This window comes from Scyliorhinus canicula, chromosome 1, assembly GCF_902713615.1.
Source record: "Scyliorhinus canicula chromosome 1, sScyCan1.1, whole genome shotgun sequence".
Taxonomy (NCBI): domain Eukaryota; kingdom Metazoa; phylum Chordata; class Chondrichthyes; order Carcharhiniformes; family Scyliorhinidae; genus Scyliorhinus; species Scyliorhinus canicula.
The window spans coordinates 113517499-113639511 of record NC_052146.1 but is presented as its reverse complement, the minus strand read 5'-3'; the positions used below and the strand labels follow the sequence as shown (position 1 = coordinate 113639511).

The 122013-nt window shown below is 46.8% G+C and overlaps 2 protein-coding genes across 9 annotated transcripts in view; both read right to left on the bottom strand.

Moving 5' to 3' along the window:
* Positions 1 to 5199: 5199 nt before the first annotated feature.
* Positions 5200 to 57133, bottom strand: LOC119966434 (centrosomal protein of 85 kDa-like). Of its 6 annotated transcripts, XM_038798128.1 has the most exons (11): positions 56973 to 57111; positions 53566 to 53665; positions 45417 to 45478; positions 21850 to 22061; positions 20639 to 20788; positions 14340 to 15157; positions 13567 to 13697; positions 12771 to 12888; positions 11867 to 12052; positions 7507 to 7659; positions 5201 to 5585 (listed from the first exon to the last, which is right to left on the bottom strand). In XM_038798128.1, exons 4-11 carry the CDS (start codon positions 21854 to 21856, stop codon positions 5427 to 5429), a joined length of 1722 nt encoding a protein of 573 aa, XP_038654056.1. In that variant the 5' UTR covers positions 21857 to 22061; positions 45417 to 45478; positions 53566 to 53665; positions 56973 to 57111; the 3' UTR covers positions 5201 to 5426. The 6 variants fall into 6 exon arrangements, with proteins under 6 accessions (XP_038654030.1, XP_038654046.1, XP_038654056.1 ...); XM_038798102.1 differs by lacking the exon at positions 21850 to 22061 and having other exon boundaries at positions 5200 to 5585; XM_038798138.1 differs by lacking the exon at positions 53566 to 53665 and having other exon boundaries at positions 56973 to 57105.
* Positions 57134 to 107123: 49990 nt separating this feature from the next.
* Positions 107124 to 122013, bottom strand: part of LOC119966427 (ribosomal protein S6 kinase 2 alpha-like) — a 491201-nt gene continuing 476311 nt past the window's right edge. For all 3 annotated transcript variants that reach the window (XM_038798070.1, XM_038798079.1, XM_038798087.1), the window contains 2 exons: positions 117820 to 117957; positions 107124 to 117242 (listed from right to left, as the gene is read on the bottom strand). In XM_038798070.1, the coding sequence (XP_038653998.1) occupies positions 117117 to 117242; positions 117820 to 117957 (264 nt within the window). In that variant the 3' untranslated portion in view covers positions 107124 to 117116. The remainder of the gene's footprint in view (positions 117243 to 117819; positions 117958 to 122013) is intronic.

Below are 122013 nucleotides of genomic sequence, written 5' to 3'. Positions count from 1 at the left end.
AGGAGAGAAGGAGAGAAGGAGAGAAGGAGGAGGAGGAGGAGGAGAGAAGGAGGAGGAGGAGAGAAGGAGGAGGAGGAGAGAAGGAGGAGGAGGAGGAGAGGAGGAGGAGGAGGAGGAGAGAAGGAGGAGGAGGAGGAGAGAAGGAGGAGGAGAGAAGGAGGAGGAGGAGAAGGAGGAGGAGGAGGAGGAGGAGGAGAGAAGGAGGAGGAGGAGGAGGAGGAGGAGGAGAGAAGGAGGAGGAGGAGGAGGAGAGAAGGAGGAGGAGGAGGAGGAGAGAAGGAGGAGAGAAGGAGGAGGAGGAGGAGGAGGAGGAGGAGGAGGAGGAGGAGGAGGAGGAGGAGGAGGAAAGGGAACGGAGGAAAGGAGGAGGGGGGGGGGCGGAGGAAAGGACGGAGGAGAAGGAGACGGAGGAAAGGACGGAGGGAGGAGAAGGAGACGGAGGAAAGGACGGAGGAAAGGACGGAGGAAAGGACGGAGGAAAGGACGGAGGAAAGGACGGAGGAAAGGACGGAGGAAAGGACGGAGGAAAGGACGGAGGAAAGGACGGAGGAAGGACGGAGGAAAGGACGGAGGAAAGGACGGAGGAAAGGACGGAGGAAAGGACGGAGGAAAGGACGGAGGAAAGGACGGAGGAAAGGACGGAGGAAAGGACGGAGGAAAGGACGGAGGGAGGAGAAGGAGACGGAGGAGAAGGAGACGGAGGAGAAGGAGACGGAGGAGAAGGAGACGGAGGAAAGGACGGAGGGAGGAGAAGGAGACGGAGGAAAGGACGGAGGGAGGAGAAGGAGACGGAGGGAGGAGAAGGAGACGGAGGAAAGGACGGAGGGAGGAGAAGGAGACGGAGGAAAGGACAGAGGGAGGAGAAGGAGACGGAGGAAAGGACGGAGGGAGGAGAAGGAGACGGAGGAAAGGACGGAGGGAGGAGAAGGAGACGGAGGAAAGGACGGAGGCGGAGGAGAAGGAGACAGAGGAAAGGACGGAGGCGACGGAGGAGAAGGACGGAGGAGAAGGACGGAGACGACGGAGGAGAAGGACGGAGGAGAAGGACGGAGACGACGGAGGAGAAGGACGGAGACGACGGAGGAGAAGGACGGAGACGACGGAGGAGAAGGACGGAGACGACGGAGGAGAAGGACGGAGACGACGGAGGAGACGGATGGAGACGACGGAGGAAAGGACGGAGACGACGGAGGAAAGGACGGAGACGACGGAGGAAAGGACGGAGACGACGGAGGAAAGGGAGGAGGGGACAGAGGAGGAGGGGACAGAGGAGGAGGGGACAGAGGAGGAGGAGGGGACAGAGGAGGAGGGGACAGAGGAGGAGGGGACGGAGGAAAGGAGGAGACGGAGGAGGGGACGGAGGAAAGGACGGAGGAAAGGACGGAGGAAAGGACGGAGGAAAGGACGGAGGAAAGGACGGAGGAAAGGACGGAGGGAGGAGAAGGAGACGGAGGAGAAGGAGACGGAGGAGAAGGAGACGGAGGAAAGGACGGAGGGAGGAGAAGGAGACGGAGGAAAGGACGGAGGGAGGAGAAGGAGACGGAGGGAGGAGAAGGAGACGGAGGAAAGGACGGAGGGAGGAGAAGGAGACGGAGGAAAGGACAGAGGGAGGAGAAGGAGACGGAGGAAAGGACGGAGGGAGGAGAAGGAGACGGAGGAAAGGACGGAGGCGGAGGAGAAGGAGACGGAGGAGAAGGACGGAGGAGAAGGACGGAGACGACGGAGGAGAAGGACGGAGGAGAAGGACGGAGACGACGGAGGAGAAGGACGGAGACGACGGAGGAGAAGGACGGAGACGACGGAGGAGAAGGACGGAGACGACGGAGGAGAAGGACGGAGACGACGGAGGAGAAGGACGGAGACGACGGAGGAGAAGGACGGAGACGACGGAGGAGAAGGACGGAGACGACGGAGGAGAAGGACGGAGACGACGGAGGAGAAGGACGGAGACGACGGAGGAGAAGGACGGAGACGACGGAGGAGAAGGACGGAGACGACGGAGGAGAAGGACGGAGACGACGGAGGAGAAGGACGGAGACGACGGAGGAGAAGGACGGAGACGACGGAGGAGAAGGACGGAGACGAAGGAGGGAGACGACGGAGGAGAAGGAGGGAGACGACGGAGGAGAAGGACGGAGACGACGGAGGAGAAGGAGGGAGACGACGGAGGAGAAGGAGGGAGACGACGGAGGAGAAGGACGGAGACGACGGAGGAGAAGGACGGAGACGACGGAGGAGAAGGACGGAGACGACGGAGGAGAAGGACGGAGACGACGGAGGAGAAGGACGGAGACGACGGAGGAGAAGGACGGAGACGACGGAGGAAAGGACGGAGACGACGGAGGAAAGGACGGAGACGACGGAGGAAAGGGAGGAGGGGACAGAGGAGGAGGGGACAGAGGAGGAGGGGACAGAGGAGGAGGAGGGGACAGAGGAGGAGGGGACAGAGGAGGAGGGGACGGAGGAAAGGAGGAGACGGAGGAGGGGACGGAGGAAAGGAGGAGACGGAGGAGGGGACGGAGGAAAGGAGGAGACGGAGGAGGGGACGGAGGAAAGGAGGAGGAGGAGGAAAGGAGGAGGAAAGGAGGGGACAGAGGAAAGGAGGAGGACACGGAGGAAAGGACGGAGGAAAGGATGGAGGAGGAAGAGACGGAGGAGGGGACGGAGGAAAGGAGGAGGAGGAAGAAAGGAGGAGGGGGGGGCGGAGGAAAGGGGGACAGAGGAAAGGAGGAGGAGGGGACAGAGGAAAGGAGGAAAGGAGGAGGAGGGGGGGGGGACGGAGGAAAGGAGGAGAGACGGAGGAAAGAAGGAGGAGGAGGGGGGGACGAGGAGGAGGAGGGGACGGAGGAAAGGAAAGGAGGAGGAGGAGGAGGGGACAGAGGAAAGGAAAGGAGGAGGAGGAGGAGGAGGGGACAGAGGAAAGGAGGAGGAGGGGACAGAGGAAAGGACGGAGGAAAGGATGGAGGAGGAAAGGACGGAGGAAAGGATGGAGGAGGAAGAGACGGAGGGGACAGAGGAAAGGAGGAGGGGGGGGCGGAGGAAAGGGGGACAGAGGAAAGGAGGAGGAGGGGACAGAGGAAAGGAGGAAAGGAGGAGGAGGGGACAGAGGAAAGGAGGAAAGGAGGAGGAGGGGGGGGACGGAGGAAAGGAGGAGAGACGGAGGAAAGAAGGAGGAGGAGGGGGGGGGGACGGAAGAAAGGAGGAGGAGGAGGGGACGGAGGAGGAGGAGGGGACGGAGGAAAGGAAAGGAGGAGGAGGAGGAGGGGACAGAGGAAAGGAAAGGAGGAGGAGGAGGAGGGGACAGAGGAAAGGAGGAGGAGGGGACAGAGGAAAGGACGGAGGAAAGGATGGAGGAGGAAAGGACGGAGGAAAGGATGGAGGAGGAAGAGACGGAGGGGGCAGAGGAAAGGAGGAGGGGGGGGCGGAGGAAAGTGGGACAGAGGAAAGGAGGAGGAGGGGACAGAGGAAAGGAGGAAAGGAGGAGGAGGAGGGGGGGGACGGAGGAAAGGAGGAGAGACGGAGGAAAGAAGGAGGAGGAGGAGGGGACGGAAGAAAGGAGGAGGAGGAGGGGACGGAAGAAAGGAGGAGGAGGAGGGGACGGAGGAGGAGGAGGAGGGGACGGAGGAGGGGACGGAGGAAAGGAAAGGAGGAGGAGGAGGAGGGGACAGAGGAAAGGAGTAGGAGGGGGGGGGACACGGAGGGGGAGGGGGACACGGAGGTGGGGGGGGGGGACACGGAGGTGGGGGGGGGACACGGAGGGGGGGGGGGACACGGAGGTGGGGGGGGACACGGAGGTGGGGGGGGGACACGGAGGTGGGGGGGGACACGGAGGTGGGGGGGGACACGGAGGTGGGGGGGGACACGGAGGTGGGGGGGGACACGGAGGTGGGGGGGAGACACGGAGGTGGGGGGGGAGACACGGAGGAGGGGGGGAGACACGGAGGAGGGGGGGACACGGAGGAGGGGGGGGGACACGGAGGGGGGGGGGACACGGAGGGGGGGGGGGACACGGAGGAGAGGGGGGGACACGGAGGAGAGGGGGGGACACGGAGGAGAGGGGGGGACACGGAGGAGAGGGGGGGACACGGAGGAGAGGGGGGGACACGGAGGAGAGGGGGGGACACGGAGGAGGGGGGGACACGGAGGAGGGGGGGACGACGGAGGAGGGGGGGGACGACGGAGGAGGGGGGGACGACGGAGGAGGGGGGGGGACGACGGAGGAGGGGGGACGACGGAGGAGGGGGGACGACGGAGGAGGGGGGGGACACGGAGGAGGGGGGGGACACGGAGGAGGGGGGGACACGGAGGAGGAGGGGACGGAGGAGGAGGGGACGGAGGAGGAGGGGACGGAGGAGGAGGGGACGGAGGAGGAGGGGACGGAGGAGGAGGGGACGGAGGAGGAGGGGACGGAGGAGGAGGGGACGGAGGAGGAGGGGACGACGACGGAGGAAGAAGAAAAGAGGAGGGGACGACGACGGAGGAAGAAAAGAGGAGGGGACGACGACGGAGGAAGAAAAGAGGAGGGGACGACGACGGAGGAAGAAAAGAGATGGGAACGACGGAGGAAGAAAAGGGGAGGGGACGACGGAGGAGGAAAGGAGGAGGAGACGGAGGAAAGGAGGAGGAGACGGAGGAAAGGGAGGAGAAAAGGGAGGAAAGGAGGAGGAGACGGAGGAAAGGAGGAGGGGGGGACGGAGGAAAGGAGGAGGGGGGGGACGGAGGAAAGGAGGAGGAGGGGACGGAGGAAGAGGAGGGACGGAGAAACGGAGGGGGGGAAATGGACGGGGGGGAAGAAAAAGTGACAAATTTAGGTTTTGAATGGGATGGCATCAAAACACTATCCTATTGTGCTTCAGCAGCTGACTGACCTCCAGGGGGGCGGCATGGTAGCACTGTTGCTTCATTGCGCCAGAGTCCCTGGTTCGATTCCCGGCTTGGTGACTGTCTGTGTGGAGTCTGCATGTTCTCCCAGTGTCTGCGTGGGCTTCCTCCGGGTCCCTCCCACAGTCCAAAGACGTGCAGGTTAAATGAATTGGCATGCTAAATTGCTCTTGGGTGTCCAAAACAGCCAGGTGGGGCTACTGGGATAGGGCAGAGGTGGGGCTACTGGGATAGGGCAGAGGTGGGGCTACTGAGATAGGGCGGAGGTGGGGCTACTGGGATAGGGCGGAGGTGGGGGCTTAAGTCGGGTGCTCTTTCTATGGGCCGGTGCAGACTCGATGGGCCGAATGGCCTCCTTCTGCACTGTAAATTCTATGATTCTAAAATGCCAGCATTTCCTATTTTACAACGAAGGAGACGGATAGAATGAGTTGGATGATTGTCCAGTTTCAAGTAACTTGAATTTCAGTCTCACATTTGTTCCTCTGGATAAAATACAATCCATAGATTCAGACCAGAACATTAAACGTGCCAGCCAGGTTACTTTACCCATGAACTGTGGAGACCAACTCCATCTCTTTCTGCTTCTGCTTCTCCAGGATGCTGTCCTTTTCTCGACATCGTGCTCGAGCTTCCCCCAGTTTAGTCTCCAGATCCAGCACTGTACTCTGTAGCAGTTCACATCTCAGCTCCACATCTTTTAGCTACAAAGCAGAATCACTGATCTAAATATCGGCACTGGCGGGAGGACACAACATTCTATTCAAAGTCCATGCAACAGCTCTTGACTTGGGCATGGATGCACACCAGCTCTCTGGTCAACAGATGCCACTGTCCGAACACTGTCCTCCCCGCTCACCTTCACATACATCAAGAACCTTCCTTTGCCACATAGGGTGCTTTATTTAATAGAGGCAGCTTTGGAGAGAAAATCTTGCCGAGCTAGAATTGGTACCTGTCAGTTGGCAAAGGAATGCATTGTAAAAATGTTAGTTTAGAATCAATATTGTTACAACACCCTGGGCAAGTTCGGGGTCAATTCCAGCCCAACACGTCTGGGAGTCACACAAGTGAGTTAACCAATAATTATTTAAAAACCTGAAATCCTTCCCCCTTGGCTGCCCAGTAATTACAGTCACCAGGTTGAAACACAATTATTGTTATTTATAACAGGAATAAAGATGACATGTGCAGTCATTAACACTGGATAACAAGTGAGCGAACCTACTACCCCCTTTAACTGTCTCACAAGACAATAAAAGAGGGATGGCAAAATAATACGGATTAAGGACAAACGGGAAGAGTCCTTGCTTTGGATAATGAGGTCTTCAGTGCACTTTCTTCACAGTATTAGTGTGGTTTAAAGTCTCTGGTCTATAGCATGTAATAATCTTCCTTGAAGCTCAGCAGTATATCTTGCAGCTTTACCAGCATAGACCTCTGACTTCATACCAACCTTTTTTCCACACACCACTCTGGATTCTGCCTGCACAGCCCTATCTGGAGAAATGTGATTCTCAGTGGCCTTTTGGTGGGAATTAACTGGATATTCCTGGATCAAGTTGTTTTGATTTCTCCATCCAGCCTACAGAATCGACAATGAAATGAACACCAGCCTGTGACTGAGAACTCCAGCCTGTGACTGAGAAACAGGCGAGTGGGACCAGAACCAATCACCACTGACCACAGGCAGGGCACTGACATTTGAGCCAATTCATTGGCCACCAGCCAAGTCAATCAAAGCAAGTCATCATTGATGCCTTCCAGATTCTTCCTGCTGATTTAAAGGTTCAGGCCATTGCTTCTGCTTGAGTTAAAGGTACAGGCTGCATTAAAGTCACAGATTCATGAATATTCCATGGATCAAAATGGTAATAGCAAAAATAAAAGGGGAAATAAGGGAATTATCAAGAAAAACCGTTACAATTTGTATCCTACAGTATTTACAGCACCAAGGCATTTACGCATATCCCTGTGCAGGCTCTGAACCTCAACTGCTCAAGTCTCTTCCCATAATTCCAATTTCATATACACAATCGTACCATAATATCCCATTACAATGAAAGAAATTGTATATGAATAAGGACCGATGGAAACATGCAAAGAGCAGGGAATCACCCACATCAGTTATGAATGTCGGAGCTTTACTGTAAACTCGTACGGCCATATGGTGCTATGGTTATTGGGTTAACTGTAAAGCAGTCACTCATGCAAATTAAATCCAGACAACCAGAAAACATAATTCTAACCCTGTAAACTTTGACAGAAGCTGCAGCTTTGAAGTCTCACCTCGCCACATGGGACACTGCACTTTCCTTGTCCTCACAGGCACAAAATTAGGAGAAACCTCTTGGTGGTGCTGGTTAACATGAGGCACACTGGCCAGGTAAGATCTTCCAGTTTGGTCAGGTCATCTGGAGATCTTGTTCAATAGCGTCACAAGATTGTTTCTGAAGAAGCAAATGGGGCCTTGTACAACATCTTAGACATTATGCCAATAAGTGCTATTTATTACGGTGGAAGATTTGAAAGCCTCACCCACTTTGTGTGCTCTGTTTGTGTCCAGCCTACAATATTACCCCAAAAAAGATACAACTTCACTTGATAGCCTACGGACAGTCTCACCTGTCGGCTCTGCTTCTGATAGTCATCCAGAGTGGGTAGATCTGCCAGATACCGCTCTAGAGTTTCAATGCGTTGCTGCTTCTCTCGGTTCTGCTCTGCCTCCTTCTGACACTTTCGTTTCAGATTATTGATGTGTTTGTCACGGCCACGGACCTGAACAACAGAAGAAAATATGAATGCAGCAGCTCTAAAACAAGTCTATGGACAGCAAACAGGAGGGGAAGCTGGGCCGAGTTCTCTACCTTAATCTAAAAGCATTGGGAATTTATAAACAAATCTACTGCTGCCCAACCAACTTTGAGGACAGGACCAAAAATCAAATCTAGTCTGTGTGGCAACATTCCATTAATTAATCCATTCATTTTGAATAACAATCTGCTTGTAAAATAATTAGTAACGCAGGGCAGCACGATGGTGCCGTGGATTAGCCCTGTTGCCTCACGGTGCCGAGGTCCCAGGTTCGATCCTGGCTCTGGGTCACTGTCCATGTGGAGTTTGCATATTCACCCAGTGTTTGCATGGTTTTCGCCCCCACAATCTAAAGATGTGTAGTCTAGGTGGATTGGCCCCTTGATAGGAAAAATTGAATTGGGTACTCTAAATTTATATTAAAAAAAAAATAATTAGTCACGCCCATTTAAATTGTTAACCACTGAAAGAAAAACATTGGAGAATAAAACCTCTGAATAATTTTTATTTAGTTTTCCAACGATAGCCAAAATCAAACTCACTCTCCAAAAGGCTACAGATACTGGGGAGGAAAAGAACTGGAGCTTTTATAGAAAGCTAGAAAATAGGCACAGGAAGGGCAGAACGGTGGTGCAGTCTTTGGGTTTCACCCCCCAACCCATGTGCAGGTTAGGCGAATTGGCCACACTAAATTGCACTTTAATTGGGGAAAAAATTGGGTATTCTAAATTTAAAGGAAAAAAAAGATAATAGACAAAGAATGGGCCATTCAGCCTTTTGAGCTTTCTTTGCCATTCATTATGATCCAGTCCCTATGATAGGTGTCCATGATAAATGAATAAAATACTAAATGAACTACGACAGTCTGGATTTATTTAGTTGTTTGCTACCCCTCTAAAACCCATGTGTGGGCTCTTTTTACAAGTCTATTAGCGAGATTCAAAAAAAAACTGATCGGGGGCGACCAGGTGGCGCAGTGGATAGCACGGAGTACCCAGGTTCGATCCCAACCCTGGGTCACTGTCAGCGTGAAGTTTGCACTCTCCCCATGTCTGCGTAGGTCTCACCCCCACAACCCAAAGGTGTGCAGGGTAGGTGGATTGGCTATGCTAACTTGTCCCTTAATTGGAAGAAAAATGAATTGGGCACTTCAAATTCAAAAAGAAACTCATCAGTTACAAAGTCAGTGAAATTTCAGACTCATTTCCATCTCATCAGGTGCTAGGGTTCAAGCATTTCTGACAATCAACGCAACAAGCACTTTTGTCAGTGTGCAAAAACCACCTCACTGCACACTGATAATGCACCAGATTTCTGATGCTTCATGTTTAGGTAGCAGAAGCCTATGGTAATTATGAAAATAATGGTCTCACTCACCATGATGAGAGAGAGTGTAGGAACAAAGGAACAAGAGTCCACCATGGAGCTTCCCATACCAGTTCCATCATCAATGAGATCATAGCTGATCTGCGATTTTGCATATCACTGCCTTTGTTCCATAACCCTTCATAAAAAAAGTGATCAATTTAACAACTGATCCAACATAAATTGTCTTCAGAGTTCCAAATGGCATTGTGGTACAGTGGTTAACACTGTTGCCTCTCAGCACCAGGGACCAGGTTCAATTCTGGCCTTGGGTGACTGTGGAAGTTTGTACGTTCTCAGTGTCTGCGTGAGTTTTCTCTGGGTACTGTTTCCTCCCACAGTCCAAATGTGCAAATTAAGTGGGGTGACCATGCTAAATTGTCCCTTGGTGTCCAGGGATGTGCAGGTTAGGTTACGGGAGATAAGGGCAGGGTCGGTGCAGACTGTGTGTGTTGCACTGTAGGGATTCTATGATTCTACCAGCCTTTGTGCTTAGAAAATAGTTTCCTAATTTCACACCTGAAAGGGTTGGCTCTAATTGAACTATGGGTCTAATCAGAGATGACTCAGCCAGAAGTAATTTCTCTGCATTTACCACAATCTATTCTTGTTAAAACCTTGGAGAATTTTAATCGCATCACGCTTTAACCTAAATTCCAGGGAACGCATCCCAGTTTATGTAATCCTTCCTTTTAATTAAAATCTTGGAATTTTTCAGTCCAGAGGTTGACCTCACATTTGCCTACGTTAAAATGTATTTGCCACACATTTTCCCCCATTTACATAATAGGTTAATTTCACCCATCCATCTATACAATTTAAAATGCTAATCATCTTTCTGCCATCGACAAATATGGAAATGCAGCTTTCTATCTCAAGAAATTCACCGAATAATTGAGCCCCAACACATTCTTGCGGGACAGACTTGTTACATCCAGCCAGTTAGAGTATCTGCCCATTATTCTTACTCTGCCCCCTGCCACTCAGCTAATTTAACTAGGTCAATAAGTTTCTTTCAATTTTAGGAGCTTAAAACCTTAGCCGAAGGCTCTTAGAATCACTTTAGCAAATGCCTGCTGAAAGTCCATATAAAGAACTTCCACTGACATTTCTGTTTCCCACTTTAGTCATCTCTTCAAAAAAGTTTAATCTGGTTGGTCACAAACCTTTCACATCTATGCAGGCTCTCCAACCAAACCCCATCGTTAATTGTAGACTACAGCAATTTCCAACAATAAATATTAGGCTAACTGATCTATGATTCCATGGTTTGGCCCTCTCATCTATCTTAAATAGCTGAGTGACATGCACAATTTTCCAATCCAAAGGAAATAACTGTTATACTGAAATGGACCAACGGTTTCCCATAATGAAACTTCTAAACAACGTGGTGCAATGTATACTTTAAAGAGAATTGTTGTGTATTGCAATGTGTATGTTGCAGTAAATAAGCTGTGGATTGACCAAACTGGATGTTGCTTGGATGAGTGCAGCTCCAACAGCACAAGAAGCTTGACAACAGCCAGGATAAAGTAATCTTTTTGATCAACACTCTCCACCACTGCCAGCTAGTGGCAGCAGATTGCACCATCAAAGATGCATTGCAGTAATATGTCCAGGCTCCTTTGACAGTATCTTCCAAACCATGAACTTTACCACCTAAAAAAAAAATCAAATACAGCAGGTGCATGGGAGCATACCACCTGCAAGAGCCTCAAGTTACATACCATCCCAACTTGAACTAAAATTACTATTCCTCACTCTGATTAGGTGAAAACTCTGAAACTTTTCCTCAGTGTATCTGCACCACATAGGCTGTAGTCATTCAAGAAGCCAATCACCATCACATTCTCAAGAACAATTTGAGATGGACAATAATTGTTGACCTCGTCAGTAATACCCATGTTTTAAAAAAATATATAAATTTAGAGTACCCAATTCGTTTTATCCAATTAAGGGGCAATTTAGTGGTCAATCCACCTACCCTGTGTGGCCAATCCACCTACTCAAAAATGGGTTGTGGGGGCGAAACCCATGCAAACACGGGGAGAATGTGCAAACTCCACATAGACAATAACCCAGAGCCGGTTCGAACCTGGGACCCCGGCGCCGTTAGGCAGCAGTGCTAACTACTGCTCCACCGTGCTGCCCCTGCCCATGTTTAATGAATAAATCAAAAATGTGTTTCTGCCATTGAGGATTCTGATGTTACAAGTGTATGCTGCCATACAATGGCAAAATGCGGTACTGCACTAGTTTAAAGTGCACCCATTAAAAGACAATCCAAATCAAAACAGCATTCACAAGAACTTTATGGATCACATAAAACTTAAATCAAAGTTCCTGTAGCACGTGCTGTATTACCAACAGATCTTGGTGTTTCAATAAGGATTTATCCATCTTGGAAACTTTTGCAAACTACTAGATCCACAATAAAAAAAGCAAGTTAGCACGGCTGCCTCAGTACCAGGGACCCGGGTTCAATTTCAGCCTCGGGCGACTGTGTGTGGAGCTTACACTCGCCCAGTGTCTGTGTGGGTTTCCTTTGGATGGTCTGGTTTTCTCCCACAGCCCAAATATGTGCAGGTTAAGTGGATAGGCCATGCCAAGTTGCCCCTTTGTGTCCAAAAGATTAGGTGCTGCGTGGACCCAGGTAGGGTGCTCTTGGGTTGGTACTGACTTGGATGGGCTGAATGGTCTTCTTCTGCAATGTGGGGATTCTATGCAGTCTAGCATGGTCGATGGACTGCCCAGGCTCACTCGCCACCACTGGCCCCATCAAGTTCCCCCACACTTGAACACTTGCCTTTTCTTCCATTCTCTTCACGTCATCAGTGTGCTTCTGTGTATTTTCTTTGACACTTTCTTTCAATTGACGAATCCCCACTTCCGTCGCTGCTAGCTTTTTCTCCACCTCCAGTTTTTCATTATTCAATGTTTCTGTCCGTTCTGCGTACTGAGCCCGCAAGAAAGCATTTTCCCGTAGTGATTCCTGTAAAACCAAGGAAACAAATCATTTTTTGGTTCATGGAGTCACTAGGACTCATCTGCATTCCATCATTTTTGCAAATTGAAAAGTTTTAAGTACATTAATCTCAAGTTTTATTGAGAACACACAGATACAATGTCAGCAATGACTTCAGTAAAAAGAAATCAATGTTGCCATGCATTTTCCATTATCAACTCTCCGTATTATAGAGCTCTCATTGTCTCTTCTTCGCCCACCATCCAAGGATCCCAACTCCCCATTTCTAGAGCTATATAATACAAATACACAGACTGAAAGAATAAAACTTTTGGCAATGATACGTGTTGGAGAAATCACACCAGAAGTCAACAGTTACATTTGTAAAATTATATATATTGTAGAAATATATAGCACAGGAAAATTATGCCAAATGGCCCCTCTGTGCTCTCAAATTATATACAAAAGTGTACACTCTGGCTGTCAAACTGTCTCTACTTTGAACACTAGCTCCATTCGATGTTCCTCAAACCCTTTTTGTTCCCCCACAGTTCATTATTCCTGTGTTGAATTCAAGATTTATCACACCAAATCTTACTCCAAGTCATTCTTTGTCAGGAATTCCTGACTTGCTCCAGTTTTCCCTTCCCCACACCAAACCAAAATTGCCACTTCACTATTCAACTCTTCTATTGTTTCACACTGGTATGGACTTGACCTAGGTTTCATAATTAAGCAGAAGTACCTGCAGTCGGAGTATGCAAACATCGCTAAGTGGAACTGGATGGCCCAGCAGGGCACTGTGCATCTGTAACTCGCTCTCCCTCATCTTCTGCTCCAGTTGACTGATTTGTTGTTTCTGCCTTTAATGCAGAGGAGTAAAAGGAATAAAACAGACAAAAATGTGATTAATACTCCCTATTCAACAGCGTTAACAAGCTCACAACCTCAAAGAGCAAAATGAAAATGTTTTTCTTTCATTTCTTAACATATGATCAGTTAGTACAGAGGTGGATACAGAAAAAGGGAAACATAGTGCAAGAACAGCATGGCGTGTTAGCATAGCTCCATGTAAACATAGCTCATCTCTGATGAGCCTGGTATTTATATCAGCTCCCTGGATGCAACAATTCCAATTAAATTTGGCACATCAGATGTTCAAAATTCAGCATAACTCAGCGCAAGAGATGGCTGGTGTGAAAATTAAATGCTCATGAATGCGCTGAGATTTTATTTTTGTGTGTGGTGGGGAAAGAGAGAGAGAGAGAGAGGAGAGAGAGAGAGAGAGAGAGAGGAGAGAGAGAGAGAGAGAGAGAGAGAGAGAGACATTCAAAGGCACATGGTTGTAATAAAAGTTGGAAAATGTAATCTGCGTCAAGTTGAACCTGACTGACAAATGCCCAGTGGGCATACTAAATGGACCTTTATACAGTTTCTACCTATGCTGCGCCTGACCAGAGAATATTTACCACCAATAAAGGTTGGGAGTGTGTTTCTTTTCTCACTGATAGCATTTTTAAAAAACAAATGATTACACATACCTTTCAATAACCATCTCCTTCTCTTTCAACAAGCTTTCATTTGCTTTTATTAGTGGGTCCCATTTGTTACGTTCCTGATGTGCTAAAGTGGAATAGGCTAATGGGTATTGCTGGGATCCATGGTTCAAAATCTATGGGAAGAGAGGGGACAAATAATTGTTAAACCTACTGGTAGTTCAGTGCAGCCGCTTTCAGAATTACTATGAAGGCCTTCATTCATCACTAAGAAAGTCACTGCTGACCGAATGTAACGGTCAGCAGATAGGCACAGGCATTCATCACAAGGAAAGTCACTTCTGACCATGAGTAACTGTTGCCAGATAGGCACACGTGTCAAAAAAAATGAAGATCTAATCTTTAATGATTGGTTTAAAGGAACAAGGGTCATAGTCTTGTGCATCTGGTCAACTGGGGAACCAACACCAAAGAAACGTAACGAACCAGTGAGCAACTGTATCAACATACCACTTTGAAAGTAAATATTAAAACTCTCATTCAGACCGCTTCTCATGACACCATCCAACAAGTAGCGTCAGTGGAGACCCATGCTCCAAGTCAAGTAGTTCTCGCCAAATCTTTGACGGTGTGATTGGGGTAGTTTGAGAGATTTGGAGGCAGTTCTTATAGCCTCTCTGCATGACAATGGTTTAGTTAGCGAAAACGATACCACACATCTTCAGTAACGAGATTGCTGGGCCTGCCTTCGCCCATCCTTTCTTTTCCTCTTTCAAGGCAAAAAATGTTCAATCACAAATGGAATGTAATTTCATTACCTGCATTTGCTCCACTTGTAGCCTAAGACCCTCCAATTGCTGCTGCTGCCATGCTGTCAGGTCACAAGGTCTAGTATTACAGTGAACATCAAACTGTTTAGCATGTGCTTGACCCCTTAGCCACACTGGAGCCCAAGGTGTTTGCTGTGCTTGTAAACTATGAAGCCCTTCAGGAACAGAGCCAACACAATTAGGTCGCAAATAAGCTCTTGATCCTAAAAGAACATTGTTTGGTGTAGTTTTGCTTTCTGGCAAGGATTTAAAAGTCATGTTATAGTTACTGCAGTTATCTTTGCCACCAGCACCATTGATGTCATGGGGTACCTCACCCTTACTACATTCATGGAATTTGTACCTCGGTTCATCACAGATAGTGTCCAAAAAAGCAGACTGATTCAAGGTTGGTTCAATGTTTGGTGTATCAAACTTTCGTACCATCTCCTCCAATCTCAGGTGTTCAGTATTTGGATAGTAGCCATCAAGCACATGCAATGTAGGTCTGCAGAGATTTGTTGAATTTACAGTCAAAGATTTAACACTGGTAGAAGATTCTTCCATTTCACTGGCCCTAGTCTCAAAGTTAGAAACTTCGACCCCATTCAATGTGGACAATGTAGACCAAGGTCTTCCAGATCTTTGATCTTTCGTGTCCAAGGAGCCACTTGATCGCACAGATTTAGAACTGACGCCTTGATCACCCACTGGATGGAGATTAGATGAAGGGTTACCAGAGGTGGAAGGCATGACAAGTGCAGTAGGGATGATGGACTGTGAGCGGATGGGTTTGAAGGAGGAGCATCCACTGGAGCTGCAGAAATCTATGGAAATAAAAAACACAACTGAAAATCAATTTATTCCTATAATGGGCACAAATGCAGAGGTCAGTGATAAATATCTATTGGAGCTTCTTTCAAATGACTAAATCCTCAAACTTTTATGTTACAGAGACACAAACAAATGCTTCAAATCAAATGATTTTATAAAAAAATGATTTAAAAACCTTGTGATACAAATGAATGAAAATAATAAACTGCTATGGTAACGCATGACGGTTAGAAATTCCAGTAGAGGGATTGAACTAGCGATGTTGGCAAAATTCTGGGCCATACTCTTAGTTAGCTAGCTAACCCCACAATCAAAAGTCTGTCAATGAGTGAGAGGTAGATAATGTCTGGGTGCCTCCTCCCACAACATAGCTCTGAAGTGACCCAAAATTTCCAACTCCATATGAAGACACAAGTCTTGCTCCATAAAATCAGTTTGGGCCCTGATTTATGTTACATTCATACTAACAGTTGCATTGCTGCAAACCTGGGGATAAACCTGAGATTCAGTTAAAGTATGTGAAATGAAGAAGTTATTTAGGTTTTCAGGCACACAACAGAAAATGAGGCAACATGTTCAACCCGATTACCAAGGCTGAACAGGTAATTTCAAAGCTGTATACCCCCTGTAATATTTTACACTCAATTAAAGCATTAACCTATCAGTTTAATACTTAATAAAAGCTACAACATGGGTAATTGTTGGCACTTCTGGGACAGACTGTACTCCCTCAGCAAACTGATCTATTAGAGCTATGAAATAAAGTATTGCACATAATAAACATGAACAAACATTCAATTATTATCCCTATGCAACTGCTAGTGATAATATTAATCTCAAGCAGCTATAGATATTAAGTTAGTGAGTATCTTTTTCCAACAGCAGCCATGGGAAAAAAAACATGAGACACAATAATTCACAGTTTCATATAGCTATAAAATTGATTCAATTATTTATCAGAGGCTGAGTTTCACTTATGCAATCCTTTTTAAAATAAGTTGAGGTTCAAGAAAGGCAGAAACAAAACCTGAAGCATGGTCTGAAATGCTGATATTCTATTTAGAATCTAACTAGATAAAGCTTACCTTCCTAAATCTTCAGACTGAAACACTTTGTCTACAACAAAATCCATATGTATAAAGCCAACTTTTCAAAATACTTAACTAAATGCCCAACTTTCACCTCAAACACAAGCTTTGCTCAGACATGATGCTGATCAACAGTACAAGTGAAACTAGCTATATAAGCTACTATCAAGTCGCGTGGCTGGGAGGAGAAATGAGAACATCTTGTTCCACTTTTGTCAGCGAGAACATTAGCAAAAAAGATTGCTGGTATAATTAGCACCACTTCTCAAATTTCACTTTTGGAAATGCAGAGCTTGTACAAGGTCCCACTAACTCAGTCAGACTTGCACATTCCAGAGGTCAATCCAGGAATTCACAAATACCTGTCTTTATAAATTACTAATATTGAGTTTCAGGGATTTGAGAAATGTACACAATCTTCAAACTCATTCAATGACAGATTTAAAGAAATCGTACAGCAAGTCTTTCAGCAAAAAGAGCAAGCAAGGTTTTAATGTTTCGGCAGACCCATTATCACAACAGTGCTGTTTATTACTTGCACTCTAGAATTTTGTTCCAAGTATTCAGCAATTACAGATTTTTAAAATTCTTACAGTTTGGGAGCTCCATTATGAATTTTTAGCTTGGAAATTTAGTCAATCAGAACAACACTAACCATCTTACCATCAGCTGTCCAACACAGGCTGAAGTACAAACAAGGCCACACTATATCGTCAGCACTGGTAAGAACAGTTCAATCAAACAAACATACTGCATTAAGTCCAGATACTTTAATTAACACTGCATACCATTTTTCAATTTACTGCACAAATGTACGTCAAAATTCAAGAGTCAGATATCACAGATCATTAGAATGCCTGCCAATATGTACACAGTACATTTCTGCACATTAAATTTAGTTTCTTCAAAAACACAGTAACTGAGAAAGCAGAGGATACTCGCTTCAACTCCTACTAATGTATATTAAAGTGGCTCAGAGCCCAGGCTGCTTCAGCTCAAATTGGAACATCCCTGCTGCCACCAAAGCCCCATCAGTAATTTGACAGGCGTTATTGGACAGAGAAGTAATAGACTAAACTGGCAGATCAAGCTCCACCATTGTATTAACATTTTCAAAATTGAACATAAATTAATACCCAAATAGCTGAGCTGTCATACAATAGTTGAAATAGGAGGTCCATGATAGTTGCTTGAAAATTTTCTGTTCTAAACGTTGACGTATTCTGACATTGAAAGTTTGACTTTGTCATGACATGTCTATCAATCGTGACAGCAAAATGAACACATACCCTTTGGTACTGGCATCGAAAGCAAAGCAACACATTACATTAGTGAATGTTATGCCAATTCAGCACTGCTGCCTCTACCAATTGCATGCAATGGTGTCTCCAAGCAATTTACTTTACAACAGCTTGCTATACAACCCAACCGTTATTAACAAGTATTTTGGGTAAGCCATATTACACACCAGTAATGTGCACAAGTTTGAGTCTTATTTACCATTTCAACTAGACAAAATAGTTTTCAATATTTCACTTTTACCACACTGATTGCAGCACAAATCAGCGATTTTTTTTTTTAACCACCGCAAGCTTTACCAGCTCAACTTTCCATACCAAATAGTGACACGCTCCTGAAGACCATCCCTCATTAATACTGACAAAGACCACCCAATGTTCATATGCTAGGAACTCCAGGAGTCAAGGGAAGGAAAGTTTTTAGGAATCAATCACTATTTGAGCATGACAAATTAGATCATCAGTTGAGGCTGCAACAGGGATGGCATATTCAGTGCCCGAGTTATGAGGGGGCTCTGGGTCAGGTTCAGCTGTGATGTCCAACAACACTGCCTATCGGAAGGGAGGCAAAAAAAGGCATGGGGATTACATTTTCTCATCTCTGTACTTCCAGGGTATGAAAGAAGAATGTATGCCTGTACTGTGTTCCATCTTCAAACTACATGCACTGGATATAAATTATTCTGCAAAGAATAATGACTGCTTGCCATTGCCAAACTGCACAGCAAAATCAAGAAAATTTGGTGGTGCTGGTTGAGGGAAACAATGTTGGTCACAACACCAGGAATTCCCAATTATGCCACCTACCATCCACCTAAATAGACAAATAGCAGCCCAATTCAATATTTATCTGAAAGACAGTACTCAGAACTGAACTCAAGATGACAGCATAGAATGTGCACTGGAATGGGGCGGAAACCACAAAACCTGTAGCTCAGAAATGACAGGACTACTAACTGAGCCAAGCAACATAGCCAATTAGTCAATGTCTCAATCTTTATCAAGTTTTAGACAATGCACCGAAATGTAACTATGCCACATGTAAAGTTTATTTTTGTTAATTTTTTGCTCCTTTCCTGAAGATATTAAAGCGCATGGGATTATGGGTAGTGTCAAGATGGATAGAAAGGAAACAGGAAGCAAAAAGTTGGAATAAATGGGTCTTTTTCAGATTGGCAGGCAGTGACTAGTGTGGTACCGCAGGAATCTGTACTCTGACCCCAACTGTTCAGATTATAAATTAATGATTTGGACAAGGGAACTAGACATATTATTTGCAAATAATACAAAGTTGAATGGGAGGATGAACAGTGAGGAGGATGCAGAGATGTTTCAGCGGGATTTGGACAGCGAAATCTTGGTGTCCTATGGCATCAGTTCCTGAAAATGCACGCGCAGGTACAGCAGGCAGTAAAAAAAAAAGGCAAATGGTATGTTGGCCTTCATAGTGAGAGGATTTGGGATGTTTTACTCTACTTGTATAGGGAATTGTTGAGGCCACACCTGGAGTAGTGTGCACAGTTTTGATGCCCTTATCTGAGCAAGGATCTTCTTGCTATGGAGGGAGTGCAGCAAAGGTTTACCAGGCTGATTTTTGGGATGGCGGGACGGTCATATGAGGAGAGACTAAATCGGTTAGGAATATATTCATTGGAGTTAAGAGTCAGAAGGGATCTGAGAATTTTCTTAGTCTCTAGCATGATTAGACAGAGTAGAGTCAGAAAGAACGTTCCCAATGGTGGGAGAGTCCAGAACCAGGGGTCATAGTTTGGGAATAAGAGGTAAAAGATTTAAGACTGAGGCAAGGAGAAATTTCTTCATGCCAGAGATTTGGCAATGTGTTGAATTCACTACCATAGTTAAGTAGTTGAGGCCAAAATGTGGTGTAATTTTAAGAACAAATTAGATATAGCTCTTGGGGCTAAAGGGATATGGGTGGGTGGGGAGAAGAGATGATCAGGATATTGAATTTGATGTTCAGCCATGATCATAATGAATGTCAAAGCAGGTTCGAAGAGCCGAAAGACTCCTGCTTCTATTTTCTATGTATGTTTCGCTATGTTTCCATCTAGCTGCCTGCTAGTACCTCACACAAGAAGGTATCTTCCATAAAGGGCAGCACGGTAGCATTGTGGATAGCACAATCGCTTCACAGCTCCAGGGTCCCAGGTTCGATTCTGGCTTGGGTCACTGTCTGTGCGGAGTCTGCACATCCTCCCCGTGTGTGCGTGGGTTTCCTTCGGATGCTCCGGTTTCCTCCCACTGTCCAAAGATGTGCAGGTTAGGTGGATTGGCCATGATAAATTGCCCTTAGTGTCCAAAATTGCCCTTAGTGTTGGGTGGGGTTACTGGGTTATGGGAATAGGGTGGAGGTGTTGACCTTGGGTAGGGTGCTCTTTCCAAGAGCCGGTGCAGACTCGATGGGCCAAATGGCCTCCTTCTGCTCTGTAAATTCTATGATAAATAATACTGTAGCAAGTCTAAATGGCGAATGTATAATCATGATTTTATTAGTGCCACAAGTAGGCTGACATCAAGTTGTGAAAATCTCTTAGTCATCACACTCCGGCGCCTGTTCGGGCACACTGAGGGAGAATTTAGAATGTCTAATTCACCTAATAAGCACGTCTTTTGGGACTTGTGGGAGGAAACCAGAGCACCCGGAGGAAACTGACGCTGACGGGGGGAGAACGTGCAGACTCTGCACAGTGACCCAAGTCAGGAATCAAACCTAGATCCCTGGTGCTGTGAAGCAACAGTGTTAACAACTGTTAGTAAACTAGAGTCTAAATGGTGAATGTTAGTAACTATTTCATTAAAGAGAGGTAGCACAGCCAAGTCCAATCTAGTCCTCACTCAGCATTCATATACTTACTGACATTATAAACTCTGGCTGATATTTTTACTCCTGCTCATCTCAGGGTCACTCGTATAACGGAGTTAAACTAACCAGATGCTGACTAGAAATGATCGGGACCCTCACGGTTTGAGTTCAAACGGCTCTGCCTCAGATATTAGTTGAAGATGACATTTAAAACGCAGGCTGCACTTTATCACCACCCTCAAGACAAATTTCTACTTAACTCACCGTCCGTGCTATCAGAACAAGATGTTCCCAAAGCAGTGTCCCCACTGTCTGCTGTGCTGGGCCGCCTTTCTCTCCTGCGTTGAAACTTTTCTGAAAGTGTGGGCGTTTGCCACTCAGCTTCACAATAACTTCCTCTCCGTATATCAGAATCTGTTGAAAGCAAAAATAGATTTAAAAATATCACATTCTTGCCTCATTAACTCTAGTAGATTGGACAGTTCATCAAACTATATGCATCGTTAGCAATGACCGTGAAAAGCTGATATAATAATAATGGGCGGAGATAAAGGCTTAGAACTTCAGGGTAAATGCAATGGTTCCCCACAAAGCTACTGTGATCCTGGTGGCAAGTGCTTTAGAGGGGATTCCAACCAGGCATGAATTACATGAGGCTCAGTAGCATATGTGACAACAGCAAACAGTTGAGAGCATGGCTTATAAGTCACTATACCGCAAACTGAAAAACGGCTGATGTAGTTCAAAAACAGTTTTTAAAAAAGACGTAGGAAAAAATAATTTTCCATTGACTTGTTACAAAATTAAAAATGTAAACTTTTTTTTTAAAAAGTCGTCCAATAATTGCCCAAATTTGAACTAGCTCTTTACTTGGTGTTTGAAGTAGTGAACCCTCAAAAGTAACATTGGAGCAACCAATGCAACTTCTGAATTAACGTACCAAAGAACGCACTGAATTAATCTCCATATTTGGCCAGAACTTAAGGCATAGTGTCGATTGTCCTCTGATCCATGGTCTCCTCCAGCATGGCTCCCACTGGGAGAGCTGGATTGCTGAACTAATCTACTTTGCTTTTTAGTTACAAAGCATTCCTACTGCAAATGGAGTGGCTTACACAAACTAATTGTTTAGACAACTCTCCACTTAACAGCACATGAACAGAAACAAGGCATAATTGATTTTCCTTTTGAGTCTAAATTTTCTCAATCTTGCTTAAAATCCTGTTTGTTCCCAATACAATTCCTAACAAACAGGCTTGTAGCACCAGTCGTCACCTCAAAGACAATGATAGCTACAATGGCAAGTGGAAACTGTTTCACAGTAGGAAGTTGGGGTTTAAGGCAGCTTGCGGAGCCGGCGCAGAGGAAACTTACTTAGCATCTATTTTTGGGGCTTCAGGCAAGTAGCCATTTGTCAAGTATAAGCCTGGATTATTAAACGTTGAAAGTATCATCAAGCTCAATTCGATCCTTACCCAACATCTGATGTGCACTTTCTGGCAAGGTCACTGGATAGCAATCAGAAGCAGGCCATTTGGCTGATTTTACCACAACCTATTATCAATCAGTGACTGACTGAGATCAACTAATTCAGCATGGTATGAAGATCAAAGCAAACCAGTGGATCGCATGTGCATTTAGGGATGAGCAATAAATGCAGGCCTAGCTAGTGATGTCCATCCACACCCTGTGAAAGAAATAATTTTTTTAATTGCATGCGTATGATTTAATTTAGCCACTCCATAAAAAGGATATACTAACACAGCCTGATTTAAACAAACGATGGATAACTTATAATTGGACTTAAGGAAACAGGGTTAGAATGGAATGCAGCCACAAGTTAAGAATTCTGTTCTATTCAACTGGACACAAAGCAATAAATACTGCAACTTTGTTGCGGGAGGGCATAAAACGCAGAATGGTATTTTTATTTTATATTTGTCACACAGAGTACATTAGAAGAATACCACAGGCAGGCAAGTTTAATACAAGAGGTACATAATGATGAACACGTTCAAAGTGGATGGTGTCATAATATACATCCATGTATATAATGGAGTGCAGACAGGCAGTGATGACCAGTGAGCACACAGAACACAGCATCCAATCACCAGACAGGACACGACCACTATAAAGCCAGAGGGCACCAGTTTCCCCGCTCTCTCGGGATCCAGCCTCTGAGACAGTCAGAGCTCGTGAGCATTAGCCAGTGCAAACACCATGTGGTAGTCAGTTAGTCTGGTGAGGCTAGCCTCAGGTCTCCAGTCATGTCAGCATTGTCAACACACAGTTGAACATGTAATATAGTTAGATGTTAAATAAAATAGTGTTGCATCTCATCAAGTGTTGGAAGTCTGTCTCTCGCTACACTGCACCAAACACAGTCCACATAGACCCAGCCTACCCAACACATCAGATGGATTAGATCAAGAGTGACTGTCGCAAATCACTTTCCCAGAGTTTGAGACTATAGATTAAAATCCAGCAAACCTTTTTCACTGAAGAAACACAGAACTCATTATGCTGACATTACTCTTCAGTTTTGTTCAGGGAATTTTGCTAATTTAGTCTCTAGGTCAGCAGCAAACAAAGCAATTAAAATCTAAAAAATTCCATTTGCCAAACAATGCTAAAGTTAACAAAAATATCATACAATAAAGGTAAAATTACTAATATTTTTACCAATACTATAACCAGCATCCTCTGGGGGCCCTATGAGTAAATGCAAACAGAACAACAACAGCAGAAAAGCTTGCTGTTTTGACCCCATGTTGTTAGCAGATTTTGGTAGGGCAGCACCGTTGAGTAGAACAAAACAAAATTTGCCTTACATATCCAAACTATTATGGCTACTCTGTATAGTGATCCCCACTGATCATCATAAGATGCCTGGCTGAGGGATGGAATCCAGGGAGGGTGAAAGCACAAAACATCCCCACCAAAATATTACCTTTAAATCAGGCTAACCTGTTGTTAATTACAGAAGTTTTGGGTCATAGGGAAGTCTCATCCTCATTTTAAAATCTCTCCATGGCCTCAACCCTCCCTGATCTCTAATCTCATCCATCTCCACAACATATTGGTTCATCTGCACTCCTCCAATTTACTGCATCATTGGTGGCTGTTGCCTCGGCAATTTCTGGAATTCCGTCCATCTCTCGACTTCACTTTCCCCAAGACACTCATTAAAATCTATCTATTTGACCAAGCTTTAAGTAATCTGACCTAATATCTACATAGCTCGGTGTCATACTTGGTTTTAAAAATGCTCCTGGGGCATTTCATTATATTAAATGTTACAAATACAAGTTCTTGTTATAGAACAAAATATTTATTTCTTGCTTTTATGCCATTTTAAGCTAAGGTGTATAGCTTTAGATACTTAAAAATACCAATCAATTTCTGCATAAACAGATTCCCTTTCCCAACATATTGCTTAAGAGCCAATGTTTAATGGAGGTTTATTTACATAGGTATCAGCTTCCAGTGCCAGCTCCAGGTAGGCAGTCTTCATGCTCATGAGCTTCAGACAAGATTCAACAATAGAAGGAGTGTAATTCACCTTTTCACATGGTGCCCAACTTGCAGGAGAGTTGCTGTATTAGAAATTTTAATAAGGTAGACTTGTATTTGCAAAGTTCTTTTATGACCTCAGATAGTCCCAATTGTCTTACAACCGATTAGGTACTTTATAAAAAGTGTACTCATTTTTATAATAGAGCAAATAAGATAGCCAACTTTTACACAGTAAGGGCCCAAAAACATCCCAATAATATCCAGATTTGATCCTTCATGTTAGTCGAAGATAGCCTTGGATCAGTGTGTGAAGTTAGCACGTTTTCCCAGTGTCTGCGTTAGTTTCCTTCGGGTGCTCCAGTTTCCTCCCAGAGTCTAAAGATGCACAGGGTAGGTCATGATAAATTACCCCTTAGGTGTCCAGAGATGTGCATGTTAGGTTATGGAATTGCAGGGATAGGGTAGAGTGCTCATTTGAAGGATCAATGAAGACTCAGGCCGAATGGCCTCCTTCTGCACTGTAGGAATTCTGTGATTCTATGGGCCAGAACACCTGGGAGAACTCCTCTGCTAATCTTCAGTAGTGCAATAGGATCTTCTCCATCCATCTGAGCAGGCTGACAAGACCTCTATTTAACTCCTCATGCAAAAGGCTTCATCACTTGGTCATGCACTAAAGTCTGGATGGACCGACAGCCTAGATTTAGAGGCAAGAGGGCTACCACTCACCCACTGCTGGTCCAGGCCGATTTATTTTCCTCTCCCCGAATCAAAGGGAACCACTTTAGCATTCCAATTATAGTACAAAATTAAGATAAACTATTTAGTTAAATTAGATCAATGCTCAGACTTAAGACATTTCTAAGCTAACAATTTCCTGTTTCAATGACTTTGGATGACTCGTCACTTCGTGGTACAAAACCTGGGAGTATTGCTGATATGAAAATATGCTGTTGAAGCTTTTCATTGTGCATTGGGACCGAGAATTCCAAAATTCAAAAAAGGGGCAGCAATTTATATTGTACGAGAAAAAGGTGCTGTTTGATTGGCACGTCAACTTTGGTCAAGACATTATCTATTCTATGGCAACACCTTGACCAGCAGAGGTGATGACTTGCCAACCAACCATCTTTTCCTCCTTTGAAATTTGACATTGTTGCATCTGACCTGATGAGCTCAAGGCAAAAAGCTTCAACAGTATGTCTCTTTTCTAAGCAATATTTGGGATGACATTGCAGACCAAGTTTCCACCGAGCACTCTGACCAGAAACGTGCATAAATAAAATCAGAGAACAGATGTAGATTAAGACGACGGAAAAGATGATGCTCGGATGCCCAAAAGAAAACAAAGGTTTCTGGTGATGGAAGCTTTGTCCAATAACTGGGCGGAGTAGAAGACCTCCACTCCACTCAAGCAGAACTCTTCTCTGGGCTATTAACATGGCAAAGGCATCCACCTTCATCCCCATCTGAAGCACCGGCAAGTCGGATAGCCCAAAACTGATCAGCGGACATGGATCATAACCAACATTGAGTATCTCCGACATGGTGTTAAAGAATGAGACCCAAAAGCCGATCAACTTGGGACAAGATCAGAACATGAGTGTGGGGCTAACTAGCCCAAGGACAATGCTCATACATGTTCTCCACCCAGAGAAAAAATTCACTCAGAATTTACAGTGCAGAAGGAGGCCATTCCGCCCAGAGTCTGTACCAGCCCTAGGAAATAGCAGCCTACCCAAGCCCACACCTCCACCCCATCCCATCCCTGTAACTGCACCCCATCTTTTTGGACACTCAAGGGAAATTTAGCATGGCCAATCCTCCTAGCCTGCACATCTTTGGACTGTGGGAGGAACCCGGAGCACCCAGAGGAAACCCACGCAGACACGGGAAGAATGTGCAGACACCGCACAGACAGTGACCCAAGCCAATAATCGAACCTGGGACCTGGAGCTGTGAAGCAACTGTGCTAACCACTGTATTACCATGCTGCCTTCACCCTCACTTCAGCAAGATTCACCCTGTGCACCACCGTGAATTAGATCCGACTCAGCCAAACACAAGAAGACATGGTGCTGACCCTGTGAAGGACCACGCTCCATACCTTATCATCCAAACTCACCCTCCCATTTTACCCTCACCTCACTTAACAGAGCTGGCACCACAGACGATATGGCCACATATGTCTGAAATAGTTCCCCCACCAGACCAGGCCATAGACAAAATCCTCTTCCATAGGGGAGTGGGTGGTGCCAAGAGAAAGGAGGGAAAAGCAATGCGTGAAAAATCACAAATCTGAAAGTATCTGAAAAGACTGAAATCAAGCAGTTGGAATTTCTCCGCCAGCTCCTTAAAACTGGAAAACCTCCCCTCCACAAACAGGTCTTCAAATCATTCCCCTTCCAAGACTTAACCTAGAGTTTAAACCCACTGGCTGGGAAAGGTGGTTAATGCAGAAGGGGGCTAGCAAAGACAGGGAACAGAGCTTAAAATGCTGCCTGAACTGCTTCCAGATTCCCAGGTTGGACACCACCACTGGACTCGGGGAAAATCTTACTGGAAAGAAAGGCAACCATGCAGTTACCACTGCACTAAGGCGAGAACCAGTGCGGGAGGTTGCCTCCATTTGTCCCCATACGGAACCAGGATCGCTGAACCACAACATTATCTTCTGAATATTGGCTGCCTAATAGTAAAACAATAAATTGGCTAGAGCCAAACCTCCAGATTATATCACTTTGGAGCAAAGCCCCACAGATCCTCAGAGTCTTACCCGCCCAAATAGAGGAGGACAGTAATTTATAATGACTTTGACAAAAAAAAAAAGACTTGGAGAGAAAAATTGGGAGAGATCGAAAACAAAATAAAAATCTTGGGGGTACATTCATTTTAATAGTCTGAACCCTGCCCGCCAAGGACAGGGGGAGGTTATCCCAACTTTGCAGATTAATGCAATTTAATTTATGAAGCAAGGCCCAATTGTGAGCCACCTGCACCCCCAGATAAAAAAAGTTAATCTTGGTTGAGCAAGGGGGGGGGGGGAGAAGAGAGACGGGACGGGACGGGGGGGAAATACGAGGTTGACCGGGAAGCATTCACTCTTGCCCAAGTTCAACTTGTACCCAGAGAAGGAGCCAAAACTCCCAAGCAGTTTCATTATCTCGTCCATAGAGGGAACTGGGTAAAGAGATACCGATGAGCCCGTGCGAGGGCAACAAACCACAGGATAAGAAATCATTAAACATATCCAAAATTAAAGACGCCAACTGTTCTACAAACTTCTGAAATTCAATGAGGAATCCTTCTGGGTCAGGGCCCACCACTATCTTGACAATGGCTTTAATGGTGTGTCTGTAGTCTTTTTCTGCTTGCCAACAACTCCGGGTTAGGGCAAGTGAGTATTGGTGATTCAACTCAAGAATGGAGTCCAGCCTCTGCTGCTCCGACCTCACTGTCTTCACCATGTGCACTTTGTAGGCGATAATCCACCAATCCAGATTAGGGTTCAGATCACGATTTAAGTCCCCACACAAAATAAGCTGACGCAAATCAGTGAGGGAGACGAGCAGATTAATAAAATTCATATCATCGCAGTTTGGAGCACAGATATTAACCAGAACATCTGGGGTGCTCACCAAAGTCACAGACAATAACAACTCTGCCATTGGAGTCAACCAAGATTTTAACGGCAGAAAACAGAACCCTCTTATAAATTAATATTGCCTCTACCCGCAATATCATTGAAGACCGAATTAAAAAACTGTCCCACCCACTCCTTCCACAGCCTTATCTGGTCTCTGAACCACGCAAATAAGTCTCTTGCAAAAACACCACATCGGAATTTAAACACTTCATGTGAGTAAATACTCTCGCCCTTTCAACTCCTGATGTTCCTAGTGACCAAACAAATTGGGGGTATCGTTTCCCCCCCTCCCCCAATCCAGAGTCAGCCATTTTCACCAAGTGAGATTACTCAACAGATACTCAAAAGGTATAGCAACCAGGCCCACCCAAAATGGCCACCAAATCAAATCACAAGACGAAACAAAAAAATCTGCAGTCACCGTCAGCAAACTACCCCACCCCTCCATACCCTCACCCTCCGATACTACCACACCCAATACGCATACAAATTGAAGCAAGGCAAACACAACCAAAATCTACTTCTAACAATCCCAAACCCAAAAGAACTCTTAAACTCATTATCTAAAAAAAACCTCAATGAGCTGCGGCCAAGCCTTCAAAATCGTTCCCATTAGTTAACTTTAGGTTAGCAGAGAGGTTCCGAAATAGTTAAGAAAAATGGTTACAAACAATGAAATACTAAAACCACAAACTATTGCGCTCCAACAGGGAGCTATATATTTTTATAACAATCAGAACAGAACCCCACATAAAACTAAACCCCGAACTGTAAAAATGCAACACTAAGAACAAGAAAATGCAAAAATAAACATGGAACCCGAACTATTCAACATGCCGTCCCAGCAACCAAAATACTCAATCACCCCACGCACAACCAACGTTTAACAAAGGAGTCCGTCTCTCCCGCACATCAAATAAATAGTCCTTTTCCTTGAAAGTACTTTTAGCTGCACAGAATACACCACACCAAATCGAACTCAACTCTTTTGTACAGGGCAGCCTTGGCTTTATTGAATGCAGCCCACCTTTTTGCCAGCTCCTCCCATGTCTGGTAAAACCTGATGGTGGGGCCTTCCCATTTGAAATCACGATGCTCCCTTGGCAATCTCAGAACCCACTTTCTCTCCTTGAAGCTAGAGAACTGCACTTTTACCATACACATTGGATCCTCAGGACAATGCCTCTGCTGGAGCATACAGTGGGCTTGGTCCAACTCAGAAGAGGATGTGCAACCATCTTCCCAAACATCTCCTGCAAAAGTACTCTGTGGGCTTGGGCCTTCCATCCCCTCTGGCAGCCCCACAATTTAGACGTTTTACCTCCTGAACGTATTCAAAGTCACTTACCTTGGCCTGAAACGATTTATTCGTTTCGGCCACCAATGAGGCAACCTGATCTCAAAAGGGCCACTTCCTTGTATTTTATCATGGGCTTTCACAGTTTCATTGGTCTTCTCCAGAGCCACTCAGCTGGGGGCCAAGGTCTCCTCTGTAGATTTCCCGATGTCCTCCAACACAAGCCGCCAGTATTTAATAAAATTCTTTTGCCAAGGCTCTTGAAAGCACCTCAGACTTTAGTGGAGTGGCTGGAGCCCCAGAATCTGGCTCCACCATTTTCTCAGCCGACAAGCTTAGAGAGGCCTCCGATTCCATCTGCGAAATTCTATTGTCTGCCTTTTTACCCCCGACTTTTCAGACATTTCACTTTTATAGAATCCTTATATAATTAATTATATGGGTTTTCAAAAGAAAATATCCCTTGAAACCAAAAAAAAAATGACCAAAAGTGCAGTAATCTAGCGGGGGCCACCTCGTGTACGTCTTCTCCCTACATAACACCACGGAAATCAGCATTCCACAAGTTAAAGGTTACAGTGCAGCCATCCTTCATTTAAAATATATATATATTTTATTACAAAGGTGTAAAAAAAGTTACAGCACATAAACATCCCGGGAAACAAACTTCCCAATAGTCAACTATACAGTTTGTACAATGTTTCCCCCTTTTTCATCTCTCCTCCTCCCCACCCCCACAATGAGCAACTCCTCAAACACGGTCACGAATATTTGCCGTCTTGTCTCAAATCCTTCTGTCGAGTCTCTCAGCTCATACTTTATCTTTTCCAGCCACAGGAAGTCGCACAGGTCATCCAACGAGGCCAGAACCCCGGTGGTGATGCCGACTGTCACTCCAGTCAGATTTGTCTCCGGGCAATCAGAAGCGAAGGCCACGATATTGGCCTTTCTGATCTCAGAGTTCCAGCTTCTCGAGGAACACAAATATCACGACCAACGGGTCCGGGTCTACCTCTTTCCCCACTATCCTTGCTAGGACTGAACACGCTCGCCCAGAATCTCTCCAAATTTTCACAACTCCAGAATATATGCACATGATTCGCTGGCCCCCGCCCACACCTCTCACACTCATCTGCCACACCCTAGAAGAAACCACTCATTCTTGCCAGAGTCATATATGCCCTATACAACCTTAAACTGTATCAGGCTCATCCTTGTGCACAAGAAGGTCCAGTTTACCCTACACAGTGCCTCACTCCATACTCCAATTGATCTCCCCTTTCCATTTCTCCTTGATCTTCACCATGCACTCGCCTCCCTGCTCTCCCAGCCACCAGTATATACATCTCCAATTCTACCCTCCCCTTCCACATCCAGAAACAGCAGTCACTCCAGCAGGGTGTATCTCAGCAACCTACGGAACTCTTTCCAGACCTTTCGTACAAGGTCCCTTACCTGCAGGTATCTGAACACTCTCCCCCTCGGGAGTTCTACCCTTTCCCTCAGCTCCTCCAGACTGGCAAACCCTTCCTCCATATACAAATCCCTCACTTTGACCAGCCCCACTTCCCCCAAAACTCCTATACATGCTATCCACCACCCCTCCCAGCTCAAACTCATAATTCACACACAACGGTGTTAACACCGACATCCCCTCCATCCTAAAATGCCTCGTCAACTGGTTCCAAGTCTTCACCATCGACTGTACCACCGGTGTCCCTGAATACTTATTCTGCGCCATTGGCAACACTGCCGTCACAATAGCACTTAAGCTGGACCCCATACAAGATTCCTCCTCCATCCTAACCCATTCTATCCCCTCTCCTTCCCACATTCGCCGCCCAATAATAATGAAGCAGGTTGGCCTCTGTAACAGGGTCCTCCTAACGCTCGGTACCTTCCCCGCCCATACAAAATAATCGTGTCCAGCTTCGAAAAAAAGGCCTTTGATATAAAGATTGGGAGTGTCTGAAAAATAAACAGGAACCGAGGGAGAATATTCATCTTCACTACTTGGACACTCCCCGCCAAAGTCAACAGCAGTGTTGACTCCCAAGATCTCCCTGGCCTCCTCCACCAGCTTTGTTAAGTTCCACTTGTGCAGCATCATCCCGTCCATTCCCTCACTGCCCGAATCCCCAAATACCTGAACCTATCCCTAGCCACCTTAAACGGCATCTCCCCGAACCAAGTCATTCACCGGAAACACTTTGCTTTTCCCTACATTTTAACTTATACCCAAAGTACTCCCTAAACCTCCCCAGCAGGCACATGATCCTTCCCATACTCCCCAGCAGGTCCGAAACATACAACAGTAGGTTGTCAGCAGAAAGCGACACCCGATGCACCCTCTGTCCCCTCAATCCCCTGCTACTCTGCCGACCCCCCAAGGAGCCATCAACAAAGGCTCTGTAGCCAGCACAAATAATAGTGGGGACAAAGGCACCCCTGCCTTGTTCCCCTGTATAATTCAAAGCTCCATGAGCTCATATCATTCGCCCGCACACTCGTCCTTGGTGCCACATTTAGCAAATGCACCCATGCCACAAACCTCGGCACAAACCCAAACCTTCCCAGAACTTCAGACAAGAACCGCCACTCCACTCGGTAGAATGCCTTTTCCACATCCAAGGACACCACAACCTCCGGATGGATTCATGACTACATTTAACAACCTTCTTAAATTGCTAGAAAGCTGCCGGCCCTTCACAAAATCAGTTTGGTCCTCTGCAACCACCCCGAGACACAATCATCCATCCCTCCTACCAACAACTGTATTCCAAAGTAATATGGGCTTATACGGCCCACATTCCACTGAGTCCTTCCCCTTTTCAGCTATAACATAATCACTGCCTGTGTCATCGTTCCCGGCAGTTCCCCCTTCTCCAACGCCCCCAAAAGATGCGGTGCCATTTCCGTCGCAAACTCCTGTTAAAATTTCAGATATTTGAGCCAGGGAAGTGGGATGGAAATTTTCAATTTGCAGGATTGAAGGAGCTGGAAGCAAAGTATGGGCTGGAGCAGGGGGAAATGTTTAAATACATGCAGGTTCGAGATTTTGCCAGAAAAGGAGATACAGAACTTCCTGGAGGAGCTGGCCTCCACATTGCTGGAGGAGGTGCTGACAAAGGACTGGAAAAAGGGGGTAGTGTCAGCGGTCTACAGAGCTATTTTGGAAGAGAAGGCACCACTGGAAGGGATCAAAGCAAAGTGGGAGGAAGGGTTGGGAGAGGATATGGAGGAGAGGTTCTGGTGTGAGGTTCTGGCGTGAGGTTCTCTGGAGAGTGAATGCCTCCACCTCGTGCGTGAAGTTGGGGCTGATACAGCTGAAGGTGGTATACAGGGCACACCTCACGAGGGCGTGAGTGAGCCGATTCTTTGAAGGAGTTGAAGATGTGTGAGAATGTACGTGAAACTGGACCCGGGCCCCCGGTTGGCCATATTCGGGGTGTTGGACCAGCCAGGATTGGAAACAGGTGCAGAGGCAGATGTTGTAGCCTTCACCTCATTGATCCCCCGAAGATGAATCCAGATGGGTTGGAGAGCAGCCTCTCCACCCTGTGCCCTCGCGTGGCGGGGATCTGTTGGAATTTTTGACTCGAGAAGGTTATGTTCGAACTGAGGGGGAAGGACAGGGGGTTCTACAATTCATGGGCATTATTCATCATGCACTTTCAAGAACTGGATAATATCGAACATTAGTTGGGGGGCGATGGATGTTAATAGGAGCTATGGGGGATTCCCAATTCCTTTTTGTCAGTTGTTTATATAAACATGTGGGCAAATGTTTTGGGTTTGGTGGGAGGGTGGGATCGTTGTTATTGATATGGGGATTGACATATTTGCTACCGATTATTGTTGGTGGGTGTAAATTTGGGAGAAAATGCAAAAAAGGAGAATAAATAAATATTTTTTAAAATTCCATCAGATATCCATCCGACCCTGGCGCCTTCCCCAACTTCATACCCCTGATACCATCCAGCACCTCCTCAACCCCAGGGGTTCCTCCAGCACCTACCTCTTTACTTCCTCCAGCTGAATAAGCTCCAGCTTGTCCAAGAACAGTCCCCATGTCTCCCTCTTCTCCCCACGGGTCCACCTTGCACAATCCCCGGTAATAATAATAATCTTTATTGTCATAAGTAGGCTTACATTAACACTGCAACGAAGTTACTGTGAAAAGATTATTTCTAGTCGCCACATTCCGGCACCTGTTCGGGTAGACTGAGGGAGAATTCAGAATGTCCAATTCAGCCAACAGCATGTCTTTCGGGACTTGTGGGAGAAAACCGGAGCAGCCAGAGGAAACCCACACAGACACAGGGAGAATGTATAAACTCCTAAACGTGTCCGACACGACACTCCCAGCCCAGATCCTCAATATTTCACTGGACGCGGCCTGCCTCCGCTGCTGGTGCGCTAACATGCAATTCTCCATCTCTCCATCTCTCCATATTTATACTGCACCCTTCTTGCCCTACATCACTGTCTTACCGCCCTCTCCATTGTCAGCCGATCAAATTGCCCCTTTAAGGTTTCCTCTTCGCCAATCCCTCAGTGGTGGGCACCCTCGAGTATTCCCTATTGACATCCACTACCTCGCTCACTAATTGGTCATATTCCTCCCTCCTTTCCTCGAATGAGATAATCGCCCCTCTAACCACTACTTTTAGCGCTTCCCAAAAAAATGGCCACCGACATCTCCCCATTCTGGTTCAACTCCACATAATCCTTAAATCGCCGCCCACATCTGGTTTCAAAAGCCTCCATCCACAAGCAACCCGGAATCAAACCGCCACCCTGGCCTCTGCTCTCGTCCCAGCCTAAGCCGAGGCGCAAGCCAGTGGTCGAAAAAAAACTATCTCCGCGTACTCTGCCCCCACCACCCCGGCAAATATATCTCTGCTCACCACAAAATAATCAAACCTTGAATACACCGTGTAAATGTGGGGAAAAAAGGAATTTACCTACTCATTAAAATTGCCACTCCGTGATTTTGAATTGAATCCCGAGTGGAAAACCTTCTTCACCCACCCCTTCCTTAACCAAAGCTGGGCCATCATGCGGAGTTGTGTCTCCTGCAGAAAGACCACCTCCACTTTCAAGCCCCCGAGGTGGGCAAACATCTCCAATCACTTAACTGGTCCATTAAGCCCACGGACGTTCCATTTCACCAGCCTTACCAGAGGCTTACATTCTACTGTCCATCATCCTCCCCACTTAGCTCCAGCTCCGTTAATTCCACCCTGTACCTAGCCCATCCCAGATGTCCCCCTTCTCCGACCCTGACCATGTCATCTCTCACCCACTGCTACGTTGCGTCAAACTGCCCACTCCCCTCCCACTTCTCGGTCTTCTCCCCCACCTCACTTCCGCTCACCAGCATTATTCGGCCGCTTCTGGGGTCTCAAAGTAATATTCCTTGCCTACAAACATAACTTCGCCGGGTGGAGCACCCCAAACCTGATCCACCACCGGTGCAGAACCACCTTGGCCTTGTTGAACCCTCCCTGTCATTTCACCAACTCGTGTTGGTTATTAATGTTGGTTATTTATTCGGACCGGCATTATTATTTCGATTCCCCGGAGGAGGCGTGAGTCTTCGTGCGGACGGAGAAACTGGACTTGAACTAGGGGTTTGGGGTTGCGGGGTCGGTTGTAATATCTTAGCGCTGGATTCTGCTGTTGCTATGTTCTTTTTTTTTGTACTTTTGCAATTTTGATATGGTTATTTATGGGGGTGTTGTTCTGCTATGTTTTTTCTGCTGTGGGGCATTGGTTGAGTTGTGTATCTTGCGATTCTAGTGGGGAAAAAAGTGTTGTTTGAGGCATCGGAGGTGGTGGCGGATAAGGGGGGTAGGTATGTTATGGTTAGGGGCAAGCTACAAGGAGAGAAGGTGGTACTGGCTAGTGTGTATGCCCCAAATTGGGACGATGCGGGCTTTATGAGGCGTATGTTGGGACGGGTCCCGGATCTGGAATGGGAGGTCTGATCATGGGGGGGGGGGACTTTAATACGGTGTTGGATCCTTCGCTGGATCGGCCCAGCTCTAGGACGGGTAGGAGGCCGGCGGCGGCCAAGGTACTGAGAGGGTTTATGGATCAGATGGGTGGGGTGGATTCATGGAGGTTTGAGGCCGAGGGCACGCGAGTACTCTTTCTTCTCCCACGTACATAGGGTCTACTCTCGGATAGATTTCTTCGTGGTGAGTAGGGGACTGATTCCGAGAGTGGAGGAGGCCGAGTATTCGGCCATTGCAATCTCCGACCACGCTCCGCATTGGATAGAGTTGGAGATGGGGGAGGTGCGGGACCAACGTCCGTTGTGGCGGTTGGATGTGGGGTTGTTGGCGGAGGAGGAGGTGTGTAGGAGGGTCCGGGCAAGTATTGAGGGGTACCTCGAGGTGAATGATACGGGAGAGGTTCAGGTGGGGATGGTCTGGGAAGCCCTGAAGGCAGTGATTCGTGGGGAGCTGATATCCATCCGGACACACAGGGAGAGGCGAGAGAGGAGTGAGGGATAGACTGGTGGGAAAGATGCTGGAGGTGGACAGGAGGTATGCAGAGGCACCAGAGGAGGGACTGTTGGGGGAGAGACGCAGCCTGCAGGCTAAATTCGATTTTCTGACCACTAGAAAGGCAGAGGCACAGTAGAGGAAGGCACAAGGGGCAGTGTACGAACATGGTGAAAAGGCGAGTAGGATGCTGGCTCATCAGCTCCGCAAGCGGGATGCGGCTAAGGAAATTGCTGGAGTGAGAGACAAGAGTGGGAATGTGGTGCGGAAGGGGGTAGAGGTGAATGAGGTCTTCAAGGACTTTTACGGGGAACTGTACCGGTCGGAGCCAACGGGGAAGAGGAGGGGAATGGAGAGGTTCCTTGACGGGCTTTCTTTCCCGAAGGTGCAGGAGGAGAAGGTGGAGGGGTTGGGTGCGTCGATTGAGCTGGAGGAGCTAGTTAAGGGGATCGGGCAGATGCAGTCAGGGAAGGCACCGGGGCCGGATGGGTTCCCGGTGGAATTTTATGTAAAAAGTTTGTGGACCTAGTGGGCCCCTTGCTGGTGCGGACACTCAATGAAGCGTGGGAAGGGGGGACTTTGCCCCTGACGATGTTGCGGGCGCTGATCTCGTTAATTTTAAAGAGGGATAAGGACCCCCAGCAGTGTGGTTCAGACAGGCCCATATCTCTCCTCAATGTGGATGCTAAGGTCCTGGCAAAAATCCTGGCCACCAGGATAGAGGACTGTGTGCCAGGGGTTGTGCACTAGGACCAGACAGGTTTTGTGGAGGGAAGGCAGCTGAACACGAATGTGCGGAGATTGTTGAATGTCATCATGATGCCGGCGATTGAGGGGGAGGCAGAGATAGTGGTGGCGCTGGATGCGGAGAAGGCCTTCGATACAGTGGAGTGGGGGTACCTATGGGAGGTGTTGGGGAGGTTTGGATTTGGTGAAGGGTTCATTAGATGGGTACGGCTGCTATATGAGGCCCCAATGGCGTGCGTGGCCACGAATAGGAGGAGGTCGGAGTACTTCCGGCTTTACCGAGGGACCAGGCAGGGTTGCCCCCTGTCCCCCTGTTGTTTGCACTGGCAATCGAGCCGCTGGCGATGGCGTTGAGGGATTCAGAGAGGTGGAGAGGCTTGGTGCGAGGTGGAGAGGAACATAGGGTGTCGTTGTATGCCAATGACCTGTTACTGTATGTGGCGGACCCGGTGGGAGGGATGGAGTTGCTAGCTGAGTTTGGGACCTTTTCAGGTTATAAACTAAATTTAGGCAAGAGCGAGGTGTTTGTGGTGCACCCTGGAGACCAGGAGGAAGGAATTGGTAGGCTCCCACTTAGGCGGGCAGGGGAGAGCTTTAGGTACCTGGGGGTGCAGGTGGCCAGGGACTGGGGGACTCTTCACAAGCATAACTTCACCAGACTTGTAGATCAGATGGAGGAGTTCAAGAGGTGGGACATGCTGCCATTATCGTTGGCGGGGAGGGTACAGTCCGTCAAAATGACGGTGCTTCCGAGGTTCTTGTTCCTCTTTCAGTGCCTGCCCATCTTTATCCCCAGGGCCTTCTTTAGGAGAGTGACTAGCAGTATTTTGAGCTGTGTGTGGGCACATGGGACTCCGAGAGTGAAGAGGGTGTTCCTGGAGCGAGGGAGGGATAGAGGCGGGCTGGCGCTGCCCAACCTTCTGGGGTACTATTGGGCAGCCAATGTGTCAATGGTGCGTTAATGGGTGATGGAGGGGGGAGGTGCGGCGTGGAAAAGAATGGAGATGGCGTCATGTAGAGGTACGAGCCTGGGTGCCATGGTAACGGCACCGCTGCCGCTCTCCCCTAAGAGGTTTACCACGAGCCCGGTGGTGGCGGCGACCTTAAGAATCTGGGGACAGTGGAGACGGCATCGGGAGGAAACAGGGGTCTCGATGGAGGCTCCACTGGGTGGCAACCATCGGTTCATCCCGGGGAACAAGGATGGGGGATTTAGGGGGTGGCAAAGGGCGGGCATCAGCAAATTGAGGGACCTGTTTATTGGCGGGAGGTTTGCAGGCCTGGGGGAACTGGAAGATAAATTTGGCCTTCCCCAAGGGAACATGCTCAGATACTTGCAGGTAAAGGCGTTTGCTAGGTGACAGGTAGAGGGATTCCCTCTGCTGCCGTCGCGGGGGATGATGGACAGAGTGCTTTCGGGGGTGTGGGTCGGAGAGGAGAAGGTGTCTGACATCTATAAGGTAATGCAGGAGGTGGAGGAGTCGTCAGTGGAGGAGCTGAAGGCTAAATGGGAGGAGGAACTTGGGGAGCAGATAGAGGACGGGACTTGGGCGGATGCCTTGGAGAGAGTCAACTCTTCCTCCTCATGTGCGAGGCTTAGTCTCATCCAATTTAAGGTGCTGCACCGGGCTCACATGTCCGGGACTAGGATGAGTAGGTTCTTTGGGGGCGAGGACAGCTGTACCAGATGTTCGGAGAGTCCAGCGAACCACGCCCATATGTTCTGGGCATGCCCAGCACTGGAAGAATTCTGGAAGGGGGTGGCGGGGACGGTGTCGAGAGTGGTTGGATCCAGGGTCAAACCAGGGTGGGGACTCGCGATTTGTGGAGTTGCGGTAGAGCCGGGAGTGCAGGAGGCGAAAGAGGCCGGTGTCCTGGCCTTTGCGTCCCTAGTAGCCCGACGAAGGATTCTGCTACAGTGGAAGGATGCGAGGCCCCCAAGTGTGGAGACCTGGATCAGTGACATGGCGGGATTTATAAAATTGGAAAGGGTCAAATTTGCCCTGAGAGGATCAATACAAGGGTTCTATAAACGATGGCAGCCTTTTCTGGACTTCCTGGCTCAAAGATAGGTAACGTGGTCAATAGCAGCAGCAACCTGTGTCTGTGTGTGTCTGTGTCTGTGTCTGTGTGTGTTCCTTATTGTAGTGTCTAGTCTGTAACTTTATATTGTGTTAATTTGCGTTGCTGTTAAAATGCTGTGTTGTTCATGGAGGTGGGGCGAATGTTTATGATTGTTAATATTATTGGTATTTTACTATGGTGCGTTATTGTTGTATAAATTCAAAATTTTTCAATAAAAATTATTTCAAAAAAAAAATTAATGTTGGCTATTTACTGTTGGGTTGGTAAGGGATGGCAGGGGCTCCAATGTCCTGATATATTGGAACCTTGTTCCCCACCCATTCGCAGGTGCGCTTCTCCCTGGCTCAATGAAAGATCATAGAACATTACAGCGCAGTACAGGCCCTTCGGCCCTCGATGTTGTGCCGACCTGTGAAACCACTCTAATAGCTACACTATTCCCTTATCATCCATGTTTATCCAACATTAAATGCCCTTAATGTTGGCGAGTCCACTACTGTTGCAGGCAGGTTATTCCACGCCCTTACTACTCTCTGAGCAAAGAACCTACCTCTGACATCTGTCCTATATCTATTTTCCTTCAATTTAAAGCTATGCCCCCTTGTGCTAGCCATCATCATCGGAGGAAAAAGGCTCTCACTGTCCACCCTATCTAATCCTCTGATCATCTTGTATGCTTCAATTAAGTCACCTCTTGACCTTCTTCTCTCTAACGAATACAGCCTTAAGTTCCTCAGCCTTTCCTCATAAGATCTTTCCTCCATACCAGGCAACATCCTGGTAAATCTCCTCTGCACCCTTTCCAATGCTTCCACATCCTTCCAATAATGCGGTGACCAGAACTGCACGCAATACTCCAAATGTGGCCGCACCAGAGTTTTTTAGAGCTGTAACATGACCTCATGGCTCCGAAACTTAAACCCTCTGCCAATAAAAGCTAATACACCGTCTGCCTTCTTAACAACCCTATCAACCTGGGTGGCAACTTTCAGGGATCTATGTACATGGACACCGAGATCTCTCTGTTCATCCACACCACCAAGAATCTTACCATTAGCCCAGTACTCCGTATTCCTGTTACTCCATCCAAAATGAATCGCCTCACACTTTCCTGCATTAAACTCCATTTGCCACCTCTCAGCCCAGCTCTGTAGCTTATCTATGTCCCTCTGTAACCTGCAACATCCTTCCGCACGGTCCACAACTCCACCGACTTTAATATCATCTGCAAATTTACTCATCCATCCATCTACACCCTCCTCCAGGTCATTTATAAAAATGACAAACAGCAGTGACCCCAAAACAGATCCTTGTGGTACATCACTAGTAACTGAACACCAGGCTGAACATTTCCCATCAACCACCACCCTCTGTCTTCTTACAGCGAGCCAATTTCTGATCCAAACTGCTAAATCACCCGGAATCCCATGCTTCTGTATTTTCTGCAATAGCTTACCGTGGGGAACCTTATCAAAATGCTTTACTGAAATCAATATACAGCACATCCATATATACTGGGCAACTCCTACTCAAAAGGCATAGGATCTTCTCTTTCCCCACAAATTTGTGTATCACTGCCTGTGGCGGCTCCCCAGCTCCAGCCTTCTACCTCAGATGTGTGCGCTCTATCCACTTCAAGGGCCTTATCTAGCACTCCCTCCGCCACCAGCCCCGTCAGAATCTTTGAGATGTAGCTTGTGGCACTCACACCTTCCACTCCTTCTGGCAGGCCCACTATCCTTAGGTTCTGCTTTCTCAAGGTAGTCTCCTGCTCCCACGTTTGCCTCAACGTTTTGCAATGCTCTCCCAAGAGCCCCACTTCCAGCTCCAGTGATCACTTTGATCGAACATCACCCCTTCAATCTCTCGGATCTGCGACCCCTGCACCTCCAGACACTTTTCACCCGCTCCATCAAGTTCTTCAGCGGTGCCACAGCTCTTTCGATGGCCTTCAAGCGGTCCTCTCAACTCCTTCCTTTGCTGGCGTAACTCATCCTTAATAAAATCCATCAACTGCTCCATCTAGGGCTTTCCGACTTGCACCAGCCCTTCCCCGTCTGCCATCCTTCCACTGGTTGCTGCATCTCAGGTTTCCTCCAACTGCTTGGCCAGGTCCCTCACCGTCTTAAGCCGGGTTTGGTAATACCACTCCCGGGGGGGACATACCACTCCCAGGGGAAAAACTACTCCTCCGACATTCAACTATCTGACCTTCAAATACACCTTTCCAGCGAAATTACACCCAATGTCGGGTAAAAGAACTCTTTCCTATGCCTTTGAGCAGGAGTTGCCCAGTGTGCGACCACTCACACCATGGCCACCACCGGAAGTCCATCCTTCATTCTTTGCCACAATGTCATTTGCATAGAATTTATAGTACAAAACACTGGTGCTCTTTATGCTGGTGTTATTGCACATTAACCTTCTTTACCATACTTCATCTCACCGATTTAAAATCTATTTTGTATTGTGCATTTATCTAGGCTCCTGTTAAATGCACCAATGAGATTCATCCCAACTGCTCAATGTGGTCGTAAGTTCCACATTCTATCCACTTTCTAAATAAAGGAATCTCCTTTTGGATTGCAGGTGTGTGTGTCAGCTGTAGCTCAACTGGCAGCACACACTTCTTTTGAGATAGAGGTAGTGGGTTACAGTTGCACTCCAGAACCGGAGCACAAAATGCAAGGCTCAGTATTCCATACAGTACTGAGGAAATGCTGCATTGTCGGAGGTGCCTTCATTCAGATAGGATGTTATACCGATGATGGATGGAGAAGAACTGATGGTAATATTTCAAAGAGCAGAGGAGTTCTTTCCAGCACCCTAGCCAATATTCATCCCTCACATAAAACACGTCATCATACTGCTGTTTGCGGGAACTCGCTGTGGGCAAACTGCCTGCCTGGTTTCCCGAAAGACATGCCGTTAGGTGAATTGGACATTCAGAATTCTCCCTCCGTGTACCCGAACAGGCACCGGAATGTGGCGACTAGCGGCTTTTCATAGTAACTTCACTGCAGGGTTAATGTAAGCCTACTTGTGACACAAATAAAGATTATATAACAGTGACATCAAAAAGTACTTAATTAGTTGTAAAGCATTTTAGAGCATCCAGTTGTCAAAAAAGACACTGAACAAATAAATGCAAGTCTCTCTTGGGATTTAGTTTATATTTATAGATTATATTTATAATCTTTAGTTTTGGACACCCCCTTGTAGTTGAGGTTTACAAAGATTGCTAGGCAAAGGAAACATGCAAATTATCAGTTCAAAAATATTTCAGATACACTGACTCAAAAACAAAAATGAAATTCTACATCTAGATTAATTATATTCAACAAACAAATCAGCACATACTCAAACCAAAAATTCAAAACATGCTTCCCATTTATAGAAAGAATTTTGAGCAATCTGCAAATGTTGGGAGGAATGGCATTTTCTCAAGGAAAGGCATGCCATTGTCTGTCTCAGCCTGACCTTAAACCCACTCAGCAGGTTTGTTAATGCTTTATGTCAACAGTTAGTGCTTGTGTTAGCAGAGATTTTTAAAAGGACAAGGCAGATCTCACACCATTATCAATTTACACTATTTCAAACAATAGTACAATAGCAAGTTGCCAAGAAGGATAATAAACTATAACAAACTATAATATTTCTATTTTCAAAGCAGATTTGCTTGTGATCATTTGTTAACAGTGGTGAATGATCATCAGATGCGAGCAGTGTCAAGAAAACAGCAAAGGGGAAATGGACTCAAAACTTCCACTGCCAGGAAATTCCTTTTGAAACACTAACGTGGGAAGCCTGCCAGGGACACTCAATGATACCCTGTCTGCCAATTTGTGCAAGACCTGATCATTTCAATGCATAGTACTTTTCTGCATCGCTGTACATTATGTTAAACAGATCAACTTGGAAGGTACTGTGCCGGCTACTTGCAAGTTGCTCTGCATCTCACCCCAAGTACACCTGGGTCCTTGCTCCAAATTAGGAGTGGCACGGTGGCTAGCACTGCTGCCTCTGCCGGCTACTTGCAAGTTGCTGTGCATCTCCCCACAAGTACACCTGGGTACTTGCTCCAAATTAGGAGTGGCACAGTGGCTACCACTGCTGCCTCGCAGCGCCAGGGACCTGGGTTCAATTCTGACCTCGGATGACTGTCCGTGGGGAGTTTGCACTTTCTCCCCGTGTCTGCATGGGTTTCCTCCTACAGTCCAAAGATGTGCAGGTTAGGTGGATTGGCCACACTAAAATTGTCTCTTAGGGTCCAAAAGGTTAGGTGGGGTGACTGGGAAAGGGTGAGACCGTGGGCCTAGGTAGAGTGCTCTTTCAGAGGGCCGGTGTAGACTCAATGGACCAAATAGCCTCCTTCTGCACTGTAGGCATTCTATCGTATGATCCAGGACTGGATTGGGCACAGCTGCAATGCTCTTTTACTGTCAAATACCTCGATCCAAAATGAGAAATTTGGAAAGGGTTCTCAAGGCTGGCTGTCACACACTTAAAGATTCTAAGTTGGTGAGATGAATATTAAGAGATTGGAGAGAACTGATACAAAAATCAAGGGAAAAGTGCTTCTCATGCTTGAAATGGTTTCATCTGCTCAGCAGGACAATGGGAATAACACTGCTCCCAAAGCAAAACGCAGTTAAAACCAACTCAATTTGCCCCATGACAGAGACCTTAAAATAAAAAGCTGCAAATACTGTAAATCTGAAACAAAGTCAAACTGCTGGACAGATTCTGTAGGTCAAGCCACATCTGTAAAAAAAAAATTCAAACACTGGCACTTCAAACATATCTCATCAGAACTGGAAGATGTAGACTGACAGTCTTCATTCTCAGCAACCCTCATCAAGAAAAGACAACAGAGGTTTAGGTTTGAAGTCAAAGTCAACTCGATGGTCAAATGGCTGAAAAGTATCAGTAGAAAGAGGAGAAGCTGTTGCTTTAGCTTACATTGAGTTTCACTGGACCGTGCAGAAAGTCACGGACAGAAATTAAAGTGAGCATGCGACAGAAAAATTACAATGGCAAGCGGAGTTCAGATGTTCAAAAATGTGATCACCTAATCCAATGTAACGGGGAACCCATCATAAGGATCAAACAGTAGAGTGGGTTGGAGGAGGTACAAGCAAATCACTGTCTCACGTATAAATCTTTGAGGCCTTGGATAGTGTTGCAGAAAGATAACAAACAGTTGTTTCTACTGTGCTTATGTGGCAAGGTGCCAAGAGCAAGCTGGTGCATGGCATGTGGTCCAAATGATGGATCATGGCAAGGTGGCCTGCACCCCTGGGGCTGGCCAGCTTTTCCTTCACTCTGTTCCTTTCGAGCCCGAAACATTAACATTTTTTCTTCATTTACAAACCCCATGCTGCTTGGGAGTGTTTCATAATTTACTTTTTGTTCCATAGGAGACCCTACTTCTGTCACATTATATTACTGTCGCACCTTAACAAATGCATTATTTCAATTCAAGCCTTGCAACCTCAACCTCTGCACATGACTAACAACTAAACTGTCCCATTTACATTGTAAAACAGTCACAAAAGGTCAGCCATCTCTCCACCCCAGACTGTGGATGAAGGATGCCAACTTAATAGAAAGACTATGATAGTTTCCATTTCCATTTCATCCCCCCCCCCCACTTCAATATAGCATCAGCACTCTAGCATTCCACTTGTTAACATTTTAAAATCGTTGTACATGTTTGAGTTTCACAAATGAGCAGTCCCATCATATACAATTTCAGAATGGTATTCTGCTGAACTGACAGTTCACATGACGTTATTTCCCACGCGTGCAGACTGCCAGAATTTTCCCAATATAAATTCTAGGGCTGCTACAAATCATTTTTGTAAATCCTAGCTGCATTGATATACAAAGTGCTTTACAAACTATGGAAAGTAAGTTGCACAACTATCAGAAAAGACTGGTCTCTTTTCTCCAGAAAACAGAAGATCGAAGGGGGATCAGCTACAAAGAGATTCAAAAGGGTAGACTGACCCACGCTAGATATATTTCCACTTGTGAAAATCAATAGTCAGAAACAAAGACAATCACCAATAAATCGCAGAGGATAACGTTCCACAAAGCCAGAAAACCTGTGAAATTCAGCAGAAGGGAAGATGACGGACCTCATCTTGGGTGTGGTTGCTCATATCACTGTGGAAATACTGACTGAGGTGATTGCGCAGGAGCTTGAACAACAGTTTGCGAAGCATTTTCAGGTGCAGGGCAGGGTGATGGAAACTCTTAAGCGGCCAATTAAGAAGCCACTTGGGCCGATTCGGGAGAAGCTAGAAAACACCTCGGAGGCTGTGACAGAGCATGGAGAGGTGCTGAAAGGTGTGGAGGCAGGCTTGTCGCGGCATTGTGATCGAATCACCTCTTGGAAGCCGAGATGATGTTGCTAGTGGATGAGAGGAACAAGACTCAGAGGGCAAAGGTGGATGACTTGGCTTGGAGAATAGGTTGAGGGAACATCAGAATTGTGGAGTTGCCGGAGGGCCCAAAGCAGACCGAGTACTTTTCTCAGATGTTTCCCATTCAGCCAAAGTGAATCAGGACTCGTGGTGGGAAGGAAACATCATCAAGATATACCAAGATGTCAGAGTAGGAGAAAGGGCGCACGGTTTTTAATAAGGTGAAGTCAGTACTATTCAGGAGTGAGGTTTGGAGTGGCGCACCCAGTGAGTTTGAATGTGACTTTTCAGTTGAAAGATCATTTTTTCAATACATCGGAGGAGGCAAAGTTTTGTCAAGGAGCATGGACCTGAACTTGATTGAATAGATTTGATTGGGACTTTAATGGGGACAGTTGGGAGAGGTTGCACTTTGCATCTGTTGTAGGTTTGTTGTTCAAATAGAGTTTTAGTGTCGTGTCCTAGGGTTGGGGTTGGTGGCTGTCTTGGGTGGGTCCTGGGCCTGGGCCGACTGGAGGTGGCGACCATTGTCTTTTAGCTTTAGGAATTATCAGTCATGGGTCGGGGTTTGTAAATGGTAGCGCTTTATAAAGTGAAAACTGCAATAAAAATATTTTGAAAAAGATCTGTTGGGCTAAATGCTTATTTGTGCACTATAAAATTGTATGGAGAAATTATTTTGAATTGCAAATACATTTCAAATGGACACAACATTAACATTTTACAGCACTGGCTGGCAAAGAAGTTTTAAGAAAGGAGACAGAAAAAGAATGTTTGTTGTTCAAATAGAGGTTTAGTGCTCTACCTATTGTGTTGCTCTGCTGTTGAATCGAGTCTCTATGCTTCCTGGAGGTAGCCATATGAAACCTGTTCACAAATCAAAAAGGACATAATAATTAAAACCAGTCACATGGCATTAATAGAATAGAAATTATGGCTTAAAATAGGTGATTCCAATAGATTATATATTTAAATTTTCTGAGCAACATACGCGACAACTTTTGATGACTGATCAGTGCTATACTGAAAATGGTGTGAAGTGCAAACTGATCAAGAAATAAACTCAGTCTCCCACTAGCAGGTCTTTGTTTGCTCAGTTTTTCAATATGTCTTGTGACTTTTCCATTTTGTCCACAATTTTACATTGTCATCCATTTTCACAAGCAGATAGAACGATAGAATTTAGAATCATACAATTTACAGCACAGGTGGTGGCCATTCGGCCCATCGAGTCTGCACCAGCCCTTAGAAAGAGCACCTTACTTAAGCCCACACATCTCCACCCTATTTCCGTAACTCAGTAACCACACCTAACCTTTTTGGACTCGGGGCAATTTAGTACAGCCAATTCACCTAACCTGCACATCTTTGGACTGTGGGAGGAAACCGGAGCACCCGGAGGAAACCTACGCAGACATGGGGAGAACATACAGACTCCGCACAGGCAAACACCCAAGCCGTGGATCGAACCCAGGTCCTTAGTGCTGTGATGCAACAGTGCTAACCACTGTGCTACCATGCCACCCACATACTGTTATCTAGAGTAACCAAATGGCGGTTGCACTATTAAGCAAACTTATAAAAACTGCACTTTGAAAAATGGAGTCAAGGACTCAAAGTTATGGCATCAAGTTGCTGATAACTTTGTTCTGAAAACATAACCAAAGATGTTTCAGTATCAACGCATTATTTATATCCATGTGCAAGCTCTGCTTAGTGTTAGAATATCACATCAGACTCCATCGTTTGTTAGGATACCGGGTGAGAACTCCAAACAATTATTTTTAATTTGCAAAACTGTCAAGGAAAGGATATTCCACCCCAGGAGTATTGACACTGACCAACAGGTATCTTTTATGCTGAAATAAAACTTTAATTTAAACACCGAATTAACCACGTTAAGAAGTAGCTTTACAATCATGTTAAACAGTTCCTAACTGAAAGGAAAAACTTGAACTTATCTATACCTGCTACTAATACCAATGAATCAACTCAACACAGTTCAAATGCCGCTTGTAAATAAAGTTACCAAAACAGGTTACTTGCTCAGCTGTGACTTTTGGAGAGAGATCTTTTCTAGAGTAGATCCAATACACTTCCGCCTCGTCAGTCTCAAGTCCTATGGCAAACTGCTGTTCAACTTAAATTTATAACAGACTGCAGAACTACAGACAGACCTGGTTCCTTCCATCAATTACGTCATCTGTATCCAACTAAGTTCCATGACCTATTTAGCTAGGACTAAATAATATAAATAAAGTTCCATTAGTCCTTTATCTGTAACCAAGTTGTTGGAACAAATCATTACCTCACCTTTTACGACTCTTTAATTACAGCTTTAGTAGACACTGCTTGTATGCATTTTCAACCAGGGTTTTTAATAGCATTGCTGCCAAATATGAAATATAATACAAATCACTTTAACACATTCGATAGAGATTCAGGATGAAGGAACAGCAGACCTCAATTTGTAATCAGTCCAGGAAACACATGGCTGATTTAAAAACACTTTACCACGAGTTATATTTAATCCGGCTCAAGTACGCAGGTACAATTTATACTTAACATTGCTTTAAGCACAAGCTTGGTTTGATAGATCAGTTTTCAACTACACAGAAGAGCCACTTATTCTACCAGTTTTTTAAAAAAAACTTTTCATTTATTTGCACAAAAGTAGACAATAAAATGCACCATAGTTCCTTGGATACGTTTTCTTCAGAAAACAGCAAACAATTTATTTTTCATTGCCCCTCTTTTACACAACACACAAGTCAAAAGGACTGACCAGTATCTTGCAATGTCAATGCCGGTGTAAACTGATCATTTTGAATCTGGAACTTAGGAGAGTGGGCTGGTTGGTCTCCCCTTAAATACCTTTCCAGCCCAAGAGAAAAGGAAGGGAGGATGAATGATAAAAAGCATATTTCACCATCTACCCCATATCCCAATCACACTAAAGAAATAAGAGATGTTTTCTGAAATCACAAACCCTATCCGTCTAGACCACAATGCCGTCAAAGAAAACCTACCACAGCATAAATAGTAATATATTGCTCAAAATAAATTACTTTAATCCATTGGGGCTTACAGTCAACAGCCCAACTGCATTGTGGCACAGACATGATGTGCAGTTATAGTTCTATTTTAAGCGGAACGCAGTACTTTTAAACGCTCCTTTTTAAAGAATACAGACCTTTTTTGACAAAGTAAAAATGCTTTTGTGACAGGTGAAACAACGACAAGTTCATGATGAACAGATGCCTTAAACATATGCTTACTAGCTGGTAAAAAAATTCTAGTTTTGTATTGTGTTAATTTCTCATCCCAGCTCAAAGACATTCCTGGACATATGAAAACAGACAGTACGTGCAGAAACATGCGTGGAGGGTGGGGCAGGGAAAAGGAGCACAAGAAACAGCACAACCTAGTAAGTAAACTGCTGTTCAATACTAGGAGGCACAGTCATTCTCTGCTTAGAAAAAGCAAATATTATCGACAAGACATACCGAACTCTCTCTCTTCAATCATAATAAATCTTCAGATGGCCAGAGGATGTTCATCAAATAGTCAATGCTGCACATGGGCAATTGATGTGCTCAATCAGAAACCTGTTTTTTATGTTCAAACTGTTCAGCAAACATACATAAATTAACTTTCTACTAGTGAGAATACACAATCACTCTGACATGCCATTACAACACTCATTTTGCAAGTAGAAAACAAAATTCCACTAGTAATTTAAAGTTATCAAAAAGGAGCATTAAACCCTGCAGTTGATGAAGAATTGATTTCTTAGAATCATACAAGATTAAAAAGGACTCTTAACTGATTAATTGTTCTATAAACCACAATACAATGGATTTTAGTCTGCATTTAAAACCCTCTGGATCTTCATATTAAGTATGGCGTCAGTGGGGAGCCTCAGAAAAAGACCATCAAATCACCACATGATCTCCAACCTCCTTTACCTCTCCAAAGTCTTTCAATGTATTGTCACCTTCTCCAACTTCCCATCCTAATAGCTTCCTTGTACAACTCAATGAGATTATCCTCACTCAGTACCACTTTTTCCTATACTAAAAATGTATCAACAGCAATAAATTCCCTTTCCACTCCATTAGTTCTGGGATCCCAGGTGTGGTTTGAAAACTCAGGCTTTTGCCAATCTTCGCATTCCATTTGCCAAGAGTCTGATTTGGTCTGAAACAGTAACTGGGGAGAGAAAATAAATGGCATCATAAAAGGAGTTTTGAGATATGGGCCAAAATGACACCTTTGATCCTTCCAATGTTCAGCTGGTAGAAACGTAGTTCATCCCAGTCTGGAATGACCAGACTGCTTGCCCAAAGAGGCAATGAAGGCTCCAAGGGAGCACCTGATAACAGAGATACTGAAATCACAATGAAGGCCCCATTCTTCTCTATACAGGAAGCGAGGAAAACAGCAAATAGTTCTGCAGCAATATGGGTTCCAGCTTGGTGGAAAAGGAGACCTCGGTCTTATCACTGCCACGGTCTACAGATGATGTCACTAAGGGCAACATGGAGGCGAGACGTGCTAGTCTCTATTATTGACCTGTCCTGCCACCTGCAAAAACATGTGTATAAGCACACTCAGATCTCTCAATTCCTGCACCCACTTAAAATTTTAACAATTAACCTGTGTTGTCATAATTGGTAAAATTCCACCAGTTCCCTAGCATATGCTGACAAAGGTGGGTGGGGAATAAATCATAACTCTTAACACATACTTGGGTAAGCACAAGATGTCCGCACGACAATCAGGGATGCGGAAACTGTGTGGGTTTCATAGATTGCTCAAGAATCTCAAAACCAGAGTGATGTTTGTCCACATTGTTCAGACAGCAAAATTTAAAAATAGCCCAAAGTCGATGGTTGAAGTCTGTCGGCATTCTGAATTCACACTCTGATGGGACACTGGAATGGCTGTTAATTTGAAAGTGGACACTAAATGAACCAACAGTGCATTCACCTGAATTAACTATAATATCTGGTGAGCAATGGCATTGCTCTGTACCATGCATTCAGCACTTTACTTGGGTTTCTTAATTAAAATATCACAAAAAGAAAAACTAGTTATACCTCAAGCCAGACAGGAGAAGGATGTGAGAATACATTCGCTTTGCAATTTGCTGCCAGTCAGCAAACAAGATCAAACCAAGATAATACTTGAAATTCTCTGATCTCTGTTTTTATTTTATAAAGGATTCAAGAAAATTCATGATCAACAATTTGGGTGTCATCCAGTTTTTAAATCATATTGGTAGCTGCTGAAAGTCTATTCAGAATCCATTTCAATTGAAAGTGTCAGTAATTTGCAAAATGCCATGTGGCAATACACTAAAGGAAGAAAATGTTATACGTGTTCCTTTAAATGGTTTACATGGAGGCACTTTTAACTTGGGTATTATTTACATTACAAATATCGTCCAATGCTTTGTGTAGTAGGATCCTGTGGCTTGAGCTGCATGATTAAATGGCTCAACACCAGTCTGTGTAAAGAGAGTCAAAGCGCGCAATGAATTCACAAGGTAGATTTCAAAACAGACGCAGATATCAACCTCCACTTTTAGGCCTTTCCCAAATGTCAGTAATAAGACATTGTGGCACATCACACAATACCCAAAACACATCATCATCTGAACAAATTTAAAAACTGCAACAGGTTGCTGTAATTTTAAACAACCATGGATGGAATGTAGGAACCCAGTGTCATGAATTCCAATCCGTAGGAGCAGATTGAGTGGTGTTGCTTGAACTCACTGGATACTCTCCTCTTCCAGAGGGGTTATTTTTTTTAAACATGTACATATTCAAGTTTCAGCAACACCAAACAGGATATAAAAGATCGAATCACTGACTTGACAAGACTGCAAATGCAATAGGAGCAGAGGAAAAGGAAGGAAGAAAAATAAAGAAACATTTTGACCTGGAATCATTCAGTAGTACACAAACACAGATATGCAGCAGCTCAACAAGGTTGAAAATACCACACAGTAGATTCTTCCACATGAAACAGCAAAGAAAGGATATTATGCTTCAGGCGCATATACTTCAGCGATGCATTACTAAAAATCTCCATTTAGAGCTTTGAGAATCAATTAATTGAATATAATGTTTCAAAGTCAGGCTGCAGCCAACTCAAAATAGTCAAACCTAATCTTGCAAATTCATTACACACAAATCACCAGTGCATTTGGCTCAGCAATACATTTTCATTCTTGATCTCGTGAGACATAAATTCAGCATGTCACCTTGGGGTGTTGGCAAGAACTAATCCCAGGTTTGATTACAACTGGGTAACAATAAAGAATCGATACAGGATTTTTTTTAAATCAGCAAGGGTTTTTTGAAAATAAAGCTTTCCCAAAATTAGCCTGCTTACTGGAATAGACACGATAGTACTATAAAATTAAACTTTTGAACAGTGTTGTAAATCACCTATTGCTTATACACCCAAATAGACTCATTACTGCAGTTCACATCAAATATTCTAATCCACAGCATGGTGCTCTTCAGAAATCTATACAGTAACCAGATACAGAGACTTTGTCTTCAATCAGTGCATGGCAAATCTAGCTCGGAATGAACTGTTCTTGATTATGAAAAAACCATAACGGCTAGCTCAATACTAATTGCTCCAAGTCATTCTATTTTGTCTACATCAGAAACTCCACATCCATGCCCATATGTCCCCTTCTTCACCTCAGACTATTTAGGTCCCTGCCCCTATTTCACCATTGGTTGCAGGGGAGTGGGGTGAGAAGGTGGTGGAAGAGGGAAAGTAGCAACGTCTACCCTTCCATTTGTTAAATATCTCTTTACACAAAAGACTCCATATAATCTTAATCTTTGTTCATTCATTCAACCGTCAGGCCTGACAGTCATCTCTGTACTGCAGCAAACTGCTGATATTGAGTATTTGAATTGTTAAGCTGTGTAGCTCAAATTTAAAATTAGAGTGGAAGCTCTATGATCCACATCCCAGTTAACTGTCAGCTTAATTAGCTGCCAGAACGTTCACGGCACAAATGGCAAAGGTACGTTTATATCTGTGTTGTACCCATCTTCACATCAGCGACTGGGTATTTCTGGGCCATGATGCAAGCCAAAATTGAGATTCTTGATCAGAGCTAATTTTCAGTACACATACATCAGTGCTTCTCAACACTACTGCAGCGGAATGACTCCGTTTTATTGCCTCGTCTGACCCCAGAGTGAAACTTTTGGGGGACAAGCATTTCTGGGGGATTGGGGAAGAGACGGAACTTCAGCTGTTGGGGCGGGTTGATGGGGGGGGGGTGAGAAGAGAGAGAGAGAGCGAGAGCAAGAGATAGTCTTTAGTCCTTGACAGAGGGTACAAAGGTTGAGCTTGGGGCAGGGGGTGTTATGAAAAAGCAGGTTTTCTACAAATGAAATGAGTACCTAGATCACCACAAGGCCATACCCAACTAAATACACAAAGTTGTCACAAATCAGTTAGCGCTCCATTGTAGCCTCTGCTGCATTTGAATTTGCAACCTCAGAAATCTCACCCCAGTGGAATCACAAGCCACAGTTTGGAAAGCCCCGTTATACACCAAAGGACATTCCACTGCTCTTCAAACTAGTTTCAGAATTGTATACAATTTATGGGTCCTGTCAAGCAGAACTTGTTTATCAATTTAGGAAAGGGTAACCTGGATTTCTTGGGCACAAATAATCTTAATTTTAGTACATTTACTAACATTTTATTCCTAACTACATAGAAAAAGAGCTTACATTTATTACCTTATCACATCCAAGGACATACCAAAGCATTTTACATCGAGACTCAAATACTGACATTAGGAGTTCCAGAAACTTCAAACTCCCATAAACACTAATGATCCATTATTCTGTACTTTTGGCTGTCTCAGGGGGATTAGCATACAAAATTAAGAGATGCCCATTTCCTTCACGTGACACGCAAATTAACATCCAGTTGAATTAACAAAATGGATCTGCTGTCTAATATAATAGCTACAACACCTCCACGGGGCGTAATCAACAGCAAAACTTGATACCATTTCGGCTGCATTATAACCTCTCTCCAATACCCAAAATGATGCCTCTTATACTCACTCACACAAGGTCACAGAACATTTGCTAAACCGGTGATAGAGGATGAATTAGGCCACAGAAAATCAATGATTTCCCAACTGCTACCCCAAAGCACAAATTCACCCAAGGCTGAGCTTCTAATTTCTAGAATCAAATTTCTACAGTATCTGCTATCTTTGCTACGGTAATCTCCAGCTGCCCTCATCTCAGTGCAGAAAGAAATTGTAGTCCCATCTTGTTTCAGCATTGGTCGTGTCAGCTAGAAACTTTCCTCTTCTTCCTCCCTCCAAGTCCTTTTGAATTGTTTGCTCAAATTCTGTACCAAAATTTGCTGCATAATATTTTCGGTTGAAGCACATCTCTACAGATGAAACATTAAACCAGCCTGCTCAATTTGACGTTTGAGATCCACTGGCACCAGTTGAAGAGCAGGGAGTTCTCCCAATTTTCTGGCCAGTGCAACCCCCCCCAACCCATCCCAAACCAACTACTACCAAAATAAGCAAACTAGTTGGTCAATCACTTCATTTACATTTCAGAAACACGAGAACAATTGCCACTGTATAAATGTGACTTCACTGTACTTCAAATGTGAAACGTTCCAATGTTTCAGCAACATGAAACGGCACTATGTTGCATGGATACTTAAGATGCCCTTCTAGGACATAAACTATGAGAGGTTTATTGATTTATATGATCCTGGACATAAAAATTACCAGGAATCATTGCCTGTATGGAATTTTAGAAACCTCAGCAGAGCTGGTACACAGCCAACCATTTAAACATCCGAAATTATCAGTCAAGAGACTCATATTCTGGATCATTTTGGACAAGTGGTAATGCAGAGCTTACATGTGCAAGATTTAGACCAATCAGATGAACTGTGTGTGTTTTACAAGGTACTGCAGGCAAAGGTCACTTGAGCCATTCTTGGGCATCTCCCAGTAGTGATCTGAAAAGCAACAGAAGTCAGGGAATAGGAGGGCAATTAGGAAATAATAATAAGAGCCATATTAATGGATATAGATGGGTTAGGTATGTGGGCCAAAATGTGGCAGGAGGAGCACGAGGTCATCCACTTTGGTCGGAAAAATGGAAAAGCAACTCATTATCCAAATGGGGAGAGACTCCAGGGTGCTCCGTGCAGAGCAGGAGTCACAGAAAACTAAATACGCACATACAGCAGATAATAAAGAAAGCAAATGGAGGCATTTATAGCTAAAGGAATGGAGTATAAAAGGTAAGGAAGAGTTGTTGCAACTGTTCAAGACACTGGTGAGACCGCACCTGGAGTATCGGTGCACAGTTTAGGTCCCCTTATTTGAGGAAAGATGTCGTGGCATTGGAGGCTGTTGAGAGGAGGTTCACTGAAGAAACCAGAGATATGGGGCTAGATTCTCCGTGCGGCAACAGCAAAATTGCGTTCGTTGATGGGCCGGAGAATCAGGGTTGGCGCCGCTTCTGCGATGCTCTGTGCTTCCAAATCGGCATACACGCAGAGTAGGCCGCGCCACGTATCCACGGCCTCAGGCCATTGCCCGAGGCCCGCCCACAATTGGCCGAGTTCCCGATGGTGTGGGACATGGGTGGCATCACCCGTCAGAACTCGGCGTGACGTCTGCGGACTCAGTCCAGCGCCGCCAGTCAGGGGAGGGTCGGGGACATTTTTCAGGGCTGGGGCACTGTGGTGTGGCAGTCCGGGACACCCAAGCCGGCCGAAGGGGGGGGGAACTATTTTGCGGGCTGGGTCTGCCAGCTGCATCTGCCATGATGCACAGTGGGCCGCTGCAGGCCGCCACCGTACACATGCACGGCCATGGACCTGGCAATTCTCCGGGGCGCTCCGGCAGCTCAAGCCAGGTGCTCCATGCTGCCGTCCTGCTAGCCCCCAGCAAAACAGGGAATCGGTGGCAGTTTTGCACAAGTTTTCCCCGTTCCCACGCCGGTGTGGGGACAAAATCTCCGAATCAGAGAATCTAGCCCGAGATGTTGGTCTTATGAAGAGATTGAGCCGTTTAGGCCGATACTCTCTGGAGTTTAGAAGAATGAGGGGAGATCAAATTGAGATATACAAGATGATAAAAGGAATGGCTAAAGTAGACGTGGAGCAGGTGCTTCCTCTTGTGAGTATTCTACAACGAGGGGTCATAGTCTCAGAATAAGTGGTAGCAAATGTAAAACAGAGATGAGGAGAAATGACTTTTCCCAAAGGGTGGAGAATCTTTGGAATTTGCTACCCTGCAATGCAGTGTATGTTGGAACAAGAGTGATTAAATTTGAGGAGTTAGACAGATTTTTAATTTGTAATAGGTTGAAGGGTTAGGGAGAAGAGCAGAACGGTGTAGTTGAGACCATGATGAGATCAGTTATGACCATATTGAATGATGGATCATGTTTAAGAGGCCAAATTGCCCTACACCTGCTCCTAGTTCTTATGTTGTTAGTGCATGGAAAGCACTGCCAACAGTGGTGGGGGAGTGAGAGTCATCGGGGACATTTAAGTGACTTTTGGACAGGCACATAGACAGCAGTAAATTGAAGGGGTGTAGGTTAGGTTGATCTTAGATTAGGATAAATGGTCAGCACAACATCGTGGGCCGAAGAGCCTGCACTGTTCTACGTTCTCAGAAAGAGCTATTCGGTCTAATTCCACCTTCCAGCCCTGAGATAACAGCACCTCAAGAACAAATCTGGTGTTCTTGATTAATATGGGACTCATTGATTAATAAGGGGATCAGGGGTTAAAGAGAGAAGGCAGGAGAATGGAGACGAGGAACATGTCAGCCATGATCGAATGCTAGAGCAGACTCGATGGGCTGATGCTTCTCCTCAATCTTATGGTATAGTTGTAAAATGGTTAAAAAAAAATTTTTAAGGATCCACATCAGACAAGGTAATTGTCAGACACTAACGGTGTAAAATGCAACTAACTGCATTCCTTGCTCACCAAAATACAAGTGCTCATCTGCCCCAAATTCTACACATTATCCAAATAGCTACTTGAAACATTGAGCTCATCCAAATTCAGGAGTAATATTAGCTTATAGATTTTATGCAGTGCATTTTTCAAATAAACTCATAGGCAGCACCTCATAGCCATTTAATATTAAATATAAAGAAACGTATGCAATAGATAAACTACCAGATTTTGAGTCAAATTCCTGCCCAGGACAGGTTTCAGACTTACTAAACACTTTTTAAATACATGCTAAAAAGTTCTATTAAATATCAATTATTTAATTACTATAGGGTAGCAGCCTCATGAAGGCACACATTGTACCTTAGAGCAATTTTAAAGCACTGTTTTACCTGTTGATTGAATGACTGCAATAGTAACAATCAGTGATGACAAATGGCATTATAAAACAAAATGATCCAGGCACACTACTCATGGCAGCCTGTTCGGAGTCCCAGTGCACCAAAATCAGTCCCACAGGCCCTGTAAAGTCAGTTGAAAATTCACCCATCTACTGTAAATTACATATCAAACTGCTAATTGAAGTAAATTTGTTCCATTATGCCAGTGTCAACGTCTGTCATCCATGTACACCAACGGTTTGGCTCCTAGGATAACCCATTTTTCCCCCGTTAGGATTGCTATTACCAAAGAATAACTTGTATTTTGTCCTCAAAATATAGAAAATATTAAGCGCCTTAGCATGTCATAAGTCAACAACACAGAAAGGGACGAGTAACCAGTGGGGAGAATCATCTAACATTAAATAACCTGCATACTGAAAATCTTCAACTACAAGGTGAATCTGAAACGGGGAAGACGTGTGCTGGGAACTGCGTCCTTCCACAATCTCAGACCCGGGAAAGATATTGGGCAGAAAAACGTCCCACATTTCTGTACACAGACGTCCAAAAGGAGGAAATGTTTCACAAATAATCGACTTGTTTAATGCTATGAGCTTCATCGAAAATAAAAACTTTGCGCCTATTTAGGGATTAGTCAATACCCTTGAAAGCTGAAGCTTCACTCAGGGTAACCGAGCCATACAGACTAGGAGTAGGTATGGGCCCGGGGTGGTACAGGGGAAGGGGTGGTACAGGGGAAGGGGGTTCGCCTGGTGATGGCGAATGCTGAGGGCGAGCTTAGGAGGAGGTCCGCCAGGGTTGCGAGGTGGGGAGCCCGGGCCGAGCTGTGAGACTGGGAGAAAAGCAACTCCGACCCTCGGGAACCTCTAGGCCAAGAACTCTCCCCGACACCAACCACAACATTCAACTCCCCTGACCCGCGCAGACCTGACACCCACCGCTTGCCTGCCCCGGGCTGTGGCCGGCTTCCGACCGACGACCCGCCAATAAGGACAGTTTGAGGGCTCACTCAGCTCAGTACCGAACCCCACCGCGACGCCGGCGGCGATAAAGCCGTTGGGGTGCCACGCAACCGACCTTCAATCCACGCAATGTCCGCCCCCCTGTTCCCATTGGCTAATCATCCAGCCAAACCCCAGCCAACAGCTGTGGAGTGCAAGTGTTTATTGGATAATTCCGCTGTCAATCATGATGAGGAGGCGTTGCTACGGCCGTAAGCAGGTTTGCCTGCGCCAAGCACTGATTGTAGCAACGAACTCGATTCAAACCAACTGCCGGAAACCGTAATATACCCAATGGCAGCGCATCAATTGCGGTACCATAATAACCGAAATTAATGTCACTTCAAATTGCGCAGTGAATGGAGGATAAGAGACGCCGCAATTGCTTTGAGCGTCCTGGCCTCAGGTGGAGAAACAAAATCAACTGAAGTTCTGGTAAAAGGCCTGAAACTGCAACCACTTCTTTTTCACCCCACAGACACTCCACCTTCCCCACATATTCACTCTCCCCATCACCGATGAACAGTAGCAGCGTGTGTTCCATCGGCAAGATGCACAGCAGGAACTCACCAAGGCTCCTAAGGCAACACTTTCTAAACCTACCACTACACTACTGTCCAGGAGGACAAGAGCAGCAGATACCTGGGAGCCCCACCACCTGGAGGTTCCCCTCCAAATCACTCACCATCCTGACTTAGAAATATATCACCAAACTCCCTCCACAATACCACAGTGGGTGTACCTACACCTCAGGGACTGCAGCGGTTCGAGAAGGCAACTCACCACCACCTTAAGGGCAACTAGGGGTGGGCTATAAATGCTGGCCTAACCAGTGACACCCACATCCCATGAATTAATTAAAAAAGATAACTTAGGTGGCTTCCGTTAGAAGTTCAGAATAGCGTGTTGCTCGTTATGCTCTCCCTTAATTTGCTCTTTTAATTACCTTTGCTCAAGAGTCGCCAGGTATCTTTCTTTTTTTTAAAATAATTTTTATTGAAATTTTTTACAGAAAATATAACAATAAACAATGAAATGCAACAAAATAACCCCATAATAACTGTAACACCCCCCAGACCGTATCAACGCATGTATCACATCCCCCCCCCACCCCCCCCCAACCCCAATGAACAACAAGAGAACTTAAAAATAAATTAAAATTAAATAAACAAACATAGTCATCGTCCCCCCTGTCGCCAGGTATCTTTCTGATACCACCACAGGGTTTAAAGCCGAATACTGATCAATGACTCGATACACCAGTTAGTAAGTTTGAAATCAATACACATTTATTTACACACACAGTCAATTATTACTCATGCATAAACTCTACTCACTAAACTACAACTACGACTAAAAGCCTATACTTAGCTTCGAGTGGCCCACTCAGTCAGAGGAACAATGGCCGTTGGCCGCTTCTGATACTGCTGGCTTCGAACTAATACAGAATAGTAGCTAGGAGCGTCTATCTCGTAGCGTGCGTTGACCTGAGACTTACTTGGTTGGTGCTTGGCGGCCTCTCGTCGCTGAGAGCCAAATGCCAAGTTGAAGATGGAGAGGAGTCAGGGTAAGAGAAGAGAGCGAACTGACCTTGGGGACTCTGTTTTATAGTCCCCAGGGGTTTCGCGCCCTTCTGGGCGGACCCCGGACTTGGTCCCAATTAATTGGACCATGTCCCAATCGTTCATATTGATTTTCTCCAATACCGGAGTTATTCCCTGATCGTTGGGCGGGCCCTATGTAACCGTTGGCCTGCCTTTGGTTTAGCTTCCACTGGCGCCGGGGAGTCTGTCCTGGTCTCGATTGTTTCAATGTTTCCTTTTTGTCCCCGGAGATAGCTCATTAATATGCTAATGGCTATTGGTTTCAGTTCTGTCTGGGTTTTGCAGGTCTTAATACACAGGAAACCTTGCACCTGCTTGTTTTCTCTAGTGTTGTCTGTTTTTCCCTGCACTCTTTGCGAGTGTCCATTTTGGAATCGGGACGTGGCCACCCCAGGTGGCTACAAGCGGCAACAGCATGGATTTGATTCCTGCTCCAGCTGAAGTATACTTGGCACCTGCTTCCCTGCCCTGCCCTGAGAGTGGAAGTCAATGGCAAACCACGGGGGGGGGGGGTCGGTGGTTACAGTCAAGGAAATGGCTCAGAATGAAACACAATGAACGACCTGCCTTCAAGGCACAGCATCAGTAATACAACACTGGAGCAGGCAATTCAACCCATGTTCTCAGTATCTGTTAGTCCCATACTCCATCTTCTTCGCCATAGCCTTACGTGGGCGATCAAAGGGGTTATCCAGCTCAACTGTCTACCCCTCTTCTGTGGCTAAATTCGCAGCCGGGTATCCTTGGAGAGGGAGCAGGTAATGTCTGCTGGCTTAATCAAGGCCTTCCGTGCCCAATGAGCACCATGGGGAGTGAAATGCTTAATCAACTCCTTTAAGCACCTTTTGTTATTATGTTTTAATTGTTTTTTAAATTTACTTTTGTTTGTATTTCTTTAACGGGCTGCCTTTTTATTTTGTCGCTTAATTCACTAATTTTGTTCTACTGTTTACCTCAAAATAGGAGAGCCTTACTAAATTGAAAAGTTTATTCCAGGTTTTGCACTGGAGTGCTGAACTTGTGGCATTTGAGTGCTACAGTGAGAGTTTGGTGACTGAGAGAGTATAAGGGTTCATTTTTATTTAAAGTCTAGTATTTCTTTTATTTAGTTAATTAACTTAAAAGTTGCTGTTTGGTCTATAAGAAGATGAATTTTGAATCAGCTTTAAACAAGGTTCTACTTGGACTTACTTGCAGCTGGAGCTTGTTAATTAGTTAATTGCATTAGGCCAGTTTTCAGAAGCTAGAGTCACAGTATAAATAGGAGCTAGTTACAGTGCAGACTTTGTTTGCACTGGAGTGCTGAGCTTGTGGCATTTGAGTGCTACAGTGAGAGTTTGGTGACTGAGGGAGTGCTGAACTTGGTGCATTTGAGTGCTACAGTGAGAGTTTGGTGACTGAGGGAGTGCTGAGCTTGTGGCATTTGAGTGCTACAGTGAGAGTTTGGTGACTGAGGGAGTGCTGAACTTGGTGCATTTGAGTGCTACAGTGAGAGTTTGGTGACTGAGGGAGTGCTGAGCTTGTGGCATTTGAGTGCTACAGTGAGAGTTTGGTGACTGAGGGAGTGCTGAACTTGGTGCATTTGAGTGCTACAGTGAGAGTTTGGTGACTGAGGGAGTGCTGAACTTGCGGCATTTGAGTGCTACAGTGGGAATTTGGTGACTGAGGGAGTTAGGTGAGGAGGGAGTAAGGTGCTCCTTACATTTCATTTCCTATATTTATCAAAGAGCGTGAAGGGAGCCAGGAGTTTAGAGTACAGTTGACTGGAAGTAGAGTCGGAGGGCGGAGGTCCAGTTGGTCCAAGGGGCAGCTAATTCTGTAAAGTAAGAGGGGATGGAGGCTAGGGCAGTTGCATGCTCCTCCTGTAGGATGTGGGTGGTAAGGGAAACCACTGGTGTCCCCGCTGACTATACCTGCGGGAAGTGCACCCAACTCCAGCTCCTCAGAGACCGTGTTAAGGTACTGGAGCTGGATGAACTTCGGATCATCCGGGAGGCAGAGGGGGTTATAGAGAAGAGTTACAGGGAGGTAGCCACACCAAAGGTACTGGATAAGAGTAGCTGGGTTACAGTCAGGGGAAAGAAAACTAACAGACAGACAGTGCAGGGATCCCTCGTGGCCGTTCCCCTTCAAAACAAGTATACCGTTTTGGATGCTGTTGGGGGGGATGACCTACCAGGGGAAGGCCCCAGCGGCCAGGTCTCTGGCACTGAGTCTGGCTCTGGGGCTCAGAAGGGAAGGGGGGAGCATAGAAAAGCAATAGTAATAGGAGATTCAATGGTTAGGGGAATAGATAGGAGATTCTGTGGTCGCGAGCGAGACTCCCGAAAGGTATGTTGCCTCCCGGGTGCCAGGGCCAGGGATGTCTCGGATCGTGTCTTCAGGATCCTGAAGGGGGAGGGTGAGCAGCCAGAAGTCGTGGTGCACATTGGTACCAACGATGTAGGTAGGAAAAAGGGTGTGGAGGTAATAAACAAGTTTAGGGAGTTAGGCTGGAAGTTAAAGGCCAGGACAGACAGAGTTGTCATCTCTGGTTTGTTGCCGGTGCCACATGATAGCGAGGCTAGGAATAGGGAGAGAGTGCAGTTGAACACGTGGCTGCAGGAATGGTGTAGGAGGGAGGGCTTCAGGTATTTGGATAATTGGAGCGCATTCTGGGGAAGGTGGGACCTGTACAAGAAGGACGGGTTGCATCTGACCCAGAGAGGCACCAATATCCTGGGGGGGAGGTTTTCTAGTACTCTTCGGGAGGGTTTAAACTAATTTGGCAGGGGAATGGGAACCGGATCTGTAGTCCAGCAACTAAGGAAGACGATAGTCAGGACGCCAAAGCACGTAGTGATGCAGTGGGGAAGGTAACAATGACAAAGGAGAGTACTTGCAGGCAAGGAGATGGGTTGAAGTGTGTATACTGTAATGCAAGAAGCATCAGGAATAAGGTGGGTGAACTTAAGGCATGGATTGGTACTTGGGACTACGATGTGGTGGCCATCACGGAAACTTGGATTGAAGAGGGCAGAAATGGTTGTTGGAGGTCCCTGGTTATAGATGTTTCAACAAGATTAGGGAGGATGGTAAAGTAGGTGCGGGGGTGACATTGTTAATTAGAGATAGTATAACAGCTGCAGAAAGGCAGTTCGAGGGGGATCTGCCTACTGAGGTAATATGGGTTGAAGTCAGAAATAGGAAAGGAGCAGTCACCTTGTTGGGAGTTTTCTATAGGCACCCCAATAGCAGCAGAGATGTGGAGGAACAGATTGGAAACAGATTTTGGAAAAGTGCAGAAGTCACAGGGTAGTAGTCATGGGTGACTTCAACTTCCCAAACATTGAGTGGAAACTCTTTAGATCAAATAGTTTGGATGGGGTAGTGTTTGTGCAGTGTGTCCAGGAAGCTTTTCTAACACAGTATGTAGATTGTCCAACCAGAGGGGAGGCCATATTGGATTTAGTACTTGGTAATGAACCAGGGCAGGCGATAGATTTGTTAGTAGGGGAGCATTTTGGAGGTAGTGACCACAATTCTGTGACTTTCACTTTAGTTATGGAGAGGGATAGGTGCGTGCAACAGGGCAAGGTTTATAATTGGGGGAAGGGTAAATATAATGCTGTCAGACAAGAATTGAAGTGCAGAAGTTGGGAACATAGGCTGTCAGGGAAGGACACAAGTGAAATGTGGAACTTGTTCAAGGAACAGGTACTGCGTGTCTTTGATATGTATGTCCCTGTCAGGCAGGGAAGAGATGGTCGAGTGAGGGAACCGTGGTTGACAAGAGAGGTTGAATGTCTTGTTAAGAGGAAGAAGGAGACTTATGTAAGGCTGAAGAAACAAGGTTCAGACAGGGTGCTGGAGGGATACAAGATAGCCAGGAGGGAACTGAAGAAAGGGATTAGGAGAGCTAAGAGAGGGCATGAAAAACCTTTGGCGGGTAGGATCAAGGAAAATCCCAAGGCCTTTTACACATATGTGAGAAATATGAGAATGACTAGAGCGAGGGTAGGTCCGATTAAGGACAGTAGCGGGAGATTGTGTATTGAGTCTGAAGAGATAGAAGAGGTCTTGAACAAGTATTTTTCTTCAGTATTTACAAACGAGAGGGGCCATATTGTTGGAGAGGACAGCGTGAAGCAGACTGATAAGCTTGAGGAGATACTTGTCAGGAAGGAAGATGTATTGCGCGTTTTGAAAAACTTGAGGATAGGCAAGTCCCCCGGGCCTGACGGGATATATCCAAGGATTCTATGGGAAGCAAGAAATTAAATTGCAGAGCCGTTGGCAATGATCTTTTCGTCCTCTCTGTCAACAGGGGTGGTACCAGAGGATTGGAGAGTGGCGAATGTCGTGCCCCTGTTCAAAAAAGGGAATAGGGATAACCCTGGGAATTACAGGCCAGTTTGTCTTACTTCGGTGGTAGGCAAAGTAATGGAAAGGGTACTGAGGGATAGGATTTCTGAGCATCTGGAAAGGCATTGCTTGATTAGGGATAGTCAGCACGGATTTGTGAGGGGTAGGTCTTGCCTTACAAGTCTTATTGACTTCTTTGAGGAGGTGACCAAGCATGTGGATGAAGGTAAAGCAGTGGATGTAGTGTACATGGATTTTAGTAAGGCATTTGATAAGGTTCCCCATGGTAGGCTTATGCAGAAAGTAAGGAGGCATGGGATAGTGGGAAATTTGGCCAGTTGGATAACAAACTGGCTAACCGATAGAAGACAGAGAGTGGTGGTGGATGGCAAATATTCAGCCTGGAGCCCAGTTATCAGTGGCGTACCGCAGGGATCAGTTCTGGGTCCTCTGCTGTTTGTGATTTTTATTAACGACTTGGATGAGGGAGTTGAAGGGTGGGTCAGTAAATTTGCAGATGATACGAAGATTGGTGGAGTTGTGGATAGTGAGGAGGGCTGTTGTCGGCTTCAAAGAGACATAGATAGAATGCAGAGCTGGGCTGAGAAGTGGCAGATGGAGTTTAACCCTGACAAGTGTGAGGTTGTCCATTTTGGAAGGACAAATATGAATGCGGAATATAGGGTTAATGGTAGGGTTCTTGGCAATGTGGAGGAGCAGAGAGATCTTGGGGTCTATGTTCATAGATCTTTGAAAGTTGCCACTCAAGTGGATAGAGCTGTGAAGAAGGCCTATGGTGTGCTAGCGTTCATTAGCAGAGGGATTGAATTTAAGAGCCGTGAAGTGATGATGCAGCTGTACAAAACCTTGGTCGGGCCACATTTGGAATACTGTGTGAAGTTCTGGTCACCTCATTTTAGGAAGGATGTGGAAGCTTTGGAAAAGGTGCAAAGGAGATTTACCAGGATGTTGCCTGGAATGGAGAGTAGGTCATACGAGGAAAGGTTGAGGGTGCTAGGCCTTTTCTCATTAGAATGGAGAAGGATGAGGGGCGACTTGATAGAGGTTTATAAGATGATTAGGGGAATAGATAGAGTAGACAGTCAGAGACTGTTCCCCCGGGTGGAACACACCATTACAAGGGGACATAAATTTAAGATAAATGGTGGAAGATATAGAGGGGATGTCAGAGGTAGGTTCTTTACCCAGAGAGTAGTGGGGGCATGGAATGCACTGCCTGTGGATGTAGTTGAGTCGGAAAAGTTAGGGACCTTCAAGCGGCTATTGGATAGGTACATGGATTAGGGTAGAATAATGGAGTGTAGGTTAACTTCTTAAGGGCAGCACGGTAGCATTGTGGATAGCACAATTGCTTCACAGCTCCAGGGTCCCAAGTTCGATTTCGACTTGGGTCGCTGTCTGTGTGGAGTCTGCACATCCTCCCCGTGACTGCGTGGGTTTCCTCCGGGTACTCCGGTTTCCTCCCACAGTCCAAAGATGTGCAGGTTGGGTGGATTGGCCGTGCTAAATTGTCCAAAATTCTATGATTAACCTAGGACAAAAGTTCGGCGCAACATCGTGGGCCGAAGGGCCTGTTCTGTGCTGTATTTCTCTATCTTTCTATCTATCTACTCTGTCAAAATTTGAACTAATTTTGAATGCCTCTACTGAATCACCCCTTATTTAAGTCTAAAAATAACCTAAGTTTCTTTAGTCTCTCACGTAGTTGAATTCCCAAATCATTGGTGCCATTCTGCTAGATTTCCTCTACATTCTCTAAGGCCTTAATTTTATTGCTTAAATGTAGCGTCAGATTTGGACTTGGTACTCCAGCTGGAGTTCAACTATGTTTAGGATAACTTCATTATTTTTACATTCTATGCCCCAATTTATAAAACTAAGGATACTGTTTCCTATTTGTAAATAGTCTACCCAACTTCAAAGGCTTGGGTTATCTTTGCATCCCAGTTATCTTTGTTCCTGTATTCTTCGAAAATTTTACTACTTCGATATTAATGACTCTCCTCATTCTTCCTACCAACTGATTCTTTATACCAGGAGGCGATCACACCACTTAGAATGAGGTCTTCTGGTTTGGTCAGTGGTCAGGGACAGGGGAGGGGGGGGGGGGGGGGTGAGATCCAGTTGTCATGCTCCATGTAGGTACCAAAGGCATAGGTAGAACCATGAAGGAGGTTCTGCATCGAGAGTATGAGGAGCTAATATCATGAAATGGTAGGATGCTTTTTTCACAACACCCTGGCCTTGTACGTGGTCAATTCCAGCCCCATTTGATCCGGAGTGGCGAATTAGAATTTATTATTTTTTTAAAAAATAATTTTAATTCAAATTTTCACATTTTCACAAGAAAGAAAACAGTAACAGAAAATTCTAAGAACAAAAAGAACAACCCCCCCCCCCCCCCCCATATATACAAAAGAGAAACAATAAATAAACGCCCGTCGTTGGCAAAGATTCAACCCAAAACAAAAACAAAGAACCCCCCCCCCCCGGTTGCTGCTGCTGACCTTTTGATTTTACCGTTCTGCCAGGAGATCTAGGAATGGTTTCCATCTCCTGAAAAACCCCTGCACTGACTCCCTTAGGGCAAATTTCACCCTCTCTAATTTAATAAACCCCGCCATATCGTTGACCCAGGCCTCCACGCTTGGGGGCCTCGCATCCTTCCACTGAAGAAGAATCCTCCGCCGGGCTACTAGGGACGCAAAGGCCAGAACACCGGCCTCTTTCGCCTGCTGCACTCCCGGCTCCACTGCAACCCCAAATATTGCGAGTCCCCAGCCTGGATTGACCCTGGATCCTACCACCCTCGATACCGTCCTTGCTACACCCTTCCAAAATTCCCCCAGCGCTGGGCATGCCCAGAACATATGGACATGGTTTGCTGGGCCCCCTGAGCACCTAATACACCTGTCCTCGCTCCCAAAAAACCGGCTCATCCTTGTCCCGGGCATATGAGCCCTATGCTCACCTTAAACTGTATGAGGCTAAGCCTCGCACAAGAAGAGGAGTTCACCCTTTCCAGGGCATCCGCCCACGTCCCCTCCTCAATCTCCTCACCCAGCTCCTCCTCCCATTTACCTTTCAGCTCCTCCACCGAGGCCTCGTCTACCTCCTGCATCACCTGGTAAGCTTCCGAGATCCTCCCCTCTCCAACCCACACCCCCGAGAGCACCCTGTCCTGAACCCCACGCGGCGGCAGCGGAGGGAACCCCGCCACCTGCTGCCTGACAAACGCCCTTACTTGCATGTACCTAAAGGTGTTCCCCGGGGGGAGCCTAAACTTCCCTTCCAGCTCACCCAGGCTCGCGAACTTCCCATCTATGAACAGGTCCCCCAGCCTCCTGACACCTGCCCTGTGCCAACTCAGGAACCCGCCATCAATTCTCCCCGGAAAAAAACGGTGGTTCCCCCGTATCGGGGACCCCATCGAGGCCCCCACCTCCCCCCGTGCCGCCTCCATTGCCCCCAAATCTTGAGGTTAGCCGCCACCACCGGGCTCGTGGTATACCTCGTTGGAGCGGCGCCGTTACCAGCGCTTCCAGGCTCGTGCCCACACAGGATGCCATCTCCATCCACTTTCATGTTGCCCCCTCCCCGTCCGTTACCCACTTACGCACCATCGCTGCGTTGGCAGCCCAATAATATCCACAGAGGTTGGGCAGCGCCAGCCCCCCCTATCCCTGCCCTGCTCCAGAAACACCCTTCTCACCCTCGGGGTCCCGTGCACCCACACAAATCCCGTAATGTTCCTGTTAACCCACCTGAAAAAGGCCTTCGGGATAAGGATGGGGAGGCACTGGAACAGGAACAGAAACCTCAGGAGCACCGTCATCTTGAATTAGAATTTATTTAAAATACCCGAGATCTTTGGTTGAGCCCAATAAACTACAGTCACCAGGTTTGTAACTTTACGCCATGTTTGTGATGTGTGGAGGGTGAGGGATGGAGAGATTGGGATACCTGTTTCTGGAGGGGCCATTTGGCAGTCTAGAGGAATTGATGGTGAAGTTTTGGCTCTCGGGCCCGGACTCATTCAGATATCTCCAGGTATCAGATATTTATACGATGGACCTTCCCGACATTCCCCATGGCATTGCCAGTATTTCTGATGGAGAGAGTCCTTTTGCCCACGGGGTCGGAGGAGGGTATCACATCCAATATTTATGGACGGATTTTGGCAGCAGATTTGATTTCAGTGGAAGGGGAAAGGCGAGGTGGGAGGAGAAGGACAGCGCGGTAGCACAGTGGGTACCACTGTTGCTTCACAGCTCCAGGGTCCCAGGTTCAATTTCCGGCTTGGGTCACTGTGTGGAGTCTGCACATTCTCCCCGTGTCTGCGTGGATTTCCTCCGGGTTCTCCGGTTTCCTCCCACTAGTCCCGAAAGACGTGCTGTTAGGTAATTTGAACATTCTGAATTCTCCCTCAGTGTACCCGAACAGATGCCGGAATGTGGTGACTAGGGGCTTTTCACAGTAATTTCATTGCAGTGTTCATGTAACAATAAAGATTATTAATTATTAACTTGAGGCCCATAATAGATGATGAGGTCTGGAGTGAAGCCCTTCATAGGGTTACCTTCATGTCCTCCTAGAACATAGAATGTGGGAGGCTGGGTTTGATCCAGCTTAAAGTGGTGTTTAGGGCGTACCTGACCAAGTCCAGAATTAGGTGTTTCTTCAGGGAGGTGGATGACGGGTGCGACCGCTGTTACTGGGCTACGGCCAACCATGTGCACATGTTCTGGTCTTATCCCAATCTTGTGAGCTTTTGGTTCTTCTTCTTTAGCACCTTGTGGGTGATTTTGAATATTGAACTGGAGCCCTGTTTGTTAGTTGTCATATTTGGGGTGTCGCTGGGGCTATAGACGGATGTGGGGTAGATGTTCTTGCCTTCGCTTCATTGATTGGCCAGAGGCGGGTTCTGCTGGGGTGGAGATCTGTATCTCCGCCCAGTGCCTCAGTATGGTCAGAAGACTTGATGGAGTTTTTGTTCCCCAAGAAGGTCTAGTACACCGTGAGGGGTTTGGTCGAGGGGTTCCAACAGAGTTGGCAACCTTTCATGGTTTATTTTAAGGAACTGATCACTGTCAGTTGTTGGGGGGAGGGGTGGGTAGAGTTGTGTTCATGTTACTTTTAATGTATCTTCTCTGTAAATTGTACTTGGTTTGTGTAGATTTGTTTATTTTGTAATTTATAAAATGAAAAACTCTAATAAAAACACTTTAAAAGAAAGGTTTGTAACTTTAAAACACAAGTAACCTTTTATTATGTGCAGTGTTATAATTAAATGGACAGACTATCTACTACCCCTTTCTCAACCCCCGCTTCCTGGAAAGGGAAAGAAAATATTAATAAAAATAAAAGGATAAGGATCTTTGATACCCTGGGATAACTTCCAGTCATTATCTTTCTTAAGTTCAGGCTTTCGATTTGGTACTTCCTCCTTCTAGACTGAAGCTGGTTTTCACTGGCAAATCTGTCTATCTTCTCTGCAGACTTAGTGTATTTTTAAGTTCACAGCAAAGGATGTACCAGGCACTCACTGCTTTCAGAACAATAAAGCAGTTCTTACACTTCAGCAAGCAGGAGAGAGAGAGTCCTTTCACTTCCAAGGTCTAAACACTTCTACTGAGTTCTCCTGGAAAGTGTCGTGCAGGAACCAATCATTGACTGTTTTCAGGCAGAACACTGTCTGTGGCCAACCCCCCGGTTGTCAGTTAACCAATTGAACCGACTTCCTCTAGACCTGTTTCCAAAGATCCATTTGGTGCCAAAGAGTCTGGTTTCTCCTTTCCAAAATGCAAAAACTGGGAATGCAGTGGCCTGCCAAGCAGGCTGTTTCAGCCGCGTCTTCTGTTTAAAGGTGCATCTCAATTATGGGTCCATGGACCAAAATAATAAAATAAAAGAAATGGAACAAAATAAATAAACAGGAAGGACTCTTTCATACCCCTTAGCGGGATGTAATGTCATTGCAAGGATATTTCATCACAAGGTATGTGGCACAAACACAAGACACACATCCATTCATCCTTCCTTTACCACTACATAAGTTCCTCCAATCTTTCATCTGCCACTTATCAGCACTTAAACTTGTGACAATGCATCCGCAATAATATCCTTTCCAGGAACATGGACAATTTTGAAAGTTTGTAACAATAAACTCCAACAGAACAATCTTGCATTCCGAGTTTTAAATTTTCCCACAAACGCAAGCGGATTATGGTCAGTATAGGCTAGGCTTTGTTATTATAATGCCAGACATAAACTTCCAAATGTTGAAGGGCTAGTAGCAATGCTAAGACCTCAATGGTGGAGTACTTTCTTTGGTACAGACTTAGTTTCTTTGAAAGGTATCCCACCGTCCTCTCAATTCCAGACTCGTCATCCTGCAGTAACACTACCCCACCACCAGATCGCTGGCACCCATAGCCATTTTAAAGGGGTTGAAAAAGTCAGGGTGACCAACATTGGTTCACTAACCAAGATTGCCCTTAATTTCTCAAAACCTGTATGGCATCCTGCAGACCATACCATTTTTGCTTGTTTCTAAAGTACATTAGTCAAAGGTACCACTATGGTACTAAAGTTCGGTACTCGCATATTCCCAGGAACTTCAATCTCCCATTTCTTTTTGGCAATGGGGAAATCTAATAATGTCTTTATCTTGGTTGTTCTGAGTACCACTCATCCCTGTCCCATAACGTGCTCCAGGTAGACCACCTTTGCTTTGGCAAACTCGCTTTTGGCGGCAGGCGGGGGCAAATGTGCAAGGCTGTTGGAGGAAATGTTTGAGTTGCAGGTTCAGGATTTTGTGTGGAGAGAGGTGCCGTCTTTCCCGGGGTTGCCGCCTCCAGTGCTGCAAGATAAGCTTCTGTCAGAGGACGAAATAGGGGAGGGGAAGGTTTCAGATACTTATATGGAACTGATGAAGTGGAAGAGTGCCCTGGTGGAAGATGTTAAGCGAGTGGGAGGAGAAGTTGGTAGTGGAATTGGAATATGGACTGAGGCCTTGCGGAGTCTGAGTACGTTCTCGTTATGTGCGAGGTTAAGCCTCATCCATTTAAAGTGGCGCCTAGGGCCCATATGACGGTGGCCAGGATGAGCAGGTTTTTTGACAGGGTAGGGGATAGGTGTGGGCAGTGCACTTCCACATGTTCTGGCGTGTCCAAGATTGAGGGGGTTCTGGCAGGGGTTCTTGGATGTTATATCCAAGGTTTTGGGGGTGAGGGTGGCCCCAAATCCAGAGGTAGCAATATTTGGGGTGGTGAGGGGAAGAGGCCGATTAGAAGGCCTTTGCCTCTCTAATAGCCCGGAGACGGGTTTTATTGTGTTGGGGGGACCCGAAGCCGCCAAAGGTAGGGGAGGGTGAATGACCTGGCAGAATTTCCCTGGTTAGAGAAGATCAAGTTCGCTCTGCGGGGGCCTGTAGAGGGTTTCACTCAGAGATGGAAATCCTTCATTGATTTCTTCAAGAAGGATTGAGTGGTCAGCAAAGTTGGGTGTTGGGGGAGGTTAAGGAGGTTAGGGGAATTGAAAAGGGTAAGGTGGGACATGGTAGGGGGTCGGTGTCTGGGGGGTTGGAGGGTTGAGGTTGTTGGGCGGGTTGTTGTGATGAACTTTTTTTCCTCTTTGGTTGTCCTTTTGATATTTTGTATATTTATATTTTGTTGAAAAGCCTTTAATAAAAATATTTTAAAATAACTTATTTGCCGTTGGGCCTTTTCAGGGAGCACTGGGAATCTGTGCAGAATTTCACAACAGGCAGCACATTGGTGCAATCAGGACGTGACCAATGCCCTTTACAGGAGTTCCCATCATTATGTGAACTTTGTTCTGGATGAGGATAGACACGCTCGAAGATTTACAGGCTTTGCATACATCTCTGGGTTCCCCAGAGTGCAGAGAGTGATAGACTTCACCCAAGTGGCCATACGGGCTCCCTGGCAGCAGCCTTTTGAGATTCCACAAGGGCTACCATTCTGTTAACGTGCAGTTTGGTGTACGACCATCAAATCCTGAACGTGTGTTCACAGTTCCATGGGAATTGCAACAAGTCCCATATCCTCAGTCGCTCCCAGATGTCTGGGATCTTCGAGGGGCTAGACCGCCTGCAGGGATGGTTGCTGGGGGATACCCACTTAAACACTGGCTCTTGACTCTGATGCGTCACTTTCAGACTCCAGCCAGGGAAAGTGTTGTAACCCTGCATGGGAGCCATCCAGCTGGGGATTATTATTCCCTTATGCTGATTGGGCTGTGAGTTAACCAGCACCAGTGTAACAGGTCAGCTGCTGTCACAGCTGACAGAAAGGAGTGAGGAGTCTGAATATGTAACTGGGTACTGTGTAAATACTGCTGTGATGCTGAATAAATTTCTTTCTTATGAACTCTTTGGACTCCCCCATTACCGTTTACTTCATTGGCGACAAGGATAAATTGGAGCTGTTGGCTGTCTTCCCTGAAATTTCTTTTTATGAAGAGTGTGGACTGAGCTGTGGACCTTTCATTGCTGTCAGACCCCTTTTTGGAATATGTATTAAAATGGCAGGTGAACGCTGGGCTGAAGATTGATGCTGGCTTATGGAGTGAGTGTGCTGGGAATGTTTCAGGGTCTGATGTGTCTGGCAGTACCGGAAGTGATGTCATCAGGGTAATGTCTGGTGATGGTTGTACAATGTTTTGTGTGAAACCCCTGACATGGCTGGTTATGTGGAATGTGCGGGCCCTGGGGGGGGGGGGGGGGGGGGGGGGGGGGGGAGAGCTGATGTGGTGGGGGTGGGAGGGTCATGATATGTGATAGTGACAGGACACTTGGAAGGGAAACCAGTGGTACTGATGAACGTTTATGCCCCAAATTGGGATGATGTATCATTCATTACGCGGTTGGTGGCGGCAGTGCCAGACATAGAAACTCACCAGCTTATTATAGGGGAGCTTTGTGCTGGACCCAAAGGCAGATTGATCCTGGCCACGATTGCTGCCCACGGGAGGTTGCATTGGGTGTACCTGGTGTTGGGAGTGGGTCAAGTGCACCGCAGGGGCTCTTAATGAGGCAATTAGATGTAGGGTTGTTGCCAGACTTGGGGTGAGGGGCGGGAGTGGGTCTGTGTGAGAACCCCTTCACTCCTGAGTGAGGATCTGAAGGGCCATCTAGGAATACATTGCAAAAATGACAATGGGGAGGTTTCACCCTCAAACCTATGGGAGACATTAAAGTGGGGATTAGGGGAGAGATTATAGCTGTTGAGGTACATGTGGACAGGGAGGACATGTGAACAGCCAGTGAAGCATGGCTGAGGGGGAAGAGCTGGTGCAAAGTGGAAGGCCCCAGATGGGGCAGTTGATGGCTTTTATTAAGGAGGAATTCCGGCAGCAGAGGAAGGAGATGCGGGAGGATCACTCGAAGGTCATCGAAGGAGCTGTGGAACCCCTGAAGAGTTCGATGGAATGGGAGGAGGAGCGACAGGAATTGGTGGATAAGATTTTAAACGCGGATTGTAAATATGTGATGGAATTGTTGGTGTGCAGACAGGAACCTCAAATGCAGTTTGATTTGATGTCAATGGACTGATGCACGATCAATCACTACTGAAGCAACATTGTAGTCCAATTGAAGGCTTTAATGAACAAGTAGTTACCCCAGCAGCTCCGGTACAGAATGACTGCTGTGGGTGAAACACAGACTCTTATGCTCCGCCTGCTGGGCGGAACCAGCAGGCAGGTTCTACCACTCATACTACAGTATAAAATACATCCCACCTAGGTACCGTTATACCCCTAATATAGCCTACCACACGGACAAAGCGGTACGGCAGTTGAGGTAGGCAAAAGGGGCAGTTTACGAGATCGCTGTGGTCCCCAATCACTCCTTCGATCTCCTGAATCTGCGACCCCTACACCTTCAAACACCTCTCCACCCGTTCCAACAAATACTTCAGGGGTTCCACAGCTCCTTCGATGGCCTTCGAGTGATCCTCCCGCATCTCCTTCGTCTGCTGCCAGAATTCCTCCTTAATAAAAGCCATCAACTGCTCCATCTGGGTAACTTCCACCTTGCACCAGCTCTTCCCCCTCAGCCGTGCTTCACTGACTGAAGCACCACAAGTTTCCTCCAGCTCTTTGGCCAGGCTCTCACGGTTTTCTGCTGGTTTTGGTAACCAAGAGACATACCATTCCTGGGGTAAACTACTCCTCCGACCTTCACCTACACCTTTTCATCAAAATTCCACCCAAGATTGGGGAAAAAGAGCTCTTCGCTCTGCCTTCAAGCAGGAGCTGCCCTGTGTGCGACCACTCACACCATGGTCACCACCGGCAGTCATCGCCTATGATATTGAATGGCAGAACAGACTCCAGGAGCCTACTCTTGCACCTAATGTGTCTGTTTGGAAGTATGTATGTATTTCTTAACTCTTAATTTTCATCTGTCATGTCACAACTCACGTTTTCCTGAAGCCAGTTCCTATACTCTTCACTGTCGTACATTTCCAAGTTTTGTGGAACCTGCAAATTTTGAAACTTCATATTCCTATGCTTTTACTTTCTTGTCTACAGTGGCCAGCTGGTGATGAGGAAGCTGCAGTAGGGAATCTGAAGGTCAAGCCTATGATTCATCTACTGAATCTAGAAGCACAATGTTGTTACAAGCTGCGAGGCCAACTGTGAAAACACCTACATGGGGAAATGTGTCTGAACTTGTATGGCCCTTCCCAGACCTTTGGGAATTTTAAACATGTTTAATGGAAATTCCCAACTGGCATGTGACATATGATAGTTTGCCTGTCAAAGGGTTCTCCGATGAATCCCCTGGGGGTAGCAATATGGATTATATGGCAGATGTTGGATCACATTCATTTATGTTACTTCTTATAATTGGATTGTTGGAAACGCCATCTGAAGAGTCTCACTCACAGCAAAAGCTTAGTTTAAACAAAACAAATAACCAATGGGTCATGAACACCAGGAAGATTTGATAAAACCAACCTGTTACTATCTACTGAGCCAAATAAGGAGACATTAGGATAGGTGACTAATTGGGACTTCCGGTGACAGGGATGTGCTGAGCAGTCGCACAATGGGTCGCTCGCCTCCTAAAAACCTGATATTAGGCTCTTTTACTCAAAATAGTCCGGTAAAGCAGGGAAAAAAGTCTCCCCTCACCCTATCTAATAACAGCACAATAGAAGATGCCGAACAACAGTAGCTCCAGAGGCCGTAAAGAACCAAAGCGGCAGAAACCAGGAGAAACAAGCGGTCAAGATGGTGGACACACGGGGTGACTAAGTGCTGGCCACACTAGAACAAGAGGGACCAGCAAATCACACTCAGGGATCCCCCTCACCAGCAGTTGGATGCCGGAAGTTCCTCTGCAGGGAACTAAGGGCAGCTCCGGGAAGAGATATAGACCACCATTCAAGCCGCGGTCAAGGTGGTGATCACGGAGGCCCTGACACATGCAGATGGCCCTGGACAAGGCAGAGAGACAACTGGAGGCCCAGGGGAGACCATCAAGGAACTGGAAAAAGCCGCAACAGATCAGAGTGACCTGATCATTGCTCTCGAGGTGGAAATAGTGAGGGTGGTGGCGACACATGGAAGTCTAAAAGGCAAAACAGAAGACCAAGAGAACTAGTGAGGCAACAGAACGTAAGGATAGTGGGCATGCCGGAGGGAATTAAAGGCAAAGACCCATGGACTATGTGGTCCAGCTGCTGGGAAACCTGGTGGGAAGGGACATCTTATCCCAACCCGCCAGAAATACACAGCCACCGGTCACTCCAGCCAAAGCCCAAGGCCGGAAACAGCCTTCCGGAAAAGAATCCTGCACTGGGCCAGGCAAACAAAAGACCTGCAACTGGGAAGGGCACCAGATCATGACATTGGGGCAGACCTGGCCAAGCGTCAGGCGGAATTCAACAGAACAAAGTGTACAAGAGCAAAGTGAAGTTTGGGATGCTGTTCCTGGCCAAACTCTGGGTCATGTTCCAGGGCAGACAGCTATTTTTCACGATCCCTGTGGACAAGGACAAATTTATTCAGGAAAACGGGCTGGGAAAACAGCTGCAAAGACAGCGGTGAAAAGATCACCTGAAGGGACTTACTTGACCTGAGAGACACTTTGCACGGGACTCCACTGCCTCGCTCTGAACAGGGGAGCCAAAACATAGGAAGGAAGGGCCGAGGGCAGCAGATCACAAGAGAGGGTGAGGAGGATAGAAAGAGGGGGAACCAAATAGTGGGCAAAGTGTAGGTTCATAATCGACCCCAGGTCGGGGACCACCACACTAGCAGGAAAGCTAGAGCTAGGAGGTAGTGGTGGTGGTGGTTGGGGGGGGGGGGGGGGGAGGCATATCTTTCTCTGAGGAGCGAGTGCCTGGCAATGAGGGGGGGGGGTGCATACACAACACCAATGGGGAAAGCTAGGGGGGTAAACAAGGGGAGTGGGGGGGGGGGGTGGGAGAAGGCAAGGGGGGAAAGAATCATAGGGGAAACATAGGGATAAGCGTGGTAGGGGCTCTAGGCTGGCTACAACAGGCCACACGTGGTGACATGGAACATAATGGCACCACAAGCAACCACTTTGGAGGGTCCCTGGAGTGCAGGGGCCCGGCCTCATGGTGAGTATGGTAATCGTGGCCATTTTGGATGGCTCCCTAACAGAGGGAAACCCCGGAGTGCAGGGGCACATCCACAAGGTAAGCAAGAAGTTGGGGGGGGGGACAAACCCCCCCCTCCAGAATAGTCACCGGGAATGTCAGGGGATTTAACAGCCCAGTTAAAAGATCCATAGTCTTCGCCCACCTGAAAAGTACGAAAGCCGACATAGTCTCCTCCAACAGACACACCTGAAGGAGAAGGACCGACTGTGGGTAAGAAAGGGATGGGTGGGACAAAACTACAATTCCTGCTACGGACGAGAGCAAGGGGGGTAGCCTCATACTGTTAAATAAGACGACGATGTTTACTGCAACGAGGACGGTTATGGGAGCAGTACGTCCTGGTCAGCAGTGTTCTGGACAGGACATCAGTGGTGCTGGTCAACTTTTACTTGCCCAACTGGGATGGCACGGAGTTTATAAAGAAGACCATGGCAGAAATCTCCGACATTAACATACACTGACTTTTTATGGGCTGGTGGGGGGATTTACTTATGTACAGGACCCAAGGACGGATAGGTTGAACCCCAAAACAGGGAAGACTTCTAACATGGCAAAAGAACTCGACACATTTTGGAGCAGATGGGAGCAGTGGACCCATGGAGGTACACTCACCCATGGGAGAAGGAGTTCTTCTTCTCCCAGGTACATAACATATACTCTCGGATTGACTTCTTTGTGTGAGGAAAATGGTGCCTCCAGGGATAGTAAGACCGGAATACTCCGTAATCATGCGAGACAAATGTCACAAGCCATAGGCGAGTATATTACTAACAAATGGAACAGGAAGGTCTCACCCTCCATGTTCTGGGAGGTGCTGAATGCTGTGATCAGGGGTGAAATTATTGCCTACAAATCACAGAAATAGAGAAGAGAGGGTGGCTAAGCAACAGCTAGTCGACTCCATACTGGAAGGAGACCGCCGATACTCTGAGGCCACGTCTGTAGAGCTCCTGGTGGAGAGGAAAAGCTACAAATGGACTTCGACCTGCTCCCCACGAGGAAAGCAGTACACCAACTCCCCCAGGCAAGAGGGGGACCTTGTATGAGCACGGAGTCAAAGGGCGCGATTCTCCGCCCCCAACGCTGGGTGGGAGAATAGCGGGAGGGCCTCCTGACATTTTTCATGCCCTCCCGCTATTCTCCCCCCCCCCCCCCACGCCCGACCCACGCCACGAATCGCCGCTTTTTACGGCGAGCGGCGATTCTCCGAGGCCAATGGGCCGAGCGGCCGGGCCTTCACGCCCGTTTCAACACGGCAGCAAACACACCTGCTCGCTGCCGTCGTGAAACGGGCGCCAGATGCCCGTTTGGGGCATCTAGGGGCCCGATTTGGACAGGAGCACTGCGACTGTGCTCGGGAGGGGACAGGCCCGCGATCGGTGCCCACCAATCGTCAGGCCAGCGTCCAAAACGGACGCACTCTTTCCCCTCCGCCGCCCGGCAAGATCAAGCCGCCACGTCTTGCCGGGCGGCGGTGGAGAAAGACAGCACCGCGCATGCGCGGGTTCGTGCCGTCTGCGCGATGAAGTCATCCACGCATGCGCGGATTGGAACCGGCAACCCGTGCATGCGCGGATAACTTCACATTCTCGGCGCGACAAGGTCGCAGCCGGGAAAGACGGAGGCCCACTCCTAGCCCCCCGGGTGGGGGTGAATTAGGTGCGGGGAGCGGGCTCCGAGGCCGTCGTGAACCTCGGCCGAGTTCACGACGGCCTTCACGAATTCGGCCCCTTGCGGAGAATTCCGCCCAAAGCTAACCAACTGCTGGCTCACCAGCTGGGGAAGCAGGCACCCACAAAGGAAATAGCCCAGATTAGAGACAACAAGGTCCAACTAGTAGCGGAGCCGGGAAAGGTCAACAACACATTCAAGCTTCTACCGGGGACTGTACACCTCTGAGCTCTCGAAGGGGACTTGAGGATGAAGTAGTTTCTCGATGGGCTGGACCTGCCAGTTGCGGGGGAGGATAGGAAACGGGGGCTGGAAGCACCATTAGAACTGGGAGAAGTCATGGAGATCATCAACTCCATGCAGGTGCGGAAGGTGTCAGGACCTGATGGATTCCCAGCAGGCTTTTGCAATAAATGCGTGCCAGCACTGGCCCTGCACTTACGGGAGATGTTCACGGGCTCGCTGGCAAGGGGCACTCTGCCTACTGTGTTAGCACAAGTCTCAATCTCACTGATACCCAAGAAGGACAGAGTGCGGGTCCTACAGACCCATTCCACAGCTCAATGTAGATGCGAAAATACTGGCCAAAATCCTAGCTAGGTGAACTACGTTCCAGAGGTGATGACAGACGACCAGACAGGCTTTGTTAAGGGTAGACAGCTAACGTTGAACATCAGGCACTTACTGAACGTGATTATGGCCCACCCAGGGAGAGAACACCAGAGGTGATCATCTCCTTGGGTGCAGAAAAGGTCTTTGACAGAGTCGAATGGAAGTACCTCAGAGGTACTGGAGTGATTCACGCCTGGGTGAAACTCTTGTACAGTGCTGCCATGGCGAGCGGCAGACACTCACCACCAGCTCTAAATATGTCCAGCTGCACAGAGGCACGAGGCAGGGATGCCCCTTTTCCCAACTGCTGTTTGCCCTAGAAATCGAGCCACCAGTGATCGTGCTCATAGAATCGTAGAATCTACAGTGCAGAAGGAGGCCATTCGGCCTATCGAGTCTGCACCGGTCCTTGGAAAGAGAACCCTATCTAAGCCCACACCTCCACCCCATCACAATAACCCTACCTATCCTTTTTTGGACACTGAGGGCAATTTAGCATAGCCAATCCACCTAACCTGCACATCTTTGGACTGTGGGAGGAAACCAGAGCACCCGGAGCACCTGTGGGAGGAAACCAAACCACACACACACGGGGAGAAAGTGCAAACTCTGCACAGACAGTGACTCAAGCTGGGAATTGAACCTGGGACCCTGGAGCTGTGAAGCAACTATGTTAACCACTGTGCTACCGTGCGGCAAAGAATTGGAAGGGGATCTGGAGAGGAGGCAGAGAGCACAGAGTCTCGCTCTATGCAAATTACCTGCTCCTCTACATTCCAAACCCACAAAGCAGCATGGAGGGAATCATGGTGTTCTTGAAAAGAGTTTGGAGCCTTCTCGGGCTACAAACTTAACCTGAGGAGAAGTGAAATCTTCCCGGTGAACTTGTAAGTGAGAGGCAGAGCTGGAGGGACTGCCATTTAAACAGGACCAAATCGCCCACAACTGGACACGGATCCACAAGAGGAACTTGGCCAGTCTGGTGGAGGAAATGAAAAAGAACCTGCACAGGTGGGACACATTCCCACTCTCCCTGCGGAGAGGGTATAGATGATCAAGGTGAACATACTGCCTAAGTTCCTCTTCCTATTAAGATCCATCCTGATCTATATCTCCCAGGCCTTTTTCAACTCAGTGGAAAAAATGATCATGGCATTTGTCGAAGGAGTAAAGGGATGGATAAAGGAGCCAGAAGCTGAATGGAGGAGAGTTCCTGCACAGGGACATCCCTCTGGGCTCCAGCGACAGCAAAGCTCCATCCCCATCAGCTAAGCACTCAACGAGCCCAGTAGTAATTATTTTTTTTTTCCAAAAAATATACTTTATTCATAAAATTTATCATAAACTTTACAGAACATTTCAAATTGCCTTGACTGTACATTTCCATCTGAGTTACATTCATTTGTCTTCAATTCAATTGGGATAACATTACACACGTATCCTACTATACGTTACAGTTCTTTCTTAAATATTTACATTGCTTTGTTTCTTTTATACATTGGAGTATTGAAGACCCGGACCGAGGGGTTTTACACTGTTACCAGCCCCTCGGTGTACATTTGCTGGGAAGACCTTACACAGTGGTCTTTCCCCATTGCGACTTGACGGCAGCTGCCCCAAGCTTGAGTGCGTCCGTTAGCACGTGGTCCTGGACCTTGGAATGTGCCAGTCTGCAACACTCGGTCGAGGACAATTCTTTGCACTGGAAGATCAGCAAGTTTCGGGCAGACCAAAGAGCGTCTTTCACCGAGTTGATGACCTTCCAGCAGCAGTTGATATCTGTCTCGGTGTGTGTCCCTGGAAACAGTCCGTAGAGCACAGAGTCCTGTGTTACTGAGCTGCTCGGGATGAACCTTGACAGATACCACTGCATCTCACTCCAGACCTGCTTTGCAAAGGCACATTTCACAAGGAGGTGTGTGACCGTCTCATCTCCCCCACAACCACTCCGAGGGCAGCGTGCAACGGTGCTGAGCCTTCGGGTGTACATGAAGAATCTAGTAGTAATAGTCACACTCCGGTCGTGGAACCAGCTAAGACAGCACTTCAGTCTAACCAAAATGTCCATCAAGACCCCCATCTGCAACCACACATTCTCGTCAGGCAAAATGGACGCCACATTCAGGACCGGGGGGGGGGGGGGCACTGATAGTCAGAGACTTCTGTTTTTAAAAAATATTTTTATTCAGATATACATACATACATCAAACACAACCAAAACCAAAAAGAGAACAAACAGGAAATCTTATAACAAATAAATAACAAAACCCCACCGCCTCACCCTCCCTGCTGTTGCCCTCCACCCAAGCCCAAAAGCCCACCCCCCCTCCCCAGCCACGCTGACTTAACTACCCTGGAAGAAATCGATAAACAGTTTCCATCTCTGGGCAAACCCCACCACAGACCTTCTCAAGGAGATCTTGATTTTTTCCAACCTAAGGAATTCCGCGAAGTTGCTTACCCCACACCCCGGCCTTGGCGACCGCAAGTCCCTCCATCCCAACTAAATCCATCTCCAGGCTACCAAAGAGGCAAAGGCCACAACTTCGGCATCTCTCACTCCCGGGTCTTCCGACACTCCAAAAATTGCCATTTCGGGATTTCAGACCACCTTGACCCTCAGTACCTCAGGCATCACATCAGCGAACCCCTGCCAGAATCCCTTCAGCTTCAGACAGGTCCAAAATATGTCGACATGGTTTGCGGCCCCCCCCTCGCACCGCCCACACCTATCCTCCACCCCCTCAAAAAACCTGCTCATTCTGGCCACCGTCAAATGTGCCCTGTGAAGTACTTTAAATTGGATGGGGCTAAGCCCACAAAGAGGATGCATTCACCCTTCTCAGAAACTCCTCCCATAACTCAGCCTCCAGCACACACCCCGACAGTCAGGGACTTCTACACAGATAACAGACTGACAACACTAGAGGAACTGACAGAGAAGTTCAAACTGACCAGGAGAAATAAATTTAGATACATGCAAATTAAAAACTTCCTACGTTAGGAAACAAAAACGTACCCACAGGCACCACAACAATTGCTATTAGGGGACCTAGTGGACACAGGCAACTTGGTGGGGGGGGGGGGGGGGGGGGGGGGGGGACTGCGGGGACTTGTATGGGTGACTACTGGGAAAGGCACACTCTCCACTGGACGAGACAAGAGAAAAATGGGAAGAAGAGCTAGGGTTTGTAATAAGGTGAGGACTCTGGAGTGTAGTACTGCACAGAGTCAACTCTGTGCAAGGCAAAGCCTAATGCAGCTGAAAGTGGTACACAGAGTACACTTAAACAGAATGAGTAGGTTCTTCCCGGAGGTAGAGGGCAAATGTGAACGGTGCCAGGTAGGCCCGGCCAACCAAATCCACATGTACTGTACATGCCCCAGACTGGTCGGGTTCTGGACAGGGTTCTTCGAGGTTGAAGATTGTTCAAGATTGTGGGGATGAGGGTGGAGCCATGCCCAAAAGTGGCAGTCTTCGGGATATTAGAACAGCCAGAACTCTTTATGGGGAGGAGGACCAACGCCCTAGCCTTTGCTTCCCTAATCGTCCGCTGGAGAATTCTGCTTGGCGGGCGATTGGCAGCACCACCCAAAGCTGCTGACTGGCTGGCCAACCTGTCAGAATTTCTTCAAATGGAGAAAAACAAACTCACCATCTGGGGTCAGAAGAGGGCTTCCAAAAGATGTGGGGGCCATTCACCAACCTGTTTCAAGACCTGTTTGTAGCCAGCAGTCAATAGGGGAGGGAGGGATCAACAGATACAAACAGAAAGTGAGGGGGAGAATAGGGAGGGAGGGAGAGAGGGAACAAGGAGACATAGAACCAACCACACCCTACATGGGGGAGAGAGAAAGAGTCTGGACCAAATGCTTATAAACAGGAACAATCAAATAAGAGCAGCTTTATACGAGGTGTCATGTGAGAGTACCTTTAAGAAATGGGTGTTTAAGAAATGTATATTTAAGAAATGGAGCTGCTCATGTTATTGGAGTGAGGTCAGAATGTGGGTGGAGCTGAGCTCTACTTCTGCTTTTTAGTTTCAGTCTGAGAAAAAGCTTGGGTGTGTCTGTGTTTTTCAGTGAGCTGCATCTGGAGTTAAAACAAAGGAACATACTGTTGATCTCTGCCATCCAAAGACTATCTATGGGTCATTTGGTGAGTTCAGAAGAATTATAAATGTTTTCAGTAGTGACTGTAAAGTCTGATGTGCTTATGTTTAAAGGTTTGTTAAGTCTTTTGGGTGGAAAAGGACAGCATACAGATTATTTAGTGTTGTATTCTTTGGGGGGTGTATTTGATTTACTGGTTGCTGAGATATTCACTGTTTTAGAAAGGTTAACTTGAGTTCATAGAATAAATATTGTTTTGCTTAAAAAAGGACCTTTTCCATTTCTGAAGTACCACACTTGTAGAGTGGGCCATGTGCTCCCCATACCACAATCTATTAAAAGTTGTGGGTCAGGTGAACTCCATGATACACTTTGGGATTCTCTAAACCCTGACCCATAACAGAGGTAACATATGTAGCATTACACTACCCCGATAGGTTCAGGATTGATGAACAAATGGACAAAGAAGACACACCAGATAGCAAGAAGGGGACTTGGGAAATAGAGGGAGTTGGGGTTAGGAGGCCAAGTCCAAGCAGGACACCTGTAAGAAAATGAGAATTGTAACCAATGTATATAGTGTCTGTACATGTTCATTTTTATTTTTGTTTTGTATAAAAAGAAAAACCCTAATTAAATAATTTTCAAAAAGTAAGTTAGGTGACTAATTGCTTGGTAAAAGAGGAATGGTTAAGCAGAGTCTTAAATGAGGAATAAGGTATCAGCCTCCAATGCCAGGGTGAAGGAATTATGAATGGTTCATGGATTTATTGGATGGTCAAGTGTTGTGTTGGGTCTATGTCTTTCTTAGAAGGCAGGTAAATGAGGCTTCAGTGAGGGTTGGAGGCAATGACCACTTAGATAGGGAATCATTAAACATTCCCAATAACAATGGCACAAGCTGTACCAAGAATTTGTAAAATTCAATTGAAAAGCCATCTGGACCAGGGGCCTTGCCAGACTGCTTCCACCCCATAGCGGAGTCCAGCTCACATCCACCTCCACCATTGGGATGGGTAGACTGTCCAGAAAGCCAGACATGACTGATTTATCTTCAGGGGGCTTCGATCTATAAGATCGCGGCAAAAGGATTTTAAAACCGCATTGACCTCGGGAGGGGCAGAAACAAATTGCTGCCCGAATTAAGTATCTGAGTAATCTTCCGGGAGGCTGTCTGCCGTTTTGAGTTGGGTGAGCCAGAAGATGACGGCCTTCTCCCTGTACTCAGCGAAACTGCCCTAGGCGGCACAGTAGCACAGTGGTTAGCACTGTTGCTTCACAGCAGCAGGATCCCAGGTTCAATTCCCGGCTTGGTGCAAGGTGAAATTGAATCAGACCTATTCGATTTTATATAATTATCTATGGCCGCTTGGTGGGGCCAGACTCTAGTAACAAAAGGTTAGTAACAAAAGTAACATGGTCCAAAATAACAATTGCTGAGCACTCAGCCATCACCATCGGAGGGCGAAAAACCTATCCAAAACAAAGAAACCAATCCGGGAATATGCTTGGTGGACATGAGAAAAAATTGAGAAGTCACGATTGTTCGTGTGCAGAAAGCGGCAAGAATCACACCCCCCAACCTACCATTAAAGACGACAAAGTGCTGGCCATCCCCGATGGAATCAGGGATTTAGGCTTGGAACGATCCAATCTAGGGTCCAAAACACAATTAAGGTCCCCACCTGAAATGTATTGAAATGAGTCGAGATTAGGGAAGGAGGCCAGCGGGTAACTAATAAAATTTGTATCATCCCAGTTGGGGGTGTAAATGTTGACCATAACAACTCAGGTACTCAACAGGGAATAAAACAATAATGTATGGACAATTAGGGTTGGCTATAATCTTAGAGCAGGAAAACTGAACTCTTTTGTTCATTAAAATGCTGTACCCCTGTCCCTCACATCAAAACCGGAATGACAAATCTGCCCCACCCACCCTTTGCTCTGTCACACAACTGGGTCTCCTGCAAAAAAAGCGACATTGGATGTTAAACACTTGAGATGGGCAAATGCCCTCGACTTCTTCACGGGGCCATTTAAACCTCTAACGTTCCAGGTGACCAAGTGAATTGGAGATTCCCCCCCCCCCCCCCCCCCCCCCCCCCCGGCGCCAACCCTTAATCCAAAATCAGCCATTCGCACCAAGCCAGCTTAACCAAGGGACATTGAAATGGTCAAGCAAAACGACCCATCCAAGATGGCCACCAAACCAAGTCAAAAGACTGGACAAAGGAAAACCAACAGACACCATCAGTAAACTACAACCCCTTCCCACCCCCAACAACACCATCACCATGGAATGTGATCACACCCAAAAGCAAACAAGAGTGAGGAAAACATCCTGCCTGCAACTAAAACTTACATTTGACAAAATTAAACAAAACAAAAACTCTAAACTCATTTTCTAAAAAACCTCCATAATGAGCTGCAGCGACCATTCCCGTTAACTAACTCCCAAAGTTAGCAAGGAGACTCCTACTGGAGAAAAGGAAAAATAAATAAAATAAAAAACTACCAAAACTCCATTTAACTTGTGCGCCAGTAAATGCAGCGCCATCCAACAACTTTTCTTTTTTATTTAAAAAAAACCATGTAGTAATTTAAAGGACAAAAAAACAATAAAAACAAGTAAAAAAAACCAAAGAACAATAAATATAAGCAATACAACATGCCCACTGTCAGAGCCATAAAAAAACATTACACCACACACAACTTATACCTTTGAACAAAAGTGTCCACATCCCCCAACATTTTGAAACAATAGTTTTCTTTCCTCGAATGTTACTCTAAGATTGGCTAAATACACCACCCCGTACCTGACTTCACTTTTATACAGGCAGCCTTCACTCCGTTGAACATGGCTCTTTTGTTTTGCCAACGTCATGCCCATGTCCTGATACAACCTAATGGAGTGGCCTTCCCACTAGTGGCCTTCCCACGCGGTGCTCTTACTATTTGCAGAAACTTCTCTTTTTCCTTATAACTGTGAAATCTCACAATTGCCGCACGCGGTGGGATCTTCAGATTGAGGCTTCGGCTGAATTAAGCAATGGGCCCGGTCCAGTTCAGGTGGGGATGTGATTCGACTCTCACCTATCATTTTGAATAACATATCCGAGATGTATTTCCTCGGGGTATGCCCCTCAATCCCCTCCGGCAACCCCACAATCCGAATGTTTTGCCTCCTGGACCTGCTTTCCAGGTCATTCAGTTAACTCTCAGTGATTTATTCGTATCAGCTATCGAAGTCAGATCAGACTCCAGCACGGAAATCCGATCACTTATAAAGACACCTCCATTCTCTTGATCGTGGCTGCCTGGACTTCGGTCTCGTTAGCTTTTCCCCAGAGCCGCATCGATTGATCTTCTGAGCTCCTCTGGCATGATTTGTCGGTGCTTCTCAAACTCTATTGCCAAGATATTGATGAGAACCTCGACCATTAGTGGAGTGGTCAGAGATAAAGAATACGACTTGGCCATCTTACTCCGTTGAGCTCCGAGAAGCTTCAAATTCAGTTTACAAGTTTCTTCTTGAAGCTTTCTTATCCTCATTTTTCTGGGCATTTCCGTAAAGAGGGAATTCTACCCTAATAACTAACATAAATTTCCAAGGCATAAACAACCCGTAGCGCCAATGAAAAGGGAGGGAGCAACTTGTGCACGTTCATTACACCACCAGAAGTCGACCATCATGCATTTAAAATAATACAGCCAATGCAGAAATCACTGCAAAAGTCCAAAAGCAGATAAGAACAAAATGAGTAAAGTTAACCAATTGTTGATTAAAGACTGCTGCCATTAGAACTTGATGGGAAGGACAGATATATGTGTGTGAAGCCAGGCTTTGAGAAAGTTCACCTTCACATAACATAGTGTGGAGTAAGTAAGCTAGAAGAGTGAAGTTGCACAAGATCTAAAGAAGTTGAGTGACGTGCAGAAAAATGCCAAACGTCCACCGTTAGTGCTTAATATAGTTGGTGATCAGACAAATCAGATCTCCTCCTAAATGTTTGGTATGCCGCAACCAGCAGAAAAACATGGAGTCATCGAGTTTTACGGCACGGAAAGAGTCTCTTCAGCCCATTGTATTGGTGCTGGGTCCCTTGCCTGTTAGTAGGGTCCCCATTGGACACAGGCTTCCAGTCACAAAAACAACCTTCAACTCCCTCTGCCTCCTACTATGAAGCCAGTTTGTGATCCAATTTGCGATGGATCCCATGGGTACTTACCTTCTTAATTTGACTCCCATGCGGGACCTTGTCAAAACCTTACTGAAGTCCATGTAGACCAAATCAACATAAAAAGACATTTGTTCTTGCGACTAAGTGCAGTGGTGAGCAGCTCCAGTGCTACCTTTCCCGCTGGCCAGAATGGCTGGATCCCATGCCAGAGACTGTGCTTGGAACAGAATTAATTACACACAGGAAAGTTCCCCTCTGAATCTGCTGGCGGGCCGGCAGCTGATTACTTCTCCCGCTGACAGCTGGAAGACTCAAAGATCCCAGCACCATATTTAAATACCAGTCCAGCACACTGGTATCACTCTCCAGCCCAACCCTATTCTCCAGACTGTGCAGGATGTCAGCAATCCAGAGAACAAAAAAGACTAGACACCTCAAGAACAAATCTGTTTCTTGATTCAACCACCTTCTCCCCAAGCCCATTATCTGCGAGGCGCCCATGCCCCACTTGGATCTCCATCTGTTCCGGCACCTAGTGGTGCACAAGGCAGACATTAACCTGTCTCCATAGCTAGTGTGTCCTCGAACAGGTCACTAGCCTATTGCCAGAGGCTTGTAGCTTGAGGGGGTGCCACTCCATACCAAGCATGGCTGCCCAGCAGTCTATCCCATTCCTGCCACCTGCCATTGGCATGTGTTGGAATAATTTTGCTGGGTTTCTTTTATTCATTTATGGGATGTGGACGTCACTGGCTGGGCCAGTATCTACTGTCTATCCCTTGTTGCTCCAGATAGTTTGGCCACCTCCCTTAGCCATCAGGGACTGGGGTGGAACTCAATCCTGGAGCTTCTGATTCAGAGGCAGGGACACTACCCAGTGTGGCACATGGCATCCATTCTCAACAGTAGGGGTTTTTATTGCAGATACTTAATTTCAATGATATAATGAACAAAGTAGGTGAGGGGGATTCTCTGTCGGCTGATGGCAAAATCGGGAAAGGGGATTGGGTGGAGAATGTCTTCAGATGCCAAAATTGCGGCAAGCGCCGGTTTGACGCCAAATCGGGATTCTCTGTCACCCCAAAAATGGCGTACATGTGATGCCTGCAGCGCCGAGTTCAAACGCCGTTAGCACTTCATTTGTGGACGCAGCCACGATTTTCCACCCCCGATGGGCCAAGTTCCCGATGGCGCGGGCCACGTGTGCTCTCAAAACTTGTGGTGGCTGCTGAGAGACAGAGAGAGGAGGTAGGACACGGACACGTAGCACAGTGATACCAACTGTATGGGTGTCCCCACCGCCACTCCCCTGCCCCAAACACCCCACCCAACCAGCCGCCCGCTTCGTGGTAACTGCTGCATCCTTCACAACATCGCACAGCAGAGGGGCAACATGCTGGAGGAGGAAGATGAGGTGAAAGGGCAGTTCTCGTCCGACGAGGCCGATGCAGGGGAGGGGGAGGATGGGCTATACATGGGGCCTCGGCAGGCAGGGGAGGCCGCATGACATGTGCGCCAGGGCCAATGAGCACAGGATGCTCTGATCTCCTCCAGGTTCACTGACTAGAAGGGGTGGGGAATGGTCAGGGGCAGGGACACCACATCCCAAACCCACACACCCTCACTCCCCCCCCCCCATCTGCACCCGCTCCGTGATATACCTGCAGCACTATGGGGTGGGGCCCTGGGTTGGCCGTAACAGTGGTTCTGGTCCCTGGGATGGAGGGTGATGACAACCCACTCTGTGATGAGCTCTGAAACTTTGCATCGTGTGACAATATCCGACTCCTGCTCACAGTAGCACATTCCACCTGGGTGATCCCTGCATGGGGGCTGGCCATTCCATCACACAGTCACACCGAATTCCTGGAGGGTCCGGTCAGGTTGGTGTCATAATATACACACAAGTATATGATGGTGCACAGACAGACCCAGACTGACACACTGAATGACCAATCAACACACAGAACACAGCAGCCAATCACCAGACAGGACACGGCCACTATAAAGCCAGAGGGCACTAGTTTTCCCGCTCTCTCGGGATGCAGCCTCTGAGACAGTCAGAGCCTGTGATCAGCAACACGAACATCCACCATGTGCTAGCAGGGTAGTCTGGTCAGGTTAGCCTCAGGCCGGAGCCGAGACCAGAGTGGGCCTCCAGGACTGGCATCGCCAGGTGGCAGGGGAGCCTCAGGGGATGGGTCCGTTCGCACCCCCCATCCCATGGAGTAGCCCAGGGCTCCTCGCAGGGTAGTCTGGTCAGGTTAGCCTCAGGTCTCCAGTCAACTTAACATAGTGTCAACACACAGCGCAAGTATGTTTAACAGCTCATAGTTCAATAAAATAGAGTTATACTTCTACAAGTGTTGGTAGCCTGTCTCTCTCACTGCTCTGGTAAACGCAGTCCTCGCAGACCCAGCATACCCAACACATCAGTTGGGTGTCCCAGGTAGCACAATGCCACCCTGTTCTGCACCCTGCCCACCAGATGTGCCCGGGGCAGGTGGGTCTGAGATGCTGCACTGTTCCGGCACCTCCCCTGCGGGAGTCACCGGCATGGGCCCCATCACCTCCTCCTCCCTCGGGGTGCCCTGGGCTACTCCATGGGACGGGGGGTGCGAACGGACCCATCCCCTGAGGCTCCCCTGCCACCTGGCGATGCCAGTCCTGGAGGCCCACTCTGGTCTCGGCTCCGGTCTGCATGCTCGCAGCCATGGAGCACAAGGAGTGAATCATCTCCGTCCAGGGCCCTCTGGGCCAGGGCCACTTCCCTCAGTGACTGCGTCACGTTGGCCAACGCCTGGGCAATGCCGCCAACGTTCTCAGCCATGGCCTGCTGTGACTGGGCCACACTGAGGAGTGCCGCTGCAATGTCCAGGTGGCTCTGGCACATGGCTGCCGTGAGGTCGCAGCCCAGTCCTGGGTCTCGGCCAGCGCCTGCACAGAATGTCTCAGGCGTTTGGACATGCTGATCCATAGCTAAAACCCTCGCCCCCTATGCCTCAACCGCAGATGCCACCCATGCGATGTCTGCCTGGGTGGCACACATCGTCTACACCACCACCAGCTCCTGCACGTGACTGCACTTCTTCACCAGCGCCCATAGGTGCTGCCTGCTTGCCGACAACCCCTCATGTAGTCCCTGGCCCTCTGACTGCATCTGCACTGTGGTCGGGATTTATGTTCCGAAGCCCGGAACCTGTCTGGACAGCAACTAGTTCCTGGGGTCGGCCTGCCCTCCGACCGTCCGCCCCCTCGGGTGTTCCCATCTCCACCTGCTGTACTGGATCAGCTGGGAGGCGAGGGTGACGTGGGTGTAAGGGAGGGGTGGGTGTGAAAAGGGGGAAACAGTTAGATGGCCCGACACATGCAGCCCGGGGGGGGTGGGGTGGTGTAGCCATCTGGCATGGCCATTTCCAACTAAGCACAGAGCAACGCGCATAGACTGATGGGTAAAATGGACAAGCCAAGAGCAGGGCAGGTTCTGAGCCTGAAATGCACATTCATCAGCAAAGTCCAGACGGTATCGAAACCCCGTCCCATTAGCATGTTAATCAGGCCGATTAGCAGGTGATGGCCCATCTCCCCCAACACAAAGGACTGGTACCGGGACAGTCCCAGACATTTCGGCGCCACTGCCTGTCCAAGGGAAACGCAAAGAACAGCGTCAATGACCGCTTGAGGCACGCCCAGCCATCCAGATCCCCGCCCACTTATTGGCTGAGTGATCAGGGATCGCCCAATTAGAAAGGCCCAAACCGAAGGACCGGCCAAAAGAGCGCGAAAGCCCCCAAGTATAAAGGAAGAGTTTGCCATATGCTCGCTCTCTTTTGGCCTTAGTACCCCGGTTATGGCCATTGCCGACTGTAACAACACCAGCAACAAGTTCGAGTTCAACGCTCACTACAAGAAGGACGAGCCCAGCCGAGCAGCAGTTACCACTTCGGACCCAAGAGATCCTGAACAGCAGCCACTGTTTCCTAACCTAAGCCGGGTGCCCGAAGTTAAGTACAGGTTGTCTTAGTAATAGTTGTAGTTAACTAGTAGTGTTTATGTTGCATGACTGATTGTATGTAAATAAAGTACCCTTGACCTTGAACTAACTAACTGGTGTTTGGCTCTTTGATCGATAGCTGGTTGAAATTTGTGGTGGTATCATTCGATAAGCATTTGGACATAGACAATATGGAAAGGCGGCAAATTCAGATTGCCCTAATTGGAACAAAGCCAGAGTAAAGAGCATAGTAAAGAGAAGACGCACAACGGTTATTGGCGACTCTAGTGGGACTCGACCCAGAAGTGACCGTGTCACTCCGAGAGAACGCACAAAAGCATCTGAATTAGAAATCCAAATTGGCAAAGTAAAAGAAACCACAAGCGAAACAGATATCGATCAAAACCCCCAGAAATCGGAAGTGTGTAATTTGCATGCGCAATAACAAAGGGATACAAGGTAAACTTGATAGATTTTGTCGCATGAAACCTTCGGGAGTTGCGTAAACCGGAAAATAGCGTAAGCCGTACCCATGTTTGCACCACCGCTTTATTCCCCTTGTTCCAAATTTCCAGTAAGAGACAGAAGAGTATTTGCAGGGATGGCCATGAAGGCAATGGAACGCCTTATGCATCCACAAGAGCCCGAGGTTGCAGCGACAAAGAGATCAGAACAGTGTCCCATTTGGGAAGAAGAGATTAGGAAATACCTCAAGGGGAAAGGATGGCACCTATGGTCGGAATTTTGCTCCAATGAAGAGACAGGTCTGGCAGCATAGGACAGACTTGATGGGACAGCCTGACCAAGATCCATAAAAAGAGTTTGACTAAGGTCCGTAAGCCGATGGCAATCGTGTCCTGTCTGGCACAATTGCGAGGCACAGAGGAGGTCGTGAAGACGCTCCACAAGCAGCTAGAGGAGAAAGAGAAAAGTAGAGAGGGAGATTTAAGTGAGTGTGAGAAGTTAAATGTACAGCTCCGGGAGCAGTTAGCGGTGAAGGACAAGGAAATGGATGATGTCAAGAGGGCACATCAATCCTGTCTCGCCAACCTGAACAGCTTCCAAATCCAATATAAGGCCTACCAGGACACACAGCGTGCTGTACTGGTAAGAGAAGAGACAGAGAATCAAGTACAGATCCTAAAGAAACAATGTGAGGATTTGAAGGCAGCCCTCCGAGCACTCCACAGTTCCATCATGGAACAGGGGCAGAGTTCGGTGGACTATGCCAAATGCAGGCAGCAAATTGAAAAGTTGCAATCCCTGCTATCAGTTCAAAATGGGTTTAGAGACACCTTTGGCCCACAGCTAGACCAGGAAGATGGCCCCGATTGGCAGGAACTCAGTGAAACGACCCAACGGTATGTAAGTGAGACCGAGAATCAAAATAGAGCCCCCCAGACCCCGAAAAGAAAAGCCCCCGCACCACCGAATGCACAGGCAGCACCCAACCCAATGAACCCCATTACCACGCAGCATAGGGTGGCCACAGAAGGCCAACCTGATTTTGTATACACCACCCTATTATCGATCACCCAGTTAAGAGACGCCCGCGAGAAGATAGATACGTTCCACCCCACATCAGACTCACATCACTTTTTCAAGCTAGTAAAACAACAGGCCCTGTGTATGGTTTAGACGAGCCGGAGTAGGTAAAGCTCATAGTTATGAGCTTAGACCCCTCAATTAGTTCAGCCCTTCCCGACCCACAAAATGTAGGAGGAGGTAGCCTCCAAGAAATGAAAACGGCCATTTTAGACGCCATAGGATATAACAGAGGAGATCCGGTAGACGGACTCAACCGGTGCAGGCAGAAAAAGGGAGAGCATCCAATAGCGTTTGCTGGATGCCTTTGGATCCATTTCACTGCTGTATTCGGTGAGTTAGCCCGCGCCCATTTATCAGCAGACAATACGGCCAAATGGACCCGTACGTTAGTATCCCATGCCACAGAGGCAGGACAGAAGGCTTGCGCCAATTATGACCCCTCACAGCCAGCACACAATGAAGTGTGGGTTCTGAAACGATTGTCCAGAGTTTGGGAACAGTTTGTACAGACAAAGACAGAGCATGAGAGAGTAGATGCCACAATGAACCCAGTAAGGGCTCACCAAGACCCCGCATGGGTAAATGAAGGCAGAGGTACAGCGCAGCACCCCAAGACACAGGAATGCTATAATTGCAGACACGAAGGACATTATGCTCAAGAATGCAATGCCCCCCCCCAGAAGCAAAGGAATCAGCACCCATACCCCCCCCCCCCCCCACCCCCCCGAAACAATACCCGACACATTCACAGCGTTAGCGCCCGACCAGATAATTTGGCCATGAATGGCCCTGATTCACGGTGTTCGGGCTCCCCAACTTCGGTCTGTGATACCCTTTGGGACAAGTCCGGAAGACCGGTCATCACAGGCATAGTCCGGGGACACCCCACAGAGTTCCTTTGAGACACTGGAGGGTCCCCAACCATGTTAAGCTCCTCCATCATGTTTCAGAAAGAGATCTTTCCCACTGCGGACACCATTACCCTTAGTGGCTTTACAGGTCACCTCCAGCAGGGACACATCACAGCCCCTGTGGACAGCCAGCTCGGTAATATCAAGACAAAACATTCCTCAGCAGAACACATTCTAGGCATCGATTTCATGAGTACACACAACTTTTCATTCGACCCAGTTAACCGATGCATCTGGAAAATGGCTAGAGCAGCACGAGCCCCACCACGCTCACAGTAGGAGATTATGCCCATAGAATCAACTCAGTAGGAGAGTACTGGTTTGATCCACAAACCATTACCACAGACAAAGCACAGTAAGAAGTGTTACAACACCAAGTTAAAGTCCAACAGGCTTGTTTCAAACACTAGCTTTCGGAGCACCGCTCCTTCCTCAGGTGAGCAGTGCTCCGAAAGCTGGTGTTTGAAACAAACCTGTTGGACTTTAACCTGGTGTTGTAAGACGTCTTACTGTGCTCACCCAGGTCCAACGCCGGCATCTCCACATCACAGACAAGTGGTTAGAGAGGTCTTGAAAAGACATAAGGCAGCATTTGCCCAGCACAAGCACGACTGTGGCAAAACCCCAGGCATTGTAAACATTACATCTCCCAATCCCAAGCTCCAGAAACAGTACGGTTTCCCCCAGCAAGCCGAGGGAGAGATAGCCAAGGTAATGCAAAGGTCATTGACGCAAGGCATGATTCAACCCGTTGCATCGACAAATAATGCCCCCATTTCACCCGTAAGAAAACCCGATGGATCATGGCGACTGACCATCGACTACAGGGAGTTGAACAAAGTAACTCCCCTAGCAGCCCCCACCGTTGCCACGAGTCCCGAGACCATGTTGAGACAGGTACTCCAGTCAAAATGTTTTTCCGTTTTAGACATCAGTAATGGCTTTTGGTCCAGACCACTGGACAAAGCATGCCAGTATAAATTTGCGTTCACTTTCCAGGGACAGCAGTACACGTGGACTTGCCTTTCACAAGGCTTCCACAACTCCCCCTCCCTATCTAAATTTGCCCACCCTGAATGCCTTGTTCAGTATGTGGACGACTTGCTCCTACAGACGGACACCAAGGGAGAGCACATCTCGCTTCTTTCTGAATTATTAGAACTCCTTACAACAATTGGATGCAAAATTAACCGCAAGAAAGCCCAAATCCTTCAGGAAAAGGTCACTTATTTAGGTACAGTCATCATGCACGGGAAGCGTGAAATAGAACTCAAACGGATCAAATCCATCGTCAATTTGCCCTTGCCCCAGAATGTAACGGCCCTCCGGACATTTTTAGGACTGGTTGGCTACTGTCGGAACCATATCGACGGATTCGCCACAAAGGCAGCCCCACTCTCCGAGTTATTAAAGAAACAGGCACCATGGAAATGGCTTCCACAGCACACGGATGCTGCGGATGCATTGAAATGCGCCCTGCGCACAGCCCCCGCTTTGCAACCCCCCGATCCCCACTCCCCGTATGCGATAGAGGTAGCGACCACTGATCGCACCCTTTCGGCCGTACTCCTGCAGGAAAGGCACAATTGTCTGGGACCCGTGGCCTACGCCTCATGAGTCTTAGATCCGGTCGAACAAGAATTTTCAGCCTGCGAGAGGCACCTGTTAGCAGTTTTCTGGGCGGTACAGTACTTCTTGTACATAACCGGACTCAACTCAGTAACCATTTTGACCGAGCACACCCCGGCACAGCTGTTATTGGACGGCAGACTAAAAGACGGCACAGTAAGCCACATTCAAGCAGCGCAATGGACCCTACTCCTACAGGGATGCGACATCACGGTAAAACGGGCCAAAACGCACACGTTTCTGGCCGATAACTTGCATTATTCAGGAACCTTACGAGTGCAACATCATAGCCCCAAAGCACACCACAGGACCCTTTGTTCCAAAGTCGTTACCAAGAAAGACAGGTATTGGACCCCAGCTCACAGAAAAAGCACTAAGAATTTATGTAGACGGATCTTCCACAGTCCTTGAGGGAAAAAGGATAACAGGCTCAGGTATTTATGTAGAGGACGCGCAGGGACACGCTTCAGAAGAGATAGCTTTAAAGTTGCCTGGACACTTAGGTTCGCAGGCAGCCGAGTTTTTAAAAAAAAATTTGTTTTATTCAAAATTTTACAAACCACATTAGCAAGAGCCGTCTGCAGGCTACCAAGGAGGCAAAGGCCAAGACTTCGACCTCTTTCGACTCCTGCACTCCCGGATCTTCTGACACCCCAAATATCGCTATCCCCCAGCTCGGTTTTACCCGAGTGTCCAAGGCCTTGGACATAGCCTTTGCAAAGCCTCTCCAAAATTCTGTAAGTGCCGAGCATGCCCAGAACATATGGACATGGTTTGCTGGGCTCCCTGAACACCTCACACACCTGTCCTCTACCCAAAGAACTTGCTCATTCTCGCCACTGTCATATGCGCCCGATGCACCACCTTAAACTGAACCAGGCTGAGCCTGGCACAAGATGAGAAGGAATTGACCCTGCCCAGGGCATCTGCCCACAGGCCCTCATCCAGCTCCTCATCTCACTTGCCCTTCAGCTTTTCCACCGAGGCCTCCTCCGCCTCCTGCAGCTCCTGGTATATGTCCGATACCTTTCCGCCCCTACCCACACGCCCGAGACCACCCTGTCCTGTATACTACGGGCTGGTAGCACTGGAAAGTCCCCCACCTGCTTCCTCATGAAAGCCCGGACCTGCAGGTACCTAAAGGTATTCCCTGGGGACAACCCAAATTTCTCTTCCAGCACCCTCAGGCTAGCAAACGTCCCGTCAATAAACAAGTCCCCCATCCATTTAATACCCGCTCTATGCCAGCTTAGGAACCCACCATCTATTCTACCTGGAACAAACCTGTGATTGTTCCGTATCAGGGTCCAGACTGAGGCCCTTACCTCCCCCCTGTGCCGTCTCCACTGACCCCAGTTCCTCAATGTCGCCATCACCACCGGGCTTGTGGTGTACCGTGTCGGCGGTAGCGGCAGCGGTGCCGTTATCAATGCCCCCAGGCTAGTATTGCTGGAAGACGCCTCCTCCAACCGTTTCCACGCCACCCGCCCCCCCCCACCCCCCTCCCTCTACTACCCATTTCCGAATCATGTATATATTTGCTGCCCAGTAATAGCTGTAGAAGTTTGGCAGCGCCAGCCCCCCCAACCCTCCCCCCGACTGCGCTCCAAGAACAGTCTCTTAACACGAGGGGGCTTGTTTGCCCACACAAATCCCGTGATAATCCTGTTCACCAGCTTGAAGAGGGACTTGGGGATGAGGATGGGAAGGCACTAGAAGACAAACAACAACCTGGGAAGGACCGTCATCTTCATGGACTGCACCCTGCCCGCCAGGAAAAGCAGCAGCATGTCCCACCTCTTAAAGTGCCCCTCCATCTGATCCACCAGCCACGCTAGATTGAGCTTGTGCAGGGCATCCCAACTCTTAACCACCTGTATGCCCAAATAGCGAAAGCTCCTCTCCACCATCTTAAGCAGTAGCTCTCCCAGTCTCTTTTCCTGGCCCCTCGCATTATCACAAAAAGCTTGCTTTTCCCAACATTCAATTTATACCCGTGGTGAATTCATACTGTATTGTAATTCACACTGTATTGCATTGCATGTATTATGTCCTTGTGGGCTCTGTATGTGAGCCGTTGCGTGGCTCTGCCCATAAGGGGAAATGAGGAGCTTGTACAGGGTTCCACTCTTGGCTCCGCCCATGGCCCCTCCCACTACCGGAAGTATAATTGCTGCAGCCGTGAGCCTGCCCTCGGTTCTTCTGGTCGCAGGCAGGCTCAGTTGTAAGACTATTAAAACCACAGTTTACTTCCAATCGTGTCTCTAGTGAATTGATGGTCACACCAACCCCGAAAAGTCCCCGAAAACCTTAAGGATCTGCATGACCTCCCCCATCCCCTCCACCGGATCCGAAATGTACAGGAGCAGGTCATCCGCATACAGTAAAACCCGATTCTCCTCTTCCCCTGCCCCTGAACCAGCCCCCTCCAGTTCCTATACTCCCTCAACGCCATGGCCAGCGGCTCAATTGCCAGGGCAAACAGCAGGGGGGACAGGGGGCACCCCTGCCTCGTTCCTCAATGTAGCCTAAAGTACTCCGACTGCAGCCGGTTCGTTGACACACGCTACAGGGGCCTGATACAGCAATTTAACCCACCCTATGAATTCCTCGCCAAATCCAAATCTGCCTAACACTTCCCACAGGTACTCCCACTCCACCCGATTGAAGGCTTTTTCCGCGTCCATTGCCGCCACCACTTCTGCATCCCCCTCTTCCGAGGGCATCATGATCACATTTAGGAGCCTCCGCACATTCGTGTTCAGCTGCCTGCCCTTCACAAACCCCGTCTGATCCTCATTAATCACTTCTGGGACACAGTCCTCAATTCTGGTGGCCAGGGTCTTGGCCAACAGTTTGGCATCTACATTAAGGAGCGATATCGGCCTGTCGGAGCCACATTGCAACGGGTCCTTATCTCGCTTAAGAATGAGCGAGATCAGAGCCTGCGACATCGTCGGGGGAAGGGTTCCCTTTTCCTTAGCCTTGTTGCAGGTTCTCAGCAATAATGGGCCCTACAGCTCTGAGAATTTCCTGTAAAATTCTATGGGGCATCCGTCCGGTCCCGGGGCCTTGCCCGACTGCATACCCTCCAAACCCTTCACCAATTCCTCCATCTCAATCGGGCCCCCCAATACCTCAACCAGCCCCTCCTCCACCTTAGGGAACCTCAGTTGGTCCAAGAATCGCTTCATCCCCCCCCCCCCCCCACAGGGATTCTGACTCATACAGTCAAAAGTCCTTGAAGACCTCATTGATCCTTGCCGAACTCAGAACTGTGTTACCCCCCCCCCCCCCGTCCCTAATTCCCCCAATTTCCCTGGCCGCCTCTCTCTTCTGCAGTTGGCGCGCCAGCATCCTGCTGGCCTTCTCCCCATACTCGTACACCGCTCAGTTTGGAGTCCCAGTTTGGAGCATACACATTCACTAACACCATCCGGGCCCCCTGCAGCTTGCCACTCACCATAATATATCTAGCCCCTTTATCCGCCACAATGCCCCCCCGCCTCAAATGCCACCTGCTTGCTCACCAAGATTGCAACCCCCCTGGTCTTCGCATCCAGCCCTGAGTGGAAGACCTGCCCCACCCATCCCTTCCTCAGCCTGGTTTGATCCGCAACCTTCAGATGCGTTTCTTGTAGCATGGCTACGTCTGCCTTTAACCCCCTTAAGTGCGAAAACACATGGACACTCTTGACCGGCCCATTCAGGCCCCTCACGTTCCACGTAACCAGCCTGGTTGGGGGGTTAATTACCCCCCCCCACCCCTACCGACTAGCCATCTCCTTTTTTCAGCCAGCCACATGCCTGCGCCTCCCGCACACTCCAGCCCCCCAACTGGAGGCTCCCCGTCCCGACTCTCCCCTTTACTCTGAAAATTGATTCCCCTCCAGTCAGCAAAGCAGCATCCCAGCCCCCCCCACCCTAGTCAAGCCTTCGCTTAACCCTCCCTCCCTCCCCCCCCCCCCCCCCCAATTGCACTCCCTCAAGTCAGCTGACTCATGCTGACCCCGGCCGCTCCCGCCTCTACCTCCAATGCCCCTGTTGGCTCCCTCTATGGGTCTCCAACCTTCCTTCACCCCCTCCCGTCTCAGCTAAGTGATGTAAAGAGAGTCCCCCCTCCCTACATACCGTGTGTACAGAGAAAAAACACAACTCTCTCAAACAAACAAACTTCGGGTGCTACCCCCAACGTTGAGCGAATAAACTGCTCTCACTGTCTGGCCCGACCCCATCACCTGTGACGCTCTTCCCCAACTGCGGCCCAGTCCATAACCCCGAGGGCCCAGGGGGCAACAAAAAAAACAGAGAACACGGGGAGAAAACCCAACATAACACCAGCATGCCCCAACAACATACTGCAGTCCATTAGTTCGAGTCCAGCTTCTCGTTCTTTATAAAAGTCCATGCCTCATCCGGCCTATCGAAATAGTGGTGCCGGTCCTGATAATGTAACCCACAGCCTCGCCGGTTGTAACAGCCCGAACTTCACCCCTTTGCTGTGGAGGACCACCGTGGCTCGGTTGAATCCCGCACGCCTCTTGGCCAGCTCTGCACCCCAATCCTGATAAATACAGTTCTCTCACCTGCTACTTCGCTCCTTCTTCGCCCATCGCAGGACACGCTCTTTATCGGTGAAGTGGTGGAATCTTATCACCATAGCTCTCGGCGGCTCATTCGCCCTAGGCCTCCTTGCCAGGACTCTGTGCGCCCCATCCAGCTCCGGGGGTCGTAGGAAAGCCCCCGCGCCCATCAGCGTTCCAGCATCGTGGTCACATATGCACCAGCATCCGACCCCTCCACGCCTTCAGGAAGACCCAGAATCCGCAGGTTCTGCCTCCTTGACCTGTTTTCAAGGTCTTCCAACCTCTCTTTGAGCAGAACCTCGTGCGCCTCCACTCTAACTGCCAGGCCCAAAATCTCATCCTCGTTATGAGAGGCCTTCTGCTGCACCTCCTTGATCAGCATCCCCTGCACCTTCTCGGTCTCCACCAACCTTTCAATACAAGCCTTCATAGGGGCCAACATCTGCACCTTTAACTCGGCGAAGCAGCTTCTGAGAAACTCCTGCTGCTTCAGTGATCACTGGGCCCATGCTGCCTGATCCCCGCCGGCCATCATCTTGATATTTCGCGCCTGTTCTCCTCTCTTCTCCAAAGCCGCTTTTTTGATCACCCCACTCCTGGTCCACTCCATACAGCGTTGGGGGACCCTCACTGTTTCCTTCCCACACCGGGAATCGTTGTCCAAGTGCCGCTGGAGCTCCGTAAAAGGGCCCAAAAGTCCGTTATCGGCGGGAGCTGCAGACCGTGGGACCTACCTAGGCATAGCCGCAACTGGAAGTCCTCTGCAGGCAGCCGAGTTAGCAGCCATTGCTTACATTGTTCAGCACCCCAATTCATTCCCGACCCCTGCAGACATATATTCGGATAGTTTGTACGTCTGCAACAGCCTTACGGAATTCCTACCCCTGTGGGAATCGAGAGGATTTATTTCCGCGGACGGAACACCTCTACCCTCAGTCCCACTACTCAAACGTATCCTTCAGACAGCTAAAGGCAGAGAATATGGCATCATCAAAGTGAGAAGTCACCATCGCTCCTCCCCAGCCAGCAATGTGAAAACTGACGCCCTAGCGAAGGCAAGCTCACGACATGGCCACTGTTGGCAATCCCCCAAGAGTGCCGAGTGCACGAAGTTCAGGTCTCACAGACCAACATCCAAGACCTAGCCCAGGCACAAAAGGAAGACGAGACATTGAGGGAAATTTTAAAAGGAAACTTCCCAGCTTCCTATGACAGGTTTAGAAATTCTTTGACGGTCCATGAGAGAATGGTTTTAAAAGATGGAGTTTATGTAGTCCCCACCCAGGACAGGAACAAAATAATTTGCAAGTTCCGTGATGGTCATGGACATCAAGGGATTGAGTCCACCCTTGCCCACCTCAGACCCCTCTACTGGTGGCCCAAACCGACGTGTCCCACTACGTCGAGAATTGTTTAATTTGCGCCCAAAACAACCCCGATAGGTACGCGAGAAAAGCCCAGCTACGACACCCCCCCCCCCCCCCTGTAAATGGCCCGTGGACGAACCTCCAATTGGATTATATTGGTCCCCTCCCCCCCTGCAGAAATGGTTACAAGTACGTCTTAGTAGTGATAGACACATTGATGAAATGGATTGAAGCATTCCCAGTGAGAACAAACACAGCCAAGGCCACCGCAAAGGTCTTAACAGAACAGATTTTTACAAGGTGGGGTCTCCCCCATTCTATTGAGTCGGACCAAGGTTCCTACTTTACGGGAAGGTTATGAAGAATGTTATGACAATATTTGGAATTAAACAGAAGTTCCACATTGCCTATCACCCGCAGTCCAGCAGCATTGTGGAGCGCATGAATCGTACGCTAAAAGCCACCCTTAGGAAAATGGTGCAGCAGCACAATACACGGTTCTCCCATTTGCACTGATATTTATTAGGAACACAGTGTCGAGCTCAACAGGATATAACTCCCATACCCTCATGACCGAACGATCCATGAAGGGTACCGAATACTTATTCGGCCTTGATTTGGCCAGCCCCGCAGTCACCGCCCTGACCCATGAGAAAGCAGTCCAGCACATGGTAGAGAATATTAAAGCAGCACAGCTCGCTGCAGCTGTTCGACTAGGCGCTAAACGAAAGCAGAGTAAGGCCTGCTTTGACAAAACTGTACACCCGACGGAGTATACAGTCGGACAGCAGGTAATGATCACCTTGTACAACCCTAGTGCGTTCCTCTCCCCGAAATTTGCAGGACCCTATTCAATTTCAGACAAGGCAAGCCACTCGGTTTACAAAATCACGTTTCCAAAATCACGTTTCCAAACGGAAAATCAGGATGGTTCCATGAAAATCAACTTAGGGTTTATGGAACACAGTGCAGTCACTCGCACCATCTCTCATTGGCGATGACAGACACTGAGGACCCGCCCACTGACAACCCAAGTTCCCTCTCCCCCAGCAGCAGCACGTCCACAGACGCGACCTTGACCACGCCCCCAGAATCAAATTTCACCCTGACGCTTGATTTGGCTGCTAGTGACAGTGACAGCACCACTGAAGCTCCTGAAAGACCCGAACAGAGATCCCACGCAGCAGGTCCCAGTCACTACAGGCCCAGAGACTCTGACGACAATACACTCAGCCCCTTTGAAACAATGTATCTGCCCAATCTGGAACCTGACCACCTGACGATAGTGACCCCCCCTGACAACTTCCCTATGGACCATGAAGCACCGGCACAGTGACAATTCCTGTCGCTTGACGAGAAATGACGAAATGGACCCCACATCGGTACTTGCCACGTTAGCATGCAACTCAATGAAAGAGTTTGCCACCCGGGAGATGGCGACAGCTACGAGTCTGAATCCCACCATAGTAACCCCTTTGAAAATCTTTTTGAGATGGAATCGTGAGGTGTCCAGATGAAGAGAGTCAGGAACCGATCTTGATTTACGATGTCCTGTACCCTGATGGAGCCTGTGTGTTTTTTTATCTTTAATTTGTTATTTTTATATGTTGAATGTTTGTTTATTTGTGCGACTACTCGTGTCGATCTCACTGAATTTCTTGATACAATTTCTTCTTTCAGTCTCACATCAACGTTCTTGATGGAGCCATAATTACTCGTCTGAAGCCACATGGCAGTTAGTGAAACTAGTTTGTCGGCAACCCATATTGTTACAAATTCGTTCCGCTCTTGGAAGGTCACTCAGGCAGTGGAGTAACGGCACTGATCCCTGCCCTGCCTGGGGACCCCCTATACATTTGGTCAGCCAAGCTGGGGTAGTGGAGCAACGGCACTGATCACCGCCCTACCCGGGGATCCCACCCATTTTTGCCCTGCCGCAGACCATACGCACCACCCCATTCGACTACTTGGTTTCAAAACTCTTTTTATGTATTTTTTGAGTCCTGTGGTTTAAAGAATGCTCTTTGCCACTTCTTTTGCCCTTCCCGTCAACCCTTCGGTTGCTATTCCCCCACGTACTATTTACATGGTAGAAACACTTGGTTGGTAAAACAAGTTTGCAGAGGACGGATAAATTGTCCGTCAACTCAGTTCATCGACCACAGGCTGCGAGAGTGCTCGCGCTGTTACACAAGAACGTTTGTGATGTCTTGTCTCTGCAAATGGTTGTTTAAAAAAAAATGAGGGTGTCACATAGGGTGACGATCATAATCGGAGAATTGACGTTTAGGAGACACAGACGGATATATGAGATATTAAACAACAGGATTATAACAGACACTATGCTTGTTACTTTAGAGAGATACGAAGACACTTGACGGTGAAGGGAAACCAAAACAGGATGACGACGACCCTGATGATCGGCATCATGATTGTCACTGGAACAGTCCAGTTGAGCGCGTTACGTACCTCTACCCCCCTCACACCGGCCCCGATCACGACCACCCAGCACACGCACCCAGCCACCGATACCCCCATATGGTGTGAGAACCTCATTAAGTGGTATTCACTGTCATACACACACTTACTAGTAATAACCATATTGTACCGCATCATTCAGACAATTAGATTGCAGAAATGGAGACGGAGAGCCTCCAGCCCCCCAGTTTACACATTCAGAGCCCCTTTCCTCGGACTCCAGCAGACCCACACTCTTTCTGAACCTTTTCTTTAATAAATTCCGCGGTTGTTGTTTATGTTAATAAAGTTTATTTTTCTGTGTATGTAAGTCTCAGTGATGGGAAGAAATGCGATGCTGCTATCGAATATTTTTTTTGTATTGTAACATAAGTTTTTGGATTGTAAATAGCAGCATGAGTGTAATCTAGTTGGAGGCAGCAAGAGGCTCCCCTTTTACTGAATGTTAAATGGCCCCGAGAGATTCTTAGACATATGTTGTTTCGGGAAATTAGGTAAATGTTTTTGGACCCATAGGACAGAGTAGAGTAGAAACTGTCCTTGGTTAAGGGTACCCGGCATCCCAAGAGAACAAAGACGACCCAGTATTGTGGTCCTTCATGCTTTGCGTTGTGGATCAAGAGGACGGAGTGTAGCCATCTGACATGGTCACTTTCAACTAAGCACAGAGCAACTCGCAAAGACTGATGGGTAAAATGGACAAGCCAAGAGTCAGTCAGGTTCTGAGCCTGAAATGAATATTCGTCAGCAAAGTCCAGACGGTATCGAAGCCCCGTCCCATTAGCATGTTAATCAGGCCGATTAGCAGGTGATGGCCCATCCCCCCCTACGCAAAGGACTGGTGCTCCATTAACTGGGACAGTCCCAGATATTTTGGCGCCACTGCCTATCCAAGGGAAACGCAAAGAACAGGGTCAATGACCGCTTGAGACATGCTCAGTCATCCAGATCCCCGCCCACTTGTTGGCTGAGGGATCAGGGATCACCCAATTAGTAAGGCCCAAATTGAAGGATTGCCCAAAAGAGCGCGAAAACCCCCAAGTATAAAGCAAGAGTTTGCCATATGCTCGCTCTCTTTTGGCCTTGGTAACCCAGTTACAACCATTGCCGACTGCAGCAACACCAGAAGCAAGTTTGAGTTCAATGCCCACTACCAGAAGGACGAGTCCAGCCGAGCAGCAGTTACCACTTCAAACCCAAGAGATCCAGAATTGAACAGCGGCCAGTTTCCTGACCTAAGCCGGGTGCCCGAAGTTAAGTACAGGTTGTCTTAGTAATAGCGTAGTTAACTAGTAGTGTTTATGTTGCATGACTGATTGTATGCAAATGAAGTACCCTTAACCTTGAACCAACTAACTGGTGTTTGGCTCTTTGATCGATAGCCGGTTGAAACTTGTGATGGTATCATTCGATACCTGTCGACTCTGAGCATTCGGACATAGACAATATAGAAAGAAGGCACATTGCTACCTACTCACCTTGGCCGCCCTGAGATAATGGAGTTTCTTCTGGCACTGCTGGCCCATCTAGACGACGAAGCCCATGGCGCTGTCTGTCTCTGCCACCTGTGCCCAGGCATGACGGACAACGGCGGCTGACAGCCTCCTTCCCAGGCCGCGGTATAGGGTCATCCGCCTCTCCTCCACCGCATCCAGGAGGGTCTCCAGCTTTGCGTCTGTAAATCTTGGTGCCGCTCTCCTCGCTGCCATCCTTTTGGCTGGGATGGTGTGTGTGGGGGGAGAATCGTTTATGTGCGGCTGCGGCTTGTCAGCCTCTGGAGTGTCAATCACTGACCTGGCGAATCGGGCATCATTTTGCATTAGAATTGACTGTGTTCCACGTGGCGATGGTGCTAGTCCATTAATAATAGCAGAATCGGTGCAGGTGTCACATCGATGTTTTTCACATGAACCTCCCGCAGATTCTCTGTTTGAACTGGCATTTAGCCGCAGTACCATTATTACGATCCCAGACCAGATCACAACATTGGCTAGGATACTGGACAAAAACCCCAATATTTAATTAAAATTTTCCAAGACTGTGAGGAAAGAATACTTTGGTCCAGGAGTAATTTCACAAAGGAATTTGGTATATTGAAACAAACTTTATTATTAACACAGTATTAAAATCTTTAACACCAGACCTGAAAATATCTTACAATTACCCCTTACACAATACTACTCAATATCTTGAATACAATACCCATAATTATTATCTTTATTCCCATATTAAACAACAAGAAAACAACCATCTCAGTTTTCAATCCAAGTTAAATACCAATGAGACAGAGGAATACTTGCTTACTTGCTTTCCAGAGATATTCTTGGAAAAAGAGATCGCTTGTCACTGCTTCACAGAAAAGATAACTCCGGTCAGACCCGTGCAGTAATTCTAGCTGTAAGTCTTCAAAAGCTTTTTCAGCTGGCTTGTTTCAGCTTCCCCTTTTCCTCAGACATATCTGTACGGTTTTAAAGACCGTTAATGTCTTTTTAAACCAAACTGCAGAGAGCAAAACCTGACTTGCAGTCCCAGGACAGAACTGAACTGAAAATACTTTCTCAAAAAGCCTGATGCCTTAGCTCCACCCAGCAATTACATAATCTCGCCAAGCTGAAAATGAATCAACTCCCCGGGGAATTGCCTTAATCAAAAGAAAATTATATTAGCCTAAGATTTTTATGATGGTAATTTCATCGCTGGCTCCTAAAAGCTTTGTTGTCTTTCAAACCAAGATTCTTTTAAAACATGACTTCAGCAGTCAAACACACTCTAACCCAGGCTTTTAACCCGTACTTCACCAAATACTTATAATACAAAATAGCTGAAATTCCTACATTCATCACACCATTACTGGGAAATTGCACAACGCAAAAATTGAAATATCAATGCAAATGCGAATCTCAGCTCCCTGCTTAGAAATAAATAGCAACCGTCTGTTCAAGAGCAGGCAAATAACTGCATCCAAACTGAATATAGTTTTCAATCCTTACCATCGGTCACCACCCAAACAGAATTTCCTCACAATTCTGTCCCATTTAATGAGTTCAACACTTCTAATGCCAATCGAGGTAGAGTCTGAAGTTCAATCAAGACATTTGATGGGCTGAATGGCTTCCCTTGGAACTATAAAAATTCTGTGAAATAATTACTCATAAAAACAAACTAGTGTTTGTCATCCAACCAAGTTCAGTCATACCGTTGCAGGATTATGAGAAATAAAGCTCAGATTGAATGTAAAGGATTAACGCTTCGCACTGCACTTGAATTTTGAATAAAACCTGACAAAGCATAAGTATCATTTTCAGGAGTGTCATTATCCGGAGTCTGGTGTGATACTTTTTAAAATGTTCAGAGCAGAAAGGAATTATTCAAGATCTTTTAATTAGTTCATTCCATTGGAGTTGCTAACCTTTTGTTACTTCCAGACTTGACAATTCCAATGTTCTCCAGGCCAATCATACATCTTCCACCTCCATAAACTTAAACTCATACAAAACCTCTGTTACTCATATCCTAATTTACACCAAGACCCATTGCTCCATCAGCCCTGTGTTCAGAGATCTACAATGGCATCGGATCTGGGAATGTCTCTGTAACTCAGCACTGATGGCTGGCTGTCCCTTCAATTGTAGAGGCCCGAAGTTCTGGAATTACCTCCCTATCCCTCTCAGCCTATTTCTTTTTTTAAAAAAATTATGTTATTCAACATATTTTCACATATACAAAAATAATTTGAAGAACAAAACAATTCAGTCAACAACCACACTACACCTCCTCCCCTGACGCCAACCCCATCTTACATCCTGCCTTCCCCATTTTAACAATCTTACCGCCCCCCCCCCCCCCCCCCCCCCCCCCCCGAGTCCCGCCACACATGCAAAATCTGTCTCTGGGCTAAAAGGGAGGCAAAGGCCAAAACATCGGCCTCTCTCATACCCTGCCTCTTTCTTTTAAGACACTCTTTAAACCCAAGCTCTTTGATTAAGCTGCGGTCTTCTGCCCGAATATCTCCTCCTTTGGCACAGCATAAATTTTTATCTGATTACACTTGCGCAGAAGCTTGGGATGTTCTACAATGTTAAATGCATTATATAAATTCAAGCTGTTGTTATTAACCCTGCTCTGGGAAAGGATGGTACTGTGGCTGTATCCATTAAATTAAAGAAAATCTGTTCTCTCCCTCTTGACCCCTTTGCTCAGTGTGCTGATATGGTGGCAACAACAGCATCTCCTTCTCTGACAGTGTAATAATTTGAGCTGACTTGCTCCTGTCCTTTGCTATGGTCGCAACACGATTCTCAGAGAGACATAAATAATAAGTGACTCAAGAAAAATGCAAGAGATTGAGGAGACTCAGTCAATGCAGTTCTGCTGGGAATTTATTCAGTTTTGCAGTATAGGCCTCTTGACAGATGTAGCAGAAATATTCAGAACATAAAATTACAACAACAAATTACAAAGTCAAGAATCATTTGAAATGATAGAAAATATTACATCCTATGAAACGTTTTTAATCATATCAATTTAATGACGGCATTAATTAAAGATAATTGCGAGCTGCAGACATTGCACAGTGCTCATTCATCAAAGCAAAGCAAACCCTGATTTCACTGAAAATATTTACTAATAAACAGTAATTATGCAAATAAGAGACCAACAGCACTGATTAACCACAGCAACACCATGCAGAGTCCAGAATTAGAAATGCCTGCCAGAGAATGCAGCAAGCATAAGAAGTTAAACAACTTGAGAGACAGTTTCCATTAAGGAAACCAAGCATAAGTGAGGATTTTATTTGTAAAGTGTGATTTAACATAGCAGGCTGGATTAACCATTCTGGAGACTAAGTGCTGATGTCAGCGTAGAATGTGTCGACTTTCACGATGAAACCCTCGCCGTCCCCTCCGAAAGGGCCGGAGAATGGCCGAGTCCTGGGCCGTGCATGCGCACAGCTGACAACCTGCAGCCGTATAACATGGCACCAGCCGTACGCGTAACCTAACTTGCAAACTGCGACCCCACAGCCCACCTCCTGGCCACCCCCCACCAGTCCCCCCAACCCTGGCAGATGCCCCCCTGACCAGCGGCTTGGATCCCGGCCGAGTGTGGCGGTGCTGGACAGTCTGCAGCCTGCACGCCGGCTCAGATGATACCTGTCCCACACCGTTGTGAACTTGGCCCATCAGGGCAGTGTATCATGGGAGGGCCGGCCGATGACGTGCCAATGGCACTGAAACAGTGCGCCGTGTGATGACGCCATTTTGGAGCGGGCGGAGCATGGTGGGCTGGCGCCAGCCCCGATCCCGGTGTTGGGAGTCCATTCTGCGCTCGATCGCCGAACACTATTTTGGCGTCGGGTGACAGAGAAACCCACCCAGCATCTCTGATTAAACCAGGAGATATATTGTGCAATTTAAAAAATGTCAAGTATTTTTTATCCCAGCAAGCAGTAAGGATTATGGCCAAATTTTCCAGGTCTAAATAACATAATTAGAATGTTTTCAATTTGATCCTATATGACTAGATTTTGATAGCATGCATTCCATCCGAGGTCAGCATAATTTTGCATTTCAGATTTTTTGGAACAGAATATTACATAATTTAATAATGTGAAGGGTGTGAACTAACTGCTTCATCAATTAAAGCTTATTTGTCCAATCCCTTCATGGTAACAGATTATGTTTTGAATAATTTCAATATTGGTGTTCCTGTTACCTGCTTGGTACATTAATACAAATATTTATCACCATGTAAAAAAAGTTCTTCCTGCTATCCGTTGTAAGTTTACAGTTTATGAGATTTCTATTGTCATGATGAAGATGCAATTTATGTCAAGTAATGATTTTTAATCCACCGGCTGGAAACCTGAATTGAACTTTTAAAAACACTTTTTAAAAAAAAACAGATGAGGTGATTTGAGATTACAGCCAAATATGGTTACTTCAATTTGTATTACTATGCATTGAACTTTCCAATTCTTTGGAATGGAGACAGTCTGCAAAACCAATCAAAAGCAATGGTTTCAGTGGTGTGTGAAGGCCTCCCATTTCCTGCCCTATTAACAAGGCAATAAAGCAATCACCTGAGATATTTAACTGTTGGGAAAGGACTATTAAGACTAATCGCTTGACAATGGAACCCTAGCTAAAATAGCTTTCACACATGAGCAAATGAAGTTACCCTTGGAATATACAATATCATTTTTTAAATTAAGCAGCATAGAGAGAAGATCCAATTAGGGTTTCTCCCGCATCCCTCTCTCCTAACCCAATTAGAATGCTTTGAGTCCTCTTTGCTGACCATGACTATCCAGGGACAGAGATTTCTTAAAATAATTAAATCCAGCACTATTGTCTCCAGAAAAACAACCAACTCAGTCACCTACATCTTTAAATCGGAAGCATCGATTTCAGCCTGAAACCAGCCAAGTAACCAAACAACAGATTATTTATCCTTTTACTTTTTATGGACACCAATTTGGCAAACTTATCCTTTCCCACTCTGTAATTTCTGTAAATTCACATACACACAAATTTGTATTTGTGTGTATGCGAACTTCAATTGTGAGTGAATGTCAGGGCATATTTCATTATTTTACTTAATCTCTTTCTTTGTTCAACTCAAGAACACCTATCCAATTGGTTATTTTATGATCATAGCATGTAAATAGTAAAGTACTCATTGACTTGGCAAGATGTCCTTTTCCAAACCAAAGAGACCTGTAGCAGTCAAATAAGGTGAGAGAAAAGAGAGGAGCATTTCAACCCCTCCTCACCTGATCGTAACGCTATGTTGAAACATACTAATTTTTTAAACAAAAATGGAAGCCTGAATTTGATTCAACTGCCTGTGGGCACTGGGCTCTGTAAGCTGATGCAGGATACCTGATCCTGAATACAAACCCATTTACAATGAATCCAGTGAGCACATCAAGTTTGTTTTACACAGGGGTCACCTCCAAAAAGGTTCACATCATTATAGAGGTTAGATGCATGAAATGTATGCATTACAGATATATTATGCAAATATATACATAGGCAGCATGTAGTAGAAGTGTTTGTATATTGCATACCATGTGCTCTCCAAACCATCTTGCAAACTCCAGCATTCAAACCTAGCTTGCTGCCTCACAGACACTAAGGTTCGCTCATCTGTCCTTCCCCAGTACCGGATAAGCCATTATGCCACAACTATCTCCAAAACCTCCAATCCCAAATAAATATTTGATTTTGGGGACGCACCCCACTTACATTTTGGATATAATTAACTCATTTTTCTGGTAGTGTGTCTGAATATCCACCTCTCAGCGAAAACCAATTATTTTCTAATCTCATTGAAGACTGACTTTCAATTGTAGACTTGCAGCATGCAGACGCCCTATCTCCCAGCATTGAAGCCCAGGCCCCATCTCACTTTCAATCTGCCTTTTTCCAACAGAAACAAGTTCAATAAATTTAAAGCAAAATGCCGAGGATGCTGGAAATCTGAAACAAAAACAGAAATTGCTGGAAAAACTCAGTAGGTCTGGCTGTATCTGTGACGAGAGAAACAGAGTTGACGTTTCAGTTCCATATGACTTCTTTAGAGCTAAAGGGAAGGATACATGGATTATATACTACATAAGAGGGGGTGGAGCAGCTGTAGCTGAATAGAAGATGGGAGCTAGGAGTGATTACAATAAAGATGTGTAGATCACAAGATAGAGGAAGCATTAATGGCAACATGAATGGCTATAGAAGGTTCTAAGCAGTGGCAGAAAGATAAGATATCAGAATGTGCTTTTAAAAACATATATATTTAGAGTACCCAATTATTTTTTTCCAATTAATGGAAATTCAGTGTGGCCAATCCACTTAACCTTCACATATTTGAGTTGTGGGGGTGAAACCCACGCAGACACGGGGAGAATGTGCAAATTCCACACAGACAGTGACACAGGGCCGGGATCGAACCTGGGTCCTCAGCGTCATTGGCGGCAGTGCTAACTACTGTGTCACCGTGCCGGCCTCCATCCCATCTTATACAGTATACCATCCATCACATTTCTCCCTCTCTTTTGCTTTGAAGAAATTATACGGACTCAACAGATGCTACCAGACTTGCGAGTTTTTCTAGCATTTTCTGCTTTTGTTTCAGAAACTAGTTAAAGCCTACTTAGTTTCTTACGTGGTCCCTTCATAACAAATCATTGCAGCAGTAACACGAACAGAAGCAGGGACCCAACAAGGTCACCAATTTAAGATCATCTTAAAAATGTTAATGACTCAAGAACTGGAGTCTGGGATGAGAAGATTGTCTCTTTGGCAAAACAGGTTTAACAGCCAGGAGATAACATGATGGAATACACAGAGAATGACAACACCACACAGCCACTTGGACATGAGTCGACAGAATGAGATTATTTGTACTAAACAGCTAGTCAAAGGACAGCAGATATTATTCAACTTTGCATGTGGATCTATAAATCTGCATGTTCAGTGCAATCATATTATTAAGCAGCTCAAAAAATTCACCAAACATTAATTACCTCTGAGATGTTGATTAATAGAATATAAAGTGTAAATCATTACACAAGTTCAATAATGTCAATTTTCTGAAGGAATTCATTTCTACTTCAGGGTGAGGTATTTTTTGTTTGTTATTGGTAAGTCAGGGTGTGGAATATATACAAGTGTACTGTTTCAATGATTATATAACCAAACTGCAGGTTGAGTTGAATAGAACTCTGTGATCCAATGTGCTTGCGGCTTTAATATAAGTATTTGCATACAATAAGGTTTTAAACTGTACACCCTCTCTAGGTTTGTGAGCTAAAGCAATAACATCTTGATATGCTCCAATGTTAATCTACTACAACTGAGGGCTGAATCTTACTCTGGGCTTGGAAAACTTTGACCTGCACACTTTTGCGTTTACAAACTGAAAACCCAACAGGTGTGTGACTTCACACTTCATTTTTGGCTTTTCACACTGGGATCAGTTTTGCAATGCAGATTACAAGCCACGCTGGACTGCGTAACAAATGCAGGTGCCAATTATAGGCCCACCTCAGTTTTAGAAAACAATATCAGTTCCCAACAGTGTTTAAAGTTCTTTACCCCCACCCTATGTCAACCCAGATCATCCATGGCACCCCAATGTATCCTTCATAGTTGCTCACCCACCATACACTATGTACAGCCCACACATATTCCATGCAATATTGATAGAAAGTATATAATACTTTCTATCAATATTGCAGTTTTTTGGGAAAAAATAAACCTCTCACCAACTAATAAAAGTCTTGATACAGAGGAAACTATTGCATTCTGACATGCAAAAATAAAACCTTGTAATATTGCACCTTACACCACCACAACGCCTACCACCCAAGGACAAAGGCACCTGGTGCATGGGAGAATCAAAACCTGCAGATTTCCCTCCAAGCCACACACCATTCTGATTTGTAACTATATCACTATTCCTTCACTGCTGTTGAGTCACAATTCTGAAATTTCCTCCCGAACAGTACTGTGATGTACCTAAACCACACAGAATGCAATGGTTCAAGGAAGCAGCTCATCACCACCTTCTCGAGGGAAATTAGGGATGTACAATAAATGTTGGCCAAGCTAGCAGTGCCCAAACCCTCTGAAATAATAAAAATAATCCTATTAGCTGAGTCAACAAACCAGAAATCACATCAAAGGGACAATCTGTTATTACAACTTTGTGAAACCTGTCATTCATTCTCAGATGAATCTGCTGATCTGAAACCTATGAACAATTGAAATTCAGCCAAACATTGATAATGGGCACAGCTGTCTGAACAACAGATCAGTTCTGAAAAGGAAAGAACAATCAACCAAAGTGGATAGATTTCTAAGTGCCAAAGCCAGTATTAAAAAAAAAAATCAGCCAAAGCCACTTAAATTAGTGGAACAATCACAGCACATGCTGACTGGACACACTGCAACATTTTCTCCATTGGAAAAGAACTGTAATTCATGTGAACAAATACACAAAGCAAGGGTCAACTTACCTTTAAAGTACAGACCCCAATTATGAATCACTGTATTAAAACACATACATTACAATACAGCAGCTAATAGTGACATTTGAAGATATGAAAACATTTTACACTTTAAGAATGGTCCAAACTCCTCGGCATGCTATTTTCTTCATGAATTCTCAAATCTGGTTTACTTTAAATGGGCTTTCCAAAGCCTCACACCATCAGATAAAAATGGCTCGGGAGGAAATCCAATTCTTATTTAAATTGAAGAACCCAACCTCAGTAGGGATAAGGATACGTTTTGCAGTGTGGCATTTCTGAATTACAAAAAAGGCTCGAGAAAAATGGTGCGGGGTCAGGGATGCGGGGAGAATTGGATGTGCTCCGAAGTAAAAACACATTTGCACCCAGAAGAATATTGCTCCCAAGTGCTCAGTTTCTAATGCCACTTATGTTTAAAAAAAAAAAAAAATAATTTATAGGATGTTAGTGTCATTGACTCGGCCAGAATTTATTGCCCATCCCTAATTGCTTAGGATTTTGACCCAGCGACAATGAAGGAGCGGTGATAAATTTCCAAGTCAGGATTATGAGTGACTTGCAGGGGAACTTCAGGTGGTGGTGTTCCTATGTATCTACTGCCTATCTATCTACTTTGTCCTTCTGGATGGCAGTGGTCATGAATTTAGAAAGTGCTGCCTGTGGAGCCTCAGAGAGTTCCAGCAGCGCATTTTGTAGATGTTACATGCTGCTGCCACTGTGCATCAGAGGTGGAGGGAGTGAATGCTTGTGGAAGCGGTGCTAATGAAGTGGGCTGCTTGGTCCTGGATGATATCGAGCTTCTTGCGTGTTGATGGAACTGCACTCAACGAGGCAAATGGAAAGTATTCCACCACATTCCTGACTTCTGCCTTGTAGATGATCGACAGGCTTTGGGCAGTCAGGAGGTGATTTATTCACCACAGGATTCCTGATCTCTGACTTGCTGTTGGAGCCACAATATTTATATGGCTAGTCCTATTCAGTTTCTGATCAATGGTATCCCTCAGGATGTTGATGGTGGGGATTCAGCGATTGGAATACCATTAAATGTCACGAGATGACAATTAGATTCTCTCTTGTTGGAGATTGTCATTGTCTGGCATGTGTGGTGCGATAATTACTTGTTTTACTGGTTGGTAATGACTCCTGTAATCAATTATCCAATATTGTAAAATAAAGTCAACTATTTGATTTGAAAGAGTTGCCAATCCAGACTTTGGATAAATATTCCTGCTGAAGTTTTTTTCATTTGTTTACAGGATGTGGATGTAGGTGCCAAGGCCAGAATTGATTGTCCATCCCGAATTTACCTTGAGAAGCTGATAATTAATTGCTACAGTTCTTGTTTTGTGGGTATCCCCACAGTGCTAATAAAGAGGGAGTTTCACAATTCTGGCCCAGTGACAGTGGAGGAATAGCAATTGTTCTGTCCAGGAGTTGGGCTGGGGAACTTCTAGGTGGCATTCCCTATATGCCTGCTGCCCCTGTCTGTCAACATGTAGAATTACAGGTTTATAAAGGTCCTGTCGAAGGAGCTTCGATCAGTTGTTATCAGACATTTTGTGGATGGTACGCACTGCTGCCATGGTGCATCAGTGATGGAAGGAGTGAATTTTGCAATAGTGGATGGGGTGGAAGTTGAGCAGGCTGCTTTGTACTGGGTGGTGTCAAGTTTCTGATGTGTTGCAGCTTCACTCATCCAAGCAAGTCGGGGAATGTTCCATCAAAATCTTCATTTGTGCCTAGCAAATGGTGAAAAAGCTTTGGAAGGCTGGTGTTGAGTTACACACCACAGAATTCTCAGCCTTTTACTGTCCCTTGCAACCACTTTAATTTTGCAGCTGGCCTAATTAAGGAACTGGTCAATTCTAATCCCCAGGATGTAGATAGAACATAGAACATTACAGCGCAGTACGGGCCCTTCTCCTGGTGGGAATTCTTAATGGTGGTAATGGCATTGAATGTCAAGGAAAGATGGTCAGATTCTCTTAATAGTTGTTGCCTGTCACTTGTGTGTCGCAAATTTTACTTGCCACTTATCAACTCAACCTATATGCCTCGCAGGTCTTGCTGCATGTGGGCACAAACTGCTTAATTACCTGAGAAATCATAAATGGGACTGAACATTGTTCAATCAATAAATATCCCCACTTCTGACCTTATAACGAACTGAAAGCCATTGATGATTTTCACAGTAACTTCATTGCAGTGTTAATGTAAGCCTACTTGTGACACTAATATAGATTATATTGTTATAAAGATGGTTGGGTTTGAGACGCTGCTCCGAGGAACTTCAGCAGCAAGGCTCATTGGTAGAGAAAATTTGTTTCCAACAACCATAACCATCTTTCTTTGTACTTCGCATCACTTCAGCCAGCAGAGAGATTTCTTGGATTCCCGTCACCTGCAATTTTATTCGGGTTCCTTGATGCCACACTCAAGTCAAATGTTGCTTTGTTGTCAAGGGTATTCACAGATCAGGTCTGGAATTAGTCTTTGCCCATGTTTGAACTGAGGTTATAATGAGGTTTGGAGCTGTCTCGTCCTTGTGGAACTGAAACTTAACATCGGTGAGTACGTTATTGATGAGTAAGTGCTACTTAATAGCATTGTCGATATATCTTCATTTTGCTGATGGTTGAGAGTAGACTGATGGAGCAGTAATTGGCTGGATTGTATTTGTTCTGCATTTTGTGAACAGGGTATCCCTGGGTAATTTTCCATATAATCAGGTCGTGTTATAGCTTCACTGGAACAGATTGGCTTTCGGCGTAGCTAGTTTGTTCAATGTCCTGTGTTGTTATTATACTGGTTTGATACCTTGTTTTTAGGTGCTGTACCTGACATGCTCACCTACACTTTTCACTGAACTAAGTTGGTCCTTGAGGTTGTTAGCCATGGAAAGTAAGAGATGTGCCAGGCCACGAAGTTACAAGTTGCAGTGGAGAACCATTCTACTGCTGCTGCTGGTGGCCCATTGCACGTCATGGATGTCCAGATTGGTCACCAAGAAATTACCCTTTTAAATGAGAACTGTTTCATTTAGAACACACTCATTCTAGTTGTCGATAATCCCCAGGTACGCTAATCAGTTCAGGGGCTGACACTTGCCAGACATGCAGTCAATCACCGCACATGCAGGCCTTCCATGTGTTGAGGCTAGTTGGATACGCAGGCACTCTTTGAGTATGCAAACTTTCCAGGTACTGACAATGTCCGGAAAGCAGAAGCCAAGAAATTGCTATGGAATAACTAATAAATGGTAATGAAATGAAATGAATGAAAATTGCTTGTCACAAGTAGGCTTCAAATGAAGTTACTGTGAAAAGCCCCTAGTTGCCACATTCCGGCGCCTGTTCAGGGTTGCTGGTACGGGAGTAAATAAATATATATGGCACTTGAAGGTTCCATTTGAATTGGATTGACTACTCACAGTCATGTAACCTTTTTCTTATAGCGTCCACAAAGATATTTAAAATCAATAGATGGGTGATTTGTTTTTAAACATTTTGGTTGTATGGCTTGAGTTTCTGGTACCAGTGGCAGATTAAATTATTACAAGGCATCTGTTCATTTATAATATTTAGTTCACATGATCCTAGGATCATGGGAAAGGAAATAAAGCAGAATTAAGCACGTCTTTAATCAGTGATATACTCAGCATTTGACTGAAATGTTTACCAAGTAAAGAATATGAACTATGATTCAATAAATGAAAATACATGGAAGGAAAAGGTAGCTCTGAAACAAGGAGGACTGCATGAACTACAGTAAGCTTTAATACACGATTGGATGTTTAAAATCTTAAAAATTCTTGAGGATATTGCAGCATAGCCTGAACCTGGGGTTTGCCCCGATCACTGTCCAGTGATTCACCAACATTTATCCTCTTCATGATCTGCAAATGATTTCTGTTCAGAGTGTGCTCACAATCACAGTTTTAAAAGTATTGTTCCTTTACAGGTACTTAAAAGTAACATTTTAAAAATTAATAGGAAATGCTCTTAAACAGAAATCAGAGTTTCTTGCCTGCTGCAAGATGCTCTCCACAGAATACTTGTGTGGCAAATTGAAGACTATACAACAGCATTGTAAGGTGAAAGCTATTTCACATGATAACAGGCAGTTCCCCCTTGGTTCCTTCCCCTTATTTTTTATCTCTAAAGTACTACAGGATTGTCCCAAAGATTCAACGGAAAGCTCACGCTCCTGTGAATTGCCACATCTTGGGGAAGAACAGTTTCTGTAATTGTGCACTTAATTTGGGTTTCCTGGGATCTTCTACTGCTCAAAGTGAGTTGCAGACAAAGATGCTGAGTTACAGTGAGGTGGACGGGAGCTTTTTAAGTTCTCTGCGCTGAGCCAAAGTCGATGCTTTCACGGAATCCAATTTTGGTGCTGGTGGGGAGCTGCTCAATGCTGAGAATGTGGCAGCCATTGCTCCCTGTGAAAAGCGGGGACAAGAACACATTGTTAAAAAATATCTCCTTTAAGAAACAAATTTCAACACAAAATACATGAACGTGTACAGGGTTAATGTAATTTTTCTCCATTTACTGTGATATAGACCCTGGGTTGATGAACAGTTCAATCCATAGAAACACATTTCAGTCAATTGCTTCATGGAAGCTCACTAAACAGTTTTGAAAACACCTTGAACTTTATGTCAAGGCTACTTCAGTACCTATTGACAGCCAGTGAATGAAAATAACTTGTACCAGGCCACTATTGTTTAAAAAAAAACTTCTTGGAGGGTAAAGATATCACAATTGATCAGCATACACCGCATGGCAACAAAACAATTTCAGGGTTTACCTTATTTCAGTAGTACAGTGCAGTTAAGTGTGGAGATTAAATGGAATAGTTCTGGGAAGTGAGCCTAGTTCTGCGCCAGCAACTGGCACTTATACGACTCTGCTCCACAACACGGTGATGCCATCGAGGCAGGGGAGAATGCCAAGAGAAATTTGGAGGCAGTTGCCAGTACACATACCTGCTCACACAATGAAAATACAGCCTACCTTAATAAGCTGGACATCCTGCCGGGACAGCTGGCTCTGTGGCAGCTGATCTCGGTCAATGATCCACTGATGTTTCAAGACTTGTTTTGCTGTTAAGCGTCGATGTGGGTCAACGTGCAACATCTTGGAGACAAGATCCTGTCCAAAAGGAAAGTCAGGAAAACATGGATGTTGAACCAAAGCAGAAGATATCAATAGGAGTGGCCAAAATCCTAGTAAGGGGTGGGCTTTGAAGTGGGCCATGAGGGAAGAGAGAGGGATAGAGAAGCCGAGGGATTTAAAGGAGGGAATTACAGAGCTTTGCACCGAGACAGCTGAAGGCACAGCCACCAATGGTGAGATCAGGACAGGGAGGGATGCACAGGAGGCCAGAGTTCCAGAAATGCGGAAATCTGGGGATAGAGTGATGTGGGTTGGAGATATTAACAGAATTAGAGAAGGTGAGGCCACAAAAGTGTGCCGCCCAGCAGAGGTGGCGGCACACTGGAAGGGATTTGCCCTGGGAGTCCTCAATGTTGACCCTGGACCCCTCAAGGCATCAGGTCAAACATGGACAAGGCAATCTCCTACTGACTACCAGATGCCATCCCTCCTCAGCTGATGAATCAGTATTCCTTCTTGTTGAAGATTACTTAGAGGAAGCACGGAGGGTGGCAAGGGCTCGTAAGGTACTTTGAGTGGGAGACTTCGATCACCAAGATTGGCTTGGGTAGCACCACTACAGACCAAGTCCTAAAGAACACAGTGGCTAGATTGGGTCTGCAGCAGTTAGTGAAGGAACCAACAAGAGGGAATTATATATTTGATCTCATCTTCAAACATCTGCCTGCTGCAGATGCATCATCAGTCAATGGCAGTATCGGCAGGAGTGACCATCTGATAGATTATTGATTTATTCATAATTTTATGTACTAATTGAATGCATAGCTAAAGAGTGAAATTATTAAAAATGTCCTGATTGTGAGAATACATTCATTGTTTCAGATAATGAATTAACTATTGAACTCCAGTGTCTTCATTACTTCATCCAATTTGCTGAAACACCAGCAACTTCATAAGTAATTAGATTAGATTTTTCAGTTGATCACATCCAGAACTGTAGGGCAGCACAGTGGTTAGCACTGTTGCTTCACAGTGCCAGGGAGCCGGGTTAGATTCCTGGCTTGAGTCACTGTGCGGAGTCTGCACATTCTCCCCCTGTCTGTGGGTTTCCTCCAGGTGCTCCGGTTTCCTCCCACAGCCCAAGGATGTGCAGCTTAGGTGGGTTGGTCACGCTGAATTGCCCCTTAGTGTCCAAAGGTTAGGTGGGGTTGCTGGGATAGGGTGGAGGTGTGGGCTTGGGTACAATGCTCTTTCAAGGCCGGTGTAGATTTGATGGGCCGAATGGCCTCCTTCTGCACTGTAAATTCTATGTCTTGACTGTGGAAATTTAGACATTGTTTCAGTGAATGCTTCATATAATGAATTAACTATTGTATTTCAGTGTATTCAGCAAAAAGAATGCATCAAATACTTAGTTACGACGACTTCCGGTGGCGTGGGCGCGCAGGGCGGCCGCAGCGCAAAGAGCTCCCGCCAGTGGCCACGAGTCGCGGCGATTTCGGGGAAATACCCGAGTTTTAACGCACCCCCCCCCCCCGACTATCGTCGGCCTCGGGGGCCGTCGCGAGCAGCCAGCGGGGCTGATTTAAAAACCGGTGAAGAACCTCGCGCGGGTGTCGGGCGGCGGGGGCTGAGGCGCTGGGCCCACCGCGGCGTCGGGACCAGAGTAGCGGGGGCGGAGCTACGAGGAGGCCGAGGCGGCAAGCCTGAGACCAGGGCACGATGTAAGTGGGGTGTCCCACATTGGATGGCTCCCACCTAGGAGGAAGAAAGGAGGATGAAGCCTGGTCCCAGGGGAGCTCTGGATGAATGCAGAGGAGAAAGAAAGAAGATTTGAAGATTCAAGGAAGTTTGGTGAAGTTTTATTTCTCTTCCCCCTTTTTAAAAAAAAATAGTTCAGATTGATGAAGGACATAAGGGTGGAGGGGGAGAGAGGAGAAGAGAAAGAAAGTAAAAAACAATAAGTCGCTAAAGGATGTGAAAAGCAGCATCGAAGAAAGGAGGAAACGCGGGGTCGCCGCTGAAGGGGAAGACGAATAAAAGTAGTGACAGGATGGCGGAAGCCGAACTGCAAAGCGGGGCCGCACTATTTATGGTGGAGAAGGTGACCGAGGTGATGGTGCCCTGGGAGCTGGAAAAACAGTTTGCGAGGCACATGGAGGCCTTGAGAAAGGAGACAGCGGTCGCATTGAAGTCACTGGTGGAAGAGGCAATCGCCCCGGTGGAGGTGGCAAAGGCATTGGCCGAGGTGAGAGAGCAAGGCGAGAAGATGAAGGAAGTGGAGGAAGCCGTGTCACGACACAGCGACCAGGTCACCTCGATGGGAGATGAGCTGTGGAGGGTTGTGTAGGTTAACAGAAGACTCCGAGCAAAGCTTGAAGACTTGGAAAACCGCTCAAGGCGGCACAATTTGAGAATTGTGGGCTTGCCCGAAGGGACAGAGGGCCCAAAGCCAACACAATACTTTGCTAAGAAGTTGGCGGAGCTGATGGGGGAGGGTGAAAACCCCTCCCGGTACGAGCTAGACTGAGCTCATTGGTCATTAAGGTCGAAGCCCAAAGTGAACGAGCCGCCAAGGGCAGTAATTATCTGCTTCCATAAGATTTGCGTGAAGGAGAATGTATTAAACTGGGCGAAGCAGAAGCAGGAGGTGCTATGGGATGGTACTGCGGTCCGGATCTACCAGGACTTGACGGTGGAGTTGGCAAAAAGACGAGCGGCGTTTGGGCGAGTGAAGGCGACGTTGTACAAGGGGGCGCGATTTGGTATGGTGTACCCAGCGAAGTTGAGATTAACGTATAACGGCAAAGACTTTTATTTTGAGACAGCGGATGCTGCTGAGGCGTTCGTGAAGGCAGAAGGCTTGGGACAGACATGAAGAGCGGAACTGGAAGAGAGACTGTGGACTGTGTTTGAACAGCCGGAAAATGTATAAATGTTATAACTTTCTTTTTACGGATTTGTATTGTAATTTACTTCTCCTTGCATTGTTATAGAGTTCAAGTTAATGGTGGGTCGATTGGCGTTCTGTGTTGCGACGGTTAAATGTTATGTTAGTGAATTGTAGGGGTTGGATTGTTGGGTTTGTTTTGTTTCTTCCTCTGGGACTGGGTGGAAGGGGATGATATGTCTTGGTAGGGGGGAGCCACCTGCACTAGCTAGCTAAAGTCGGCCAGTGAACAGAGGTGAGGGGAGAGGAGGGCTGCAGATGTTGGAGCCTGGATAGCAGGCTTCAATGGGCCTACGAGGCGAGCGAGAGGGGGGGGGGGGGGGGGGGGGGGCGGGGGAAGGGATGGATGTTGGGGGATGTTGTTTCAGGGGGAAATGTAGGGGGGGTTCTCGGGAGGGAGGGAAGGGGTTTGATGTTAACAATGGACAGGGGAGGGTCAGGCTTATGGGGCAGGGCCCGGGGGTATGATGATGGTGGATAAGAAAGGTGGGGGGGGGGGGGAGAGACCCCCAGTAAGGATAGTCATGTGGAACGTGAGAGGGCTAGGAGGTCCAGTCAAGAGTGCTTGTGCATCTTAAAAGTTTGAAAACCGATGTGGCAATGCTGCAGGAGACTCACTTGAGGGTGAATGACGAGGTGGGACTTAAAAGGGCTGGGTTAGTCAAGTGTTTCACTCTGGATTTGATGGAAGGGCTCGTGGGGTAGCGGTGTTGGTCAGCAAAAGGGTACGCTTCCAGATGGAGAAGGTGGTGGCAGATCGGGGGGTAGATATGTGATTGTGGCAGGGGCGCTGGAGGGGAGATTAGTGGCGCTGGTAAGTGTATACGGTCCCAATTGGGACGATGTGGGATTCGCAAGGAAGGTGTTTGGGGCCATTCCCGACTTGGACACACACGAGCGGATTGTGGGGGGGGGGACTGGATCTTGGTGCAGGAGCCAAGGATGGACAGATCACGGCCGTGCTCGCTGGTCCCATCGGGGGGGGGGGGGGGGGGGGGGGGGGGGGGGGCGGCGAAGGCGCTGGCTGGGCTAATGGTGGAAATGGGAGGGGTGGACCCTTGGAGGTTCCTGCACCCAAGGGAACGGGAGTACTCATTTTCTCAGCAGTCCATAAGGTATACTCGCGGATTGACTTTTTTGTG

Coding starts and splice junctions, on each gene's coding strand:
- LOC119966434 (XM_038798102.1), bottom strand. Junction 15,158..20,638: donor TTGTTCTGATAGCACGGACG/GTGAGTTAAGTA, acceptor TTATTTCCATAG/ATTTCTGCAGCTCCAGTGGA. Junction 12,053..12,770: donor TTTGCATACTCCGACTGCAG/GTACTTCTGCTT, acceptor TTGGTTTTACAG/GAATCACTACGGGAAAATGC.